The sequence below is a fragment of the Anticarsia gemmatalis genome, chromosome 19 (genome assembly GCF_050436995.1).
Source record: "Anticarsia gemmatalis isolate Benzon Research Colony breed Stoneville strain chromosome 19, ilAntGemm2 primary, whole genome shotgun sequence".
Classification (NCBI taxonomy): Eukaryota; Metazoa; Arthropoda; class Insecta; order Lepidoptera; family Erebidae; genus Anticarsia; species Anticarsia gemmatalis.
Window position 1 is genome coordinate 5111352 of NC_134763.1, and position 141461 is coordinate 5252812.

Sequence of the window (141461 nt, forward strand, 5' to 3'; positions counted from 1 at the left end):
TCTGTCAATAGCAACAGACATTCAAACTTAATACTAAATTGCTAAATGGATCTTAAACGAGATGAGTCAGCCCATGACCATGATCATTGATCAGTGTAACTCGATCGAAATATCAAGTAACAATTTATTAAGGTATCGTTTACCTTTAAAATTCTTGTCGTGTTTTAGACCCGTTTAGTTATTCAGTATGTGTACAAACGGCGATATTTTAAGTAATTTAATTCCATTTTGAGTCTGCACATGGTAAATGTATTAAACGTAAAGAATCGAAGCTATTAATATCAGTCTACCTGTATACTTACTACTCAAGTATTTTTTAAGTCACAACACACACTTGATTAACACTGATTCTTGTAATAACTTCCAATAAATGTTTAAGTAGTACGTTTATTTTAATTGCTGTCTAGTCATCTTGTTTCAGCTTATTTCTCGTGGTATAGATTATGATAGACATATGCAGTTCATAATAATTTTTGCGGACACAAATTATTAGCCTGTAAGAAACTCGGGAATATCCATTGACGTCAGTCCATATGGTATATTAACGAGGAGAATCAGCCAATATATTTTGGAAAACCCACCGCCTCCGTATCATCGTGAACGACTCCCATAAGTATAAATGTTGTTGAAAACATCACGTGTTGAAAATTTTGTGCTGAAAATATCTCGTACGTCAATCTAGAGAATAGAGATGTTCTAGTCATAAAACTATGATTCCCAGTCGAAGTGCAGGAAGGCAATGTGCTCAATAGTTATATTTTATTTTCTGGGTTAATTTTATGGCTATCTGTTAGATATTTTTTAATCTAATCTTTCCTATCAATCTTAAAATATATTTTGATCTTTCTATTGACAAATTTACTTTGTACTTAATACGGATTTTTGTTAGCGATTTCAGTATGAGTGCAGATTTGTGCCTAACTACATGTTCGATTATAGCAGGCGCAAAAAAAAACAATATTTGTTTCGAACTGTACCAAATAATAGTTATTAAAACGATCAATAGCAACTACCAATCTATTTGGGGCAATGAACGCTTCCAGTGATTACTAGCTAGTCGTTAATGACGGGAGCAAACACAAACTTCTGTTTTTAGCACGTCGTTTTTTTATTCAGTGTGAACGACCATCACACCGCAAACGGCCATTTAAAACGTATGCGAAGCGAAAAATTAGCCAGTAGAAAAGTTAAAGCATAGGTTTCCTTTCGGACACAGAAATGAGATACGTAAAATAAAATAACGGATGTTGCAAAAACTTATATTATGGAATCGTACTTATGAATAACGAGGTTGACGTCTAAGGTTGCGCATCGTCGACTTCGTTGACGATGTCGGTGGGCTGGAAGACGGCCGGGGTGTCGGCGGTGTCGGCGGTCTCTGTGGTGTCGGCGTCATCATCGTCGCTGTCGGCGGCGCCGGGGTGCGCGTGCTGTAGCGGCGGCGCCTCGGCCGGCCGCGACGCGCGCTTGCTGCCCGGCGCCGACCACACCGCGCTCGAACGCTGATACATATTATTATTGTGATAGTTAATAATATTACAATGCAACACCTGTAACTCGATTCTCTATCACTATCGACTACCGACAACCGTCTAGCATCGAGGAATTTGATATGAAAATCTGATCAGCGCCTCTAGCGGGCTCCGTAGAAACTATTTTGGAAAAACATTATAAATGTCAAACTCTCGATACTCGACAGTGCCGACTGTAGAGAATTGCGCTACGGTTCTTCATATTGGTAAAATCTCAGTTAAAAAGAAGCGAGAATTGCGCAGTAGGTACTTCAATAAGCTTAGCTTCTTTATCGTACTCACGTTGGTTACAAATTAGTTACTAAAAAATAGTTCCGCATCGATATTTAAATTTGATAAAACAGATTATCCAATTAGGCGCAGTCTGGTTTCTTAAACATTTAATTTTCATTCGGGTCACGCCTGGACGGCCATTATGTATTATAATTTTTAAGTGATAAAAATACTAGTCACAATAATTATCGAATAGACAATCAGTGATCAATGCTCTAGCGTACGGAATATAAATGAAATACTTAATAAACAGGTAGCATACAGAACCCTTTGACTTATAACCATAACCATATATGTCAAGTTTCGAATTAATCATGTATGCATGTTTAAGATTTTAAAATTTATAGGGCTCATAAATTTTAAAGACATCATAAATTTTAATATGCATGGCATACACACAAAGCCTGTTATACCCAATAGTGCAGGGCAGAGATATATATAGTAAAAATTATAGTTTCATGTAAATGCCAACGACTAGTGAGCTTCTTTTGAGAACAGTCTAATATAAATTACAAAAGTCCAAAAACATTTTGCCCTATTCTGGAATCGAACCCGAAATATCGTTATTAGTAATCGTACATGTTGCAGTCAAAACCACTTTTGACCAGCCTGTTCAGGCAAAGTTTAACTGATTATGCTAGTCAATAGTAGTTTTGACTGGTTAAGAGACTTGACTGCAACATATACACTCCCGCCAATACAACAGAGGCAGTTACAAAAACGTGCCCGATAGTGATTTATATTCGTCATTAATTACTCAAAGCCAAAACATATGCCTGGCACGCGAATACGGTTCTGTTAGCACACTTCGCATAGTAACTCATATCACAACTGTGAATGGGTATGATAATATTGGTTACGTCACTGGCGCCGGTGTCGGTAACATAAATCACTTCTAGCACAAAACGTATACAGTGCAAATTCCGTGCCCCAAGTGAAAAAGGGCTTATGTGCGATTTTGTCGAAAATTACTCAAGAAATAGTGCACTCGTTATCACTTTTGCAATATTTTTAGTGTAAGTTAACCGCTTTTGCACATTGCTAACTTTAATTTTTTTTAAGATAAACAATATCTGTTTTAATCTATCGATAGAGCATTTTTCTTTGAAAACAAGTCCGAGTCCGACAAAATCGGACTTTTACCCCTTTTCACTGGAGCACTAATAGGCACTGCGCCACTGAAATCACTGTATTAAATATGTTGATAGCTTACCTCGTATTGGTCCTTGCACTGTTTGACCCTCTCCAGGTACATGTCGTATACAAATTGTGCCATGTGTGGCATATCCCTTATCGTGAGGACAAGTGCCGGCGGGACATTAGCTCCGTTCGCCCTCTGCGCCGGCCATCTTTCTCCCGGCACTAATTCTAGTTCCAACGGCCGCTCAACCAACTGTAATTACAATACGAATTATTTATTTCATCATTAGCCTAGCCTTTCTTCCAAACTATGTTGGACTCGGCTTCCAATGTCACCGAATGCTGCTGAATATCAGTGTTTTACATGGAGCGACTGGCTATTAGACTTCCACAACCCATTTACCTGGGATATAACACGATACCCTTTGGTAGTACTGGTTGTCAGACTTTCAAGCTTCTGACTACTGTTAACGACTGTCAAAGATCTTTGAAAATGACAGCCGGGACACACAATTTAACGTGCCTTCAGAAACACAGAGGAACTCGATATGTATAAGATGGTCACCCATGCACAGAACAACCTCGGCATAGCTTAACCTCAGAGATAGATCCGCGCGGCTGTTATTAACTAAGCCACGAGCAGTACGAATTATTTTTTTAATTTAAAATTAGTTTATACTAAATTCTAAGAAATTATTGTTTGGCCTCAATGTACTGGCACAATCAATTACAATCGAAACAATTAAGAATACATCTGTTAATAACGTTGATTAAAAGAATGGAAGTTACGAGTCAAATTTCATTTGATAGTAGATTTTTATTTGAAGGTCAAACACGCATCGTTGCCGCATCATAAATCACATTTATCATATTATATTTAGACTCCAATCAATATTTATTTACAAATAACTTGTAAAACTGATGTAATAAAGAAATTCCGGTTTAATAATTTCACTTTCAACTCAAATAAATTCATTCAATAATTACGTGCCTCGTTTCCTCAAAATAAATGGCAAGGAGAAAAAGGTGAAACTTGTAAGTCGTATATCTTACCTGATTGAAGGTAGGTTGTAGTTCGAAGCAGTTTCTGAAGAGGTTGGCCCTGGCGAACACGTAGAGACCGAGCCGGGCTCTCGACGCGGCCACGATGAGCCGCCGCAAGTCCCTCACGTGGCCCACAGCTTTGGTCCGCACCAACGAGACAAGGGCTATGTCATTCTGCTGGCCCTGGTACTTGTCCACAGTCGTCACCTAGATAACACATAAGAATAAGTAACGGCGCGGGTATAACGCTTAATTTTCATTTTTTTAATTCCTGAATAAACAAGTATCTTGTGAATTTTGTCACTTGGAAATTACCTAGGTATAGGTTTTTATTTACAAAAATAGCAAGAGAACACTCGCTAATAGATAGTAATTACTCTTAGGCTCGTAGCAGACGTATCGGATCGGAAAGGGATCGTCAGTTCCCGCTCTTCCGGTTCGTACACTAGCTTCCGCGACTTTTTGCAACCTAGTTTACGTTTTCGTCCACGCACCTTGGTTAAAGTGGAAACAAGCCGTCAACAAGCGGCAACAGGCGTTGTAGTCGTAACCGATTCGACGAGCTAGAATTTCAAGGGAAATGACGAGATGGTAACGATACGTCTGCTGCGACCCTTGGAATCGAATTTCTTTAAAAAAGGATTTATTAGTTGTAATTTCACACAATTTACAACGTAAACATAACAACAATCTGTCCAGACATAAACATTGTAATTATTCATTAATGGATGTCGGCGGCGCATGGAGTTCTTTGAACAAGTATAATCTGATTGAATGCAAATGATCGTGACCAAACATGTAGTTTAATGAAAGAGCTTATTATGTCACCGACTGAGCTAAGAATAAACTCTCTTAGCGCCATTGTGAGCAGTAAAACTAAAAGCGAGTGCGGCCATATACTCGCTAAAATAAAAGATGCGGCGCAATTTTAGGCGGAACAATTTGAATTAATAATAACCAATATTTCATTTTTAATTATGATTGTAATAACTAATAAGTATCACGAGGTAAACACACGTATGAAAACAAGGTAGTAGCTATTTTACTAAAAGACGACAAGATGTCACTATTATCTATACTAATATTATAAATTGAACGCGCTAATCTCAGGAACTACTGGTGTGAATTGAAGTATTATTTGACGGTTGGATGGCCTATTTATTGAGGAAGGCTATAGGCTATATATCATCACGCTACGACCAAGAGGAGTAGCAACGAAAAATGTTACAAAAACGGAGAAAATTATGACCCGTTCCCACTTATGTGACGCAAGCGAAGTTGCGCGGGTCAGCGAGTCGCCTATAAAGTCATTATTATAGTCGTATAAAGTGGAATTTGCATGTTCCGCTGCACGTTTATGCCCTTAGCTGGGCTATGCACTAAGTGATGTCAGAATTTAAAGAGGACATAAATAAGATAACATTAATGTATCTGCAATAAGAACACGTCATTCAACAAATATAACCTCTGTGACTGCAGAAGTTAACTAAAAAACGTGGCGCAGTGGTTTAGGTCGCCGCGCCGCTACCATTGCGGGAGCTCGTGGGTTCGATTCCCACACGGAACAATTATGTGTGCGATCCACAAATAATTGTTTCGGGTCTGGTTGTACTCTGTGTCCGTTGTTTGTATGTTTGTAAAAGTCCCCGCGACACCAGAGCAACAACTAGTGCGGGAGTTGTCTTTAAAAAAAAACCAGTTCTGATCTGAGAACCGATGCAAGTGCCATATTCTTCTGAATACAACATTATTGCATTCGCGCTCATTTTTACATAAGTAGGTACAATACATACCCATTACCCAATTATATTGCGGACGTAGTTATTATAATATAATCGACTAGCTACTCCGATCGCTTTAATGGTTTCGATTCCATAAGTGCAAAGTAATGTAATCAGACAGGATTGACAAAAACTGTTGCACGGTCTTTTTTGTTTCTTATATGTACCATGAATAGAGATGATCTCAACCGAATAAAACTTTTAGTCCACAACCCGGCTAACAATGTGTGAGTGCACAATATCATGGCGCATAGAATTTTGTCACGAGCTTATCTGTATTTTTCTTGGACTCGGGAAGTAACTATCGAGATATGTAATAATGTGGTTTTAACAATATGCGGAAGGCGGAACTACTAACGATAAGGGTCTGTTGCGTCGGGTCGGTTGTATTTCCTATGAGTGTCCGGAATTGGAGAAATAATAACTATTATCTACCTACTGACTTTGACTATAGTACGGCCGCTGAGTAATTACCGATTTGACAGATTATTCTCTAAATTAATCGATATAACCTTGCACGAGCGACACATTTGCCGAATGATTTAGAATACCTCTTTAATATAAAACTTTATGTCAAAATATCAAAATTAAGTAATTTTCCAATAAACACTGTTTCAAAACTTAAAATAGTTTGTAAATAATATGAAAACATTTATTTTTTGTTCTTTGGTGCGCTTGTACAAAGTTACAACGTGCGGATTCGTGCGTCTAGTTTTCATAGTGATGTGCTTAATAGTATTCGGTCCGAATTCATTGGAATAGGTATGATTTTTATTTCAAGGAATATCGATGGAATATAGAAATAAGGAATATGGATATTTATTTTATTTCGTCAAGGATACTCCACCTAATGAAGAACTTGTGTCTTTAACTATTATTGGTTTTGATTTTATTTAATTACACGCTATAATAGAATATTTAAAAACAAACTGTTCCAAAATGATATTAGGGTTACTGGTTCAGTCACTTCACTAGTGTTGTCAATTTGTCATGTGTCAAATCGGTAATAACTCAGCGGCCCTACTATACCTCCGTCGCGCAGTGGTTTAGGCCACGCTGATACCACTGACTCGGAAGGTCGTGGGTTCGATTCCCACACGGAACAATTATTTGTGCGATCCACAAATGATTGTTTCGGGTCTAGTTGTACTTTGTGTCCTTTGCTTGTATGTTTGTAAAAGTCCTCGCGACACAAGTGCAGGAGCTGTCTTTTATTTTTTTTTTACTTAACAGATTCCTCACGAGTATATTATGGTATCAATTACAGGAAACGTTACAATTAAATCGAAATTACAGTAACAAAGATATAGTCAAAATATTTACTAGCCATGAAAACGTGGTCGTTGTTTAAAACTTAAACTCATGAATATCAAAGAATTCAAGATGCCTCGTTTGCGAAACACACGCACGTCCCGCCGCCGTCGTGGACAATGTGATGCCCTCAATGTCTGTTTGTATAGTCTTAATACCCCGACCGACTTGCATAGTAAAAAGTCAAACAATTAGCCGTCTGAAGACTAATTAACGCCGGCAAGGGAGGTTTACTCAAGTGTACTACATGCCGTTTACAATGTTGAATTGAGATCAATTTTTGTATCGTTATTAGTGTGTGTAGGTTTTGTTTAGGTCACCGGTGATTCATTCAAATTGATGAACCGATGATTTATAGTTAATTATGTAGAATGGAGCATAAATTTCAGGTTTTTAATAAAAAAAAATATTTTAAAGGTCGATACAGTAATAAATAGTATTTTAAATTACCTGAACGAAAGTAGTAAACAAAACCGGTTGCAATTAACAACTGCAATAAATCTTTTTGCTGAGAATTTTATATTTTGCTTATTTCCGAATATAGGGTTCCGCATTATTGATTTTTTTTGCGAATTTTATAGGATGCAGAATGTATAAGTTTTTGGTAAATTGTGCTTATAATATTTCTACGATTACTCACCCCGGTTTCTGAGTACGTTTAGCGGTAGTTTATCTATTCAATAGCGTTGTTTTTGTGTATGAGTTTTAACGCTATTGAATAGATAAACTGCCGCTTAATGTACTCAGAAACCGGGGGTATGTGTTGTAGTTGTAAATTGTAATATTACCTTGTGTGGTCTTCCAATGAGTGGGTTTTCGGCACAGCGTTTGTCGATCACATCGCGTATCAAATGCTTCTGACCATTATACGTGGTGAGGATGGAGATGCGCTCAGCGGGCCAGCCGATCAGTCGCATAAACATGAATACAGCCACTACATATTCAGCTTCAGCCAAGTTCTGAAATAATGTTTGGTTAAATTAAAGCTAAAACTTATTACACTCTCATTAGTAGAATAAATTGCCAGTTTAAAGACAAAATAGTAGAAGTGGTTTCCAAAAAAAATCAATTATTCTCGGTAAAATGTCAGTCACTGTCTCACTGAAAAGTATTTCCTATATTCCAAGTTCTCCTTTACGTCATATAGGAACAGACAGTCTTAGCGCACTAATGATTCAGAAATGAGTTCAAATGAAATGACGACAATTACCGTATTTGGAAGTGTGTCAGCACGGAAATGACCTTTTTCGTAGTATCCGTAGAAATACAAGGTTATTGTAGTCGTGGAAAAGGAGCGTATAGTAACAAGATTGGAGAAGGATATTTTGAAACCATTTACTTTGGTACAATTGGTACAGCTGTTACAAAAGCTTTTACAATGGAATATTATTATGCATAATTATATTAGCTGATCCGCGCAACTTCGAACGCGCTAATCTCAGGAACTACTGGTCCGATTTGAAAAATTCTTTCAGTGTTAGATAGCCCATTTATATTGGCTAACTAACTTCGGGTATGCTCTAATCCTTCGGTGATCTAACACTATGATGTAACACATAAAAAAGATGAGATCTCAAACGTAATGTGATAATTCGTTAGTATAGTAGTAATGTATGAGAATATACCAAGGTCAGTCTATGATTCGGGTAAATATCATAAATTTTACTTTTTATTATACTGTATTATAGGTTAAGTCTGTAAATTATAGTAATTCAGCGAAAAATCGCAAAAAGCGATGCGTTAATAATTTAGTGTTATTTATAAGTCTAGCTGTAAGACTAATAAACTAAGATTGACAAGCCAACGCATAAGAATAGTATAAAATAAATGGATAGGAATAGGAAGGAAAATAGGAAGTCCCCAACCCACACTTGGCCAGCGTGGTGGACTCAAGACCTAATCCCTCCCCCTTTACGGGAGGAGACCCTTGCCCAGCAGTGGGACATTAATGGGTTCAATTTATTTTTAAATGGATGGATAGGCTTAGAGCAAGTTCTTGACGTCTTTGTAAAAAGGAAGTACACACAGTCATAAGCTAATTGCGTAAATCAAGGATGGTTGTCCAATCAACGAATGGAGTTAATTAATAAATAGTCGACGGGGATGAATTAACGATTGTTTTGCTTTGATCATACTATATTAATATTATAAATGCGAACGTTTCTGAGAAAGAAGGTATAGATGTTTGTTACTCTTTCACGCAAATACTACTTACTAAACGAAATACGACGAAATTTGGCACATAGGTAGCTGATGACCCAAAATAATACATAGGCTACTTTTTATCCCGGAGTTCCCGAGGGATCGAGATTTACACGGGAAGAGTTTCCACGCGGACAAAGTTGCGGGCGGCCTCTAGTATACCATAAAGATACACATTACACATACATAGTAATAAGCAAATTAGATTTGTCTACGACAAGGTCATAGGTCTCAGACGATTAAACTTTGATAGTGCTTTTAAATGACGAATAAAATTAAATCATTCAGACCGTTTAGAGCTTGTGATCTCACCTCTGACATAAGATATTATGTTAGTTAAAGTATCATGTCTAATTTTAGTCTTAGGGTCAGTTTCACTACACAAGTTTTGTATAACTTATAAAATATTGTAAAGCTGAAGAGTTTGTTTGTTTGAACGCGCTAATCTCAGGAACTACGAGTCCGATTTGAAAAATTCGTTTAGTGTTAGATAACTCTTTATCGAGGAAAGTTATATATCATCACGCTACGACCAATAGGAGCAGAGTACCAGTAGAAAATGTTACAAAAACGGGGAAAATCTTGATTCTCTCTTATGTGACGCAAGCGAAGTTGCGCGGGTCAGCTCGTAACTTATAAAGTGAAATATTATAATATTTTTTCACACCTTTGTTGTAATTTTATTTACAGGATAGATCAATAATTTGTCCACAATTATCTACAATCCGTAAAGCTTAAGCTTATTTATAAATACCTGGTAGAAATATGGACTTGGTTCTGTTTCGCCGGCGCCATGGAAATCGTCGACATGGATGAGTTGGAAGTCGTAGCGCAAGCCAGCGTTGGCGGCGCGATACTCCGGCATGCGAGTGACGTGGCCCAGGTCTCCCAAAGCCAAGTACCTCCAGCGATACAAGTTGCAGATACTGGGTAACAAATAACTTATAAATTAATAACTTTTTTTACCGACAGTAGTAGTGTACTATAGTCTGACACCTTAGTGGAGAGGTATGCACGATTTTGTTTAGATTTTAATCAATAATTATACTGAGTTGCTTGACTATAATACTTACCCTCTTATTCATAAACACACTATAAACCTAACTTTTAAACTCTCGCGTTGCATGTTTAATGTATAATAGAATACGGGAATTAAACTGCGGTTGCACTCGCCGTGGTCCAAGGCTGACTGGGACCACGGCGAGTGCAACCTGCGCCGAAACGTTAGGCATTTTAAGGTAAAATGCGTGTTCGCGTTAATTCCCGTATTCTATTATACATTAAACACTATAAACCAATTTTAGTTAAACGACTACTAAAATATGTTTTCTCTCTTTCATTTCGCTAAGGAGTAAAGGAAACAAAACACTTTATGAGCCTTTCATAAGTTCATATATTTTTATGAATAAGAGGGTTAATGTTTAGTTTAATAACCGATCTGCTTTTACTGTAATAGGTCTCAATACATACTGACCAAATTCGGGATGACGTTTTAAAAATCTAGTGGAAAAATCGTCCAAAATATTATCACGATATTACCGTTAAAATAAACGATTAAACTGCGCTCAATTCAAAGATTTCGACTCATTCAAAAACTTTTTCTTTTTCTCATTCCGCAAACGGTTGGAGGCTATTATTTTCGGTTCTACAAAGAAACGCCAGATTTTGAGACATAACTCATAATCTCTAAGACTTAGACAAAAAGTTTATTGTTAAATACCAAGAAATGTTATCGTCTTGTTTTCCTATTTCTATTTTCAGTTTCCTTAGAAACATCGTGTATATTTATTGTGTTTATAAAAGCGATGGTGCTACACAGTGAAACGCTCGAACGAGTAAAGTTTTAGTACGATCGTTTTAAGATACATGATGCCATAATTATGAGGGAACAAACTATTAATTATAAATAAACGTTCACGTATTTTATCGAATCTACCTACTTTAAACTAAACTATAAATCAATAATGTCGGTAAGGTTTAAGTCACGACAATTGCGAATGAGATCATGGTTGTATTGTTCACTAACGACATCCATACTTAAATATTATAAATGCGAAAGTAACTCTGTCTGTCTGTCTGTCTGTTACTCAATCACGCCTAAACTACTGAACCAATTTGCATGAAATTTGGTATGGAGATATCTTGATACCCGAGAAAGGACATAGGCTACTTTTTACCCCGGGAAAATGACGCATTTTCACGAGAAAATTCAAGTGGTGGACGAAGTCGCGGGTAAAAGCTAGTAAGAAATAAGAGTAATTCTCACCTGGGTCTGGCACGACCCTGAGCGTCTAGTTCCACATAAGGCACACCAAGCCTGACCATCCTGGTGAATAGACTCTGCTCCATATTGCAGTACTTCTGGAAGGCCATGTTCTTCACAACAGGTGGCAGCTGATGGTGGTCACCAATCATTATCCAGCGCTTGAGACGCGACCTTCCGTCTTGTGGGTTCTGCAGTAGCAGCGGTATGAATGTTTCGATTTCCAGGATTTGAGCTGATTCCTCCATTAGTATGTTGTCGTATTTAAAGCCTGTTTTGTAAAACCAAAAATATTGATAAGAATTTAATGTCCTTATCGCGTCGGCACTTGTAATTTACAAACGGGTGAATCTGATTGTGTTGAATAAGGCAAGACTTCTTTTAAGAATTTTTACTTTTTCGAAGTTACTTATTATTCTACGTAAAAAGCATACATACCCATCTGTACGAGTTCTGATCTCTTGAGAGCCGCGTGCGTACATGTCATGGCAATAATCTTTGCTTCTTTAACCAACAAATACTTAGATCTATCTAATCCTGATCGAAGAAGTTCGAAAGCTCGGAACTCTTCCAACTCTTCAAATATGTGATCAATATATCTGTAAACATTAAATAGTATGAGTTTTTGTTAAAATTATATAATTTGTTTTACAGCATTCTTAGAATCAGTATACCAGTCTGCTTGCATATACGCGCAATAACATTTTTCTACTAATATATTTCTTTTGCAGTTTGAGATTTTTATACAAAGCACGCAAAACCACTCAAGTAGTTTTGGTGCCGATCTGTTTACGAGTTGATATGTGTTTTACGAGTTAAAATGCTTTCGTAAAACACATGGCTCCACTTGTTATCATACTGTACTGCGGTCGTAACATCAGCTCTGGTTGTGGCGGCGCCGGTTTAATTTTAAAACGTCTGCTTTTGGCGGTTGGTTTGGATTCCCGATAGTATTGGATTGGGTATTTTGATAATTTGATACTTTTGAACAAGCAAATATTATAGTTTCAACTTCATAAGTATTACCTGTAACAGCTTTTAGCCACCTCCATATCTTCCTCGTAGGTCTTTCCAGGGAACAATGGCTTGGGAGCATCGTCAAAGAATTCGTGGAATGGAAACTCTTTGCTTATAGTATCTACAGTTTTATTCTGCAAAAAAAATGAATTATCATCAAATAAGATTGAGCGACACACCTCTAAAATTCTTGTAATATTGCACCAATAGCATTAATGATGTCACTGACGGATTAATTTGTTATCAAAATATGCCCCGCAGTTTCACTTGCGTTTAAGATCACTCCGCATAGGACCAAGCATGATATCAGATTGCTTAGAGCCTTTCTCATTGACAACAACGCAAGAGAACTTGTGACGTGACCTTGGGGTGGGGTTAACTGTTTGGTAAAATACTACAACTTACCTGATCTTTAGCACATTTGTCGAGGAAGGTTTCCCACCGTGGCCTCACGTGATAAACATGGAAATGATGTGCAAGTTCGCAGGTCGCGCCGGCATCTTCTCCGGCGTTTAAAGTGGCTTGAAGGCGTCCTACTCGTTCCAGTAGCTCTAGTCGTTTCGCCAACACGTAGTTCACACGACCGTACCTGTTATTATTTGTATTAGATTTTTTTTACATAACAAAATAATGAAAATTTTCGGTATCCGCCATGACTCCTCTGGATTTAGCTGCCAAGTTACTCTTGACTCTAACCCAGACTAGTATACGGCTTCATTCGATACAGTAGTATTTTCGTGAATCATTTTGTTCTAAATTACATTCTAGCAGGTATTTCATGACTCTTCTATACCATCATAAGCGGTCATTGCTCCTTTCACACTCATACAACAAAACGTTATCGTGGAGATACGTCGTACTACTCCAACAGTAAATAAATACTAGATGCACAGTCAAAATGTAATCATTTTAAGTTTTTAAACTCTCAAGACACTAAACTAGGGAAGACTAAAACCAGAGTCATGGGAACGTGAAAAAAAATTAGCCAATTCTGTTAAACTGTTCGCTTAGCTTACACCAGCTGTTGGCTTAGTAAACAAATCCGTTTACGCAATTGTAAAAAAATATACATAAGTATGAGTATATTTGGACATACGTGCTTAACTACATGTTATGCTATTGTTTACATTATGATGTGTTTAATGTACCAACCACGTAGTCGCCAGGCGCGATTTACGTAATGTTTTGTAATTTTAGATTATTTGAGAAAAACGGTAGAAGGGTAGGACTAATTAATATTGTTGTAGTACATACACGTTTATTTGATAGATCTATAAGATAAGAAGTATAAATTTAATTCGAGAAAAAAGAAAAATGTCATGGAAACGTCTTTTGCGCTGTCAAATTCTACATCAATGAGTGTAACAGACTGATACAAGTACAAACTACTTTCGCATTATAAAAATAAGTGTGAATTCACAACTAATAATTCGTGCTTAAAATTCTGTTTGTCATAACAATGAATAAATATTTACATCAAAGATTAAACCATTAATGCCAGACGTATTATTAAGATGACGCCAGCATACTCGGCTGTAGATAACCCAGTTGAATGAAAAGCCCCGTACAGACATGAGGATATAACATACTACTACTTTAATTTCTGTTTTATCGTTATTTGATAAATGTAACTGTGGGTAATTGTAATTGTGTCGAGATCTAACAATGGATTCTTATACACTTCTTATCTTTTACATGGAATCGTGTACAGTGTTTGCACATAAAATAGTAGGAACAAGAAGACACTTATATCCGAACTATTACAAATTCCGTGCTAATGTAATGTAGGCATCTAATAAGCATTAATATAAAAACTAAACTTTTACAGCCAATCGGCTGAACCGATTTAGCTGAAGATAGGCATATCCATATCCGGGAAATGACATCGCTAATTACACACGTAATTTCCACTAAAAAGGTCATAAAATCACCCAAAAATTACGTCAAAATATATAAAACCAGTTACAACATTTCGCAACATTTTCTTTATTGGCATATTTATGTCAATAGTTTGACCATGGTCGATTAATAAACCATATCATTATAATATAGTATTCGAGAAGATTACGAATGCTAATTATGTGCATACATTAATAAAAAATGATGTATAAAGTACAACATACCCAAACAAGTATGTCATCCTTATTTTGACTTTAATTTTTTTTTGACATAAGTCATTACTAGCCTATAAAGACGACAACAATTTATTATATCTCGTCATATTACTGTTAAGAATATGGCACATACCACAATTAAGAATTTGGCACATTGGATGCGTTCGGCGGTCTGCGGTCAGATCAAAGTGATTGATTATGTATGAACAAAATTGTCGGTCAGGGCAATCGGACGGTGATGCGGGCAGGGCCAACAGCGCCATTTGACTGCGTTAATCAGTGGTGCTTAATTCGTCTGTTTTTTAATCAAGACAATAATCTCCAAGGTAGAAGGTAGACCTCCAAGGTATTGTGCTAATATGGTTGCATAGTCGTAGCAAAAACACTGGCCGTGACTGTTGCCCTCCTGCCAGCCAGCCCGTGCCCTCTGTCTGCCTACCTGTTATTACGCGTCCTGCCTTCCCCTGCGTTCTTTGATCATGCTCGCACGGTTGGACCGATTAATTATCTATACAAAATATATAGAGACTGACAATTTTATTAATGCATAATGCGGGGAGCGTTCCGTTTGACCTGACCTGCACCGACCAAACCGCATCCAGTGTGCCAAATAAAAAGAAATAACGTCCTTCTAGATACTTTTATAAGCTTAATCCATTCAAAGGAATTTGATAACCACTTTAATGTAATATCAATGTGAAAAAGGTTTTTAATGAACATTGTACATTACACAAGTTAGCTACACGCACCTGTGCTTACCTTAATATGCAAAACAATTACTGTTTCGTTTCGGTCTACACCCAGAGATTCAGTTAAAGCTAAGATTAATAATATACCTCTACAATAAGGCATAAATAAGTCAGACTGTAACGAAATGATAATATATGCCATGGCAAATGAAAACCACGTATAGGGTATTTATTTATACCATTCTTGTGTACTTGTATCCTTACCGATTGGTCAGAGTAGGTTAACGACGCATTGTCTTTACGAAATAGAGTATAAACGTAAGTTATGAGCATTTACAGTTCGCGTAGGAAGGGAGCGATTGTGTCAATGAAAATAAATCTCGTATTTCTGTATAATAAATCGGCACGTAAAAGACCATAAATTGTTTTGGTTAGTAGTTTGTACCTTTGTTCAGGTAGCGGCGTTGTTGCCAGCTTTGTTTTCGGATATATTGGGGTAATTGAACTTTTTGAGCTAATAATCGAATTCTTACTTTGAAAACAAAGCGAACCCTATCACATCCATAGATCATAGTTACAGTTCCTCCTTTTTGTTTTAGCATGCAATTCATGTGACGACACTATATTCAAGCAGGAAATAAAGCTCTCGTTCCAGATAAAATACAATCACAATGTACCAAATAAGAAACCACATGTTCCTTATAAGTACAAGAACACAGTCTGTCGATTGCATTTTGGGATCAACAGATCTCCTTGTCTGAATTGTGTGTGCAGCAGACCCTTAATAATAATTGCTCTTAAAAATTTCAAGTAGGTTTTTGTAAAACACCTCGTTGCCGCCATAAGATGCCTTAAGATAGGAGATAAATAGGTGTAGTGTAAAGTTTAAAATAATCTTGTTTCCGTTGAACAATGTTTGGTTAATGATGAAAATGTTCTTGAAAGTGGCTTACAACATCAAGATAAGTATAGAAAAATTGGGAATTTTTCTGTGGTGGGCGAGCAAAAAAAGATAAACAGACTCGATATAGATCGTTACAAATTTATGTGAAATACCCGTTTTTGCGGAAACGATGTACGATAATATAATTTGTTTGGGAATATAAATAAATAAATATCATTGGACAACTCACACACGGTTATTTGATTCCAAACTAAGCAGAGCTTGTACTATGGCAACCAAATAACTGATAAACATATTTATATACTTATAAAGATACATTAACATCCAAGCTCAGAACAAATACTCGTGCTCATCACACAAAGATTTGTCCTGGGATTCGAACCCACCACACGCGGCGCTTCGGTTATTGCGGCCACTTTAACCACTGCGCCAAACGTGCAGTTAAATATAATGGTAAGACTAAAATATTATTTGTCAGAATGTAACAAAAATACTCCACTGTTCAGATATACGTACCTGGAGAAATCTTTATCGGTTTGCAATGCTTCCTCGCCGTGTCCGAGACGCAGAAGATGTCGTTCATCCACGTCGAGTTCAGCGATCTTCTCGAACAGCTGGTTAAGGGCCTGATTACTATGTGTGACGACAAGATTCCGTTGCCATGGGAAGTTGTGATATAAGTTAGAAATTATCTGCACTGCAACGTCGGTTTTTCCTGTTAACAAAATATTTTCTTAGTAACTAGATTTTTCTTCTTAACTTTCAGAAGCAGTGATAGCCGAGTGGTTTAAGTTGGCACCTCCCACGCAAATGGTTGCAGGTTCGAACCCGAGGCAACACACCATTGACTTTTCGAAGTTTTGTGTGTATTAGAAATAATTATCACTTGCTCCAACGGTGAAGGAAAACATCGTGAGGAAACCTTGCATGCCTAAAATTTGTTTAATACATTTATTGAGGGCATGCAAAGTCCCTAACCCGCACTTGGCCAGCGTGGTGGACTTAAGGCCTAACCCCTCTCTCTTGTTCGGGAGGAGACCCTTGCCCTACAGTGGGATAGAAATGGGTTATTAAAAAAAAACTTTTAGACGTGGCGATTCTAGCGATTCCCTTCGAAATATATTACCTCCTCTATTACCTACTACTATGCCATCACCATGTACCTAAATGATGCAACATACCGCGTAAATGACATGATGGTAGCATGATTGAACAGCTTCCTGACAAACTCATTAACCCAAACGTCTTAATAGTTGTTTCAATGATTCTTGGAGATATTTGATTCAAGATTCTAGATAACAACACCGTATAGTGTTCATTCTTCTTAGTAATGTCATTCCTAATTAAACTGATTTGTTGCGATACTATTCTGCCATTGCTATGAATGTACCATGTTAAAAACTGGGCTTAAAGTGATCTTATAAGGTGAAAAATGGATTGAGACAGTTATAAAAATAAGCCAAACATAGAATTTTGTTTACCACTCGAAAGGGAAATCATCTTTGTCACCGATTACATCTAGGTCACGTTTTGTTACGGCTCGGCGTCTCGTCTAGTGTCCTTATTCATAGTGTCATTTTGTTGACACTGTTGTACAAGTCTCGAGTCGGTAGTATACTACTAAAAAATATTTTACTGTTGGATAGCCTGTTTATTGAGAAGGTTATATAACATTACGCTATAAACATTAGGAGCGGAGAAGCAACAAAAAAGTTACAAAAACGGGGAAAACTATGACCTATTCTCTCTTATGTGACGCAAGCGAAGTTGCGAGGGTCAGCTAGTTTAATATAAATTTGAATAAACACTGTTACCTTAGAGTACGGTGCCAAAGCTTTTCATAATTAGTTAAAATAAAACTCCCTTTGGGACCATTCGTATGTTGGTCGTTTCAAACAAGGACCAGTGAGTGACACAGCGAGTCCCAGTTGCGAAGCATACTGGTGTAAATCACAGAGTTTTGCAAAAAAATAGTATACAAACCGGTTCCTGGTGGTCCAACCACTAACGTAAGTCCAGGCTGCATTCCCGATCGTATTGCCTCTACCTGAGTTGGTGTGAACGGGATCGTGTTCCTGCAAGAATGAATGAATCATGTAGCTTACTTTTTTACCGGAATCTCAAGATAAACAGTAGACACTCCAAAAAAAATTCAAATAATGTTATTAATTGTAATATGACATTGAAGTCATTTGATTATGAGACAACACTAGAGATTTTTTCGTATCCCTTGACGTTGGTATCGCCAATATACAAAAGTAGTATTATACTTGTTCCGCCAAGTCGGCGAAGAACATACGATAAGGCAAGGAACGTTTATGCGCTATTGACAGTCTAGCTAAATTTAAATTGATTTACAAACACACGATATCCGATCAAGATTTAAAATGGCTAGGTATTTTAATCTGTCAATATAATTAATGGTCGTAGCATGTTTAAGATTAAAATCTAATTTATTACAATAGCTGTTATGGCTTAGAGCAGTAACAATACACGGGAATTAAAATAAACAAAGACACGTGCAAAGGCTTATAACTTAAGGTACAAGTTGGAAGCTCGCTGCATGAAGCGGCAAGAGGCGACATGTCGTCGAGAAAAAAACGAACATGAAGATAAACAACTTGTCACCGAGCGCCGCCGACACTGCCCGCGTATGCCGCTGACAGCAGAACAAACGAAAAGTTTCTCTCGTTTAAATAAAAAAAACTGGGTGCCTGCGGGTGCCATTTCTTGCCGCCGTCTGCAATCAGTAGCTTAAAGGTACAAGTTTGAAACGGTTGCAGCAAATGGCATCCAGTTGCTTCCCAGTGTTTTGTGATTCAATCAAGATTCATAAAACAAGATGTCCGACATGCTGACACATTAGTGGCATACTGATCCATGGTCGGGTGACGGTGTTTTCTCAGGCTGTCACTGTAGTTGGCAACACGTCGCTTAGCTTCATGCTGCTAACTACAGTGAGCATTTAATCGAAATATATAGAAACCAATACCGTCGCGGCAACACGTTGTCTGCTGCCGCATCATGTAGCGGGCTTTCCGGACTTGTCCCTTAAAACGTAGGTACAGTATAGTGTCACTTACTTCTTAGGCTCATTGGAAAGATAGGGCCCTCGTTTTGGCTGCACGTGTGGTTCAACAATGATTACTTTCCGTGGTTCATCTTCATCCATCGCGTCCTCTCCTCGCTGCTGCTTCTGAATAACATTCTCGAACGTAACTCTGCCGAGGAATATAGGGTTAATTCTAATTCTTCTGCATCATACAAGACATGGTACAAGTAAGCCAACGACCTGACTTTTATATCATCATATTATAGGTATGTGGTGTGACACAGTCCTATAATCAAACCAAGTTTATTCAGTCATTCGAATCGCCCTTGAGTGTTCATTGACACTTGCTTATTATATGTATATCTACAAATAACATTTTATGTGGATATTTATTTAAAAATAATATGATAAAAATACACAACACATTACATATCGCGCACCCACACTAACGCTAACCCATTGACGCTCCAATGATATTTTTTATACTTATATAAAAATGTTTACCTATAATATATTGTATTTTTAAAATAAACATCACACGAGATGACTTCTCCAGCGGGCGAATGGTTATTTTGCATTTCGCTGTCGAATCTTTTATAAAATAGGAAAATGGGCGACTATGATTGATCGTATAACACTTACCTCGTTTTTTTAAGATAAGTATAATTAACTATGGACAAGTAATCACTGTTTGTTTAATGTCTATTGTTTGACTAATAGGTATTTATAGCCGTGTTTACCTTATCTTAGGTCGCTCTCATAATTAAAAGATAGTTACAGTAAGCAAAATTTTATGAAATGACTTTTATATTTTTATTTTTTTGTACCAGTGACTTAATTAAGCACAGCAACAAAAACTACACTGTTATACATTAGATCTATTCAAGTCCATCAAATCGATACTAGTGTGGGTGTTATGTATATGTTACTGTAAAAGCCCGAACTGTGGTAAATCCTAAGATTTTCCGGTAAAACCTAAGATTTACCAACTCTCAATGGTAAAAGTACGAACAAGCCAGAGTTTAAAAACTATGTTACGATATATAAAAAAATCCTCCTTCATAACTATGTTTATAACTATTTCACGGTATAATTATATACTGTGACATAGTTATAAAGAAGGAGTTTTGGGCACAGCGACATGGGTAGGTTAGGTTAGAAGGCTAAGGTGGGAGCGAGCGAAGCGAAGCTCCCACCTTAGCCTTCGTGGTTATTTTTTTTAACCACCCAGAAGGAGGAGCCCCGCGAAGCGGGGCTCCGGCGACATCTCGACATCATCAAGTGAATATAGGTAAAAGTTCGAAATAAAAGAATTGTTCGGACTTTTACCATTGCGAGTTGGTAAATCTAAGGGTGAGTATAGACTACAACATTTTCTGGAGCATTTCTGTGTAATGTAACGTTCTTACGAATGATACAATACAGGCAAAAGCTCAGTTTCCAAAGCATTTCCATATAATGTCACGTTCCTGCGAATGCTCGGCGTTATGTTACGGGTAAATGCTAACAGCGTGTGTGCATTTACCAACATTTCGTTGCAACAAGCTAATGAAATGCACGTATAAAATCACAGCGTCAACTTGAACAACTAAACGACCGCGCGGACCGCGTGCGTCTTTCGTCCCTCTCCCTCCGCGTCACCCCGCAACCGCGCATCGCCCGCACTCGTGGCTCGACGAAATGTTACACCAATACGCTCGACGAAATGTTACACCAATATGCTCGTTGGTTTGTAACAAGAGGCCTGCGTGCTCGACGTTTAATTCGTAAGAGGATGATACACTAGAACATATCATAGAGCGGCTCGTTGTTCTGTTACAAGTAAATGTTGTAGTCTATACTCACCTTTAGGTTATACCGGAAAATCTTAGGATTTACCACCGTTCGGGCTTTTACAGTAACATATCGACAAATCATTGCTTAGTCATGACAAAATTATTTACTAATCAACAATGATTACTCCGAATCAAAGGTCATTGAGCTTACAAGGAAGTGGTTTTTACAGTACTTACTTAAAAGGTCTGACTAATCTCCTAGGGTCGTCAGTTTTGACTTTTATCTCATATCCTGGAAAGCTGCTTCTCAAGTGTTCCATATCCAAAAAGGTGTCATTGAAATCCAGTGTTGGAATCTCGTTGGGCATCCTTTGGGAAAAAAGCGGTTTTAATAAAGAAATTATGGTATGATTGATACTAAGCATTATACAAGTCTATACATTCAAGTGCCGTGATAGGATTCGATTTCCAGGTCCGTTTAAATATTCTGTTGAAAGGGTTTTATTAGTGCTATTGACATAGTTGATTATTATAAGTTTGTAGAAATATTCTAACTCGTGGCCCGAGGTTGTTGGCGTTACCGCTCAACATTATATACAGTAATAACTTGCATAAAAAAATTGTACTTAATGAAATATTTCTCATGTGACCATATTATTATAACATTAATAGCCTTACCTTGTGTAGTGAGCTTGTCCAGGATCTCCGTATCCAAGTACGATATCGTGAAGCCATTCCGGTACAACGCACTCCGTGTTCATCAACTCACGAATTGTTTCTAGCACCGCTTTGAAATTGTTCTCTTTGGGCTTACGTCTCATCACTATGTTGAACGTTTCATACACATCCTGAACAACACAAAAATAAATTTCAATTACATTAGACAGAAATGCTTGAGCTACTATTGTAAATTAGGTTTGGCCTAAATGGACAGCGTTTGCCGTTTAAAGTTTCATAAACCTGCTTTCAAGGAAACTGCAACCTTTATTATCAATATACAATAAAATCAAAGTAACACTGAAGCTGGAAGAAATAAATAAAATAGTTGTTGTTCAATGGAGCAATGATAAAAGGTAAGATATCAAATTCAGTACAAACTCGTACCAAACCTACGCAACCCTATACATAGTAACTTGATGACTTTCTCAAGGTAATCACAAAGTTGAAAAGAATCAGATGTGGTAATTTACCACTTTTTCTGAGAGTTTCATAGGAAGCTGAAATTAGCTCTCAACGATTCACGGACTCGATAGTGTTGGTAGCAAACAATTGATCAGTTGGCAAATATTCTTATATTAGTACCTACTAATATCATAAATGCGTAAGTTTGTGAGTTGTGTATGTATGGATGTTTGTTACGATTACGATGAAATTTGGAATGCAGGTAGCTGAAGACCCAGAATAACACATAGGCTACTTTTTATCCCGGAGCTCCCGAGGGATCGATTAGCGGACCGAGCAGACATTGTTCTGTTAGAATCTAAGTCTATGCCAATTGTAATAAATCTTTATAAAACTCTCTGTCTATTGCTCTAAACCGCTTAAAATTGTTAGACGCAGTGCAGGAATCTGTTAAACGGTAATGTATGTTACATAACTAATGTATGTGCAATGCACTGAACCAACATAATTATCTTTGTCTTAAGTTTATTTTAGCATATTTAGGACAATTCTGTCGATGACGTAAATACGATAGCGAGCAGGTAGGTTATACACATACACACTAACACCTAAAATATTTGAAGCCAAATAAAAATGATAAGGTATATCACAAAAGAAGCTATAAAAAGAATTTAACTACCTATTAATAAATCTGAAAATTATTAAAAAAAGCACCCATAGCTAAAGGGTACTACTAGCTGGCATCTGGTCCTTCGGTTCAGACTGGAGGCAAAATACTAGTGACTTTTCGAATTTACGTATGTATTAGAAACTAGCTGACCCGTGCGGCTCCGCTCGCGTGAATGTCGTGCTGTTGCATTCGTTGCAGCTCACTTAGACCTAGATACTTTCAAAATAATATACCTACCTACATGCAAATGCTTTAACAACTTTTTCGCTTTGACCTATCCTTCTGTCCGTACCCGTCTTCTCTCATGTTCCTGTCGGCGCCCGCGTACCTACCTGCTATGTAGCGTACGCGTATGGAACCGCGCTAAAGTTCTTCACCCGCGAAATCATGTAGGTATCTACGAAGATGCGGCCGGCGCGAGCGCCGCGTTAACCATAATTTTATATTCATAAGACATTGTAAGTAATTTAATTTTACCTGTCGTCATATGATACATAATGCATAAAATTTATGATTGACATAATTTAAAAAAAAAAAAAAAACAAAAACAAATAAGTTTGGTGCATGTTGTAAAATGAATTGCAACGCCATCTATGACGTGTATGTGTAAACTCAGGTTCATATGAAATAATGCAGTTTGAAATAAAATGGATTGCAACGCCATCTCTTATGTGTACCTATATGTAAACTCAGGTTCATATGAAATAATGCACTATGAAATAAAATTAAAATTAAATTATACAAAAATCTACCCAAAATGTTTAAAAAATACTAAAAAAGTATTTTGAATCGTAAAACAGTCACAAAAAGTCATTGTATCCGATGAGGTTTGATCCCAAATAAAATAATGCACTATGAAATAAAATTTATATCAATTTCCACAATAATCTAAACAAAATCCATAGAAAATGTTTAAAAAGTACTTTGAAACGTATAACAGTCACAAAAAGTATTGTCTCCGAAGAGGTTCGATCCCACACCAAAATGATTATTTTCGGAACAATAAACCAATGCGCCACAGCAACACTTAAGAAAGGTGTCAAAATTATCGCCTATATTTTTATGTTACCTGTGTACGATTTTTACTACATATTTGCAATTTTCTAGAAAATTAAACAATTTTATGCGATAAAAAGTATCCTAGAACTTGCTCCACTACTTATTCTATGCATATACCAAATTTCAGTGCATTCTATCCGGTAGTTTTTACGTGATAGCGACACATACAGACGGAGGACAGACAGACAGACAGACAGAAAAGAAAATTATAAATTGCAGATTCGGTATCAGTATCCGTTACTAAACATCCCCCATTGGTTTTTTTTTAAATATATTCAATGTACAGAATTGACCTCTCTACAGATTTATTATAAGTATAGATAATTATCACTTGCTCGAACGGTAAAGGTAATCAACGTGATGAAACGTTGTGTGTATCCAAGAGCATTTTTTCCAACCTAAAAGACAATGTTACTTAGGGTAACAACTACCGAAACTATACGAAATACGAGTAATAAAACATACCAGCAGTACGTACGTGCCTTTGAAATACAAAACATTTGGCTATTTTCAAAACACTTCTATTTCGAGGTAGTTTGTTTAGAACACTAGTGTAAGTTAATTTTCGTTCATGCCAGTATTTGGATGATGTAACTAATATATTTCTTAAACTTGACACACGAATAACTTCTTTGTCATATTCCAATGTCGCCAATAATCAACGTATTACACACATCAAATCTATAGCACTAGGTCTCACCTAAGTCTAACAGAACAAACTTAGTAACAATATCTGCGTTAAAGACTTTCCCTCTTATTCATAAACACACTATAAACCTACTTTAGTTAAAAAACTACTATAATATATTTTCTCTCTTTCATTTCGCTAAGAATTCAAAGAAACAAAACTCTTTATAAGCCTTTCATAACTTCATATATTTGTATGAATAAGAGGGTTATTCTGCTGTAGACTTACCTCAGTGCCTCTACTGGCGTGGTCGAGATCAAGCCGGTACTGATTGGGATCAAGGAGCAACCTAAAGGTTCTCGCGTCCCCTTCCAGTTCTGGTCTCGGTTCAGGACCCTCTTCGATGACTCTGCCAGAAGCGTCCAGCATGCCCTCAACTTCACAACCTCTGACGTACACTATACCAGCTTGTTCAACCATACTTTTTCTATAGTCATACTTGGTTCCTATGAAATAAAAATGATAAGGACAGCAGTCCAGAATTAGTAAGCAACTCTTGTTATTGGCTTTACAGACCGGTAAAAGAGAATATCTGAATTAATTCAAAAGACAATATTAATATTACGAACCTATTCCTTGTGTTGGTCTAACAGTCACTAAAAAGCAAACATCGTGTTTCCTTAAGCTCTCCCATTCATGTTTTATCTCATTTCTTACACTTAGGGTAACAGTTACATCAGCTCTGACACAAGATGGAGCTTTTTCTCCTATATTTGGTTTCGCTACTTCCACGACAGCGAAGCTTGTTATAGGATGAGCCATTCGTGCCCAACCACCGAAGTAAACACTGCCATCTTCCGCTCGCCTGTAAATACAAATAAGTCAAAAATCAACCGAATTTATTTCTAAAGAAACGTTTTTATACAGGTGCATGCAGGTAGTTCTGTGTATGGCAGCACTGGTTCTAGGTAGAAAAGGAGTATTAAAAAAATATGCATGGTATAAAATTGTTTTTTTAACTTACTTAATATTGACTTAAGACAGGTTTTACAACTTAAGACATACGTACCATGGCGCTAATCTGTAAACTGCGTCCTCGATATCTTGACGAATTTCATCTATAAAAATAATATCGAATAAATGAGTTATATCGTAGTATTGTTGCTTGTGTGAAAAAGTCACTTTCGTATAAAACTTATTAGAATATTAAAAATCAATAAGACTGATTCATCTACAGTACGTAAAATAATAACTTACATGTACTTTCCAAGCGGAAAAGATTGAAATTTCTTAATAAGTAATCGTGAAGAGTCAGGAACTGGAGATTTAGTTTAGGTAAAGCAAGACAGTTTTCTCCGCTGTAGATTTCTGTTGGTACAACATTCTCATCCCATATGACTTCTTCAGTGGGGTACAAAGGCATTGAATTTAATTCTTCCAGTTGTGATATGCGGCGTTCGTGACGAGATATCTGCAGACGAAAAGGCAATCATAGAAGCGGTGTAATGCAACACACTCCATTTAACAAGAACAATCGATAATATGCTACATACAAATGTATGTTTATATGAAGGTCTTACCAGTAATTCTTTTAGAAACTGCTTATCAAGTCTGTGCCATGGTGCTTCATCTTCTTTGCCTTCTGGCGGTATGAGATTCAGGTAAGTAGCAATGGCACGTAGTGCTTTATCGCTAATAAAAAAAAGAAAACATGATTTATGTATAAATTCATCATTGAATAATATTTAAAGTCATCAATAATAATAATATTAAGAATAAAAATAAATTGTATTGTATATTTAAACTTGCCTCAAGTTTCCAAAATGCTTATGTAAAGACTCTCTAGTATCTACGCTAGCTACATTTGCCAGAGCGAACAAGCGCAAATCAGGAAATTTTGAGAAGGCTGCTTTCTGTAACAAAAAAAAAATATTATCCTAACACATCCATGATGAATCGTTTAACGTTATTAACTTGAAGTTTTTAAACGATAAACTTAAAGCGAAAAGGTAGCTGCATGACTTAACAAAATAAGAACTAAGAAATAAATACCTGCAAAGAAGTAATCCTGGAATAATGCAGTAAAGTCATATCCCGATCTGTCATTGGGTCACCGGTTTCATCGCTGATTTCAAATCTAGCGTAGAATTTTAACATATTCAGAAGCTGGAACAAAAGAAAAATATATTTATTTATATTTTCTCAATAAGTTTACTTATAGTTTTATAGGACCGATAATTGACACGACCAGTGAGAGGTTAGGCGCAGGACCGACGGCTATACATGCTCTTCGAGACACGGAGAACCACACTCAGGCCAGTTCATTTAGTATGTTGTGAAAGAAAAGTTTTAAACCAAATCCGTTTAATGATTATCTTTTGCAAAGCCGGCTTTCTACTATAAGGATGTAATTTAATAATATTTATGTACATATGTGATCAGCTCAGAACAGTGAAGGAGGCAGGATAATAGTTTGGGATATAATGTGACATGTATTGTCATAGTACATTGTGTACAGTCTCGCACAAAATATGACGAGCGATAAAATATTAAGCATATCTCATAGTGAAAAGCGAGCTTAAGGCGCTTAACACACTGCCCCGCACCACGCAGCGTAGCGCGTGAATGCGTGTTCGAACGTTGCTTGTAAGTATCTCCGTTTGTATGGAAAACACGCATAGTCTAACACACAGAAAATGCATCCACGCGCGTTCATGCGGATCACGCGCGTTCGTGCGTTTTCCATACAAACGGAGATACTTACAAGCAACGTTCGAACACGCATTCACGCGCTACGCTGCGTGGTGCGGGGCAGTGTGTTAATCGCCTTAAGTACTGGTGGAGCGTGGTTTCGTTTATACGTTTCGCTAGACATTTAGTTTTACGTCGCCTTTGCGCGCCGAAACACGCTCCTGCGGTTGCCCAAACAGTTATGAACGAAATATTTCAAAACACACTATTTTGTTCCCGAAAACGAGTGATTATGATACCCCTATTTTTGAGTCGGGGTTTAAAATAAATAAGATTGTATGATTGAAGTGCTTCCTAGTGATGAGTGAATGTACTGTGTTTATTAGCTTTTAATAATAAACTTTCTGTGGTATGGAGATGTAAATAAGAGTGTTGAAAAATCCGAAAAATTACCGGAACGAAACTGTATTAAAAATGTATTACAAAATGAAGACAGTTCTACATTTATCTTTTATTGTTGTATTAGTAATAATCGATCATATTCAGGCCAGCAATAATACGTGTTGTCCTACGGGGAAAGTTCTTTTAATGAGAAAGGACATATGTTGGGACCCAATTTCTAATGGAACGTCTCCCATATTTTTGAAATGCAGTAACACATTTCGATTTCGACAACATTTTACCGTTACTGAAGAACAAGAGCTGCACTTAAAAATAGGAAATGAATTTGACGAAAAATTTAGTCTCAACTCGTAAGTACACATTTGATTCTATCATTCTTAAAACATTTAATTTCATGAATATAAGGGGAGGTGGTCACCTAAAAAGTACACATACAGGGTAAAGAAAAATAAAAACGTCACTTTTACTTATTAGGGACATATAATCGAATGAAATAAATAAATTATTTACTTCAAATGCGACCTACTACAAATAATCCGAGATAACAATTCCTAAATGTTATTTTATTCAGAATTACTATTAGTAAGTAATTGACCAATGAGTGTAGCGTGCTCCCAATATACTAGCAATATTATCAAATACTAATATTTATACTGACACCATACCACTATTTCACTAGTACTGGATATCATACATTACCTTCAGGACAAACCGTTACAATATCGTATTATCTATACTAATATTATAAAGCTGAAGAGTTTGTTTGTTTGTTTGTTTGTTTGTTTGAACGCGCTAATCTCAGGAACTACTGGTCCGATTTGAAAAATTCTTTCAGTGTTAGATAGCCCATTTATCGAGGAAGGCTATAGGCTATATATCATCACGCTACGACCCATAGGAGCAGAGTACGAGTAAAAAATGTTAAAAAAACGGGGAAAATTTTGACGCATTCTCTTTTATGTGACGCAAGCGAAGTTGCGCGGGTCAGCTAGTATTAGATAATGGAAATTGTTAAAAAAACAATCACGATGTTTGGACTCAGTGTTTTCATATCGATTTAGCACAATTACTGAACTAGGTATAGATACGTGTTCTTGTTTTTAAAACGCTAGCAGCTATATTTGGTGATTGAAGAGAAAGTTCATCAGACAATGTTAAGACACTAACACTGCAATTCTAAATAAGTAAAGAATTATTTTACATCATTGACTGAATACGAGTAATTTAACTACAACAATAACTGCTCCCACTAATTGTTGTCCAAGATCAATGTCAATATATGTACAAACAATAACAAAAAAAATAATACTTGCAAATACCTGTAAGATGCGACCAGTAATTCACTAGGTAATCATATAATAATACTTATCCGTGATACTGTAAAGTCTTAAAATTCACCTTTTTTGTACAAGACCGGGCCGGTCTAAATTAGTGATTTTTATAATTTAAACGAGTATTTACCCAACGTTTTTTAGTGCAGGTACATCATTTTTAATCTATTGCACTGTCATATTTTTTATCCAACCTGTTCTTACAAAAACAGCCTTTACCCCAAACACCATACCGTGCGGTTAAAAAATAATTGCTTGTTAACATTTTCAGATACTGCGTGGATAACACTACCACGATAAAGGACGTATCATTAAAGAACGTCACACTATCGGCAATAGTATGTGCTGATGAAGATGAACAAATTCTTGACGACCGAGTTCTCGGCTACTGTATGATAGCTTCTATTATATTTCTGGCTCCGACAGCTCTTATATACTCCGCAATACCCGAGCTCAGGTGAGGTATATTGACTTCGAAATAAAAATAAATAGGCAGTGATAGCCGAGTGGTATAAGTTGACACCTCCCACGCAAGTGGTCGCAGGTTCGAACCCGAGGCAACACACCAATGACTTTTAGAAGTTATGTGTGTATTAGAAATAATTATCACATGAAACCTTGCATGCCTAAAATTTGTTTAACACATTTATTGAGGGCTTGCAAAGTCCCCAACCTGCACTTGGCCAGCGTGGTGGACTCAAGGCCTAACCCCTCCCTCATTACGGGAGGAGACCCTTGCCCAGCAGTGGGACATTAATGGGTTAAATTTATTATTTATATTTTTATTTATTATAATAAGATTTAAGTATCGACATTTTGATTGAAAAAAAAAATATTTTAAAACTTTACTGAATACTTATACCGCTCATAAATGGTGTTTACCTATATGTATTTGTTATTCACATACATATGTCATTACGTAAATCTTTGCGTAGCTTATTACCTAATATGCTAATGATTTATTTTGTTGTATTACGCACCAAAACACCTATTTAATCACATGATCATAAAATCATAACTCATTCACATAAAATATTACATTTAATAAATCAATTATTTTTTACATTACAGGGATGTTCAGGGAAAATCTATCATAAACTTTTGTATAAGTTTAGCGATTGGTCAAGGAATATTATCAATTATGAAATTGATGGAGTACACTGACATGGCCTTGTGTGCAACTAGAGGTAATAAAAAGCTCATTATGAGTGAAAATACACGGACTACAGCAACTTGAATTTACTTAAGAGAATTAAAACTACTTGAAACTGTGATTACCTAAAGCGCGTGCGCTTCTGACAAATGAAACATAAATACTAATAGGATTTTTTTTTGTAAAATTTTAATAACATCGCTGGAAAAGTCGGAGGGATCTACTCCGTAATAATAATGAAGTTAGGAATCCTTCAAGAACTGTTTTCAGAACTCATTTCTTGCAAGGTTTCCTTGCAACATTTCTGAGTGTATGAATATTACAAGTTAACATTTGATTATAATAATGTTTCAGGGTTTTTGGCTTATTTCTTTTTGATCGCGGCCTTCTTTTGGACAAACGCAATTTCGATACAGGTCTTGTTAAATACAAGGTAAGTTAAGTAAGGTAATTATAATAATATATTACACATGCATTTAACTGAATTTTAACAATTAAAAATATAAAAAGTATGTTGCAGACGGCCGGCTACCTTAGACTACAGTTGGTATGAATTTAAGTGGTATTTCCTATATGCCTGGGGATGTCCTTCGGTTCTCACGATTTGTATGGCCATCGTCAACTTCCACCCTGGTGACCATTCAAAACCTGGAATTGGATTAAACCACTGTTGGTTTTTCAGTAAGTACTAAAATGTTATTATAAATTATAACAATACATATCAAAAGCATACTTATTTGAAAATATAGCTGTTTTTATAAAATAATTATATTATTCATCAAAAGGGTATTTCCTTAAAGGTCCGAAGTAGTAGTTTCGCCAAATACTAACTAAAATATTCGTTAATCGATTCTTCAGGTCGATATCAGCATATTAAATACCTAACAACAAAACAACTCGCTAACTCGTTTAGTCGGATTTGAACTATATAGCTTGGATGATATAGAGAAGTCCTAAGCTTTATGCACTATTCAGCAGTTTTGCACTTAATTTGAGAATATATGTATCATCAAAGTAAAATGATATTATTTTGATTTCAGATAAGACTCAACAATGGTACTACATGTTCAGCATTATGTCAATACTACTGGCTGCTAATATTGCCATCTTCATATATACATCAATAATGTTGTGGCGGCTATCCTTCTCTTCTAGTCACCTTAAAGCTATGAAGTTCAAGTAAGTAACTTAACCAAACTTAATTGTATTTAAGATATAACTACAATTATTAGAACCTATTAGCTTTTTATATGGTACATAGCAAACTCACCAAAGTATTTCAGTCCTTATGTATTGTATAGTATATAATAATATTATCATAATTAATTAAGGGTATTTTTTATTTTAAATACTAATTCATTTTAATGATTTACAGGTTTGTTATGTCTGTACGACTTATTATTCTAATGGGTCTGCCATGGGTGTTCGAGATGGTTGGTTCTTTGGCAGGTCAACACATTGTTTGGTAATTAGTATTTTACATATTTTTAATCATCCATGTTACCTAACCTGAATTTAGATTTGGATTTTAGATTTATTACTAAGTCTATGACTACATATTTGAGTGGAGATCCGTGTTGAGCAGTGGGACATTTAGCTATTTTTTTTCTATTTCAGTATAAATTCTCTGTCTCTCTTCCTAGCTATTCGGCCCATATATTAGAGGGGACAGCCTTCCTTACACTCTTTATCCATTTCGCCCTATCCTTGACGTCTTCTACCTCAACCTCATGTCTTCATATTCCAGTATAAATTCCAAAATAAGTAATAAAACGTCAGCTCTACGTCTTTAAAAACCGCATTGACGTATGGCATAGCATTATTATTTAAATTTTTCCTTTTACAATTAGCAATTATCAAATAATATGAAACTACCTATTCAAAATAATACTTTGTTTTCTGTTTACAGGTCAATAATAGACGTATTCAACTGCCTGCAAGGCGTATTAATATTTATGCTACTAGTGGTATTCCGTCGAAGAGTTATCAAACTGATGTATAACCACGGTTGGTTAGATTGTATGTCAGGGTTCGTTGAAAAATACCTGGCTGTGGAGGACGATGAAGAAAATGTCGTTCAACACACTGACGTGCCAATGACGATGGGTGATAGGACTATAACATAGCTAACATATGTTATATTATACTCGACAACAATAAATCGACAAACAATCTCAAAGAAAAAAAGCGACAAAATATAATTGAAGATTTTTTTTTCTCCTTTAATGAGCTAGAAGCATAAATCCTAATTTTAAGGTTGAATAAAAATAAATAGACGTGTTCAGAGTTTTAGGAGATTTAATCTCCTAAGTTAAGTAAGTCCAATATGTAAATAAATTAAGTCTCGTCTACGGTCTAAAACAAGATACGACAGTCTTCGACTGTCGTCAACAGTCATTAGATTTTATACCAATGAGTATTGTGTTTGTATTCTATTAAACTTTAAAGTTACGTTAAGTTAGTTCTCCGATTAATGTATTTTTTAAAATTTAGGCTTTAAGTAAATGTGCCTTATGAAGTAGAGAGTAAGGCTTCATTATACATATACTCATACATCCAGAAAGAACGGTAATCATGCCGAAAATTTAGCATAATACAATCTTGTTTTATCATTTACAAACCTTATAAATATACCACTAACTCGTATGATAACAACTGTACACACAGACAATGTAAAGTCTGTTAATAAAAGTTATATGTACTTAAGATGTATTTTACTGTTCATCTCGTTGATAAAAGTGAAGTATAACATACGTATTCGTGCCACAACTACTTTCTTTAGTTATATATTGATTTCTAATCATAGATCTCTCTCTCTCTCTCTCTCTCTCTCCTAGCCTTTCATATATCCTATCCTATATGCCATAGATCAAAAAAAATAATTTCTTTGTTAATTAACAAACACAAGATATAACGGAATCTCTACTGAACTTCAAATGTACCGCACACGTTAGCTGATTTTATAATGTACGAGCATAACATGCAACGCCATCTGTTATGAAGCGAAGGAACTGGTTAATCAACTAGGATACCAAATCTTGAATGATACGGTCATTACTTTGGTTAACACTTGTTTTACAATCATACATAATATCACGCCTGTTATAGGTACCCGAAACTGTAGGGTCTGGCTAAATATGTGAGTAAATAATAATATTATTATAACACATAGGCTACTTTTAATCCCGGAGTTTCCGAGGATCGGGATTTAAACAGGAAGGGTTTCCAAGCGGACGAAGTCGCGGGCGGCTCTAATATAAATGAGAAAATACTTATAGCACTTGAGCGACTCGGGAATCGAACCGGACAACTGGGCACGGCTGTTGCATACATTACCAACAGAGGCAGTTATACATTTTTTTGTCAAGAAACCATTCAAAATTATGTTAATTTAAAGTTATACTTTTGTCATCAACGAAATTCCTGAACAAATGCATTATATTGAAACAACAATAAATCATGCATGCATTCTGGAATGCACAGAACACCTAAGATTAAATTCGAGCAACAAAGTATTAAAGATTTCAAGATGGTTTAATTTAAATAGGCACACTTTTACATCAATTTATATTAGACTAGCTGACCCGCGCAACTTCGCTTGCGTCACATAAGAGAGAATGAGTCAAAAATTTCCCCGTTTTTGTAACATTTTTCACTGGTACTCTGCTCCTACTGGTCGTAGCGTGATGATATATAGCTTATAACCTTCCTCGATAAATGGGCTATCTAACACTGAAAGAATTTTTCAAATTGGACCGGTAGTTCCTGAGATTTTGCGCGTTCAAACAAACAAACAAACTCTTCAGCTTTATAATATTAGTCTAGATATAACATGTGGAATCAGTATGTTAATATTGATTTGTATTATTTTCATTTTATATCAATATCAATATGAAAATAGTAAAATACTTTTTCACGTGAAAAAAAAAATTGCAATTTAATTTAAGTAGAACTTCATGCGACAATATTTTTTTTATTAATATCTAGGTACCTATACTTAAAATAACTTCTGTAACCACAGGCTTATTTAGATTTTTCACCCTAGCAAAATACAAAATTAAATTTCCTATTATTTACTATTACAGAGAATCAAAGATAAACCTAGTAAGTCGAAAATAATCTTTTTTAACCGTTATCCTATTTTTACCAAACGCCTACTTAAATGATCACTGCAAGCGTTATACTCCTATCAACATTTGGCTGCCTACATTCCGTTATCCAATACCAGCTATAAAATAAGTCAGAGGGATATAATAATAGCTAGTATTTATTTACAGATTTATATTGACAAACCCTGTGCTGTTGTTATGACCTATATTAAGCATGTAGCTGATTTTTTGGTAGTTTGGTATAGCATACCGTCCTGTTCCGATAATTTACTTCCTGTTTAGTGTTTACTATTATTATGTTTCACAGATGATTATTTTCGTATACATCCTAACGTTTACAGGAATAAATTCAAATTATTCATAAATAATATAATATATACTCACTTTGCCAGCAATACGATTTGCAAACGTTGATACCTAAATATTTCTAAATCTACTTTATTTTTTTAATCAAACAGTATGAAGATAGATCATGTTTTTTAGTGTTCTATTTAACGAGACCCTACTACTAAGACTTCGCTGTCTGTCTGTCTGTCACTAAGCTGTATCCCGATAAACGTGAAAGATAGACAGTTTAAATTTTCACAGATGACGTATTTCAGTTGCTGCTTCAACAAGAAATACTAAAATCCAGAATAAAATAAATAATTAAGGCTCCCTAATATACATTAGCTAAAAAAATATACAAATAATAGTACGAAACCCTTAGTCCGCATTTCCAACTCTCAATTGGCCGCTTTTTTTAGTGACACTAATGATTTTCCTCCACGCTTGACAGAATACGTTTATCTACATCTTTCTTAATCTTTATGAGAATCTGTCTGAATATTACAGATGGGTCCTCAGAAAGTTAAGTTACAATACAAAAAAAGATAAGTGTTAATATGAAAGGGCGAAAGAAAAACCTGCATCGCTGGGTGTCCTCCACTCGGACAAGTTCGACCACCCCAGGTTTACCATACGTACTCATAAAATAAGACCTTTATATCAACAATTATCTTGTTTTTAACCTACCATTTTAAGAACAACATTCATAAATTCGACGCCAATTGTGTGATTGCCATAACTAAATGCAAAAAATACTTATTTAATTAAATGTATTATGCAAATTTATGTTATCAAAATCTTAACGCGTTTAAAAAGAAAAAATAATATTTTTAACAAAATATTTAAATAGGCACATTTTATTGATAAATACACAGAAAATGACTATATATACACGTTCCAATCGTGACAATTTTATCGATATAGAACAGGACTATGGCAAATCGAGAATCGTTTTGACTCGCTATGACAGGGTAATTAAAAACACTCATTCGACAACTGCACGCGGCAAGAGAGGATCCAGTGCATGTTCATTGTGTCTGTGATAAATATATATTTTTATTATATCCAAAATAAGTAAACATGAAGGTGAGTACAGACATTTTACAGTGATGATTAAGTGTGATAAATTTATTGTTTTATTAAAAACATTTGATTATTAAATCACAGCGTGACACACATTTTTATTACATGGGGGTAGAAATATAGAACTTATTAATTTCGTCATACTTATCTTTTCTACATTTTAGTGGAATTAAATTGCAAATAGCTATGTAATTTTGCTGATGCTCCTAAGTCAGTTATTTTAAACGTGCTTATGAACGTTATTATAAATATTTAAACTGTGTCTCTTAAGAAAATACTTCATATTTTATACATTTATTTCAATGTTAAGGGGTCTTTCTTATTAACAAGATTATTTAAATTTTCAACGAAATTATGGTAATAATTTGTACTATCTACCTGCATAGTTAACACTCACAAAATAAATGGCACGATAACTTCTTTTTATATATAGTTTTAGGTACACAAATTATAATCTTTAAAACAAATAAATGCTCATTACGTACACGAATATTAAGATGTCACCAAGACTTATCATTGTTACGAAAACAACAAATTGTAGACTTTAAAATTAATGATGTATTGCAAATATTTTTTTTATTTGTAAAAAGCTGGATTCTACCCGCAACTTTGTCTATGTGAAAAGACCTCCCGGGGTATAAGGTAGTAGTAGCCATAGGAATCCCGTTTGTTAATCCAGGTTGTAAACTATGTGTGCTAAATTGTATCAAAATCCATTTAGTATTTACAGACTATGAACAACATTTGCAAGGTTTAGTTCGAATAATATTCATAAGCACGTAATTAAAGGCTACTAAATAGGAATCCCTTTATACTTTAAAAGCTTTTTACAGAATCCACTGTGCGATCCACTTGCTAAACTAAATATAAGCCGACACTTGAAACAGAAATAACTTGCCCTGTCAGGAGTAAACAACTACGGCTTGAAACATCTTTGTGACTGTGATTAGGACTTAAAGAGAAGCAATAACACGTGTTTTGATTATTTTTATAAAATTACTAGCTGACCCGCGCAACTTCGCTTGCGTCACATAAGAGAGAATGGGTCAAAATTTTCCCGTTTTTGTAACATTTTTTACTGATTCTCTGCTCCTATTGGTGGTAGCGTGATGATATATAACCTATAGCCTTCCACGATAAATGGGTTATCTAACACTGAAAGAATTTTTCAAATCGGACCTGTAGTTCCTGAGATTAGCGCGTTCAAACAAACAAACAAAGAAACAAACTCTTCAGCTTTATAATATTAGTATAGATAAGCTATTAAGATGTTTTGTCGAGAATAAATAATAAAATTCCCACTACTTTTCGGAGAATGTTGATTCATTTGTTATGATAGGTTAATTAATTCTACGAAGGTAAGCAAATACGCGGTCATTAGAGGGTAATTTTACTATTAACTTATCTCAAGAACATCTATAGGTATATGTAAGAGATTTGTCCTTAATTATGCGGAGTCAAATATACGAATTTACTGCTAATATAATAAAACTCGGTTTATATTCTTAAAGTTAAGCTAGTATAACAAGATGTACTAATTAGATGAATGAAGCGAAATAAGTTAGCAGAGTACTTAGGTAGCTGGTAGTTTTCATTATTCTTCGCCTACCCCCATAGGTATAAGGCGTGGTACTTTTTACATCAAGTAAAATACCTTCTTTGTGCTATTAATGTGAGTAGGGACTAACTTTTTATTCTACTAAAGAAAGGAAACATAAAACTTATCAGAAATTCGAATGATATGATCATTGAACTTTTTAAAAAATCTATTCAATAAATAATTAATCAGTAAATAGCTCCATATCTCTAAAACAAATGTATTTAACATGTAGGCGGCAATAGTAATTAAATGTATGAACTATTGTCATGTAATTATATCAATTACAATAAAAACATATTTGTAACTAATTATCTTACTATACATGAAGTGTCAACTGATAGAAAGCCGACACGGCATAACATCCTTTGTCAAGCACACGATAAAGCATTATTGTGCCAATAATATAAAAAAAAACATTATTTCATATACCCATCAGTCGTATCTATACAGTTGTATGGCTGGACTTGATGTTATTTATGTAGCAATGTAGCAAAAAGAGCTTAAAATGCTGTATGGAACAAGCTTTTCCAAAGTATATAGGATACTAGTGGACCCGACAGACGTTGTCCTGTCTGCACGTCTTTAATTTGAAAATGTTAAACTTTTTTTATTAATCTAAACCATTCCCAGATCCCCTTGAACACACACAAAAAAAATCGGTCCAGTCGTTTAAGAGAAGTTCAGTGACATACACACTTACAGAAGAATTATATATATAAAGATTGAATAATAATAATTATGTGTAGCTGATAGGTTATTTAACTCAGCTATCAATTGTTTATTTATCAAAAAAACACTGATAGCTTGTAGCATATTATAATGGTTCTGTATTTTATTCACAGTGATAGTCGGGTGGTAATTAGACGCGTCTGTTTAACACGATTGATAAAATTTGACCTCATGACCAAACCGAACACAATTAGTTATTGTTGTACCATATAACATGGTACAATCTCGCTCGAATTTATAAATAATACTGCAATACAGTATAAGTTTGATTAAAATGCTTGTGACGACTTCACATACAAGTAATCACTATCTTACATTCCTCTATTACGTTCTATTACGTTAATGTCGTAATTTCGTTAAAGTTCTATCTCTTTCACAGGATATTCAACATATTATTATACAAATTAAAATATAAATAATAATAATAAATAAATATTGTTGGACAACTCACACACGGTCATTTGATTCCAAACTAAGCAGAGTTTGTACTATGGTAACCAAATAACTGATAAACATACTTATATATTTCTAAATACATACTTATATAGATACATTAACATCCAGGCTCAGAACAAATACTCGTGCTCATCACACAAAGATTTGTCCCGGGTGGGATTCGAACCCACTAAAATAAATAGATAAAATAAATTAAATAGATGTTATTTAAGCTTGCATGCCTTCTAATGAGATAATAACATGCGTACAAGTGAATCAAAAGTCGTAAATCACTACACTAATATGAAAACGTGATTGGAATTCATCAACAAAATATCATTATATAGACAGGTCTATATCTTATGTTTTGCTACGTTAAGAATTGAAGCATATAAAGCTTGAACATTTATAACTTATATTAAAGGTTGGCTATTTATGTACGATCTAGTTTTTTAGTTGATTAATTGTTTAGAAACATCTCACACACGGAAAAATCACAAAGTCATCATGTCAGTCAGAATACCGCTCGTTACTTGAAACTGGACAGTACTCAAAATCATGTTTTAGTTAAATTCCCAAAATTTGTTTCGCATTTTTTTTCTCAAAAATTTAAATTTAGGACTAAGTGACTGCATGTAAGACTTATAATATTATTATTTAGTTTCTAACCAGCTTCAATGTGTATCCTTATTGTGTTGTTGTTATTTTAAAAACTAGTTTTGCCGCTTTTACTATCAAAACCGACGTCCGTCAGTAACAACAAAACAAAAAGGAACATAATTGATAAAATATAAGGAAGAATCAACCCCACAGTGATAGAACATAACACAATACATAAATAATAAAGACGATAAGGCTAGTGTAACATCATGACATAAGTTTAATCTAGGACAAGTACAATATTATAGCATTAATAATTACACATTGAAATGGGATATTATAAACAGATCATGTATTTCTGAATACGTTAGTTACATTGGTATTTGTCTATTAAATTGGTTTATTATGTTTTCTATGTTTGGATTCATTATATTATATTAGATAAACTATTATATCTCGGCTTTTAATAATAATCTTGGGGCACGGCAGTACCCCGCCTAACCGAGCCAAATAAAGGGGCACGGCCGTAGAATCTTTTCCTCTATATTCGACAATCTATAACTTCGTTGTGGATAAAACTGAAAACCTGAATTTTTAGTAACCATGTAAGTTTTGTATTTGTTTACAATGCAATACGGTTAGAACTCTGTATCTTAGGGAATTCTTGTCCGATAATACCTATTAACGCATTTCTATGATAATGTTGAGATGTGTTTTGGTGTGATTCATTGGAAATAACCCATTTTCACATCACTGACTTACTGTAATCAAGCTAGAATAAGGAAATAGATAAGATAAGGCATCTTGTACTATTTAACAATCGATTTATCTTTATGCATGTTTTATTAGCAGTTAATCTGACAAAGGTTAAACCAATGAAATGTTTGAATCTTTAAAGTTAATAGCAATAAGAGGTAGTAGTAAGAGACCCTCGATTCATAATTTGCGTAGGACTTCCTTTTGAAGGCGTGATTTTGACCTTAGCCGTAATGCTAACTGAATTACCCTCCTTACATATATTATCATTACCAATCGCTGATTGTTGATTGACCCACTTCGCTATCGATAAAAATGTGTCACCGTTTTATGAAGTCCTGAGACTACGTTAACGATACACAAGTTAGGACATAAGTCGACCTCGATCCCAAACCATATAAATTATTTTATATTATATTATTAATGATATATGATATACTTTGTATAGTTCTTCTATTTACAAAACAAAAACTAATTCAAATTTAAATAGCATAATTATTGACAAAATGAAAAGTAGAACTTGTTAACTTATAGAAAATAACGGGAACTGCGTAGAGCTGCTAATAGAGTAAACATAATAATAATATATATTATATCACAACGTAATATCACGCCTGTTATATCTGAAGGTGTATAATATACACCCACGTTTCGCGATCAACAATGTTATTCCCAAATAGCTACAAAGGCACGTAAACTTAATTTAATATATAAAGTAATTTATAGAATAAATTGAGTGATATAATCTTATGTACCGAGTTCAATAAACCCTAAAGCATAATTGTATTATTATAACCGGACGAAAGTGTGAACAACAGTCATTGGCCCTGCATTATGACCTAAGCTGTAAAACTTATTATCTTGTTATTCTCAATGCAGGTTAATGCCTAAAATTATTTAATTATCCATATTGAAGAGCAAAAGTTCGATTCTTAATTATATTCAATTAATTAATAATGAAGTAATTCAAAATTACTGAATTTAGTACATCCTTTATGGTGAAATCAGAAACGTAAATGTAATCTGTGTACTTATGATCTTTTGAATAAAATAGTTGTCGCAAGTTAAAGGTCAACGATATGATGAATATAATGTATATCGAATGTGAGGATGATATCATATTTTTGTGTTGTAAAAAAATGTATTTATTATTACAGGAGATAGCAATTTTACTTTTGGCTGGGTGTCACTTAGTACTGTCGGCTGAGCCCTGTTGTCGAAACAGGCAAATATTAAAACCGAAAGGATTCTGCGGAGACAGCAACGAGTCTATGCGATCAATGAACTGCTCGTATGGACGTATGGTCCTCAGAGATGTTGTTTTAGACGGCGACAAGGTGTCCACCCTGGATTCTCCTGGCTTCGTGTTTGTCGAAGATCCAAATCTGTTAGTATCTATTTATTGATTTTAGAAATATTACTTCATTTAACATAACTTAAACGTAAACGCAATGTAAAAGAGTCCTAACATTTAGGTCAACACGTATAACGTCATTATCAAAATGACCTTTAACTATGTTTTGTTGTAGATATTGTCTCGGTGATATGTACCGCAACAACAGTGACCCATCCCAGGGCACAGTGCCGGTAGCTATAGTATGTTTTGAAGAAGGATCGAGAAGTAGCAGCAATGATATAGAAACCAGTGGAATTTTAACCCTTATTTCTGTGTTCTTCCTTGTTGCCACTACTGCCTTCTACGCTTACTTACCGCAACTAAGGTAAGTTTGGTACCTACACATTAGAATTAGATTTTTTATATTCAAAGTAGGTAACAGGCATGCAACAGAAATCAATTAAAATTCCTTGAAATGCTCAAGAAATTAAGTTTTAGAAAGAAATATAGAAAGGATAAAACCGAAACCTATGTGTGAATCCTTGTAAACAAGCTTTGCGTGTGCCTATAAACATTCGTTAGGTAGTTTTGGCGTGATCGAATAACAAAAATCATCCAAACATGCAAACTTTCAAATTTATAATAAGTATAAATATAATTTCAGAGATCTACAAGGCATGTGCTATATGTGCATGTGTATCAGTATGGCCTTAGGATTCCTTTCTTTAGGAGTACTACAGCTAAGCCCTGGCTTTAGAGGACAAATCTGTACAATCACAGGTAATTTTTTTTACTAATAAATAACATTACTTTATTCTTAAATAATCATATATCTAAAATGCATTTTATTTTTAAGGATTCCTCGTCTACACCTGGATGCTAGCTACTTTCTTCTGGATGAATGTAATTTGCATTAATATGTACCGCACAGTTCTGTAAGTATAATATCTATTAACTACACAACAATACTCGTGCCTGAACTATTACTTATTATCACATATTTATCTTTAATATTAATATGATCGTTTTATTTCAGCGATGCAACTTATATGAAGAAGACTGAGAGGAAACAATACTTTTTATACAGCTGCTATGCTTGGGGATGCACTCTATTATTCTTAACTGTCACAGTGATAACTAATGTAGTCGAAGGCGACCATTTCAAGCCTGGTTTTGGAGAAAGCAGTTGCTGGTTCCAAGGTACCTATTTATTTATTTATCGTATGTTTGATTAGGAATGGGATCCAATGTTTCACGTGCCCTCCTAAGAACGGAGGGACGTCATCCATAAAACGCTCGCGCCAAGGTCGCTTAATCCATTGACCAGTGGGTAACTAGCATGATAATGAAGCTTATGTATGAGGCAAGCATGACAATAAGGCAAATTAATGTATATTAATACGAATAAGGCTGTTTTTTTTTCTTTTCAACCTAACTGCCATGATATAAATAATATTTTTACCAAAACTCTTGTTTGCAGGTCGGACTGAAACCTGGATTTTCTTCTATGGTCCCGTTGCGGTTCTTATCTCGGCAAATGTGATACTCTTTGGATTGTCATCATACAATTTGTGGCGAGAAACCCGAAAATATCAAATCAACAACCTCAACAACTTAAAACACAAGTACGTAACAAAACGCGATATGTAAAAAATGTATATTATAATGTACTACTGATTTATCGATTATCTAGTATTGTGTTATGTATTAAAATATATTTATATTTATAAAAATTTACAGATTCCTTCTATCTCTAAAGCTGTTCCTCGTCATGGGAATTTCATGGGTATTTGAAATCGCCAGTTTTGCACACGGCCAGGTGCACATTATTTGGTACGTATAAATATTATAGACCTAGAACCATAAATAAAGAAATATAATTAAGAATGCAATACATAATAATTATTTCTTATAATATGTTTCAGGAAAATTATGGATATTTTCAACTGTTTACAAGGCGTGGTTATATTCCTACTCTTGGTCATTTTAAGAAGGCGAGCTATGCAAGGTTTAGTCAGTGAGAACTGTTGCCTATGGATCAGCCGCCCACTGGCGGAAAAACTTAGTCCACATGATGATTCAGATGACCAGCAGATATTAGCCGATGACACTGTGGAGGTCAGGTTACGTTAGAAACGAAACACAAATGTTTTTCTATAAATAAGTAAGAGTACAATTAATTTTTAAGTAGATAATGTTTTATCAGGTAACTAGTCAACAATGCAAAGTAAATTTTTCGGAAGAAGTACCTACTCTTTGTTTATTATATAAAATAGGGAATGTGCTCATTCCTAATACAGTTCTTGTTACACACAACGGGATTAACATTTAAGCTATATTACTACAAAGACATATATTATAACAACGAGTAGGGTATAAATCCTTTTTCATTATTTAGTAATACATTTAAGCTAAGTAGGTACCTACTACCTACATATTATTCAATATTTAACTTAAATGTATTTGTTGTAAAGCCTAGCCCGCCCAGTGCTAAAAACTCTGTAGTTATAAAACGTTACTGGTAAATCCATTGATGTATATCTTTGTTTCATTGCCATCATTAATTATATACAATTGGATAATTAATATAAGAACATATCTTTTAATTTTTTGATTGCACAGTACTTTGATATCTTTTGTATTAGACGAGTAGGTACTATATAATTTGTAATGTGTGTTATATTATATTATAATATTGCAATGTGCCATAATTTTATTATTATCGAGAACTATTAAATATTTTCATTACCATGATAATAGGATTACATTTTATTTAAATTTACGGAATGTAAATATTAAAATAAGAATAATACGAAAATAAGTTCCTATTTCTATTTCATCACTTAATTTTTTATAAGTATGCATGCTGGTTTATCATACAAATAAATATTTTTATATAAATTGTTTGTATCACTGACCCTTAAAATCTCCAATATAACTATATCTAACCGATTACTTATAAAATACTTATTTTTATTTGAAGTAATAATTCTTTATTTTACCAAATCTTAAAATTATGAAAAGATATAGGAATATGTAGTGAGCAAGACTTTTTTTATGAACTCTAAGATGGAGAGATATGGCAACATTAACGTAAAGCTCAAAAGACCAGTGTCTAAAATGAAGCGCACTAAAAAAAATAAACGTCAAACACAGCAAGCACCGAGCGGCGAACAGTCAGTCAAGCATGATGCTAAAAACAACAAAACGACTTTACTAATTCAGAATTCATATCGAAGACATAAGAACTTACATTTTCAAAGGAAATTAGTATCTTTTCATACTAACATAGACAGTGATGTTGTAAGATAGTTGAGTAAAACTCTTAGATTAAGTTTAAGTGCCTTATTATATGACAAAGAAGCGTAATCGGCAAATAACGACAAGTTTATTGTGATGAGAAGTATTAAGAAGTCAATAACAAGATGTATATCGTACTCTTAACATTGTCATTATTGAGTTCAACGCACGTACTTTATGCGGAAGTCGGTGAGACTGATCTCAATGAGGCTTCTGAGAAACAATATGGGGTGAAAATAAACAAATGTTGCTTTGAAAACGAGCTAGTTGTCGACGGAGTATGTAGACTTCTAGAACGATATAATCAGAGTGAGTATAATTATTTATATTTGTATACTATATCTATTCTTTGATTTATAACCAATATTAAAAATTCTAGCACACTGCGATTTTATGAAAAGAATCCTGAATTTAACCTAAACAATTGATTTGATTATAGCTGTGTGGACACCACAATTTAAGACTGAAGATGGTAACGATGCCAAAGTGAAATACCATAATTTTGTGACTGGCATTCCTGACTGTGCAACAACACAACAGAGAGCTATATTTGATTTACCAAAATCTGAAGATGAGTATGTATCCTAACCTTATAATATAGACTGTCATTATGAAGATAACTATTACACAAAAAATTACATTACAGACTTAATTTGTTGACTGATGGACGCTTACAACATGTTATCAACCATGAACACAGCTCAGACAACATAAAGGAAGATCCAGTGATAAGTACATTCAGTTTACATGACAATATTGCCATACCAGAAGAGAAAGAACCATCATCTTACATACACAATCAGAACAAATATTGTATGGATAAGGTCAGTTTTGATAACCCTTATAAATAAAACTTCAAAGAACTAAACTCTTGTAAAAATATCATAGTTGATGATAATAAAGAAACTGTAAAATGTATATTAGAACTGATAATAACAGAATCTTAAGTTTAAAACTTGTTATTATCTTAGTCATGTCATACAAACAGGATTTTTCATTTCACATTCCACTCCTTCATTATATGAGTCATTACTCATTAGAATCACTAAAGTAGGTATATCATTATCCAAAAATTACTTAGATGATAAAAAGTGTTCCTATTATGTCCAAGATTGCAGACATTGTTTGTTTTTGTTAGGTTTCTATTATATTGAACTCACATTTTAAGATAATATTTTTTTTCAGATACTGATAACAAATGCAAACATAACAGGCTCATATGCACTAGTGTGTATACCAGAAGTGAAAATAAATTGGAAAGATATGAGCTTCCTCATGAGGAAAGTCCTCAATCCTATTTTCCATGCAATATCAATGATCCTGTTCCTACTAGTGGCTGTCATATACTTTGTCTTGCCGACACTGAGAGATTTGGCTGGGAACATAATAACAACTATCAACATGTGCTTGATAGTGAGCCAGGCGGCTGACTTAGTGAGAATATTCACAGAATTTAGTAACCATGTGAGCTTCATGATAACGGGTAGGTTATCCATTTTACTAGCTTTTAAACATGTTATCTTGCCTCATTTGATATTGAAGATAAGATGCCCTTCAAGTATTCTAATATTAAGCCAATACTGTGTCTATGCCAGGCTAAGAGCTGGGCTTGTGTTTAAATCAACAAGAAATTTTATGTTAATGTTGCAATCAACCATGCTGTTTAAAAATTTGTCTTATGTCTTGGGATTCCTATCTAAGCCTCTAGTATGATGACATACTCAGTACTGAGTAAAGTAGACTTAGATAATAATGCTCAGATTATATTAAACGAGAATAGTCATTGTCATTGCTTGTTTTCAGATATAATTCTGTACATCAGTCTTCTGGCAGCCTTCTTCTGGTTAAATAGCTTCGGGTTTTATGTGTGGAAAACATTCAAGTATGTATTAAGTATGATTTGATTTATACAACCAGTGTTTTTAATACAATGTTTTCCTATTTGTATATTAATCGACGATTTGTTTTTGTTTTTGTGACGATGAGTCTCAGTCTTTAAATTCATTGTAACTACCCTACTCATAGAGTACAGAACTGAAAGATTTTTAGCATACAGATTAGTCTATATTCTACTTTTTATCCCAGCTATCTTTCTACACTGAAGTCACAGACAGATATTGGTTTCGTATTATTGATATACTTCACTTAAAAAACTGAATAGTGAAATTGTATTTCCAGGTCGCGAAACGTTTTCCTACGTGTCACAGATGTGCGCAAATATTGTTACTATTCGAGTGTAGTTTGGTTTAGTGTGACAATAATGGCAGCAATGGCCATATGTGCACACTTCCTACTGGACACTGGCACAAACCCTAACAGGAAAACAAGGATTCAGTTCTCATCATCAATACTTATTGATGATGTCGAACAGGAGACTATTGGTATGTACCCAAAATATTGATTCATTGATGTTTTAACAAACTTTTAGCTTCTTAGTATGACTTTATTTTTGTGATTATACTGAGAGTCTGAGACTGGGTTGCAGCCCATTCGAAATTGACAAATCTTCATTCGTAAGAAAACCAATGACAGATAATAAATTATAGTACAACTAAAATATAGCTAAACTAGACTTAGAGTTACTAAAAATCTTGTCCTTATCTATTTTGTACTATATGGGTAAATTGAATAGTCTTGTATGCTTTGATTAAAATAATCCTGTTTTATCATTTCAGGACTACTTGGTATTGCAATATTCTTCACTCCAGTTGCATTTACTATCATATTTAATGTATTTTTCTATGTAACCACACTGAAGATTATTAAAAGGATCAACATATATGGGAGAATTCACCACAAACTTAAAGGATGGTAAGCTGCAACGAAAACACTGACATATTGTGTATTAAACATTAATAGTTATTCAACCACAGATAATATAACTTTTTCTTCTTTTTCAGCTTCAATTTATTTCTACAACTATTTCTGATAATGACAACAGCATGGCTATTTCTTTTGTTGTCATGGCTAAATATTGATGAACTGATGTACGCACACATATTTGTAAATCTACTGCAAGCAATTCTGATCTTTTATGTATGTGTGCTTCGACAGTCTCACGTAACATTCTTGTTGCGCAAGAGTTGTTGTTATGCAGAACCCGTCCCTACAGGCGAGTGGGGCGACGAAATGACTCATATGAATGGCGGTAACTACTAAGAATTCATCGAATTACTAGAATCTCGAATAAATTATTATTAAGAGCTGAAATCACCAGCTTTCACACAAGTAGAGGCACAGATAGTCATATTTATAGGTTCAAGATTGATAGACGAATATTTTTTCTGTGATGTAGATGTTTCACAAAGACAAAATGATGCTATGAAACACTGTAGGTAAGTTTAGTATTACGAAATAACCATTGTTATTGAATATTGTACTCAAGTTTCACATGACATGCTCTGCGTACAAAATATGCGTGCCTTGTAAATTGTGCCTCAAAAGTTATAAGTAGAGTCGCGTTTAAAATAAATAACCATGTAGTCGCAATATCGACATCTACGAAACCAGTTGTATTACTTTAACATATCATATCACTTGTGTAAGCCATTTATTTATATTGGTTAAAGTATAAGTTATTTTCGTAATTTCTTTATTACTCGTGCGAATTTCCAAATATAGGATAAACTGAGATTTTAAATGTAAATATTTATTACGAAAATCATACAAATTGTGAATTAGGTAACGTCAAGTATTATTTAACATCAGATGTAGCGTTATATTGTTGTTGTTGATGATAAAAAAAATGTTATGTATAAAACTGAAAAATGTCCCAGGTAACTTTTAGTTCGGAATCTCGTCAAATTGAAATAAATTGCTCACAAAGATACTTAAAATTGTTATAAGATTTAAAATAACACTAACTTGATTTACAAATTACAAGAATACTAACACTAGGAAGAAATTAGACTGAAGGTAAATGAATGATATTAATGACTTGTTAAATAACTGCACTGTAATTAATGTGTTTTATCAAACATTATTATTATAATATATACAAATATCTATTTAGTATATATTTCACTTTTGAATACACATGGCTATGCTTTTATATTATAGGTAAATTGTTATACTGTTGTTAAACATAACACTACATTTTCAATTAACTGACCGCCGTAGCCGTATATCGGCTAGGAGGACATTACATTTTCAAGCATGGCGGCTAAAATGTAAAAAAGCATGTGCCTCAAACATATCACTTTTTGAAGAACCTCCTAGGTTCATGTTAAAAATGAAGAAAAATGCCTTAAAATACTATGAATTTGGTACTAATTGATGTCTCCGTCCTTTGATATTAAGCAGCTATTAACGTTAGAGACTAAGATTAAAATATGTTTATTGTATTGCTCTCTTGCACTAACAAATATAAAAAATAACTCTAATTTTATACATTTACTTTTTTACTTTGACATTATTAATGTACGAAACTGTATAATGACACAACGCATTTATGATTTTGTATTTGATTTTGAATTTAATGTAATAAAAATATTCAAAACAAATGCGATTTTTACTTTATTGGTTTCCCATAGTAATATTAGACTACTTCACAGCTTAGAATCGCTCTTATAAAGCTTTATTCAGCTTTACAATTAAGGTGGTATATTGTAGATACAAAAATAATAAATCACGGAAAATTTAACTCATGTATGTACATTCACCTGTATGAGAAGGGGTATTATTGTACGTAAGTAAACATATATAAAAATATCTAGCACCATATACATCTCAATCTCAGAACCTATGTATAATAGACCCTTAAAAACGCACAAAATACATACATAAAATCACGCCTCCTTTCCATAGAGACAGGCCGAGATTAGTGTACGATCCTAACCGATCCTTACAAAATTCCTTTCCTTTATCACATCCATATGTTACTGTAAAAGCCCGACATGTGGTAAATCCTAAGATTTTCCGGTAAAACCTAAGATTTACCAACTCTCAATGGTAAAAGTCCGAACAAGCCAGAGTTTAAAAACTATGTTACGATATATAAAAAAATCCTCCTTCATAACTATGTTTATAACTATTTCACGGTATAATTATATACTGTGACATAGTTATAAAGAAGGAGTTCTGGGCAAAGCGACATGGGTAGGTTAGGTTAGAAGGCTAAGGTGGGAGCGAGCGAAGCGAAGCTCCCACCTTAGCCTTCGTGGTTATTTTTTATTAACCACCCAGAAGGAGGAGCCCCGCGAAGCGGGGCTCCGGCGACATCTCGACATCATCAAGTGAGTATAGGTAAAAGTTCGAATTAAAAGAATTGTGAGGACTTTTACCATTGCGAGTTGGTAAATCTTAGGTTATACCGGAAAATCTTAGGATTTACCATCGTTCGGGCTTTTACAGTAACACATACATTAGTTAACAAAATAAAAATAATGTTTCCACTTACTTGATCAAACAACTGTCCTTCGGGTCTCCTGGTGAGTGGCGCCATCTGGCATCGCACGACGAGATGGCAGTCGTCCATGACTGTGTTGAAGAACCGGCGGGTTGGCAGCAACGCTTCCAAGTCAATCATCAGCTCTAGGAACCGCTCACAGTATCTAGAAATAAACATAGGTAATATAGAAGATAGGTAAGAATTTTTTAAGAGTTTAATTTTAAAATAATCAGGCCTTTAATTTTAAATAACTTATTTTAAATATTAATAGATTAATTATTTTAAAGAACTTTCTCAGATAGGCTGTGTTATTGTATGAATAGAAAGACGCGTGTATACTAGATGACTAGGTATAATTTCCAAAAACAACGAAAGAATAAAATAGGTAATAAAAAAAAATCCGGTCATGGAGTTTCCCCAATATTTTTTTTTAAATAAACAAATACATGCCAAATATCCCAAATATACTAATAATACGTGAATTTATTTTCATATTTTTCTTTTTATCCAATCGTTTTGCATTACAGTGGAAAACTTAGTACAGATTTCCCGCCAAAATACGAATTAAAAAATAAATACTTTACTTTTAAAAATAAATACTTCTTAAAGCCATTAAAATTTGGATTTGGAACTTAACGCCAGTACTTTTGTGATTGTTTGATACTGCCTTTTTCGATCATCGATATAAAAAAGGCTAGTTTTTTTTGTTACTGTGGTCATATCTTACCTTACGGAGTGCGAATCCAAGTCACCCTCTTCCGGAATGTTTTCCAATATGCGCATAAACTTGATCATGAGCCGCTGCAGGTAACGCCGCTCCCAGTTTAATTTCTCCATCATTTCAGGTTTATCCTTTTTCTGTATTGCTCGCCAGTATTTTCTCCATTTAGGTACGGCTTTAAATTCTTGGTTCCTGCGACCTACAATAAAAATAAATTCGGTATTAGTATTTTTTGTTCGGATCGTACAAATAAATAACAAAAAGTATAGTACACATTTACCTTCTTGTAGACTAATCCACATACTGAGCGATACAAGGCGTTTGACTTGATCGCGGCATAGCTGCACCTCCATACTACCGAAGCAATGGTTTAGGAATAACAGCAAGGCTGTCTGCTCACGCATATTGTTGCTTGTGTCATCTTCTGCCACACTTGCTCGGAGAACTTGTTCGAAAAATCCTGGAAAATGGTCTGGTTTCTTCAAGAATGCCTGAAACAAAAAAATATATACATTTTGTGTAAAAGATAATACTGCGGTCGAAAATCTTTGTCTTAATGCGTACTCTGATAACAAACAGGAACAAGTAAACGGTAACCTTTTACGCCATAAGTGTAGATCGGACGATCGAAAATAAACACAAAAGAAATACAATGTATTTATAAGTATTTAGTGTTATAGTAGGTAAGTGCAACAGTTACCTGCCAAGCGGGCACTCGTTCCCGGAACTTTTCGTTGATCATAACGATGATGGACATCATGTGCGCGAGCGTCGCCTGACCACTCTCGTAGTGCGGCCACAGGTAGTTCTCCAAGTATTGGGAGAACTCCAGCATCATGATCCGACGAACTGAGAAACTGGAAACGCAAAATTAAACGTAATGTATTAAAATAATATACATAGGTACTCCTCCTACTAATATTATCTTGCCAGCTAAACATAATAAGTTATATCGCGATCTTTTGACAATTTCCCGAGCCTAGTTTAATATAAGACAATGTAGTAATTAGCAAAACTTTTGGAGAGATTGTAAGAATAGAATTTAAAAAAAGAAATAAATATTAAAAAATTTTAGGAGTGAAAAAACCTTATACTAATTTAATAATTAAAAATCAGTAACTTCTATTAGAAATCAACAATATATTATTTATCTTAAAAAACTACCAAATATAAATCAGGCACAAACATCTCGAAAATTACAATTAACTTTTAAATTAGAAAAAATATTAGCACCTGAAAATCATTAATAAGCTGCATTATGAATCTATAACATGGAAACACCTGCAGAGAGCTTTAAAAAAATATTACTGGTGGAATTTTGAAAAAATAAATAGGTCAATGCACTGAGTCTATTAGGCCATTGACCTTGTATTATTCATTTGTCTAAATCAGTTAGGCTTAGAACTGCATTGGAAATACATGTTTTATTAAAAATGCTATGTGAAGAAGTAGAATTAAATTGAATAACTTACTTGGATCCCAGTATTTCAGCTTGGTATATAGACTCCACGATAGAAGCATCATAAGGTAGGTGATATTCCTTGGTTTGAGGCGACCAGTATTGGTTTGCAAGCTGCGAATAAAGCAACCATGTTGAATTTGTGATATAATTCAATGTGGAGTGTTACATAGATTTGTTTAATGGTTCTTGTACTTATTGAAATACCAGTAGGCTCCTAATAAATTAAAATTATGATCAACATGACTATCTAGATAATTATATTTAAAGTTTATATGTAGTTCAAGTAAGTTTTCCTGTGAGGAGACCCCTGCCTGGCCATTGGACAGTAATGGCTTATTCCTTTTTTTATGTAATTTTACTGATAGGAATCAGTTTATTTTTTTGCAATTTCCTAATGTACAAACTAACTAAGAATATTCCTTTGGGTTGGATTAATAAATTACATTTTAACCTACAAAAAATAAAATCAGTTACTGTCATTTATTATGACCATTGCATGTAATACATTATAATACTCTTTCCCATACAGTGATAGTGTATGTAATCGTAAGTCATAAGGTTTAGGGTCTATTTTCAAGTGTAGAAGCAAGTGCACACTGATGACTTAGGTATCAAAACTATGGAGTGTCATTTAATTTTCATGTTATAATGTGCACTCATTTTTATACATATTCATAGACTTGATTGGAGTGTAGACACAGTCAAGTGGGTCACAGACAAGTCACCAGTGCACACTAACTCTAAAGTAGAGGCAAAACTTTATCAAATTTCTTAACTTTAAATGGAAGGTTTTTGAGAGTATTCATGCATTATAGGTATCTATAATTGGCGATCAGTTTGCCCTCGATGACAATTGATAAAAATATGTATAGAGACTACTAAGAAATTAAAACGACAGTAAAGTAATATAGTTCCAAATACACCCATTAAAATATTTTAAGATTAAGATAGGTTATAAAAAAAGTTAAAAATAAAATTTTAAATGTATAATTGTTATATTCATAATATTTAATTTACAGAACACTACAGGTATTTAATAAATGGTATGGTCTTTTTAGCCATATAAACTCAACTCAATGAGAGTTAGAGGTGGGTTAAATGTACACAGCATTTCTACCTAAAAATACTCGTCAGTGTTTTCAATTTACAAATTCGAGATTAAGGTTGTTAAAATGAATCATTTTACAGAGTAATTTTTCTATGTACTGTCTAATTTATCCAAATATTTAACAATGTTATGAAATGCATAACCTCACTTACCTGAGTTATTCTGTCCGCATTTATCTGAGAAAGAGTTGGTAATGGTATCTTAGGTTTGTCAGACGGTGGCGCAGCGTCTGCTTTCATCTTCTGCACTTTATATTATTAAAGAAAATATGAAATATTAACAAATCTACACTGAGACAGCTCAACACGATTTATAAACAAATCAACTGAACGAATTGCAGAGCCGGATTGTAGAGTCAAATGGGCTGCTTGTGTGACATTTGCTGTCAAAATTGAACGAATGAATGATTTAGTTATACTGTCAGCTTTTCAGGGTTGCTAGTAATTAACTATTTTTCGGACTAAAGATTACAAGAATAGAATACAAATTCTTTAAATGGTTTTCGAACATTGTTACAGAGAAAATATGATGTTTGATCCTCCAGATTATCCTTATAAGGAATTATCAGAAACATACGACTTACTTTTTAACAATGATGTTGAGAATAATGGGCAGCATTCTAATTTTAACAAAAATACACCAGAAGCAACGACGGCTGTGAGTAATGTGGAAAATCAGTTGTCGTTTAATTCCAATGATTCTGGAAGATTTTTTAGTATCGAAAATACGAGTTTATTTCAGGAAAGTAATACCAACTTGCAACAAAATACTGAGTTATATATTGTACAATCTGATAGCCTGTTTAACTTTGAACCCACATTGCTAGATGAAAACACCGTTAACCAGTTTCTATTGCCTCTTCAAGATGCAACAGATAAACCAAAGGTTTGCAATCAAATGTTTATTAATTTAAAAAAATGTTCTTATAATATACCTAAAACCAACAGTATAATTTTTTATCCATACCTTACAGGAAATCGAAAATAGCGGGCCAGACTTACTAGCATTACATTCTTGTGTATTGTGCCATGAAATATTTACAACTGAAGCTGATCTTCTAGATCACACAATATCGCTTCATACTTCCACTCCTGAGAATTCCCTTGATCAACCCCAAAGCGTGTTTATACCCGCTACTTTAAATGATAAGGCTGGAACCAGGATTGCAGAAGGTATGTAAATAACTTGTTTAAAAAAACGCAGAAATAAGATAATTATTTTGTTGCAGTACTTTATTTATAAATACCTATTTTTTGGCAGAAACCTCGCACAACTCTGAAAACTTCGAAACTGAGTGGCTCGTATGCAAAATTTGTGAACGTGTTCTATCAACTGCTTTAGAAGTGGAACCTACAGGTGATATATAAAAAAAATAGATTCATGATTCGGTAAAATATATCAATCAATATTTATTATAAACATTTCATTAAATTTATAGAACAACTCTGTTGCATTGGTGCTGATGGCAAAAGCAGTGTATTTTCGCGCAAGCTATGTACCATGTACGTCTGCGATTTTTGTAGTGGGCTATTTGCTGATGGAGACGCATTGGACAAGCACCGGTTAACCTGCTTTGTTGAAGATGACAACAACTACTATGAGAACGAAAACGTAAGTCGTACAATAATTCGCTTCATAAAAGACGTCACTATGTCAGAAATAGATAATATACAACCGTTAATATCTAAGACTTTCTTACAATATGTGTATTACATTTTAGGTCCCGAGCAATATAAATGGTGGACCGTCTTATAAAGAAATATGTAAATGCGATGTCTGTGGAAAACAGTGCACTTCCAGTGATGATTTGCGGGATCACATGATGGAATGTCATAGACCTCCTCATCAAAGGAACACTCGACGGGCCTATACCAATAGCAATAGCAATAAAATGTGGAACTGTGGTTCATGTAACCAATTATTTGCTACAGCTAGGTAATGTAACATATAAACGAATAATCTAACATTTTTAAACAGGTTTAACGTCAGAACACTGCGAAATAAAATCGGCTCGCTTCATTATAAATTGTACAAATGACAACACTGATTTTAGTTTCTACAGATAATACTAGATGGCACTGATCGTCTGCAATTTGTAACAAAATAATAAAGTAAAACATTAGAAACTATTTTTTTCAACCTTCACATGATTATAGGTTTAAAAATAATAACAAATATTTGAGATAGATATACATAACTTATGTGCTTTATAATACAAAAATATGTAAAAACAAAGTGATCACTCATATTATGGTTCACTCAATACAAAGAGCCCGATAATAATAAACTTAGAAATTAATAGTTTTCCAAGTCTTGCCTATCTTAATTGCTAAAAAACTTTTATTTAATATAAAATACGCAAAAATACATTTTAAAATAGTTTCCATAAGATCTACCGGAATGAACTGCAAGAGGCAGGTATACGCTTGCCAATCGGGATGATGATAATGACAAAGCTTTTACTAATATTATTTGCTTATAGAGAACTATATCGGCACAAACGCGGAGAAGACCGGCCTGAAGGCGCTCCGCTGATGGCCTACGTGTGCGAGGAATGTGACAAAGTGCTCGGCAGCATGTGTGCACTACACACGCACAAGAAAATGCACAAAGTTACTAAGCCAGTAAGTTATACAACATACCGGCTGAAATACCAGAACACATTCACTTGTTTGTACTGCAAGTGATAGAAATTATTCAAAAAGAAAGAATGCGTTTTCTGGATTTATTATAATATTAGGTCGGGGAAAGTCTTTCCGCATTATAGTATGTATGAACTTGTAATAAAATCTTTTTTGTACACAAAAAAGCTCGATATTTGGGTACCCCACGAGCTCACTGAAAGAAACCTAATAAATCGTGTACTCATTTGTGATTCTTGAGATTTTATAACAAGTTCATACACACTATAATGCGAAAGGATATTTTTCTCCGACCTAATATGTATGTTGATAAATATCACAGTTCAATGACCTTGACGAAGCTCTCACTTTGACAAATCATATGAAATAGGATACAGTGTATGTAAAAACGTATGTAGCATTTGGTAGCTCAATGGTAAAAATGGCAACACGCCGCTAGCACAGCGCGCGGGTGTCGCGAGTTCGATTCCTCCTGAAGCAAAAATATGTCTGCTTACCTAATAAATAATTGTTCAGGGTCTAGTTCGACTCTGTCCGTTGTTTTGTTAACGGATAACCTTCAAAACAAAACTATTGAAAAAAATAGAATACAATTTAGATTAAGAGGTATTCAATTAGAGATTGGTTTTTTTTTTTTTTTTTTTATTTTTTTTTTTTTATTTTTTTTTTATTTTTTTTTTTTTTTTTTTTTTAAAAGACAACTCCCGCACTAAGAATTGCTCTTGTGTCGCGGGGACTTTTACAAACATACAAGCAACGGACACAAAGCACAACCAGACCCGAAGCAATTATTTGTGGATCGCACAAATAATTGCTCCGTGTGGGAATCGAACCCACGACCTCCCGTTGCAGTGGTATCGGCGTGGCGACCTAAACCACTGCGCCACGGAGGCAGTCGAAATCGTTACAGTAATCCTACGCATCTGATAGAATATGTGGTCAACTGAGAGAAATGGGTTACTGTGATGAGTGTAGGCGTCAAACTCGCTACGTATCATTGCATACCTGCAGAGTATCACGTCATTTTAGTGTACGATTTGCTATAAGTACTTAGGTAGAAATTTATATAGCAGTTTGTCCTTTTTACGGTTTGTGCGATAAATGCAGTAAGAATCATAATCTTACTATCGCTGTTTCTAAGAAAAACAAAATAATTATGTAGATTCGTAGATTCCCAAAAAACTTTATTTATAATGTTTATTATGTAATTATCAAACTGCGCAAACACCCAGCGATGTGAAGAAGTCATACTATGTTTAACTGCTTAACACATCTCGCATTCAATTATATTTCACCTGATCTGAGAATCGAACTCAGGACTGCGTAACACAATATGCGACCGTTTCATCCACTGACACCGTCATTATTGTAGAACTTATATGTCAAAACCAAGGTTGGTAAAAATACTTAAGTATATTATTTTGTTTCACAGGGTTACCCGTGCCGCGTCTGTGGGCGTCGGTTCAATCAGTCGGGTCACCTGGCCATCCACATGCGAATGCACACAGGCGAACGACCCTACCCCTGCGATCTCTGTCCTAAGGCCTTCAAAGTCAAGGTATACCTAACTTCATACTAAGCCCCTATGTCTCAACACATTACTTGCTGTTTTCGAAGTGTGATGACGAAGTAATTAGCCAGTTATATAATTTAATTGTCGTATATTAAAACAAACGCCCCCGTGGAAGGCGAAGTTACTCGGTAATTGCAAAAAACGCGCTCATTGCACGCGCTATTTAATATAGGATGGAGTCAGATAGTTCCCAGTATTTTTTCCGTATGATAATGTATGTGAAATGGTGTGTGTGGCAGGTGGAGCGCGACGATCACCGGCGAACTCACACCGGGGAGCGGCCCTTCGCGTGCACTGCTTGCCCCAAGACGTTTACAGCCGCGGCACGCTTGCGTGAACACGCACGCATTCACACAGACCAAAGGTTATCATACAATCCTTTTGTTTTATACCCACCTACATGCATTTTCTTCATAATATTTATTGTTTAATAATAAATATTACAGAATTTTTAAAATACCACCATACAAAACAGCGCCTCTGATGAGGTATTTGTAAACCAGTGGTTTATCAGTCAGCAGATAGATGGCGTTACTATACTCTTAAATGATCAACGTTGATAAAATGCTATAAAACTTGTTCACTTCGCACACAATGGGATAACTAGTAGTAGTAGATTTAAATAGGATTTTCCTTATAATATATAAAGTTATAAATTATCTAGAATCACAATTATACTTGATTTAGATATAAATAATTGCTTCAAAAAAGATTTGTATTTAATTTAATATTTTTATTAGTCGGTTCCTAATTATTGAGCTACATTTACAAAACGTGCATTGCGCAAATAATCAAAATGCAAATTTCAATATGTTTGCTTTATATTTTACATTTTCCATAATTATCAATTCTTTTGTATAGTGAAGCGTTCATTACGGGCCTGAAATTCGTGGAAATTGTAAAACCGGTTGAGCACTCGACGTGTATATTAACCAACTGAGATATAACTACGTATTATATGGAAAACTGAAATAGTAAATGCAACGAATATTCCATTTCAGTATTGACGTAATGCTGAAGCTTATGAAAAAAGTTATGAAAACCGCATACGTATTGCGGTGTACGTTTTTTGTGTCCAAACAAAGCTTTTTATCCATTCGATTGTATTTTAAATTTATATATTATAAATTACAATGGCAATAAGCTCGCTCCTTATTACATAGGACAAACTTTGTCGTGTAGGCAGAGGTGTGTGAAGTACCTACATAATTTTGGTTGTAACAGGCTTGATATTATATAGGTATAAATAATAATAAATATCATTAGACAACTCACACACGGTCATTTGATTCCAAACTAGCCAGAGTACTTGTACTATGGTAACCAAATAGTTAAACATACTTATATACTTCTAAATACATACTTTTTCTATATAAAATTAACAACCATATATTGTTTTGTATTTCGAGATATATTATAGTAAATGTTTTAGGCCGTATCGCTGTGATATTTGCGGGGCTGCGTTCAGAAGACCTTATGCCCGTACTGTGCATACCCTCATCCATACTGGAGAAAAACCCCACGAATGTGACATCTGTGGTACCGCATTCAGGTATAATATACTATTAATCTATCTAACTCAGAGGTTCCCAACCTTTTCTCAGTCCGGGACCACTTTTATATTATTTTTGTTAGCAGGGACCATTATGTACGTAGATTAAAAATAAAGCGTAGTAATCATCCTGACAATTTAAAATTTTAAAATCATTCGTGGACCATATCTTGACTTCCGCGGAGCACTGGTGGTCCGTGGACCACTGGTTGGGAACCACTGATCTAACTCATGCAGCGAGTGAATAATTAATTAGGGTAGGTATAACAACTATTTTAAAATTGTTAAGGTACCTTTGTTTGTAACCAGGGGGACTATGTTGGCTCAATCGACAACTATTTGAAAGTATATGTTGTACATTGTTGTCTTCCTGAGATTATAGTGATTAGGACATTACGTCAAAGCAGCAATGTACTGAGTGACCATCAATTTAACGTAGACTAGTTGTCAACTGAGATACGTAATACGCATCCTGATTATATCCAAAATATGGAAGTTAGAACTTTACTATCCGATTTAAGTTAGACTTTAGTTTCAATGTTAAATGCTTGTTAGATAAGACAGGTAGCATCATTCATTCATCTTTAGATAAGTTTGCAATCACGTCAATCAGCTTTTACAAATTGCGTGCAAAGATATAATTATTTATTTTTACGCATTTTTGGTAAATTTTCATTGATTGTGAGTAAATTCTTGAACGAGTGTTGCTGATTGTGCTTACAAGTTTGTAAGACGTATGTAGGTTACAACGCAAATAATGCACACGATGCCGAACACAAATGTATGAGTTTGTTCGTCATTCATTACAGACGGTCTGGGGACATGTGGAAGCACAAGAGAACTCTGCATGGAGTACAAACGATGACACTTGTATCAGAATCTAAGAAATAATAAATAGAGCAGAAAAATATAGCTTCGAAGTTGACACAATATTGGGAGCAAACCACAAAGTTCCAAAATGTGTCAAGAGATGGCGTTAGTAGTATAACCAAAGTTGAAATTGTCTCGAATATCTGCGCAGTGTCATACATTCATGTAATGTTACAAATATTTCAGATATAATAATGTTAAATATAACTAGTACATAGCACAAAGTTGTTTTTATTTTTGAAATAGACTTAAATATTTCGCATACTTACATACAGGAATATTACTAGTGTTAGTTATCGGTGGATGATAATGTAATGTCATGTCAAAGCGAAAACACGGAAGAGCGAGGAAATAATTCGCTTTTAAATACACAGTCTTATCTCGCGAGAGTAAAACTTACTTAAAAATGTAAATCTACGTGTAGATACTTATTACAATTATCGTGTTGGGAACTCCTTGATGCCAAGAGAAGCAGATAGGTAGGTATTAAGAATATGTCAATCTGTGTTTGTATGAGGTTTAACAACTAAAGATATAGTTTTTTAAAAGAAATAGTTAGTAAGTCAACGTTTTATTTAAGTCGGAAGAAAAAAGGAGTTATTTTTTTACAGCCTAGGTTTACTAAGGTTTAGTTTACTATTTCATTAGTATCTTAATTCCGAGAATTTCCCGTATTTTTCATAAGAAACATAAGCATAAACGGGGGAACGAAGTCAGAAGTAAATTATCTGTATGAAGTGCGCTCTCCGCGGGTCAATTTTTAGAAAGTGTTCAACTTCCCAAGGACTCCGCGTGGTCACATAGTCACATATTATTTTCCCAGCAGTGAACAAATCTTTGAAGATACAATGCTTACTTGTGGGCCGCTGGAGTTGGAATAAAGTAACTTTTTAGCGCGTTTATTTTTCTTATAATATTTATATAGGTACGTTTGTAGTGGTCTTTATTCGATACAAAGTTGTAGTGTCATACGGCTAATGTAACGTGCGCCGAAACGTCTGGCATTCTCAATTAAAATGCGTTAATTTCTGTATTCTATTATATTGTATTATATTGTATTATGTAGTGTTACAACACAGATCTTTGTCGAGAGCCATAAGCAGAGGAAAATTTTATGAGCACCTACTATAAATACTATAATATCTTGATGATTTTCTGGTCAATTTAAGTTAACAGAATCGAATAGTCTAATTCGTGATAGATCGAACTTCAAGGTGTACTTTAATTCTCTCCATTACTAGTTCGAATACCAGCTAACACGCTTAACGTTGATTGTTAACTATTCATTCTTATTCTCGTGTTATTCTGGTTTGTACTCACACTACGGTACTATTTACTCTACATTTATTTCAGTAACTGTTACCTCTAGGAGAGTTCGTCCTCATTTACGATAGCAGTAAATAATCGATCTACGAAAAGACATTTTGTCAAATATATTTATTTTTGCTAGACTCAGTACTACAACAGCAAAATTTTAAACAATAGCACTTTTAATCATAGCTGTCGTTATTCGTTTTCATTTTAGCAATATTATTTTAGGATTCATTTGCATATTACGAGTATAAAAAGCACCGCACTATTCGTTACAGCTTCAAATGATTGGGCTTTGGTAATAATGTTGATAATTATGGTTTCCAATTATATATCATAAATACTCGTTTTATTGGTGTTCATGCGATGTTTTTCATTCATTTGTTGTCTCTTTATGAAGCCTCTCTCGCTAATTGAAACGTTTCCAGGAAAAACTATGATATTATTTACATTTGCGCTACAGTTAGTTGATTCAGTAGAGAAGATATTGCACTTTTCCTAATTAACTGTAAGTACTTTTGACATTATAACGTTAAAATAGACATTTTGAAACTGTATCCATTCTTGTATTATAAATCCTCATGATTTTGGGTTATAAACCTTTAAGCACCTTTATTATTGAAAAAATATGGTTGAAGATCCTCCCACGATTTTGCCGAGTACGCCTACGTTTTGTACATCCTACGCGTTTGCAAACTAGAATGTGTTTTAAATGTTTTTCATAATAATTAGTTGGTTATATAAATGTTTAGTTGTAACATGTGCTGGTGGGTATTTGTTTACTAACGAACCATTGCAATCGTTAATCCTCCCAAGCCTTTAGCTTTATCCGCCCGAATAGTTCTTTGTCACGGTCTGGAGATGACTAGGTACAATAATTAAATCTAATATATAAAATTCTCGCGTCACAGTTTTCGTTGCCATACTCCTCCGAAACGGCTTGACCGATTCTCATGAAATTTTGTGACCATATTGACTAGGTCTGAGAATCGGCCAACATCTATTTTTCATACACCTAAGTGACACATTTTTTTTTATGGCAAAGCAACGTTTGCCGGGTTAACTAGTGATCTATGTTAATTTGATACTTTATTTGTCCCCTTACAAGGTGGAGTCGAATCATTCATGTAAATTCTTATGTAATTGCACCTTATCTATATCATAGCTGAGCCTTTTCAGTTATCCCAAAACAATTGTTATAATGAAAATGAAAAATGTACTGCGTCAAATTTCAAATTTCTTCTTAATGTATTTTTGTACTGTTTGTCAGACATGGTAGGATAAACGTAGCGCAGAATTTGTGGTTTCTTATGAGGCATAGTTAAATACTTTACGTCGTTTTTATCTTTGGGAGTAATAGTATTATATCTTAGTTTAGTTACTGTGAATACTTACTCTGTCCGTTGTCTTATACAGCACACTTGGTATATTGCAGTAATATTCCCCAAAACATGTTGGTTGCACCTGTTAATGTATATAACATACTTATTATAGTATTTCCAGACGTTTCTTCGTATGTATTAATTGGTGTTAATCTGTGTTCGGTATAAGTACTTAGTAGCTCTGTTATTTGTTGACTAAATCGGATAGTTCTCTGAAAAGAACTGACGTTTTTGTGACTACCCTCACTTAATTTCCATACGTAATGAGTAAAAAGGGTGTGTAATAATATGAATTGTCTTTGTGTGGATGTGAATAAAAGGCTGAGATTCTTCAACAGTAAATATTTATTATAAAAATTGCTTTTATAGCCACATTTCTGTTTCTATAATATATATAATATTTATGTTCATTCTTTGTGCCATTGTTTCACAAAATTATTCCTGTTCTTGTTATTTTCGATACAACGGCTTAAACAATAATATATTACAATTATATATCTTACATTAGACAAATCGAGAAACGATTTTGAGAAACTCCCAACATAATGAGGAACAATTTAACAATTCGATGTGCAAATATGAGCCCCTCCAAAATGGTATTCTCAATTTACTAACGAGAGTATTCTTTCTAAAATATATTCACAATAGTTTCAATAAAAATCCTGTCATTTTTGGTAACCAATGGCAATGAAAAACACTAAGGAAAATACACATATACAATGTTATCGTAAAGTTACGTATGAAAACGTCGCCACAGCTTCTTGGAAGCGTGGCGACTAAGAACAGACGGATGCGACGAGGAGTCTCCCTCTCATCACCATTATTGCTGGGTCTCGGTGCCTCTCCGCACCGACTGCACCGCCTGCACCGGCTGCACCGTCTCGTGCACGCAACACAAACGACAATAGTAACGAGTATTCAATACAGGGTAATCAAGGGCACACCGCTTACGTTTTGTACAAAATTTTACAATCAAAGTACATACATCTTATTATTTCGACATCGGAGTGCTCACGACACACTCGTCTGCCGGTCTATTTTATGAAAATGACAGGATAAAGGAGTTTCTGTACCTACATTATATTGCAAGCAATTGCCGTTTTGTTTTCCTGGCGGACAAATATCAACGAATATATCACTAATCAATATAATTTAAGAAGGTTGACTGAAAGTTTGGACTAATTAGGTTTAAGTACTTTCGATACATTCATTTAGTAGTTGTGCGTCAGGAATACAAAAGGTTGACTCAAAAATGTTAGTACAAATATATAGTAAAATGTAATAGGTAGGTACAAGTGAAACAGGGCAATTTGCCGGAGAGTCGCTAACTTACTTAAGTAAACCATCACAACCAACCATACGGACATCATCAACAAAATATCTAACGCGAAATAATAACCCATAAAATAAAATAGATTGAGCTGATCATTCAGTTACTCAGTGCATCACTTATGAGTTTACAACCCAAAATTATAACTAAACGTTGTTCATGTATATTATTGGTCTGTACTGGCGATAAAATTTTGTGACATCTTATTTATATTATAATGCATTAATATGTAACTTGTAAATCTGTACTTGTTGAGTGTATTGGACAGAATAGAGGTCGTATTATACAACAGGGCGGCGGCACGGAGCCTGCGATGTGATGAGCTGCTACCCGACATTCGACATCGATATCAATAAAATTATTACTTTACATAATATATTTACAACGGGCGCGAATCACCACGCCATAATGCCCATCTCCGTATATTATATGTACACTAAATTTAAGAACATAGTTTTCTCTCATTAGCTACCGAATCACAATTCAAATATTTGAGTAATTGACAACGGTGGACAAACATGCGCCGGAGCACTAATGCATCTTAATATTGAAATTTGTACTTTGCTCTATTAACAGTCGTGCTAGGTATGTTTGGTCCATGCAGTCACAATTCCGTGGTTCGCGCGACGCCGCTGCGCCTTGCGGGGCTGTGCTCCACCGACCTTCTGGCGGACCGATCGTTTAAGTACGAAAGTGAGTCACCTTCGATGTTACAGGTGAGGCACATTATAACGTGTAGAGGATAGTGAGTGGGTGGCACCGTAAGCCGATGGAAGGTGGAGCACAAGTCCTCGCTAGAGCAGCGAGCGTCAAGTGTTCGGAGCGCGCCACAACCCGATGTTACTAATGAGAGAACGGATGACACCTCGTCAGATATTTATGTTTCGACGAGTTAGTTCGTAGTCTGTCTCTGTTTAGGAACGACGGGTTGTTCAACATGTTTGCTATTGTTACAATTATCAACTTGTATGCTTTCTCAAATCTCAATGCATTCACAGAGTTCGTCATCGAACTATTTTTGATTGTGAAAATCTTAATCTGATACTTTCGGATGCCTTGTAACAAAAAATACTTCAGTACAAAACTAGAAGGAGACGTTTCAAATAAATTAAAGATTGTTCTAATTAGTTTTTAATTACGTATTAGGAACTGTAGTTCACTGTTAGTAGTAGTAAATAAACTATTCGATGAGACGAATTACAGTTATTTTGATTTATGCCTAAATAAAATTTCTTAATGACTATATTAAGTTAAAAGATCGTTACAAGGCATCCGAACCAATGGACAGAACTCTTTCAATTCCGAAATATGGGCAATTTAAGTACCTACAGCCACGGTTCAGTCATGTATTACAAATTCCAATTATTCAAATGCACGATTCCTGTAATCATGAAACTTTCATAGTCACAGCTGGTAAGGCTTATTTAATTGACATCCAGTTCCGAGTGTTGCCACACTAGCGAGCGCCGTGTGGTGGATGTGGAACTAATGAAAGTTCATCAGTTACGTTAAGTACTTAGCTACTAGGTATTACAATTTGTTCGTCATTGTTCACAACAACCATCGTACTGCAGCAGCTTTACACAATAATCACGCGCTTATCAAAACGGCACATGTCCACACATTATTACTATATGACAATCGTAGAGAAATCTCTTTCGTCACAGAGCGCCCCTAACTTCAGTGGTGGCCATCTCTCATCAGCGAGCTCAGCGCCTGAGTCTCGGGACCATCACTACCGGGGTTGATAGGAGCACACGTCACGAACGAGATTTCTGTCGTGTCAACAAAACCCAAATAAAAATAAAGTCATGCACGTTGTTCAGATACATTTCAATGAAAATATCAAGACAGAAATAATTTCAAATTGTCACTTTTTCTTCTGGTCAACGAAATAAATATAGTTTATATTTTACCTAATTAATTAATAATTTCAACAAAATTTCAAACACCTGAGTTTTAATTTAAACGATAATAACGTCATTAGCTAAGTCACTTTCATTCGGTTTGGAATTCACTTAAAGAAAATAAAACTATCAAAAATAACTCGGCTCGCATTTAAGTCCTGCGTCACGTCCGAAGCTAGCACCTTCCCTTTTGCAATTACATAATACTAACTACTGACTGCGTGTATGCGTCGCGTCGCCCCCTCGACCGCGGGGCGCGACGCGTGGGTCGCGTGGAGCGCGTGGGGCGCGGCGGCGGCGGCGGCGCGGCGCCTCCGACTAGAAGTGCCGCGGGGGCTGGGCGCGAGGCCGCCCTATCACAGGCTCAGTGCGGCGCGGGCGACTCCTGCCCGCGCGCACTGCACTAACTCGTCGGCACTAGCAGCCGCACGAAACTGTCCTCGCTCCAGCCCCAGTCGTCGGGCCACGTGTCCTCGGGGGGGTCCAGCGCCGACCGCGACGACAGGCTCAGCACCGAGCCCCAGTCGATGGTGCGCTGCTCCTCGTCACCGTAGCCCGAGTCCCGGTCGGGGGGCGGCGGTGCAGGGAACGGCGTGGCGCGGCCCGCGGCGGGGTCTCGCGAGCCCAGCAGCTCGCAGCGCGCCACACCGCCGGTCACGCACGCCGGCTCGAAGGGCGCCTCCTCCGCGCTCTCGCGCTCCATCTCCCTCTCGATGCCACGCAGCGTGTTGCAAACGAGTACAGATCGCCGAAGCGAAGGATCCGCCGTCTGGCGCAACCTCGCCAGCTTCAGCGCACACAGATTCATCATCTTGAACCGCCTCTCGCGGTAACAACGTCGCGAGGCGCAGCGGCCGGCGGCGCGGCCGTCGCAACAGGCCCGCGCCGCGGCTCCGCCCAGCTCCAGGTAGGACTTGCCGTTCTCGGCACGAATGGTATCATGAGCGCCGCACCAGCCGCCGCACCAGCGCCGGCGGCACGCGCGCCGCTCCTCGTCCTCGCTGCGCCAGCAGTCTCCGCCGCCGGCGCCGGCCGCCACGGCCTCGAGCCGCGCTATCGAATCTTCCCAGCGCGCGACCTTGCCGCCGCCCTCGCACGGGGAGCCAGCGCGCCGCTTGGCGCCGCACCCGCCGCCCGAGCCCTGCAAAACCAAACACAACACTGTTAATTACACATCCTGTAAAACAACTATCCACTAGAGATTCCTATCTGTATTTCACGTTAAGTTACAAAAATAAGTAAGTATAATAATATTTACAAATAGTAATAGTACCATCACAAACATCCGAATCGTTCGCAATGACAGTGACATTTATTTTCATTACGTACGTCCAAATGAAAACTAGAAAACTCATCTGTGAGTTCTTATATGAACGGAATTACGGAAAGTCGAAGCGGTTCATAAAAACAGACTCGAAATCTAGTCATCGTAGTGCATGGGTGGTGGTTACCGTATATCCGGATGTATAAATTACTTGAGCTAGAAGACACGGCACAATAGTGCGTGGGCGCGGGCAGCAGCACGCCGCGCGCTCGCCTGTGCATATAGTCGGGCGCGCGGACGGTGGGAGCCGCCGCTCTCTAACTACCACGTCAAGTACCGTAAGCTGCGCCGCGATGCGATATACTCCATGGAAAATTTATAGAATGTATTGGAATACAGTTTGGAAACTATCTCAAAATTATAAGTACCATGTTTTATTGTATTTGACGTAGACTCTATCACTTCGGCACCTTAGCAAATTTAACCATTGATTGGGTAGAAATGTCAACACGAATGAATTAATTTTTCTAGCTTGCGTTCAAATGGAAGCAGTTTCACTAGAGTTCTGTCAGAATAACATACGGGTGGCGTGCGAAGGTACCTGATGGGGTGCACGGCTATTGTGCGCGCTCCGACCCTACTCAGTTTTTTTTTGGGCGACAATGCGCTCCGGGAGCGCAGCCCTTAGGGTCGGGGAACGTTCAGGTAGAGGGCTGCGAGCAGTACGCACCCGCCGGATTACGTCTCCCTTATGCCGCCGGATCACATTCTTTTGGCGTCAGAAATATGCGCCATACTGTGTGAAGCGCTGGTTCACAACATCAGATACAGATAGACGTACTCTCGACATAGACTTGAGCCGATACTCCATGCTCTACACGTATTATTTTATTCTTATCTTCATTTTAAACTTGAATAACAAGCTATCATGGTAGCAGCTGCAGCCGGACTCTTTAGTATACTAAATGACGGACGTGCAGGCGACGAGGGCGCGTTGACTTTTACCGCAGTAACGCATATTCATGAAATTACCATCGCGCCGATACATTGCTGGTTCAGTTAGCGGTCGACGTTCAATTTTGCGATGCATCGGGCCGTCGAACATCGTGCGTGGCGATGCATACGTTGTGGAAAAAAATAAAATAGTAAGTGGCAAAGTCCAGCAGGCGGCAGATGCCTCTACACCTGCCGCTACAATTAGGTGGTACACGCGTTTTCGCAGAACCTGCCTAGATACACTAGCGTTTTTAAACCCTATTATTTATATGTATAGATATTGTATGTCACATGGAAATTACAAATACTGAAAGCAATGCATTAAAAAACCAGGTATTTTTATTCACAATTCTTTATAGGTACAGTTTATTTAACATTGCGTTGGAGTTAGAATCTATGAAGAAGTTTTTTTATAAACTTCGATTTCAATAGTAGAGACAACTTGAAGCGTAATGTAGCTACTGTAAGTACAAAACAAGTACCTAGTTTAGTGGAGTAGTGAACAAGTTGGCAGGTAAAAATTTTCAAATCAAAGATTTTCAAATATTGGTTTGTAGGTATAGAGAGGATAAACGAATGTACAAAAGCTAACGCATGATCGGTTAGTAGGTTGCAAGCGGCCGTGGCTGTCAGTGTTGCGAGTACTTGCGAGCGACCACGACACCGCCGAGCCATTGCGTTGACTCAGCGACCACTCATCGCAACGCTGCAAATAATCACTTTGCGTCACCCCTTTATCGCTCCGCGGAAAACGTGCCACCTCACTGTACTGTGCGATTACTGCACGCCTCTACTCTACACCTACTGTTCATTATAAGAAAATTATAAGCGAGCGCGACAGGTTTTCAATATGCAGAAATACCTAGATAATATCTAGCGTGAGGTAGTATCACGCGGCGCCTGCGAGCGCTATATGTATGTAGCAGTGTCGTCGCCAGCGCTGGCGCTCATGAAAATAAATTTAGTAAATGACGTTGGCGCGCGGCGTTGCCGCTCCGTGCCTCTGGAACGCGGCTGCGCGCCGTTGCCGCTCCGCTCGCTCTTTCTAATCTTGTCGTAAAGTTCTTTTTCTGATGCGCAGCGCGTCGCTCGTTCTCTCCGCTCGAAACTTGGAAACGTCAGACGTTTATTTTATCGCTAGTCTCGGATATACGGCATTTTATAACCGTACCGCTCGCTATAGCGCGAAGCGAGGAGTTAGTGCTTATTCAAAATAACAACCATAAAGAATTCTACTATATGCTTCGAGAAGTCATACTCGTCGACGAGTCGTCGGAGCGACGCTATAATAGCGCCTCTCGCTCGAGGAGGTAGGAAAAGTTCGGTCGGCGAGGCGAGTCGAACGGAGACTTTCTATGGCATTGTGGAGACCAAATAGACGGCGGCACGGCAACGGCATTGCCTCACAGCGGCACAGCCATGTCGAGCGGCGCGGGTCGGCGCGGGGCGCGCGGGGCGCGGGGGCCGCGGGCGCGTCGCTGTGTGCGCCGTGCACGTGCACGCGCACACACGCGCGCACATAATAACATCGCGTAGCGGCCGCGCTGCTATCTAGCGCTACACCTACCTACGCTCCGCGCGCCCGCCGACTCGCACAACAATCTTATATTATACACCCAACTATAAACCGGGGTAGATAGCGTGGGGTGTACCGTGTACCGTACCGGGATACGTTATGGGGTCGCTCTACCTATACACCAGAATGTTGCCGTATTTGTATGAATTACTTATAAGTACCTAAATTATATTTGCCACTAAAATGATTTTTTTTGTTAATTAACAATAATAGGATTTAATACAGGGTAAGATAAATTAATTATTAATAAGAAATAAAGGAGAGCCAGTATAATGAATACACTAGGTAGTGAAGTCACGAATGAATCGACTCTACAAGTAGGTAGAGTTTTATAAAGCTGTGTTGAGTGCATCTATTTTTGTTTCAGTCGCGTTTCTGTGACAATTTAGAGCGGTACGAGAGTAACACAAGTTTCGTGTTTATGTGGAATACATCGATGGCTGTATAAATAACGTCGATTGTTTACGACGCGACGGTCATAACATCGTAGTAGATTTTTATTTCATTTTTTGTCGTTCATTCATGAAACAACGCGAAGAGGCTGCGCTATTACAGTATCGGAGCGATTGAATGACCGATTAAACCATTAACGCTCCTTTTCAGTACAATAGAGCACGTGACCGCGGAGGTGGTAATTTCATTCATTTCGGAAGGGCTGTTTGTAGACGTAGTCGGCCGGATTGTTGTACTTTACATTAGTAAAGTCGTGCACTTACACATGGGTACGATTGGTATTTCTTGACATTATTTTTTTGTGGTTATTACGATTCTCTTACAATTATTTTTAGCAAATACCTGTATGAATAATATTTGATAAAAAGTTTCCTTGGTAACTATCAAGGTTTCGTCAATGTTTCTCACTAAATTCCTAGACGTTTCGAGTTTATGAGTGTCAGGCGACTAGCTCGGAGACAATGAATTGTCAAAAAAGATGGAGGCTAGCGCGCGGCGAGTGTGCACGATCGGTGAGAAGGCAGCCGAGGCTGGTCGCGAGCCTCCGCCAGGGCTGCCCGACGCACCTGCCGGAAATTTACTGCCGCAGCCGCGTATTACTTCTCCACACGACACAGCTCCAAACCTCATAATACTTCCTTTAATTTATTCTTTATTTACCGAGTTCATACGAGACAATGCTGAGAAAATATAGTATTATTATTTAACTATCATCATAAACTTGCAAATTTGAACCGCGACGTGAGTGGAAGGAATGTTAAAAATAAAATACAGTGATTATGGTCGTGCGAGTCGGTCGGAGCGAGCGGGCGGCAGTGGCGGCTCGGGCACCGTCGGCCAGCCCTGGCGCACGCACATTTCCGTGAGCGGCGAGCGGAGAGCGGCGAGGCCGAGCGCGCGTGTGTGCGCGCGTGTGCGCACGCGCCGCTGTGTGTGTGCGCCAACCAGTCCCACATCCTGTTTGGTGGGCCGTCGCTCGCGCAGCTTCGTGCCGTGCTTCTGTCGAGCTTTTTATTTCACGCCTCTGGCTACTGCTCACCCGTGTACGATTGATTTTAACACTAGTTGTGTAATCTAATTTTTTGCCAACATCTTACCGTAGCTGATCGAGTGGCTTTCATGTCAAGTTTGACTTAAGATAATTTTTAAGTATGAACTTTAACCCAAGGTGGTGTATGTCGAACTCCCCTTCTATAGATAAATAGAATACGCGGCACTTTGAAACTTTGAAGTCCATCAGCATTTGATCCAGAATCGCAAGGTAACCTACACTAAGAGGCGACAGGAATGACAGGAAATTATAGAGAAATCACATACAATTTGAAGCAACAGTTCTTCTCGAGTTGGAACACCTCGTCAATTATATTACTTTAATTTCCGCACCACACAAGACTGGGTGGGATTTGAAAATTGAGTTCTAGACTTCTATTTCGTAAATACATAGATACCTACCTACTTTAGTTTAGGTTATCAACCGCGAACTTGCAAAAATTACGTTACTTATAAGAAGTCATGCGTGTCAGTAGAGAGTGAGTAGAAGTCACTCGTTACATACAATGCATAATGGCATACTTCATCAAAAAACAGATAACTTTGATTAAATTTGTTAAATTTAATCTTCTACCTAATATTTTTTTCTGTTTAAACACTTCATTACATTAAACAAATTAAAATCTGTAACAAAAACCAAATACTTTACGTGTGACGCATTATTTGTTACAAGAAATCTATCTATTAACACAGTTAAGTGGCATATCACTGAGCCGCTTTTGTTCGATGACAGATTGTTTGAATGGGCGCCACAAAAAGCTCATAATCTATGCGAGTACCGTTATGCAAGTGTCAATAGAGTCAAATCATTTCAAGGTGAAGATGGAAAAAAATGAACAACAGTACAAAAGCAAACAAAAGGAATCCCTCAGGAATGCGATCCCGCATAAAAAGAGAGGGAATTCCCGAAACGCATTGTTTACAATGAGCGGAGGCGTGCGAGCTGACGCGTTATGCGTTTATTATGATGAGCGCGCCCGCCGCCCGCGCCGCGACCACTCCATGCAATGAAAGGGAAAATTGGTAGTTTTTGTCGGTAGAGCGCGAGATGACGCACGCTTCCCCGAACGCAGCCACCGGCGGCTGAATGATCGGAATGTCGGCCGGAGACGTTTCCTTCTACGAACGTGAGCTACGCCCTACGCAGAACCCACCACCGCTGCCGCTCCGCCTAACTGTTCCCTTTAACACTATCACTGTGACCCATTAGTGCCTTGTTGCACGATACACAACCTCTTTATCTTACTGTTACCCAATCAAAGGTTAGTCGGTTCCCAGCTACCCAATTTTTGACAAACCTAATAAATATAATGAGAGTGTTCGATTCTCGCGGTGTCACTATCGTCTAGTAGCTAAAAAGTGCAATTGACATAAAGTGATTAGGCGGGCGTGCAGTCTCAGGACGTGGACCGGTTCAAGGTACTTTAATACGCTTAGCACTCTGTAGTGACATTGTCAGACGCGGCGGCGTGCAATATGCACGTCAGTATAAATCACACCGATCTGCAGGGGTGGAGTTTATATCGCTCTCTTTAAGATAATAAATCAGGTGGCGGCGGCGCACGCGGGCAGATAATGACGTCACTGGCACGTATCTCGGAGAATCCCCGGAAGAGAGCGAATAAAATAAAAATGTCACGTAGCGATCAGCTGTTGGGCGGTGAGCGAGCGTGACGGGCGGGCCCGCGCCTCGCGCCTCGCACCGCAGCGATACGCATAACGACGCCGCAATAAAACTTATTTTTATGTTTTTCGCTCACAATGGCCGCGCGAAGGTCGAGCTATCTAAATGGGTCAATACACTCTGCGTAGTACGAGCGGCGAACACGTGCTCCCGCGTTTGTAAATAGCGAGATATCGGCCGATTGTTGCAGTGATTAATGGGGGCGCGTAATGACTCGGCGCCGGCCCACCGCCGCCTCGCCGCCCGCGCCGCTCGCTAATATGCTCATTCATCGCTTCGACACTATTATTATTTGCTGGTCGGAGATGGTTTTGTTCCGACAATCGATGCGACGACATTAGGGCGGTCAATGTCAAGGCTGCACTTGCTATGCGCCGCCCGCCGCCCGTGCTCAATGCTAACCTCTCGAGCGCCCCAACGTCAAAATTCAAATATACCGTTAAGCGTCCAGGCCTAAAATGGCGCGCGAAATTGAATTGGCGGTTGGCGTTTAAGCGCCGATTCCGTCATATTTTAATACTAACACCCTAGTCATACCTTATATATTTGAAATCTACATAAAATTTGCTATAGATTAAAAAAATAAACCACAAATAATATTTGATAGTGGTAGTACAATAGTCGATTTAACCTGAATATTGTGTGCTTTAGCCATGTGTTTGAAGAAAGTCTAATAAATATTTTTAGGCAAAAAAAATTATATGACGAAAGGTCTTATCGTGTAGTTAATGAATAATGACATTAAAATCCAACTGTAAAATATACTCAAATCTTTAAAATTAGTTAAAAAAAGGATTTACAATATTGGTCATAAAGGAACATGTCGTTGGGTCAGATGTTGTTTAAGGTGCTCTCTGGCCTATATCAACCACTTATTCAAGTGTGTGCATTAGATCGTCGTCTCATTTCATCAGCTTCAATGTCAAATATGTTTGAAAGGGATAAACATAGGTTTAGCATTTCGTTTTTACGTTTTTTAAATGTAAGATCGTTTTGCCGTACCACGGTGGCGGGACGCTTGACGGGGGTAGAACATTCAACCGTGACACGGTGGCCGGGCGCTTGAGAGGCTAATTGTCTACGAGTTGAGGCGACCCCGTTATGTCAATTTACAGAGCTGAATTGTTACAACGTCCATTTGTGCATTGACTGCATACAGACAGTTTGTATATATTATGCACTTGGGGAATTACTAGTGTATCGTGTTTCGTGAAGTTGTTATGTTACAGATTAAAGAGCGTTATAGGACAGCACATACATACATAACAAAGAGCCTGAAACGGAGTAGATCTAACTAAACTAACAGATTTAAAAACGCATGGTTATCATACTACTAAGGTTTTTTCAGCAATCCGAATTTTTAACTAATATTATTAATTACTGAATTTGAAAATAATCAAACGTTTTTGCATAAATACGTCTTATGCAAGTAGGCAGTGCGCGTTTATGTCTTTCAGTGATAAGTACGTGATCACGTGTGTTACGTTAGGGCGCTGGGCAGAGTTGTCAGGTGCGGAGGATGCACCGGTAGAGAAATGTAAGCGGTGTCATCGACAGGCGGGCGATAAGGGCGAGGTTATCAATGGAGACATCTCCATACGCGCACGTGGCGGCCGGCCACGACATCTCGCGCCCATTCACTATGAAGACGCCCCCGCCCCCCGCGACCGCGGGCCGCGTCTCCCCGCGCGCACCCCTCACCCCCCTCACCCTCCGCGGTGCATCCATGCAACAAGTTAGGGCACAGGTTCTGTCTTGTAAGGAGTTCCGGAAGACAGCGTGCCGAGTAACTCGCGGACGCGCGCCCTCCGCGCTTACTACATATCTAACGCACATCATTCACTTTCCTCGCTTTATACTACTGATGTGACGCGTTTGTGTTCGTGATTGTTACAATTATACAACCTCCTACCCAGTCTTTGTAACTACAAGCCTCAATTCTAAAAGAAATATCATCTACTGTTTCGCCGAAGACAACTTCTATTGCTCTTTTCGTCTTCTCTTTATCATATCAGAGTTCTTATGACTCTACTCCACTCAAATAGAGATTAGTGAAACTCCGCATAATAGCTAGAAGCACTCTGATTCGTACAATTTACAAAACATTTTGCATTAATCGGTAAAATCAGCGCCATTATACATATGTAACACAATTCAAATAAAGTTCTCGTAAAACATGGCGGTTCAAACACATTTTCCAGCTTCGTGATGCCCAATTAAATATGGATGTGATTGAAAAACGCGTGTCCGGTAACGAGCGTGTACATAATTGTTGGGCGGCGGGGCAGGCCCGGAGTGACCCAGTTGCCGTTGCCTGGCGACCCGGGGCTGCTCCCCGCCCCCCGCCTCACCTGCCGCCCGCCGCCCGCCACCCCCGCACTAAATAACCTGCCCGAAACCGACACCTTAGCAAAGGTCGTTCAACCGTCACAGAGGCAGTTGCTCTCGCGATTTTTAACCTCTACATGCATGCACCCGAGACACTCCTGACGCTTGCATCCCCCTCAAGCTGTATTTAGAAAAAATCAATACCTACATGAAAAAACTAATTAATTGTTCGTTAGTAATTCGCTGATGAAAGCTCTGGAAAATTGTACTGACATTTCATTTGAATCCAATGTTTTTCAGTGCAAATAGGGTGAAATGCACACTACGGTTGGAACTAATTACACATTTCGCAGTAAGCTGTACATAGTGTACCTATATGTCCTATCTATGTTTACGGGAACTGTTTTCACATTTGTTTGAGAAGCGTACTTTTATCAATAGAATCTGTGAGTGTGTATTTTAGTTGACTTATCAAACTAAGGATCACTATCATTTTGTTATGAGTCTGGAGCTCGCCTAATCAGAACTGGAACATTGATAGAACACTGGACAGATGTTGGTATTGGTTGCGGAGATGATAACAATAAGAAGTTTCCGAGTCGTGTGCACTTGAGCCGAGATGTGCCAACCGCGACGACTCCGCCGGACAAACTAAATGAAATTATTTTCTCTAACTCTTAAACATCGAGTGTTTTTTGTTGAGTCGAATAGAAAAACCTGCGAGCGAATAAACTTAATTGTTATAAGCCGCGTTTGCCGACTGCCACCCCCTCGAGTCCTAAGAGGGCGAGGGGGAGCGAGCACAGTTGTATTTCTCCGAACTTGTGCTAAATTTCACTTTCTCTGAAGACGTTGTGCGTAGACTTAGCCACCCACCGCGTCCCCGTCCTCTCGCAAACTTTACAAAATAGTTTTGGCACTATTAGGTGTCTACTTCAGAATATTCTTCAATTGTCATAGTATTAATTAAGCTCGATGTTTAATCACACACATTAAGATACATAATTCCTGATATCTCTGTGTGTTTAATGAAAGTCATACGATGTTACTTTTTATTTAGCACAGAAGCTGTCGAACATGTATCTTCTGCGAGAACGCTTTCCACCCTCTGTGAGATGTCGTTATCTTAGCGAACCCTAACCGAGTAAAACATAAAAAACGTTAGTCAAAAAAGTCCTTCCACTCACAAAAACTCTGCCGCCTCCTCGCCCTCTGAAGTTATAAAACGCTGAAGGCGAGGCGGGCAGGGCGTGGAGCTTACGACCCTATCCCCTCGTCTTAAAGTCGAGAGCCGCTCGTGCGAGGTCCGCACACCAGCAAAGCGCCTGAAAGGCGAGCACACGAGCGTGGAAGCTTTAGCAAAATGAAAGCCGACTCGCTCTTAATTCACCAGCACATAGACGCGGCGTACGGACGTCGATAGCGCCCCCCTACGCCGCCCTCGGCTCGCCCGCCCCCACGCGCCGGGCATAAATAAGGGGGGCGAACTCGGGTTAACAAGAGAGTGAGCGCCCTCCCCCGCGGCAATGCTAGAAGGGAGAATTAAGGGGGCTGCGGCGAAGGACGAATTAAGGAGATGAGAGAGCACACGCTCTCTAGACGCGCCACCTCGCACCAGCAGGGAATTAAAGCAGAGCCGTTGTCACTGCTGCGTCGACCTGCTGCATGCCGACCTTTTGCTTCTGCATGTATACGAGTATATCATTTATGTACTTAGTGCACTACATATGTGTATCTGCGACTTTTGCCTAAGAACCGATGAAATATTTTTTTCTTAAATATCACACAACTCGTTCGATATTTTTGTAGAGCATAGAGATTTTAGTTGGATGAAACGTTCTTATTGTAATAAAAAAATAGTAGGATGCGCCTCCCTTGCGCCGCCTACGAGCCGTGTGACGTCACTGCTGCGTTTTCCAAGCACGTGAGCCTCTTCGTCACATAAATTACAAACTATATCCCACAGGAGTTAAGGTTTGTTTTCGACGAAATTGCTGGTGCTCCTTTGTCTTGCTCGTTCGGGGTAGACGAAAATGTTCTCTATTTGTACACTGCAAGGTTCAATTTTGCCGAGTCGGGCCGTAATGATCTTGGGAAGAGGGTGGGTATAAATTTTCCATGGGGGCAGACGGGGCGACGTCGCGCGAGGGCGCCGCTGAGTCACGGCGGCGGCGGTGCCGGCGTCGGCGGGGCACGGCGCGGGCGACGGGCCGGGGGCGGGACGCGAGCGGGAGCGGACGAGGGAGCGAACATATTGTAAGTATCTACCACTCACATGTCACAAAGTTTTCTCCGCATCGGGAAACTTTGTTAACGTCAACGGAGCACGTGGCCTTGCCGATATTATACATAATTGCTGCACGAGTTCCCGCTCAACATGTGACAACTTAGCGCCGACTTACTTCGACACTTACTTTGGATAAAAAAGCGAGTTACACATAATGTTTGCGAAATTCAGTGCGTCGACGTAAACCATCGCTAAGTTTTCGTTTATTGTGCGTTTGATTTATGAATCGTGAGTCATTACCGAGTGCTATTACCGTATAATATCCGTGTTATTGAACTTGTACTAGATCGTACATCGCACATGCATCGCTATATCGCTATCTACGGAACACGATATTAAATATACCTGGGAATAATCTTATTTATACAATATACATATTTTCTTAATTTCTTATGTATTATTATTTTTGTAGTGCAATTGATTTTTAGGTAATGTTTTCATTATTTTGAAACATCAGAAAAAGCAAAGAAAGAAACATGTTGGTCGTATCTTAGTAGTCGTGCAATCGGCTGCGTTACATCGGCTCGTCACCTTGAAGCCTGATAACGTGGCTGGCGGCGTGATAAGGGGCGATACTGCCGACAGTGCCGACCCGCCACACAATCTTATATTCATACTTTAACGCTATTGTATTTCCATTTGTCAACTGTGATTTCATAATAATTATATTAGACCCTTTTTATTAATCTAAAATCTAAATTTTCAGATTTCGATTTCGGATTTAAACAAATAGCTCTACTTGAATACAAGTAGACTATAGCAAAGTAGTCAAGGTAGTTCATTTATTTGTAATTTTGTCATACAGCTGTCAAATATTTTCCGTCATTTTATCTAATACATAGTCTGTTCGGTACTTATCCACAAGTGGTAAACCTGCGGCTATCTCATAACAAAGCATTGAAAGTTTTCATGATCAGCATTAATTGATATCTATGTCAATAATGTGTTATTGTAAACAATTATTGCTTCATCGTCAATGAACGCTTAGGAATATCTTTCTAGATTTTGTTCTTCACAAAGTTCAATATATTTTGTGTGTGTTTGTAAGAGCTGTTACACTGTTTATAATAATACTCATGCTCGCTCGTGTTAGCTACGTACTATGCCTTTATAGAAACACAGCTAGTCCTAGGCTGACTGTTACCACCCGACTGAAAACAACTGATGAATTCATTAATTCCCGTATGTATGCGTGTCGACGTTTGTTCATGAATAGGCTGTATTTTAGTTTTTCCTACAGTTTTCCACGTCGGTACGTATGAGACGTGGTGCGGCACCGCTCGAGCGGGCGCCCACAATGCTCAGCTTGAAGATCCGCCGCTGTTGCCAATTACATTATGTACAAGGAGGGGGGCGCAGCACCCGGCCGGCGGGGGGAGGCTCACTTATATAAAGCTCCCTCCCCTCAACGGCTTGGAAACTCACAGGTTATAAAGCGCGGGAATGAGTTTTCGCGCGCAAACTTTATCGCGAAAGCTCGCGCTGAAGCTTTTTCACGAGCTTAGCCTAGTTCGATGACATCCACGCTTAGGATAAATTTTACTGTATGAAGTTTTTTACGTTAATGCTATAATTTATATAAGTACAATAAATATAATTATTGAATGAACATCGACATTTTCATAGCCATTATTTATTTTTCAAAATGCATGAAGGACTTCTTCTATGTTGTTATGCTTCAAATACATTACGTAAAAACAGTTGAATACAGAAGGAAACAAAAGTCAGAGCGACCCCTCCTGGGCGGTCCGCGCCCGGGGAGCGCACAAAGACAGTCTCCCGAATTCAGTAACGAGCACCCGGGTCCGTTAGCCCATCGCCAACTCTCAGATTAGGGGCCCGTGCAACTTTCCCGCCAGTAGCGCCCTAACAAAAGACTTTTTATTCGGCGTCATCAGGTAATGAAACAGTACTGGATTATTAGTTTGGTGAGCTGCGTCGAGTGCGTCAGTTCATTCGGTGGTGGTGGGTCGATAAATCGATATGAGAGTGAGGTCAATACCGGGCAGCATGCTCAGCGTCATCGGGGCCGGCGGTGCTCGCGGCGCAGCTCGCGGCGGTGCGTGCCGGCCGCAGCAGCAGCTCGCGCCACTGCCGATGCTGTTTTGCATAAGTAATGACCGCCGCCGCCCCCGCCCCGCGCGCTCCCCCGGCTCGCCCCGTAGGCCTATCGATTGCGGCGGCGCGGGGCGGGCCGCATCGCCGTAATTGTCACACTGAGCGAGCTGAATTTCACTCCACCCTCGCGTTATCGACCTTACTACCCCCGCATAAAACCCACTCTCCGCCGGCAAGAATTACTGATTGAATACCAAATGCGTTATAGTCCGCTCTAAGTTTGGAGGCGGCTCGTAATAGAGCCTTCGAAGAGTCTATGACAGAGCTTAATTAGACAGGCGTGCGATGGCAACGAATGGATTTTACTTGTTCAATATTTCAGAGCGAATTAAAGCGCAAAGTGTTGTGACTGAATTAAAGCGTTCAAAATTAGTGGACCAGTGAACTGTACCGACACAACCTTCAGCGTGAGCGTGAGTGCCTAGTTGGCGCACTGTTTGCTCGACTCATTAACAGGCTCTCATACGGCGACAGACAAATATGATCAGTCGTGAACAAGATCTTACTCAGAGCGATAGATAATATGCCAATGTTTCAGGTTAGATCTGCACGCCAAAAGTTGTTTTGATATGTTTGTGGTGCAAGTCGAGCGGCACTTGGGAGAGTTCGCCGAAGGTGGACACATAACACGCACGCTGCTCGCACGCAGAAAACAATAATTCCGTATCGTTTCGTGCGACAGAGCGTGCGACGTCGCATCGTATGTATTAATAGTCGTCGTCTAGGCGAGCTCGGTTTTTTAGCGCACCAGCAACGACGAAAGTATGGAGAAAGTGGCGCGTTGACGTCACACACACACGCGCAGCACACGCGTGCCATACGCTCGACGGACGAAGACAACGTGACAGCGCTCTCTGTGCTCGATACCGCGATGTCTTGCTACACGCCGACGGTTGCAACATCACTCTGCATGAGAAATACGAGGCGGCTGCTCGAGCGATACGCAGTGCCCCCTCTCGACACGTTCACTTGCTCAACCGAAATGAGTTTTAAAAAATACGTCCGCATTGAGCTCACATCGAAACAACGTTGGTTAATCACCAGAGCTGACGAGTCCAAGGCTCGCGACCGTTCCCCAATCTTTTCATAATTGGATCTTATACGGGCGCGTCGTTACTGCATGCGGGCTACTATCATTGGTTTGAGGTCACACTCCGTTGTTCGATGTTGATTTCCAGTGAATGCGAAATAATGCCCCATAAAACCGGGCACCTGTTTCGGTAGGAGCGCGTGGATAACCGAACAAAGGACCGGTCGTCTCACAAACACGATTCTTTATTGCGGTCCATTGCAGTTGTCATTGTCGATTGGTTACGAGCGAAAATCGCCATTGTTAGCGGTACATGACATAACACGACTCGTGCCCACGCGATCACAACATCTCAAAGCATAATAGTGAGAAAACAAATAAAGAAAGAGTAATGATCATCGATACGAGAGAAATGAATGTGTCGCACGCGAACCGCCGACAACTTGTACGTTCGGAACTAGATTAAATTGAGATCAAACGTGGTTCATTCATAATCTGATCACAGCGCCGGTAAACGTAGTACTTAAGTTTATAGAGGCTTTAGTTCAGCGGTTAGTCGGCTTAGCCGTGGGACGGCGCGCGCCGCCCGCGGCGAACAATTAATTAAATAAAGTGCAAGATGAAAAGGAAACCGAGCGGCCGATCAGCTGATCTGTGATTGATGCGTACATCATCGCACCCCGCTGCACGCACACAACCGGTTTAGGACCGTTATTATTTACAAAAAACAACATTGTTTATTTACGATTCGACGTCGATTATATCGTGTATCAATTAAGGCTCGCGTCGTTGACGACTTCACTCGCAAGGTGAGTGTCATTTTGTACATTTTATCCGGTGCGTTACATGGGTTCTTTTTATTGCAGACGAATATTAATATGTTGATTTATGTTCCAGTTATTATAACGTGGACATGAAGCGAGTAAGTGGATCTGTAGTTACAACAAAGAATCAGCAGTGAAACATTGCGGGTATTGCAGTCAAAGAAAATGTTTAATAAATACAACTTGATCAGTTTTTTCATTGCCAAAAAGAGGTATAAGTAGTGACGTCACCGGGCGAGCTTGTCGGAGGGCTAGAGGAGATTAGGACGGGTGGAGTTTATGCGGGGGCGAACCCTCGCCGCACCAACGCTACTAGTGGTTCTCGACTCGAACACAAAATCCAAATACAAAATTAATGTGAGACTATAACATTTTTCCACTTCTTTTGAATTTTAATAACAGGTAACTTAACTCAAATTATTTTATTTTTATAAAACAAAAACCACTATTAATTGCTAGATTTGGCAGTCTATGAGCGTTATAGAGTAATACAAATTGGTAAAATCGCGAGAGCTAGCAGAATCTCTAGTTGTTTATAAACCAAGCCAGTTTTGTCTATAACTTCGCAAGTGCAATTCGAACACCGAGTTATTCATATGCCTTTTTGATTTTAGCTATCGAATAAAAATTCGGAATGTAGTATTCGAGTTCGAGGATAATTCGAGTAACAACAAATGGTACGGGAGATCAAAGAGACGGGCTGGGGGGTGGGTAGGTGGATGCCTCCCGTCGCCGCCCGACGGGGAAATATGGTGAAACACACACAGTCGCTACTACATTACTGTAATTATCCAATTATTAAAAAATGTATGACTATGCATTCAATTATACAGTGAGATGTTAACTTTGACACTCCAAACGTAGGTTTTTTCAGGGAATTGACTTCAAAAGGACGGTAATTCCTTTGTTATAATTTTAGTTGCAAGTGAAATTATAATTAAGTGCATGAAGCTCATAGAAAGTTTTATAAGTTGCTTTATTTTAAGTGATTTGCTATATTTCATATAAAAATCGATGAGCTGCGATGAAAACAGTTAGTTTTCGGTTATCAAGGTGTTTGCTGTAGAAATGAGTAAGCAAAACTGGAATTCCAGTGTTTCCTGTATAATGTTAGTTTACTTTATAATTTGTAAATTGTGAATAGTTGTCGAGTTTAGGAAATAAAATGAGCTCTAGGATTGTATAGAAAGAGAGTGTAAAGTAATCAAGTTGACTCTTTAGAATTTCATGTAGAAGTCACAAGTAATAAATCAGTAGATAAAGAAGAACACGCAGAACGTGCCTCGTGCCGGAGTCGAACCTCCCCTCTGCGGCTGATTACGACTCGGCGGTGGTGAGCACGAAGTAAGAATGAATTTTTAATGAACCCCATCCCCCTCGAGCGGCTCTCCCGAACAGTACGCACTTAGGAGATTAGTCCCGCGAGCGTTACACTTAACTTATAACAACCAACAACTACAATCTAAAAATATCTGCAGTATATTGTGTTCTAGCATTTCGTACATTTCACGCTTCATGTAACTAGACGTCAGCATTATCACTTTGAATAAACAAACAACACTCGATTTCTACAGCGAACATCTGGAACGTTAAGACAGCACTCGGTAGACTGATGTAATTGTCGGTGCATCTGACTGTTACGAGAGACAGGTAGTCCATAAACGCAAACGAGCCATAAAGCAATAAAATGATAAGACGACGACCCCACAAAACAATAACAATGTAAATATACAGTTTTATAGTGTAAACAAAAAGAATAATAAATGTGTTAGGTAGGCGGGCGGACGGCGGTGGCTGCGAGTGGCTGCGACTACGTCAGCGAGGGAGCGCGGCACGTCACGGGCGCGACGTCACGCCCGGAAGTCCGCACTAGATATATTTACTGTAGGCGTGCAGCGAGCAGCCGGGACGGGTTCAATGTCGAGTCGCGACTATCTATCGGCCATCAATCAGCAGCCGCTCGGCGAGTTCGCCGCCGCGCGCCCCGAACACCCGCTACCAAAGGACGCGACCGCGATATACACTTTTCCTCGGCCGCTTACTCGACTCGAACTCGTCCGTTACCCTCGCAGATCGACGTACAACACGCTGCTCTGATTACAGCACTCTCGATCCCGCGATAACATCGTGCACATTCCGCGCGTCATAATAGTTTGTTATTATTATGGTCGTAGTAATAGTAATCCACCTGTCTTCGATTCGCAGATATGAATCGAATCGATTGTCACGGTCGGTCGGGTGGTACATTATCATTTTCATTCATGGATTGATAGAAGTGTGTAATTTGATATCGGATCGAGTGGATATAGATTGTGCGTGACCGGCGGTACTCGGCGGTAGTGTAGCGGTGAGGTGTGGTGCGGTGCAGCAGGCGTCCGGGAGCAAGGCCGGCGCTGTTTACAAACTTCCGTCACGACTCACGAGCACTTGTCACTCGCCGACACTCGCGCCGCCGCCCGCCTCTCCTCGCACGACACACACGTGTCTACGCAAATAATAGCGAGCCCTCACAGTTGACATTGTCCCACTTCGGCCGGCTGCCTGCCCGTCTACACTTAGTACACTTGAGATACGATCACCGCTCATATGCAAGTCGCTACATTTAACATTTCTTGCTCTCGCGATCATCTCTTGCTACTATTATTAGTGCAAGAGCTGATGAGCCATGATGAGCCACGATGATCTATGACGCTGCAGATGATAGTATTCTTAAATTTAGAATGCATGCACCCTTGTGTAAGTGGTGCCCTACGCGGGGTGAGAACGAGGGGTGAATGCAATAGGGTGGCTCGCCCCCCTCGGCCCAGCACCCCCGGCTGCACAGTAGGCGCGTAGTAACTGCAATAACGGAGCAGTGAAAGTGTCGCGGGGCGCTTCAACCGTCAATGGGTGAAGACTTACTCCCTTCGCCCCGCCGTCTTGTGCTCAAACTTGTAGCTAATAGTACGAGCTTCCCTTGTTGGGCGCACCACTCGCACCACTCGCACCGCACACATGTTTGTCTTCACATCAACAATGTTGCCGTTTAAAGTTTCGCCTAGACAAAGCGCACTTCTACAAACTTGCTACAATATGAATTGAATTACAGTTATTATAGGAAGCCGTCGGCATGACAACGAACATTTGATCACAAAGGTGTGAGTGGTCAGAGTGTCGAGTGGTGTGACGTATGCGTCGCAGTGGACGTGCACATAAATGGTGTGCGTCTGGTCGATCGGTGGCAGATCAAGTATGTAAAGCGTACGTGAGCGGACACGGGTGGCGCGGCGGCGACAAGCAAAAGCAAACAAACGAGCGGAACGAGTACGTCGTCATTATCTCGAGTCATGAATGAAACGGAACGTAAATTGAAATGTATCGCGTGCCATAATCCGCGCGCATTAATCTCACTCAAACGCCGATCGTTGCGTAACACCGAGCACAACAAACGGCTCAAGTTCATTGATCCACTTAATGTCCGCGCTAAATGTGTCGTTGTTGAATGTCAAAACATTGTGTTACATAATTATCCGCGTATGCGTGAGGTGCGCGCGCGCCTACGTCCGAGTGCGCCGAGAGCCGATACTGTGCCGATACTCTATCAGGCCGAGAGAGTCAGCCAGGCGAATGAACGGCATGAACCGCATGAGCCGTGTGCCTCAGTATGCCTCAGCATGGCTCACGGTGGCACTCCGTGGCACACTGAGGCACTTCCGACGGTGATCACCCGGCCCGCGATACGTCATCATGTTTATTTATGAGCTTATGATTATAAAATGACGTTTACAACATTCTGATATCGTTGACCGGTTGCCGTATAATAATAACATTCATTCATTCATAAGTGATTAATGGTTACTACCTACCAAATAGATTTGTAGTATAAAGCTATTATCATAATTATAAACAAGATTTTACGCTACTTGCTGGCTGTAGTAAAACATTATTTACAAACATTCGAAGCAAAATCAAAATTACACTTCTGTTTTGTGTACTTTTAACAGTCTTGTTCAGGCATATAGTTTTTTGCTGTCGTTACTCTGATGACTCTACGAACCAAACTTTATGAACCACAAAAACATTTCTATTCACTATCATAATATATAAACTACTGTGTAACTATGAATATAACATCAATTCAATAATATGGTAAGATATACCAGGTGATGCATAAAATGTAGTACAATCCTATGAATGTGGTCCCAAATATAGTAAATTCATATTTCATAAAAAGTAAAATGAATAGAATAAATAAATGATAACCAAGTAAGAATGTTTCAGTTATAGTATGAGCGCAAGCTTCACGTGTCGAACAAGATGTGTAGTAAGTAGCGAGCGTGGGCCGGCCCGACGCGAGGTGCAAAACTTTAAGAGTTATTGTACTTGTTTAACTTTCGCCGCATTGCGAACTTGACCGTCAAAACAAGATTGCAATAAGAACATCACTCTTATACAATGACGTGAATTTACATAAATTATTGGCGGCGGCTCGTCTCCGGCGCGCGGCCGCTCCGCCGCCGTTTACCCAGATGCAATGTTTACATAGCCATCGTACACCAAACCAGAGGGTTCAACGACTCATATATTGTTTTATTGCCAGACGTAATTGGGTCGCGGTGCGACATTGAGGCCATAGGAAATTTATTTACAGCGTGGAAAAGACATTCCGCGAATATCAAACATTACTTTGTCATCATTCTGTGTTTGCATAAATCGCCGCCCAGTGAGCCGTCGGCTTAGAACGATATAGTAAGTCTTTTTAATAAATTAATAATTTTTTCTTTTTATAATAATGAATTGATAGCCAATTCTATCATTGAAGTATTTTAATGAGATAAGATTGCGATTTGTTCGTATCATGCTTACGATTAGACAATGATTGGAAAAATAACGTTTTATAGATATTATCAACTACTGGTTGCCTTAGTTGGATTCGTAGTCGTTTGTATATTACATCAGGTTAATGAGCAAGTAACCGCAAACGATGTATGAATGTAAGTTACACATAACAATAGGTTATCAAATAAAAAAATGGTAAACAAAGTAGTAACGGCCGCCCAATATAACAGTAATAAAATACACGAGTGCGTATTGAATTGGGTGCACCTGACATTCGCGTATATTTTTTCTAAACAGGTGCTGTCGCGGTGCACGGTGCGGCTGGTGTGGCCGCGTCATTCAGGCGGCGCGTGTCGATGCCCTATATTATTGTAGTGTCTTTCAAGTTCATTGAGTCACACAATGGGCATATAATTGGTCGTTAGCGTATGTCAAAACACGTCGGCGCGGCTCATAATGCTTTACATAATTAGGCTCGTTTGCATAAGCGATTATTATGCGTGTCTTCGCCGGTGACGTCGGCACCGCTATGGCTAATTCATTCATTTGTTTATGAGTTTACTATTACTTTTACTCCACGTGGTCGATTGTTTACAATGCGAGCGTGAATTTAACGGCAAATGTGTAATAAAAGTTGTTATTATTACGCGGTGCTTAAGGAGAGCTCATTGTGACGTTGATACGTAACGCGTAACGCGCGGTGATAGACGAGATTGTTTACATATTTGTTTATTTAACGTGCGTCGAGTTGGAGTGTACGAGCACGCCTACTATCATCAATGTTCTGATTATTATGACACAGTTCTAACAACGTTTGTTCACTATTGTTTACAATCAAAATCATTTGATCATTTTCACGCGTATGTCTCATTGAGTTTTCTAATGGCAACTAATATTATTTACACACGAGCATCTGTAAGCTGTTATTTTATCGTTATTTGGATTATATATAGTGAAACTGGAGGTAGAATATATGTTGATTGCTAGAAGCCTGTATCACTGGCTCTATGTTATATGTAGAGTCACACGGCGAGCTGCTAGAGTAGCTACACGAGCTGACAAACATCGCCGACGGAAAGTAAACCTGCGGGATTTCGAAGAAGCCCTGATATAAACGTTAGAACATGTCTCACACTATAATATGCTGTACCTGAGGTTATTATCACTACAGCATATTATAACATTGATTTATAAAGGTATTTAATTAAAATTCTTTAGTTGATGGAAATTTGACAAGCCTAATATGCCTGTATCCAAATCTTAATAAGTCTGTTTACTTATAAATCTTATTCCTCTATAATTTAACTGTGAAGTATAGGGCTACTTTTATGAATCAACATCTGATTCGACAAATATAATTGAGTTCAAATAATACTTGTTGCGATTTCTCGCCTTGAGACGTCACTTAAATCGTTATCAGTTATCTATCAAGATGTGGACTTGACCGCTAACAGCCTTCAGGTTCGGAGCCCTTTTTCACTATCGTTGGGCACAACAACACCGCACAGTCATGGTGACTCGCGGATTTCGTGACTTTTAATCATCTATCGTTTTTATGAAACTGTGAGTGGATGTTCGGATCGTTCACTCATTGCCGAGGTTAATAACATCATAAAACTAAGCGAACTATTTATTATGATAATATGTTTTGTGTACAGTCTGTCGATTTTTTTTCACGATCGCTGAGAAATTTGTTGTCTTTTTCATAACAATGCGATGAGATAACTATGAAAACGATGTAATTTGTGTAATAAACTTTTTATATGTCCGCGTGGAGTCGACTGATTTTTGTATACATTACTCAAGTCATACAAAAACAGTAAATAGAGTTTTGAGATTCGTTCGCAAGCAAAATATAACAATAGCGAGTTAGTAAACCGAGAGATATATGTGTGTGTGTGTCTGTGTGTGTTTTAAGAATATGTGAAGCATTTGTTACAGCGCTCATTATTATAAGTAGAGATAGAAATAACAGGACTTAGGAGTTTCAAGTTTAAATTTGCTCTATTCATAGGTCGTAGTCGGAACTTTTTGTTCCTGCAATTTTGGACTCAATGTCTTGGAGGCGAAAGATGAAAATCATTTGCGGGGGTGTAGTGAACTAGTAGATAAGTGTGTGAGGGTAGTTTGTGCATAGTTGGTGGTGCACGTGACTGCAACAAGTCGCATTCCACGCACCGACCGCCTCCCTGCGCCCCGCTAGGCCTAGCCCTTACTATACGATGCCATAGTTCCTTACTACAATTTATTATCAGAAAATACAAGCGGTTTTAAAATGTATGCAAATGTAGTACCGAATTAGTTATTTTCGTTCTTGTTACGTTGTTATTTTTAAAGTTGTATTTTAAGAATTCGGTGTGACATTAAATGTTACAAAGACAAATATTTCTATACGTTCATATCTTGGAAAGATTTGGATTAAAGCATATGACTTTATTCGACCCTTCAACCGAAACATTGGTAGAGGTAAAAATATACTTTTTTTGGGTGTTCAATCATAGGTTTTTATTTTTATGAAGTTCTATGTTTGTTTAACATTGCAATACATCTCAAACAAGACTACCTTTCTTTACAGGAAGAAGAATATGAATAATTTATTTTGGATTTCAAACAAAAGTTTTTTAAGTGTCACGAAAGGATGAACGTTGATGTCTTTTACTCGGCGTGTTACCTCGTAGAGGTCCGTAGAGGGTCAGACCCTAAATCTTACATAAGGTCTAAGCCTCGTTAGAGGATACTTAAACTTTAAAGTCTAATAAAAGAGGGATTGAAATGAACGAATATATTAGAAAAGGTGCTTTTCGTTTATGTGGGTCGTTTCGATGGCAATCGTTGGAAATAATATAATGTATGAAAAGGAATGTCAAAGGAATCCAAGCTAACAGGAGACTCGCCAATGGCGACTCCAGTCTCAGAGTAAATCTCAATAAGTGTAGTGGAGGAGGCGCTCTGGCCGGTGCTGGGCGGGGCGCCCCAGCCGTCGCCATGGCAACGCGCCCCTAGCGCGCGCCGCCGCTCGCACCACCAGGAAAACCCACCGAACGACCATCATATTCCTTAAATCAGCATTTTTTCCAAATAACTCCTAAATATTCGCCTACTTCAATGTTAGGAGATTTTTTATACAACCAAGGTTTTCTAAATTCGTCGATCAATGTCGTCCAGATCGTGATTGTTTTAGTATCATTCAGTTTAACGAATCGCATTGGACGCATGCATTTATTCATTACATACGAGTAAAAAGCACGACGCATCGTAAAAGAGTCCAGTAATATCGCAGCAATATAGAAAGTAAAGTGCGTTAGCGGCGGCTGGCGCTGGCGAGCCAACTCGCCGATAATTAATGTGGAGTCAGTGGAGTCGAGCGAGCGAGCGGGCGCCGCCAGCCTCGCCGCGCACACAAAAAACCCGCTCCGACACAAAAACACCCGTCGCCGGAGCGGGACGGCGCGCCGCGTGCGAGCGAGACAGACACAACTACGTATTTCTGTGACGAGTTCTCGCTCGCCTCGAGCGTCGCGCACTTATCGAGATTCGAGCCGAATACCGCGCTTTGATTTAAAACTCCACCGAATGCGCCCTTCTATCTATCACATGGCGTTTGACAGGTCGCCGGAAACGCGCCGAGCTGTCAGATTCGAAAAAAGGCGCGCATCTCCTTAAGACTTTTAATAACTATTTTATAAAAGTTATTAGAACCAAGAACTTAGACAATGAACGATACACGATGAAGGCAACGTTTCTGTGTTGCACAACGTTATTCTCGGTCCTACTCGAAACTAACAAAATATTAAAGTAGGTAGTACAGAAATAAGCTTAATATACGTCGGTAGAAAAACGAACGAACAAAGAGATAATAATGAAACATTGGAAAAAGCACCGATACATACACAAAAACTTCAAACACAACATAAACTAACTCACTGTTAACTGTTTCTCCAATAAAAAGTTTATAAAAGCCGTCCGTATTGCGATATTCTCCAAAAAGATATCAACGAATTCTCAAAAATTGTTACAACTACAGTTTTTTCTATAAAACTTAAAATTGAGGAATGCTTCACTTATGTCTATGTAAACAAAATCTTTAAGTACTAAATCCACCCATGGAATGACTAGATTTCGAGTTTAAACAGTATACAAAACTTTAAACAAAACTGTACCTCCACAATACAAAAAGTGAGACTGAGAACACAAGTCGAAATCGAAACAATTATGAAACATTTTATCTATGTCACAGAACTCCGTACAAAGTATAAGTATGTGAACTTACCTGGAAATCACTCCACATTTTCATGGGGATACACCATAGTTCCGATACGAAAACATCACACGATCACGATAACAACTGTCAAATGTGTCACAGCACGGCGTCACTGTCACAAGCGGGCAGGGTGGAGGCCGAGCGCAGACTGAGGCTGGCGCGCGGCGCTCGCTGGCGGATACGTCGTTGTGCGTCGGGCGCGCGCTCGGCCGCGCTCGGCGCGCCTCGGCCCGCGCCGCGCCGCCCGTATACCAGCCCACCTGCGACTCGACACCCGCTTCCACGAACAACTCAACTCAACCGAGCTGGCTGCTCCTACTGCTCACCACCATCACCATCCACCACTGTACACCACCACTATCCACACTGACCTCCATCATCAATACATGTACTGTTCAAAAGATATTTTACTGCATGTTTCATAAAAAGTTTGCAATACTTTTTACGCTCTCTACTTAAGTATTTAAACACTTAAGTGATCTTACAGCTTACACGAAGCTGATACAATAAAACAGAGATCAGTAAAATCGTCTTGCCACACTTAGAACACGACACGATGTCTCGTTCATGCGCTTGATAACGACGCGATGTATCGAAATCTGAATCCTACCGCTCAACCATAAAGAGCTCAAGTTTTCAGTCAACTGATAACAGAAAGTGACAAATAAAAAAGCTTTCTGAACAAAGTTTTGAGTGCGGCGCGCTACGGCCGGCGTAGCAGGAAGTTCGTAGCAGTAAAACTTCGTAGCGCTCTCGTAGCGTGAAAGTTTTGATTTCAACGATTTGCGTTGCGGCGAAGAGGGCCGCGAGGCCGCACTAGCTGCGACCCTGCACCCCATACTATCGACCACCGTCGACCACGAACGCTTCTGGAAGTTCGCTTATGTAGCCCATACATTGCCGAGCGAGCGCCTCGTACCGTTAGCCATAGGGGAACTAAAGCAGCAATGAACAGAGCAGACGCAAAAGCGTCGCTTTGTTACATGGTTCTCAGATTTATCTGTTCGTTCATCTCTCACGAGAGTGCGCCACTTGGCTGTCGAGCGACTACGCCCTTACCGTGTTTAGGTACGTTTTGCAAATCACCGCATGACAAAAGAACCTTCAGTTTGTCGCGTTCCATTCCGCGTGCAGTTAAGGTTGCGCGCGGTAGCGTGGATAGCTTGCCGGCAATGGGGCGTGTGCCGATCGATAATGTTGCTACAGATACCGCGCCGAGCGATGAGAAAAATATATTCGGCGGCAGTTTCGACAGTTCGTTTGTTATAAATATTTGGGTCTAACTGTTATTAAAGTAATTAATTTCTGAAAATATATTATTATAAAAAGCTAAGTGGTATGTGCACCTCGGGTGCAAGGAGTCGGTCACGATGACGGAGCAGTTTTGTCGGCAGCAGTGAGCGACTTGGTACCAAATAAAATAAACTTGCGACTGCGTATGCACTTTTTGTGAACAAGTATCATACTTTATCCTGTAAGTATATCTAACAATAAAAACTCAGGTAGACAACAGATATTGTACAGACTTACATATACTCGTAGTTTGGGTATACATATACTAAGACTTATTTACTTGATGTTAAAGATAACTAGATGAGTAGACGGATTTTCTCAATTTCTCTCATTGTCAATTTTTTTCTGATATAGATTAAAAAGATTTCTGGAGTGACTAAACAATTTGAATCTAGGCAATTTCTATACTTTATTATAACGATCATTTAGTTAATTTTAAGCCTAATAAGGAAGGTAGTGCGTATTGTTCTTCGCTAGCATTATCATGTTGATAAGATATTAATTCATTAGTAATGCTGATATTCGCCTTCGTTTTCACTTTCTTGATATCAATTGTTTTCCTTATTTTTATTAATTAAAATTTTGTTTGTTTGTTTTTTTGACAACTCTAACACACGGTCATTTGAATCTAAGCTAAGCAGAGCTTGTACTATGGCAATCAATTCACTGATAAACATACTTATATACTTACTTCTAAAACATTCTTAAACAATAACAACTAGGCTCAGAACAGAAAGTCGTCCTCATCACACAAACATTATCCTGGGTGGGATTCGAACCCACTACATGCGACGCCACAGTTATCGCGGCGAGGTGACCACGTTAATCACTGCACCAAACGTGCAGTTAAATTAAGTTGATACAATTTGAAAAGGTGCTAAGTTTCCCGGCTTCTTACGTCTTGATCCGACCGTTGACGCCGGCCTTATGACTGTTGACAGTGCGTAATAGCCCTTAAGTATACCCTTATCAGTTGCGTATAACTATTTCTAATCAACAAACGAGAGGGAACGAAATTATAAGATAAACAAAAAATACACGATAATATCAATCTTGACATTGAACTAATAATTATGAGTGTTAACAAGTACTTATAAATAAATAAATAAATTTAACCCATTAATGTACCACTGCTGGGCAAGGGTCTCCTCCCGTAATGAGGTAGGGGTTAGGCCTAATATTATCTATGCGAAAGTTTGTGAGTTCGTATGTATGTATGGATGTTTGTTACTCTTTCACGCAAATACTACTGAATCGATTACGATGAAATTTGGTATGTAGGTAGCTGAAGACCCAGAATATCACATAGGCTATTTAACCCGGAGTTCCCGAGGGATCGGGATTTACACGGGAAGGATTTCCACGCGCACGATGTCGCGGGCGGCATCTAGTTAATAATATATGGTAAATTAAAACGTATAGTAAAAAAGAAAGTAATCAAATTGCAACAATAAATAAACGAATATAAATTACAAGTGTATAATAGATTCGATTTCAAAAAGGCATACAAGAAAGCGTATATTTAAACGCAAGGTGTGCGCAAGCGCGCATGCGTCGACCTGTAGTACCTACATGTGACATGCGCGCTGTACAGAGTCCGATGCATGCACCGTGCGCCCGACCCGCCAACCCTGCAATTTTGCCACAAGCTGACTCCTCGCCTGGTGTCAACTTACTGCAACACTGGAAAAATATATCGCTACTTGTAACTACGTGGATTACTCAATAATATTTGTGTAATTAATGTTCGAATATACCTACATTATATCTACGGACTCGCAAACAAAATGTTTTACTATAAAGTAGTTTGTATGGAATGTTGTTGTTATTATCCTCTAAACTCATCAGTTTATCTTTTTAAATAGAATATTTTCCGCAATGTGTGAAAAGTTAGTAGATAACAGTAATAGGGCAGTAGGTACATTTTAAAAGGAACTCAATTAATTAAAGTTATATTGTTAATTTTTAAATTCATAAATGACCAATGTACGGCCAGAACTAAACAAGTCAAAAATCTTCAGTTATTTTCAGATTATTAGAGATTTACTCTCTCAATATTATGTAGTAGCACTTTCCTGGATTTTAGTATTATTGTTATTTTGGTCACAAATCTCCATATATAGAGTTTTACAACCTTTCCTCGTAACTTACACAGTTGTTGACGTGCGGACTCATTATTCCACAGAAATTGACACCCAGTCTTTAATAACAAATAGTAAAGACTGGCAAACGTTTCAATAAATAAAAGTCATATTTTACTAAATCAACGAATAATTTCACTTTGATTTTCTAGAATATTCGACCTCAGAACTACTCTATACCTCTTATTCCGTCTGTTTTTAACCTGTCTACTGTTTCTCTAGTAAAACATAGATAGTCCACATAATGAGGAAGTAAATATCAGCTCAAAAAAGGCACATATTCCCATATTTATCCCCAGGATAACGAGATGATCAGAACAAAAAAACTCTAGTAATAATTTCATACAGTTTTAATATTACAGTGGTTAGTAATAAGCGTGGTTTTCCTCCCAACGGCAGCGTATGGTGCGTCACCTCTATTGTTATAGGAATTCTGTATTTTCAGCTCCACCGTCAAGGGTAATGATAATATAGGTTTGTAGTTTACTGACTGTGGATTATAACACGCGTTGTGAGCCGATGTGTTCGTATCATTGAAGTATTGTTACTGTTGGACGATGGTACTTTCGCAAAAATCTATAGAAGTGGTAGCGCGGGGTTGTCTTTTTACTGATAAAAAGTGTGTAATGCTATTTTTGAATGCTGAGTAACAAACAATTCAGATGTTATAAGTTCTGCTTGCTGCGATGATATAACCAGTTTTTTTGGAAAAAATACTTTTTGTTAGATTCATTAAATGACGGACTGACTTTGTTTTTAAATGACAATAGACAAGATTACGCCTTTGGCTACGCCTGGAATAATTTAAAAAAAGATAGATTAATTTAAAGAGTACCAAAGTCTTTGTCCTGCCCGGGAACACAGCCCCCTTTCCAAAGACACACATACCACAGATAGCAAGACTTTTTATTTTTAATATGAAATACTTTCATATTAAAAATAAAAAGGATACAGTCCTCTCGCATTAATTTTTGTTATACTTAGCCATTAACTTATTATCATGTTCATATATGATAAATGTAGTACTAAATAGTATATAGTATACGCAGTGATAGGATATGTAAATCCACAGTCACATGCATAAAGGCAAGTGACACGTCTCCACGACCCTATTGAGGGCACCAACGTTTGCGTCACTCGGTCATGACTCCACACTAAGTCATGGCTACCAGTATTTATACACAAGTTTCTGAAATTACCAATACATTTAAAATTACGAAGTATTGGAAAAACCTTCAAATTAGAATCAATTTTAGGAAAACAACCGATACATAAGACCTTAGCATCTTTTGCACATGACTCGGGACGCAATACATTTTTGGGGAAGGAGCAGTCTTTGCTACCTAAAGATATACTTCGCCAGGAGTTTTTTTCATTGTAATCAGTTCAGCTTTAGCAGATTAGTTATAATCGTGTAAAACAAACAGATTGTCAATAATTTTGCAATCATAAGTTTGATGGCGACCACTTCGTCTCCTAATTCGATTGACGTCGATGTACCCGGAGATGGCTAAAACAGCCAATTCTTGCAGAAAACTCCCGGTAGAGTATCGAGTATTTGTATGAAAGTAACTAATTATTTTGAAATAATAAACAAAGTATTTTATCCAATGCAGTTTGTAGATCTGTTAAGTCAAAAGTAGTGAGATTTTCACTATTAGTGTGTACAATAAGCCGCTGATAAATGTTGTTTTTCTTTTCTTCTAAAGAAATTACATTTTCTCCCGTTTTGTTCTAGACGAAGTACCATTTTCGTGCTACGTTTCCTATTTATTTGTTTTAATGCCTTCTCTGGATATCCGAGCAAGAATTTCTAGCATGTTTTTAAGCCTAGGTTTTAGCTAAGACCAAGAATATTCATATATCTTCAAATAGTACCGTAATGGACACAGGCTTAAGCTTAAATTAAGTGGACAATTATTATTGGAATTTTGTTTGTTAACGATTTTAACGTTATGCGTCGCTTACATCTGTCTCTCTATTTCTCTATCTATTTTATAGTAAAGGACCTTTAATCCATTAAAGGTATTAAATGTACACAGCTCTGGTATTGATAAAAAGGCATACCAGAAGTACAGCATGAAAATACTTATTTATTATTGTACTTTTACTGGAAGAAAACAACCAAATTGTAAAACGTCATAATTTCAATTATTTTCAAAATAATATCAGTTTAACACACTACATTTCCAGTAGTTATAACACTCTATATTAGAGCGAGCTAAGTCTAACACTGAGTGTTGACAGGTGAAATGCTGCTGGCGCCGGCGACGAGACGGGAGCGACTGGCTGACGACTGGCTCACGACGGCTCAACGACCGGCCCACGACGGCTCAACGATATAGCTGCGAGCCTGATCACGAACCCGCTACTGAACGGACCTTTATACAACTATGACGTCATACTGGTGAATAAAAAACTTTATGCATAAAGTGTATTTTTTCATTTTTTATTGGTGGAAGAATATTTATAGTAGTGTTAGGGTCAAGTTAGAATAGACCAATAGGCTAATTAAGTGATCAATTTTGTGGTATTTTTTTCAGTAATTGCAGTTTAGGGTAAACAATTATTAGGATTATCAATTACAATATTCATTTATATGATAAATGATTTATATCTTTGTTGAAATGTTGTTGACAATTCCTGTATAACAATATGTATGTATAGATGTGAATTAAACAAAGGTAGTAAGGTAGTAGGTTGTAAGGATCGTACCAAGTGGCGTTCTCTGGTCTCTACCTTCTTCTAAGGAAAAAAGCCGTGATTTTATGTATGTATGATCATTCGGAAAAGAGAGATTTATCATTGAGGTTGTCATAAAGGAAATCATTCTTGATGATTATCGACCCCTTTAAACAATTTTTTAAATACTAAACAATATAAATGTAGAATAATGTACAAACTACGTGATAATAATTATAATCAATAATAAATTAATATGATTGTGATGAGATAATCCAGTATGCGTTCAAACTTTCAAAATATTTCCAATGAACAAAATAATTGTACAAATTATTTCAACACTATTTTTACCTCTGATTTTACAGTACACACGTTTATTATCCGGGATTAAAATAAATACAGTTTAATGTACTAAAATAGAGTAAATAATATATTTATATGCGTAGTACTCGTAGTCAGTCCTGTATAACCAGATATATGGATTTGAATGAGGCAAGGGAAATTTGTAAGGATCTTACCAAGTGGCGTTCTTTAGTCTCTGCCTTCCTCTACGGAAAAAGGCGTGATTATATGCATGTATTATATATTAAATACAGCTGGTATTGTGTTTGTTTTCAAGCATCGTTTCGACCAAAGTAGTGAAGTCGTTTTCCAAAGAAAAGATACCGCTCTGCGCGCCGACGTTCTGCGCAGATAAGACTCCGCCCCTTTTAGAAATAGTTTACTCTTTTGTTTCTTTAGAAAAAAGAGTAACAAAGGCTGTGTATGTGGGTTAGTGATAAATATATTAATGAGGGGATTACTAATTAAAAAGTATGGACAAAATATACGATTATTCTTTTCTTGATAGGTTATTCTTCTGATAATTTCATCAGTATATTGACTAGCTCTCGTTCGTGACTCTGTCTGTGTTGGCTATAGGGATGTGGCTTATTACCCGCATACTTCTCATTCGGATTATTTCTCGGGTCTCAAACTGTTGTTATACAAGATTTCCTTCAAATCAGTTCGGTGGTCGAGGCTTGAGAAGCAGACAGATCTACTTTCGTATTTTAATATTAGTAAGAATTGTTTTCGGAACATTTTTATTGTTTTCATTTTAATCACTTTGCAAAGATTACTATTTTACGTACATTCATCGTTTTCTTCGATGTTCTTATATTAATCTAATCGTTAATCATTCTCGTATTTGCTAACGAGCCTCTACGCGCGGGTAATTATATCAATCAGTTAATAGTTTACTTAACATTAGTTAATATCTTCGAATACTAGAAGTAATGCACGTCCTAATAGGTGCATATAAGAATACGTATTAAACAAAAAAATCTGCACTAAGAATTAAACCTATGGCCGTAACGTCAAAGATACGCGCTATGGACACAAATCATAGTCAGACCCGATATAATTAGTTTTCGCAAAATTGGGAATCGAATCCACAGTACCTAGCCATTGATTTAGGATTTACATTTGTCTGAACAACTGCGACTTACGAAATGAAAAAATAAAACGAAACTTTGGTATTATGCTATCCGTGGCTCCATAAAAACACTTGCTATTTGTTATCTATACTAATCTATACTAATATTATAAAGCTGAAGAGTTTGTTTGTTTGTTTGTTTGAACGCGCTAATCTCAGGAACTACTGCTCCGATTTGAAAAAATCTTTCACTGTTAGATAGCCCATTTATCGAGGAAGGCTATATATCATCACGCTACGACCTATAGGAGCAGAATACCTACCAGTCAAAAATGTTACAAAAACGGGGAAAATTTAGACTCATTCTCTTATGTGACGCAAGCGAAGTTGCGCGGGTCAGCTAGTCAATTCATAAAAGGTACGATATTTACCTACATACCTAAAATAGGTCAGTATTAATAGTACCTACCTATGATCAGATAATAATCGCAACTGCAACTTATAAGTGTCCTTGTACTATTCTCCGAATATCTGGATACTCTCCAAACTACATAGAAAGAAATGTACAATGTGTTTAAAACAAACTGGACGCAATGTTTTGGAGAAATATGCACGAAAACGGATAAAATATATTTAAGAAAGCAATCTCGTTAGAACAATAGTTGATAATAGATCTCATTTTGCCTAAAGATACTGTGATGATGTATGTATAAACGTCCGATATTTTAGTGTCAAAACTGAATAGTAAAAAAAGGAGGGCAATTTTTAAGATACTACCCGCAACTTCGTCCGCGTTAACAGAATTCCCGTGCTTAAAATTTCCTATGTGTTAATCCAGGTCATAAGCTATCAGTGTACCAAATTCCATTAAAATCCATCCAGTAGTCTTTTTCGTGAAAAAGTAACAAACATACATCCATCCAATGTTTATAACATTAGTAGGGTAGGACATTTCTTTACATCATTAAAACACTAACAGTTACATAACGCCCTAAGATAAACTAGCTTAAACACCTTATCATAAACATTAACAAAATAAATAAACACAAAACGAAATAGTCTCAAAACCTACGGCATATTTAAAGTCACCTTTAGGACGAGTTGACTCAGCATTGTTTGTTTTCATTCGCGTAAGATTTGTAAATACGTTCAAAGTCTATGCCAATGAGATGAGCAACTCCTTTGTTTTGTTCGAACAACGATAGATGTCACTCGGTAAAAGAGATATGAATGATGTTTTTAATGCATGCCTCGGAATTCATATAAAGGTATGCTGAATACCTTTTTAAACGGTATTTTATTACGATTTCGTATGCGTCGAAAGGCTCGTCTATTATTTTCGTTCTTAAATTAGGAGTATGATTTCCAATAGTAATGTAACTCGTATTTGGGTATACCAGGATATGTGTTTAGGCTTTAATGCACTTATTGTTTTACTAATTTAACTACATATACAGCGTACAGAAGGTATTTCTAAATGCAAGAAAGCAAACATCATAGCGCATTTTTGACGTAGTCGTCTCGTGACTTTTATTGTATCGGGTATCGTAGGTTCGTTTTTTGCAAAAAAATATTTTTTCATAAACCAAAGGGCTAACTAAGTATGTTCCTTGGTTAATTTTGGTACCAACGTAAGCTATGTATAGTTAAATATTAATTACTACCATCTCCATTAAATATTAGAATTATTCACAAAACTATGACAAAATGAAATCCTCCCATTTCTCTTTACGTCAAACACTTGGTGTTTCACAATCTTAATTTCGCTAACAACCTAGTAAACTGTCAGTTACGAATGACGTATCGTATTAAGTCATAGTTAAAGGTAACTGTTGACTATCATAACAATGGACACGGTACAAGGTCACTTAGCAAAGCTATCATTATCGCGGGCTACAAACGCGAGCTAGGGTTCATTTCTAGTACAGTCAAGCATTCTAGTACTTAGGAAACGTTTTAAAACATTCGTAGTACCAAAAATATATCGAAATTTCAAAATACAATATGTTAGCTGAATTTTCAATCGACTTCACTGTTTTGGGATTAGATAGTACATTTCTAACATTGGCTATATAAGCCATCTCCAAGCGTATGGTTGCCAGTCTGAATAGGAGCCGAAGTGGTCGCCGTTGCTTGAAAGTGATCGTCGTCATCGCCAAAATTAGTATATTTTAAATAATTTTACAAGCCGATTTGACACTTTCACACATGCCATTTTATCTATCAGATAGCCTATCCGCAAGTGGTGAAACTGGCATTCAAAGTTGTTGTCGAAATATTTCAACATCTTTGACGTAACGTGATGACGGAGAATAAAGACTTACGTCAACATAAATGAACCAATCTTACTTCCTTCCGTCTTTGAATGACACGAATAAACTAGCTTCGGCCTGCGACTTAATTCCTGCAGGACAAATATTTAGGTCAAAAAATCCAAGTTACCATCTAGTTATCAGTCCAACAGCTTAGTAGAGAACCTTGTGCGCAAGGATCGCAAAAATCTGAATTTAGATCATAAGTCACATAGAGACTTATGCAGCTGACGTTGGCCTGTCTGATACATCAACTTTTTCGGAAATACGCAGAAGTATTAAGTACAATCTATATAAATCGTACATTCTAAAGCACTAACCCCCGGTTTATGAGGTACATTTAACGGTAGTTTATCTATTCAATAGCGTTAAAACTGATATAAAAAAACGTTATTGCATAGATAAACTACCGCTAGTTGTCGAACTATATCTTTGTTCTAATTTGAGTAAACCATTGATTAAGTTTTGTTGGAAAGAGCGACAAACACATCCTCACAAACTTTCGCGTTTATAATCGTAGTAAACAAGTAAAAATACATACAGTGAAGATATTTTGAATGGAAGTTTTTTTGTTATTTTCATGTGGCTGACTCGTGGCTGGTAAAATTTCGCGTGACATTTAAAACTGCGCTCCACGTCACCACAAGGGCACGGTGGGGTCTAAACTTGAGGTTACACCAAACTAAGGTTAAGGTTTTCACATTGACTTATAGATTATATTTACATTCTATTAGTTTTTGCCCACAGTTTGCCTCTATTTATTTGCGTGAAAATGGAGCCCATGTTTTTCCTGGAACCTTCCATGCCAGAAAAACTAAAACCACCGAAATCATATAGATACTATTATTCACTGATAACTGTTTACCAATCAAAAATTTCACAAAATATTTTCAACCATATTCTTTTTGTATTTATTCCCATTTTAAATCTCTACTGCTAGACCATGTGTTATTCACCTGCGTCATATGTGGATGAAAGTCTTATTCTAAGCACCTTTTGTTTAGAAGTCCATGGGTATTGTCGCCTACCTATCCTAAATCCCTATCATCCCAAGCAAAGCCTGCTATCGACACGATTAAAACACGCATAAGCGTGAAGGTGTCCACGAATGAACTAAAATCGGCAAATCATTAGGTCATTGACCCACAGATTGCAGATAAACTGCGATATGATAAGCAAGTCGCAAGTTAAAAATACTTGTATTTTAGCAAATTGTTTTCATTTGTGCTATCTACCGTGAACCCACTTTACGCGTGGGTTTGTCTAAAGAGGACTGAGAAACATTTATTTACATTTAAAAACTGGAGTATTTATGTTTGAATGAAATGTAAGTATATTAGAAATATTTTTACGAAAACATTTTTTAATCATGGCTCTTTTTAACAACGGAATACAAACTAATTGCGGCATATAACGACAAGAACTATTAACTCGGCTAACTACATTTAGCAATAATGTTACCGATTCATATTTGTCAAAATCTCACAATTGGTATGATAACACTGTTGTCCAATGAAACAGCTTTGTGCAACGGTATTGAACATAGAACTACTGGCTGAATACTAATCATGAACTCCTCTAATATCCGTGATAGGAAAACGGTTAGACTTTCAAAAGCTCCCATGATGATCATGTCAACAGCACTTTCTCAGTAAGCTATTGATACAACAATTATACCAATTTTTAGACCTACTGTCAAACTAATAAACGTTGTATAAGTTCTTATTAGTTACGGATCTTTGTCTTTTTTACTCATGTACAGTTTCAAAAGTGATTGAAACTGACTAAACTCTACATAAGTAATCAGAGCTCACACGACTTTTATTTGTAAGTATATAAACAGCATGTTTAAAAAAGAAAACATGAATCCTACAAAATAACCAGCTCTGAATCAGTACCTCTTACACCCATGCAAACTGACAAAACAAAAATCACTTTACTACAAAATTGACCATAAATTTGTCTATTAGCTCTGCATCAGTCTATTTGTGCCTCATACCCCCGGTTTCTGAGGAACACTGAGCGGTAGTTTATCTATTCAATAGCGTCAAAACTTATACAAAAAAAATGCTATGGAATAAATAAACTACCGCTAAATGTACTCAAATACCGGGGGTCACACACATACAAGCAGACAACACCAAAAACTTCACTTTTCTTCAAGCCTAGAACAATATTTTGTTCATAATTTTGTCTATTTTCTAGTCTTTTTCAGCATGCCTGAAACTGGTATAACCAGTTAACGAGACATAGGGGGTGTCGATATCAAGCCGTCACTATCGTTGCCGCAATGCATATAAGAAGTGTCACCGGTAGATTGGAACTGTGCCCAAAATTCAGCTGTGTTTTTTACCATTCAATAAGTTGAATTATGCTTGAATGTCTAAGGTTATATTCATGTGAAACTTCTACATAGAAGTAAAGGCAGTAAGAACATTGGACAAAATAAGAAATAATTATTGAATGTTAAGGTTTAGAATCTTAAATTTTGTAGAGTGATGTGTTTTCGATAATTGTAGCGCCACGTCATATTAGATCGGGGAGAAAGTCATTTCGCATTATAGTATGTATGAACTTGTGATAAAATCTCTTTGGCTACAAGAATCACAAATGAGTACACGGTTCATTAGGTTTCTTTCAGTGAGCTCGTGAGCTATCCAAATATCGAGCTTTTTTGTGTAGAGAAAAGGTTTTATTACAAATTCATACATACTATAATGCGAAAAGACTTTTTCTCCGACCTAATATTCCATCTTCTATGTTAGTTCTGAAAGGTGGCCGCAAATGAATCTAAAATTCAAACTTGATTGTTATACCTCGTAACTAGGAATATTACAGAATGGAATGGAATTGAGAACTTAGTGATTACCAGTTACCTGCTAGAGGACTTTTAACCCATTCTAGATACTATAGAAATGATAGATTCATATATAATCATACTGAAAAATCTATATAAAATGGGTATACCCAGTATCAGCTTTTATAGTAATTAGCTCGTTTTATAATAATATAAAGCTTCCTAGTAATGATGTGTGTTTTTATTTGTGAACTACAAATACGCAGGCTTTTTCCGACAAAATTAGTAATCAACAGCTATTTGTGCAGCGGCCAATAACACGGTGAATACCTACCTATGTGTGTACTTTATGCGCTTATATTTATAGATGAGTTTGTGTGTGTGTGTGTGTCTGTGTATGTTTTATTATGTGACTGTTATGTAATTGTTTGTAAGGACCACGTGGCGTTCTCTCGTCTCTGCCTAACCCCATGAGAAGTAGTCGTGATTTTACCTTAAGGTCTGTTTTTAGTCTCCAACCCGCACTTGGCCAGCGTGGTGGACTCAAGGTCTAACCCCTCCCCCTCGTATCGGAGGAGACCCTGCAGTGGGACAGCAATGAGTTGAAAAAATGGTCAGGTTTTTCCATTTCTGGATAGTGACAGATTTTGACTGTTGCTTTCATACATTTGCTGTCATTTTATCTAGAAGATTGGTTATCTGATACTTATTCATACGCTTTGAAACTAGCCCTTACTCTCTTTAACCTTGGATGAAGAGGTGGGTTCTCCTTAAGACGTTAGAGTCAATTGAGGGAATGTTTATAATATTTATTGGCGGTTGTTATAAGGAAAACATTGGCAAAACGTTATATATCTTAAATTGGTAATATCTGATCAAAATATAAACATGAAAGCTCTTGTTATTTACTTTTTTGTGAGGATTTTTGGTAAACTTATGATAGAATCGCTTGTTACTTTGAGGAGAAATTGTATGTTAAATAGTTGATAAGTTTTTCTTTGGAAAGTAATTGGGCTGATGATAACACGTTTGTTACTTTTGCAGAATGTCGTAGGTTCGATTCTCGAACAAAGCTGATGGTGTTACATTCACAATTCCTGAATTGGGGCTAGAAATTTGAGATTAGTATGTTTTTCAAGCGTGTAAGAATAAAGTATTATAAGATTTTATTGTGGCGCAGTGGCTAAAGTCTTCACAGCGATGCTAACATCGCACGCAGAGGTCTAAGGTTTGATGGCCACATAGAACAATTATACATATATGATCTATAATTAATGGCTTATGTTCATGCTCTGTGCTTATATTTGTATGTTTGAAAGTGTCTAAGATACAAGATTAAAACACAGTAGTTATTTATTATAACTATTTGAAACCCTTAACACGATTACTTTAAAAACGCAGTCACAGTTGACAAGTAACTTTTCCATTTCGTCAGCTATTCTCGGATCGGCCACTGTTTTAAGGTTTCGTTCAACAAAAGGTGACGTACTAGGACAAGCACAAAATTGGTTTTATTGCGTAAAATATCATATAATCTAACTTTCGGAGGTTACGAGTTGAAATGTTTCAGGAGTTTATAAATAACCTGGAAGAGTTGTGATAGTCTTCTTATTAGGCAGTTTTAGTCAATTAGTTTATGTTTCAGGCCATTTCAAAACATTGTCTAGATAGACCTTTTGCAGTTAATGAAGAAAATAAAGTTATTTTTTTTGTCATTTATGAACTTTAGTAGTCTCTTATATAAATGGGGACGATTATAGTATAACTCTGGTTATAAATGTAGTAGGTTTGCATAGCAGTGCCAGCCAATAGTTGAGTTATAACAGTGGAGTAGCTCCAAGTAAATTATCAAAATGATACCATTTAGTGGTATAAATGAAGGTCTTCTTCAACGCTCGGTGGGAGATCCTTGCCCAGCAGTGGGACAGCCAGGCGTTAAGAAAACCGAATCAGACCGTTTCCGCGACGAAATTTAATTCTGACGAAAGGCAAAAGGGTAGCCACAATGATTTTGTACTATGTTCTAACTTGCTGTTGGTAGATGTGAGAGAGTCCTAAGTACCAGTGGCGATGTTTTGTTTAGCATTCTTGCGTCGTATAAGGATTGTCGATCATATTACACACGCGTTGTTGATAACGAGATCGTTTTAATTAATACATTGCACCACTTGGACTAGTGCTTTGTATATGTCTTACTGTTTTAACAAGCTTTCAAACACTCCATATAATCACAAAAACATGTAAAAAACGATAATTGAATAACATAAAATGATGCCAAATCTACTTTCTTTAACAAACACGAGCTACATTTTCAAATTAATCATTAATACAAAACTTTTACCCGAATCAGAAATCGAACTCACTACCCAAACATCCAATAGCGGCACATCTTACCACACAACTACAACCGCAGTATTGTTTACATCGAAAACTATTAATAGTATTAGTAATAATTACGTACACGCAACAATTATCGGTCTCACGTCGACACAAAACAGAGGTTGCAACGTATTACAGGAGCGTGTTATCAACGGTGTGACGTCGCCGATAACGGGTGACGTAACACGTTGTAAAAATACTTTATTATTGGCCGGTTAACGACATGAATGAGTAACCTTTACCTTGTGTCAGCTGTTCACCTAAAACTGTTTAATTAGCTCTCGTACCGATAACATTCTATTAATAACAGCAGCGGCAAATCTTTGTAGGAAGTGCGTGTTTGTTTGTGTTAATGAGAAAATACCGTCGAGTCAGCCATTGTTTATTTATATATTTATGCAAAATAAAATCGGTTTTTCGTGTTTGTTTCGCCAAGGTTTGATTATTTTTGGTGTTTGTCTAGTAGTTTAAACGGAATAGCACTACGATTTTTTAAAGGTCTAATTCCTATAAACCTTGCATGCCTAAAAAATTGTTTAATACATTTATTGAGGGCATGCAAAGTCCCCAACCCGCACTTGGCCAGCGTGGGGGACTCTAGGCCTAACCCCTCCCTCATTACGGGAGGAGACCCTTGCCCAGCAGTGGGACAGTAATGGGTTAAATTTATTTTATTTTATTTATAAAAATTCCTATAAAAGTAATATGTGTGTTTTTTCTAGACAGTAAAGAAAGGTAGTGCAATATATACGTCAGAATAACAGTGAACAATGTTTCAATAAGATCAGTTTTAAACGATACATTTTCAGTTTGTGAACATTAAATAATATTGCAATCAATTAATTAACCTGTTGCCGTCGACTGCTGGATACGCCTTCATAAATCTGAGTTATCAGATCTCATCTCAATGAGCAATAAACAATATCTTTTAGCTCTTTAAATACGTATTCTGATCAACTGACTAATGCCCGGTTTCTGAGTACATTTAGCGGTAGTTTATCTATTCAATTGCGGGTTTTTCGTATGAGTTTAATCGCTGTTGAATAGGTTAACTACCGCTAAATGTACTACAGAAACCGAGGGTTAATCAATGTTTTTATTTTTGCGAAGCGTAGATATAAAGAAATCTAAAATTTTATGCCCTAGGAAACTTCTTCCTGAAATACGAACCAGCGGTTAAATTTTCATTGTTTCTCACTTTTGTGACAGATGCTTCAATTTGAAAGAAACGTAAAAATATTTCTCAATTAAATTAATATTTGACAGTCAAAAATTGTCCCTAAGTGTAAGTATTGACCATAACTTTTCAACTTTTGCAATGACTACACAAATATTCGAAGATAAACACAATCATGTGGTATTTTCCCAACTTTCTATGATATATACAGTACAGAAATATTCAGTTTCAGTCGTAGTAGTGAGACATCAGACATACAACGTGGTTGGTGTCGCCTCGCGCCAGTTCCAAGTGTATGTAATTCTCCGAAGGTTAATTCCCGCGCCGTCAGTCGTCACCATCAGCGTTTATTACTCTTGATTAGTCCACAGCTCGCCTCTTATCTACAACACACACTTTGTTTCAATTTCAACAACTATTTGTCGCCACTACTAATATTACAAGACGTTCGCGTACCATGTCGGTAGGAATACTGAGTAAATTGCTATTATTTTCAGGTGAATTGCATCTTAGTACACAGTTTTTTGATGCAATAAATTGATGTATATGTAACTAGCTGACCCGACAAACGTTGTTTTGCCATAAAAATTTTAAAAAAAACGTGTCACTTAGGGGCATGAAAAATAGATGTTGGCCGATTCTCAGTCCTCAATATGCTCACAAGATTTCATGAGAATCGATCAAGCCGTTTCGGAGGAGTATGGTAACGAAAACTGTCTATGTCTAATTTTGATAGCGTTTTCACTACCCTAACAAGGTAGAAGTGGTAAATAGTTACCAGTTGAAAATATTTCAAATCGTGACGTTACTGTTTAATTTGTTATCTATCAAAACAACCCGGTTTAAAATAGAATACAGTAAGTAGGTCACGCAGAGTCGCGAATTGTTCGAGCACCGAACTTGCTTACACGTGCACCGCGACATGATCCTGTTTACGCACTACACTAGCAAATAAATAGTATTGAAAGTCAGACAATGATATGTTGGTTGAACACAGGATAACAAGTGTACAGTCTAACAGTCCTCGTTCAGTTGCAGTGGTCTGAATGCTGAACATCTCAGGCTCGCGCCAAAATGTCCCGAAGCATCCGCAGCCCCTGATAAATCCCTCCCTGACTCCAGTCTACACTCGGCCCTGACCTGAATGCGAAATTCTGGCGACTTGGCCCCAACTCCCTCGTATTTTTTGATCCGAATATCACACGTTTGTTTTAGCTCAGAATATTCTGCTTCTTAAAAAACTTAACTTTTATTTCTATAAGTTCGGAAAAAAGGAATTGTGTTTGTACAGCTTACACCTATGTCACAGCTTTGTCCCATGGGATACGCATTTAGGCGCCAAATTTAGGTCGCGAAATACGTAATATGAAATCTAGAGATTTATTGTAGCTTCAAAACCCAATGAACAAGTAATTATAACAAAGTTTTGAAAAGATTTGTTATAGACAAATATTTCCAGTGAGTTGCTTCGTTCCGTTATGCTTCTTTAAAATATATTTGAAGACCGTCGGAGAGTTTCTACTGAAGCTAGAGCTACACAACAAAGAAACCAATCCTCGTTCTAGTCCAATTCATGAATTTTCTCGGATTCCAGGAATTACTTCAACGAAAGTCCTCAGCAAGCAGAAAGTTTTCAATACGATTGAAGGATAAAAGAAAAACACAATGTATTAGTAGCTACTAGCTTATAGCAACGAAAATTGAAAGAATCGAAAGTAAAAATAAGGTCCTAAAAATATTGTGTAGGCCTGTCTCGCCAAGGTACATACCTGTGACCTTTTAGTAAAGCTTAGTCACATTTACTTAAATAACTTTACCTACAAACCATGGTTTTCTTATTAAATGACAAGTGTACAGACACTTAGCTCTACTAGTGTTACGAGAATGCGAGTTGTCACGCCAATAAAGATAAAAAGTGTAATGACTGACATTACATTACTTAGTACCCTGTACTAAGAACAAAATATTATGAATTCTATGATGGGATAGAGTAATTTAATGTATTAGTTTTTTTAAAGGTTCTTTGTTAAGTATCAAAAAATCTTTAAAGATAACCAACATAATTTACTGTTTTAGATGAGACTAGAGAAGAAATTACTGACGTTTTATGAACAAGCAAACCAGCGAACGAACGATAGTGCTCATAACATAAAAAGTTCGCTCGCTTGTTCGGGTTAATCTTAGAAACCGCCGAACTTTCCAAATTTTACTCTAGTGGATGATAAACACGAACAATTTCTCGCTTTAACTTTGATAGTGCACATCGAACACTATACGAGCATCATTTGCAAAACATACCTACCCCCGTTTTCTGAGTACATTTAGCGGTAGTTTATCTATTCGATAGCGTTTTTTTATATGAGTTTAATCGCATTTGGATAGATAAACTACCGATAAACGTACCTCAGAAACCGGGGGCTAGTCATACAAAAGAAAATATTTTTGTCATAATTTTATCATACGGTTTATTTGAATTTGACCTTTAGTAATGAAGACCAGGGCCATAATCCCGGGGATCCTTTAAATAAATAACCGAAGAGATGTTATCCAGAGCGAGTACCGCCATAACTATTCTCGATGTCATTAGTCCAATGGTGGCTTCGTATCTAAAACAATATTTCTAACATTTGTGGCCCGACGATCACAATTTTGACTATGTTAATGACCGAACGACCAAGCTAAAATAAACTTTAAATACAAGCCGTAGGGTATATATTCGTTTGTGTATAATTTTTGACAGTTACCGCCTGACCACGGATGCTGGATTTAGGTAGAATAAACAGGTTTTGGTCGTCGCTCGTCTAGTAGTGAGGTGCCTCTTCTGAATGGTTTGTAGCTTTGATTCAGATCTCGTTGCTTTACTGTTTGACTTTCAGATATTCTGGGAATCAATGTAGCAACGAGACCTGTAGAGTTTACTATATGTGGCTTTTAACTTGTACAGATGGATACCATATTGATTACGCTATCATTTTGGAGTTAACTACTTTAAATAAATTAAAAGGTAATGTTGTCGCAGATTCTTAGTTACCTATCTATATTGTGTAGAATTTCAGTCGATTGGTATTTGTGTGAAAGTTTAACCTATAGATTAAGTATTTTTTCACCTTGAACTATAACGGTATAAAAAAATCAGCAATAATTCTGTCAAACAGCTAAGATAAGGGAATTTGAAGTGGTACTTTAAGTTCTCAAACTTTAGATAAAAATCACGCAAAAGAGGTTATAATTTATTGTAAAATAAACACCAAAAAAAACACTTTTAGTTAAGTTTAAGGATATCCCACTTATAAAGAGTTAAGTGCCGTTAACTCTACCTCTTTAGTTCCGTCAGTAAGAGCCTACAAAGTAATCAAAATGATTTCTTTTCAATCGAAAAAAAATTGGAGGATGCGATAGTACCGTTGTTACTATGGGATAATTTCTAAGTAAAAAATTCAGTCTGTTTGAAATTAACTGAGAGAATGAATGAATGACTATTTTTCTTATTTTGTTTTATTCTTAAATACTTTACTTTTGTCATAAGCAGGGTTATAATGTTTTTAGTCGGGAGTCAAACACGGCTTTCCGGAATCGGCAGTCGCACTTACAACTAGTGGTCCAGTTATTATGTTCTGTATGCTTAATTATTTGATATAAATAGATAGTAGAGTTACAATAGATGGAGTTTGAACACCTATAATCATAGTTTTATTCTGAAGTAAAAATACTTTTAAATTATATTGATGAACCAAACCAACTATAAAAAATATATTTTGAAAGGTTTTCTTTTATCTTTCTATAACTACACTAAGAACCGCATTCACGGCTTACGGATAACCGCATGATAGCGCATCTGAAACATAAAGTAATAGCAAAAAACCTATCATATTACTCAAATTAAGCTAAATAACTATTGTTTTCAGACGTATTGAAAACAGCCATAGGTCTTCATACATGTATGTGTTAAAGTAATATTATATACCTGTGAAAATAACAAACTAAGATACAATAGATTTCAGTATGTATTTGATATAGAGCCTCTAAAAAGCCTAACAAGTATTAACTAACAACTCATTAGAGCCTACATACAGTAAACTGTTATTATATACTAAACTAGAGGCCGCCCGCGACTTCGTACGTTTGGAAACCCTTCCCGTGTAAATCCCGATCCTTCAGAAACTTCGGGATAAAAAGTAGCCTATGTGTTATTCTGGGTCTTCAGCTACCAACATACCAAATTTCATCGTAATAGGATCAGTAGTATTTGCGTGAAAGAGTAACAAACGTCCATACATATGTACATACTCACAAACTTTCGCATTTATAATATTTGTAGAATGTATCGGCTTGTTGTTCTAGATTTCTATGAAAATATAATACACATGTTCAAAATATTAGATTTTATGAATATATAGAAAATGAAGGAGCGTTAGGCGCAGTGGTTATCTTTCTCGCCGCGGCTCTACTTTTGCGCAGGGTTATGAGTTCGAGTCCAATACAGAACTAAGAATAACTTTTACGTCATCGATTGATAGCTGTACTTTATATTTGTTATTTGTATGTTTGTATATTAAGTAGCATAAACTTATTTTTATTGCGGGATTGTTTGAAGTAATAATATTTTATTACCCTCCTTTGCCTCGCGCAGTCGGGTAAGAGCTCTATTCGTTTCTTGTACGAACTTGTTATTTTTAAGACATACATTGAGCATTTATCTGCTATAGACTTTAGTCATATGCTGTCCTACTCCCACTTACTCACTTTATCATGCGTGTGAGTGAGAGGACCGAGTGAGTCACTCGATAACGGAATGAAAACATGAGCAGATAGAGAATCATTCTCGAAGAACATTTTATACTAGACTCTTCTTTTATATAAAGAATAAGCCAGGTTTTACATATAAAGAATCCTTCGTCAAAATTATTAAATGTAAAAATTTTAAGATAGAACTATCCTTATACGAAACTCCGTCAAAATTGGTCCAGTAGTTTCATACATCGTTACAAACTTTCACGTTTATAACAGTAGCAGGAAAGAATGAGATATTCTCAAGGATTTGTACACTATCTCAGTGGTAAAATTGCACGTTTATCTTGCGGTAACAAGTTTGATTCCGTTTGTCGAAAATTGCTCTTGGGTTTTTCTGGGGAAATTCTCAGTAATAAACAACTGATAATGAAACTTTAGTTAAGAAGATAATGTACGAATATTATATGGTATGCAATTTGAAACATACGATGAAATATTTTTACTTAGCCTCTTCATATTAAAATATTATCTACTCTAACACTAGTTTTGAGTACTATAAAAACTAATAAATTAAACTAGTAGGTAGGTTCTTATAATAAATATTTTTCACTTATTTTTACTAAACTTTATAGGACATTAGTATATCTGTTTAACCAACAGAATGTTACAATTTTCAAAACAAGGAACTCTAGAATAAGTACAAACTAAACTTTATTGAAACTAATAACACTCGCAAATAATGTGTATAACAAAACGAAGAAAAAAACAGTCTCCTTCTTTTTATCAACCAGGCTTTATTAGTTCATATCATCCTCCATACAATGTAGAGTCTAGTCGAAGTTGTAGAGCGACAAATTGTTATCAGCGAATAATTTTATACAAACAAAACCTACTTCTCACTTCACAGAATTGGAAATACCCGCGCATTTATCCTCATGCGCGCTAACTTCACTACACACACCGACCGACTACTCTCGCAATAAGAATGACTATTATCTCATCAACAAACTTATAACTATCACTAAGAACTTATAACTACACATCAGTTTTAAATATTCATTTTGATATACAAACAGTCGGTAACTGTAGATAATGCTCTGTGAAGTTTGGAACAAAGGTAGAGGACAGACGCACAGACGGCTCACGTCGTAAGGATTCTTTACATCGCTTGACGCTCACAACTAAGGCTCTGACATCACCGACTCAAAGGTATTACTACCAATAGAACAGCCAAGTACACGGTCGAGGATACTCCACATTCAAGATCAACCAATTGGGGACGAATTAGTGGAAAAGCTTAGCCTCCACACAACGATACACGCGAGATTGGCATCCTTTTTTTGCCACAAACAAAGCCCAATTCATTGCTCCGTTCGAAGGAGCACACCGACATTCGTAAACAAAGAGCGAGCAAGCTAAAGCGACGTCGAAAATAGCCCCCTACGACTATCCGAAGACGACGTTTTCTCGTTATAATTTCGTGTTTTTATCGAGTCGAGACGGCCCCGGTATCGTAGCGCTCGCAATGTTTTCCTCCAACGCTTTATCTCTCTCTGCCTCTCTGCTCTTTGACATCGGCTGACGTATACAACCTCCACTCCACTCATTATCGACCTTATTCCATGTACAGCAAAGCACAAATTCCCCGCCGCGTCCTCTCTTGAATTTTCAGACTCATTAAGCGTCATTCGGAAATTTTGGATTTAGTAAACAGAATTTTAGAGAATAAAATAAATGAGAAATACAAAACAAGATTCAATTTCTCCGGCTGATTAAATCGATTAATGAATATCAGCGCTCTAATAATGTTTAATTAGTTCCCAACTTTAATTCATGCTCGTATAAGTCGGAGCCTCGATAGTAAGCTGAGGCTGACGACATCTCCGACTGTTCTACAAAATACGGAAACGTGTGTATAGTGTTGTGTTGTGTTTAGAAATAGTCGACAATGGTAGTCAAGGCTAGCGTATATTTCGGCAGTGTATGTGAAATGCGGCGGTGCTGGGGCGAGGGCGGCGCGGCGCGCGGCGTCGTCGGCGAGGCGCGATTGTCAAACCGCTGGTTGGTGCGAGGGCCGGTCGGGCGCTGACGCAACGCGCGACCTCTTTGTCCGGCCCCACGGACTCCGGCGGAATGTCCGCGGAGTCGGCCTCGCCTGCGCCGCGCCGCCGTCCGCGCTCGAGTAATTACGAATGTCAAATGTTATCGCACGCAACCGTCCGCCGCGCCGTCCGCACTCCGCTGCGCCGCTCTTCATAATAATAAAACCTGATATTTAAAACGGAACGTCCTTCTAACGCCGTGTAGTTGCGCCGACGCCAATCTACGATAATAATAAGCCGGCTACCTAGAAAGCGATGCGCTGCAGCGCTGCACGCCATCGCCCCGCTAGACGGCGGAGCGCTGCGCAGCGCTACAGCGCAGGCGGCGCGCGCCACGTAGCGCTCACATAAGTACGGCCAGTTCTATGCGCGCCTGTATAGCTATTAAATGTATATAGAATATATAGTAGTAATCGCTCGACGCAGCGGTATTATGTCGGAAATATACCGGCCGCACCGCGCCTCAAGCCGATTCACAGTTTTGCGATTTAGTTTGTATGGGGAGCTTAATTTTGATTTTTTAAAGTAGTAGAAAGAGTTATGGATTTGGTTCTTTTGCTAAAATATAATGTATAGGGTAAGCTTTCCTTGAAGCTATATGGGGTTAGTCTTGTGCTTCAACTTTTTATAAAATTATAATTTCACATGATATTTCTATACGGTGTTATATGTTCCTATTTCATTATGAAAATGACTTTAAACCTATTAGTAATAAATTCAATAACGAATTACAAAATGATGGTAAAATCACTAAATTAATTTTGTTTAATATATAAAATACCAGGGTACAAAATACAAAAATCATAACAATCATATCGTAAAAGAATATAAATTTTATATTTTTTTACCAAAAATAGTAATTCGACATTCATAAAAAAAAATAATAGTTACTCATCTTATAAAACAATAAGATTTTCTATCTTATACTTTACACAATACTTTTAATTAAAACAATCGTATCTTTAGAATATTATCTGAATGTTTTAGAATAAACAATTACAAAATAATATTTCGTCAAAATATTATCAAACAGCAATATTATTTAAAATAGGCAATTTTAATCAAACGATACGTTAAAATAAAAAATACTTTGCAGATATAATGGTTCCATACAAATTATAGAAATGTGCCTTACATCAGCATTAAATTTTATCATATCAGAAATACTTATTCCTGGCTTAACAAAATCTCTCCTTTTGTCACCATAATTTATAACGAGATTATAGTTTAAGGCTCAATCCCATATCACACTTAAATAGCTAGAGCTTAACAACTCATTACCTCGCTTACTACTTAATATCAATTAATAACTTGTTCAAATAGGTACCTTACTACTGTAAGTTTGAACACTAGATAGGTACTAGACTTCAAAAATTATTATAAATATTTTTTCTTTATTATTGAGTCTAGGATCACTAGAAAGACTTTTTTTATCTAAACGCCACACGCCAGAAACGCGAAACATAATTATACTTCGTATGGATTACGTATTCCTGTATAATAATTAGTTCATTTAATATTTTGAATACTGAAGGATTTTTTGAGAAAGTAATCATTATGTATGGGGATAAAATACGACACACAAAAAGTATTTAATGCAGCAAAAAAAAGTAACAACGTCTTTACGTCAATTCCGAAATAAAAAAAAATATCTTTACATCACAGTACTACATTTAATATTTTTAATCAAAAATCTTAGTTTTATCTATGGAATACTGTAAGTCTATTATAGTTTACACTATAGCACCATACAACGGAGACAATATTAGAAAAAAATGTTTGCCTGCATCCTCGGTTACAATAAATTCTACAGTCAGAGAGAACGTGAACAAAGAAAAACAGAAATATGCAACCGGCATGTGTCGCGGTGCGTCCCTCCGTCAGCTATAGCGTGGCCTTATAGATGGTTGTTTGCGCTCACAGAGTGCGGTGAACAGCGCTCACCGGCGGCGCGCCTGTGTGCGTGTGCACGGACGCGCGGCGCACACTCGCGCGCGCGCGCACACACTCGCGCGCCCTGTACGGGTGCGTTCCGAAACCGCTCTCTATTCTATCTATGCGAAGGCGTCGTACCGCCACGTATAGCGGGCACGCTCGGGGCGAGGAATTTAGAGGCGGGGGTCGTATCGTTAATTGTTATGAAGTTGATTTCGGTCCTGAAATTCCGAAATAGGTATTTTGAAATAACGCCTCTTTTTCGTGAAGAGTGCGACGCTCGGGCTAGTCTCCACGTTAACCTATTTCGCTGTCGATGCTCGCAGCGGCGTCTGTCGGCGTCTCGATGCGTTCTCGTTCTCGCCGATAGAGGCGGCTCGTGTGATAGTAAACATATGTTTTCATTTATGAGTGTACGTCGGCGCTGGCGCGTTATCACTCGCGCTGATAACGATGCAAATGCGGCCGTATGCCGTTCACTTACGGCTCACTGTTGTATGTGTCGTGAGCCGCTAGGTATTGCCAATCGCGAAACAAGTCCATGGTTAGCGAATTGACTGACCACGAAGGGGTCTTCGGGTCACGGCAATGGTGCTGATGACTCGATTCAATAACTTAGAAAAACTTTGAAAAACATTTAATATTGTCTTTACGGGTTAGTTGAGTTAGTTCCATGAACTCATGGAATAATTTCTTTGTGTGTGTCATGTTTGATGACGTAGCAGTAGAGTTTAATACCTAAATAATGATTTTTAGTACAAAACACTAAACGATTCAGCAAATTGAAATTAGTGTGTTAGCTAGTGTATTTGTCACAGATTCGTTTCATGCTCGGATAAAACACCACAAGAATTAATCTAAGAGAGTCGTGTACGAAGTCGAAAATACTTCAGCTTGACAACAACTTGAACTGAATAGTCGAAACTGTACTCGATACACTGGCAGTTGTCAAGCAGTGCTGCTACATCACTAATACTTAGAGTTCGATGTATGTGAAAATAGTTTTTTTAGCCGGCCATCTGGCAGCAACATGCGGCGAAGTCCGAAAAAGATGTCATTCCCCTTCATTCGGTTCGTCTTCGAGTCTATCATTCAAAGTCGACGCTCTGCGGCCTCTATTCGTACGAACAAAACAACGCGTTACCATCGTACTGGCTGCTAACTACGATCGTGTTACTCACTCAAAACTCGTACATCGTCTAGTGCTTAGAGTTCAAATGGTTATGATTCGAGTTCGTATTTCGTATAAATTATCATTTTTAAATTATTTAGTGAGTATTCTCGACTTTGTTCAATTGTTTTAGCTGAGTCTTTGGTATGTTTTATAGAAGAAACGTTAGTTTTTGTGTGATATTGTGTTGTGTGTCACAGTGTGAGGTGTGATCGCTTCGAGTTACATTGTTAACGCTCTGCTAGAGGTTAGGCTGACTGAAAAACTGAACATAACTGATGTACACAGCATAAACTAATTGTACGCTCATTAAAAATATAACTTGTAGAGTTGGCAAAACTCTGTGTTTTGAATTTGTCGATTATAATGAAGTAGTTTAGTATAAAATGTTGAAACTATTGTCGTAATTATGTGGACATATTTTAATTAATTAATTGTAAAATAAATTTAGCCCATTCCTGTCCCACTGATGGGCAAGGGACTCTTCCATTAATAAGGGACAGTCTGGTCTAATACATCAGTTTTAATAAATTGTTAAATAACCATTTAACAGCTCACACTTGACCATATTCACAGACACAAATTTCTAAAAAAAAATTTTGTTTAATATTTTCGTGTGTTCAATTCGCCCTTTGAACACTTTCATAGAGTCCAAAAGTTACTATTAGACAGTACTATCAGCTATTAGTTATAACGTTGTTTGATCATTAGTGGGCCAGCTGCAGTAACTCTACACTCTTAGTAGAGCGTAGAACAAGTCACGAATGTTTCACTCTCAACAATCAACAGCAACATATACACAAAACACTTTATACGAAAACAAATAGGTACTTGAATAAAAAAAAACATTAAAAAAATTGTACGCAAACGAACATTACTATAGAGAGCATTACGTTCGGCGAACATATTACTCTATCGTTCATTCGTTCAAATCATTCTTACTTCGTTCAAAAGTACGTATTCACCTTCATAAACTGTTCGTGTTCGAACCACATGTTCGAAAGCGCTCACAGCCCGGTGTAGATGTTTTTATTAAAAAAAAACCACAGAAGACAGGCACATACATAAAACAACTTTTTACACCAGCCATTATATATATTATAAAATAAAAAGTGAAACAATACATGAACTAATGAATTAAATAAATTCAAAATGGCGGCTGTTAGCGTTACGTTTAAAAACAAGTGTGTTGTTGCGCGCGACACGCGACATTCGGCGTCGTCACGGATGGTTGCTCGGGAAATTTTCTCATTCGAGACTCGACACTTCGAGCGCTCGAGCCACTTAAAGCCAAGTCGAGCAAAACTCGAGCAATGATCCACCAACCCTGCAATACCATCGCCTTACCTCCATACACCAGTCCCAGATATTCCCCTCAAATTAACTTCACTTGTTATGACGCGTATTTCTGTAATTGTTAACAAAAACTCACATATTAAGTGTGAGAACTTATGTTAACAAATAAGTCTGCATCAAGCTCGAAGATATAAAGAAATAAATGTTTTGTTTATATTCTATCTTTAAATTATCTTTTTCGTTTTCCAAAAAATACTAACTCGATGTTATAAGTTTCATACAAAACATCAGTTCATAGTTAATACAAATAATATGAATATAAACCTCTCTACATTCGTAGCAATCACCATGAATTCATGAATGTTCGTCATACAATCTTATATCGATCATTAATTAGTTTTATTTCGCAAAAGACATCAACGAATTCTTGCTACGGGGTGCTACGAATCCTAGTTCATTTGAATTGCGATTGAAAACTCTAAACTAACTCCCGAGCAAAACGTCAAACGCCAACGTGACTACTCTGTGACGTACATCAGAGCGTACAGTCTTAAAGTGAGCCCTATCTTCCAAATATCGTTAAGCCTCAGACACAAAATAATAAATAATTTACATTTAGAAATAACATAACAGTAATGGTATACGAACATGGTGTCAAACGTAAAGAAAATCTGAAAACAGAGCAATATAGTCTGTGGCGTGTGGTGTTCGGTCCGGGCCGCTAGGTGGCAGCACATAGCTCGCTATTCACAGCGTATATTATTTACCGCGTTTATATATGTATGTCGTTATATAAGTGAACAGAAAGCTACGTTCGGTGGGCGCGCGGCGCGCGGCCGTGGCGACGCGGGGGCGAGGCGCGGGCGGCGGGGCGGCGGCGGCGCGGTGCGGGGCGCGGGCGGCGCGCGGGGGGCGCGGCGCGGCCGGCGCACACACGCGCGCGCGCCCACGCACACTGGCCCGCCGCGCCACGTCCGTGTGTATCGAACGAGCGAGCGCGCCAACCGACCGACTCGACGTATTCTTATTATTATGAAAGGAGAAACGCTTTTTGTAGGGCAAGAACTAAATTTGTAGTATTACGGCTGCCGATAATAAAGATCGTAAACGCATTTCAGTTCGCTGAAGTTTGCTGCGTCGCTCATAGATGTCGCGCTTCCGATCGCGGCTCGTAGCTTAGTGCGAATTAAGTTTTCCGCGTTCGACTTTACATTACGTGATCATAACATGACACGTGAAGCTTTAATGAGTGAAGAGCACTCGCGCTCGCCGCAGCCTTCTACTACTTATAACTCGAACACACAAATTATACGTAATTCATAGCATTTGCATAGCAATGTGTAGATACGTATCGTCTAATTGAGCACATGTTTCGAGCTCATTTCTCGAATCATTTGACAAAATCATAAGCACTTCTTGTAAATTGGTGTATAAATTCCATTTACGTCTGAATATTGACTAGAGTATTTTCATATAACTAAACACTTAAATTTGCTCTACTGTATAACAAATTATGAGTGTCTCTACACACATTCATTTTTGTTATCGGTAGAGTCCTCAATTAGAATTTAAACTAGTAAAGTTTCTTTGTGGCCTCAATTTCTGTTGATGAAACCCCTTAGAATGTTTGTTAAACTGTGTCGTGTGTCGGATTTAAGTATTGAATATTGCGTAATATTAATCAATTTGAGTATATTATTTTAGAAACAAGTATATTACTTAAAATGAAATCCTTAACACGAACATAGAATCCGATATAAATATGAGCGCTAAGCGTGGCAGGTATACGGCACAAAACATCAAAACAAAGAATAGTTGTATGTATGTCGACGCGAGGTGGCGCGAGGTGGCGCCAGCGTCGCGATGCGTCACCGCGGTGAGTGACTGCCTTTATGACGGGAATAGGATTATTCCCGCCAAAACATGTCGGCGCGCGGGAAACGCGCTAACTTTCACACGTTCAGAAACTGTGACACCGCTCACCGAGCCCAACACTAACTTTAAAAAATCTCGCGCTCTTGTCAAAATACAGCAATGGCGAATAACTGCAACGATTGTTGGCTAAGAAAAGAACAATAGAATGAGTTTTGAAAAGAAATGATTGTTATAATATTAGTGAATGTTGGTATACTTGCTACTCGTCGCGTTCAACCTAATTTTGGAGACTTGTCGATGCATGAACTCATTATCTGGTGGTCTCGGGTGCGGTTTTCTTTTCGCAGAATTACTCAAATATAGCCTGTATCCGTCTGGAGTAAAGTAGCAGCGTTAGATTTTGGAATGAGTCCAATAGTTCTGAGATAACTTCTAAAACATAAACAAACAAATTCACACTCTCCCTTACAATAGTGTAAGTGATATACAAAAAGGATACAAGATACTTTGACGTAGTAGTTTGGAGTGAATGTCAACCAAAAAGCCACAGTAGTTAGTATAAAGGATCAAATAAATTAATCCATTTAGGAGAGTAACTTTGATGTTAAAACTTACACTCAATTTAAATGATTAGACTCAAATTACGGTATTGATTTATTGTCCTGCTCTACTGGTAACGAGGACGGCTCTATCTCGGGATCCTCACTCTATTTTTAAATAGAAATTCGTTGTTAGATTGTTGATGTTTTCGGTAGGGACTTTAACTAGCTGATTGCAAGCTCTACATAGTCTACATGTAGGTACTATCACATTGGGTATCAGGAAAATTTATCTTTCGATATTATTGCCTAATTTGCCCGCAATGATATGCTTAATTTTTAATGTAATTTATTTATAATTCCCGCAAATACATCGCACAAAGGCGACCTGACGCCATGGGCATTCTCACCCAGACTAATATTCCATACCAAGAGTTTATTATTCCGCAAAACTAATCATAAGCACATTAAATTAATAAAATTACTAACACAAAACAGACCTAACACCAAAAATACGTAAATGACATCAATACAAAACAAGGAATACCAAGTTAAAACCGAACTAACCAACTCATCACCCTAACTAACAAACCACAGACAAAAAAAGTATCTCACAATATTATTCCTTCTTTATACTTCTTCAACTCTAGTAAAAAAGCAGTGATTCCATTCTAATAATACAAGTCTCCCCTCAGGAGCGGGCCCTAACGAGTAGAAGTCATTAAACCCTACGAATCCTCTCAGCTGGTTCATTATTTGCGTCACACGAATAGCCAAAGAACGGCCTTGACGGTGCCGTGGACTCTACAATATATTATGAAGTTGAGATTTAATTATTCTAATGGCTCAATAGAAGTTGCAATAAATAGTAGGCCATTATTAAATTAAGCGTTTCAAGTTCAAATGTTACTGTGTAGAGATTTCTGCTGACTCTCTTTTACTATTAAAGAAAATAGTGATTGTAGTGTGGTGGCCAAATATTCGCTACGCCTACTTTTTTGTGATGTATTTTTATTTATATTTGTTATAGGAATGATTATATGTATATTAAAAGTTTTTGATTTGATGTCTAAATGTCAATGATTTGTATGTTTGTAAAAATCTTAATAAACAAGACTGATTCATAATTTAACATTGCCTTTTAAAATAATGCAATGATTTTGCAAAGAAACTTACATAGGTACTAACTTATTACCTTAAACTTTACTTCACCACATAAACACTACAGGTGCTTTACGTGCTTTTCAAAGCACGAAGACGCTTATCAACACAATTAAGCAGGCAGTCTTTCAAAACCCAACTAACTAAAGCCATATGTCCGATACATCTTCCGTCCTTTTTCTTCGCTGGGGTAAAGAAAGAGATAGCACTAGTCCTGCAGTTACCTGCTATTGAAGGAAACGGTAAATCCTATAGAAACCCCTGTCAAATCAACCTGTGCCTTCTATTGTCAAAGAAAAGACAAAAAAACTTTTTTTTCATGTCTGATACTCTGTTGGCAACAAGTGTAATTTGCACGGTTGGTATTCGGTATAGGGTTCGGTTCCCATTTGAAGTAAAAAAAGATTGAGATTGGCAAGAAATATTTGTCACTATTTTTCATGTATTTTTTTTTTTAGTACTAGCTTTCGCCCGCGACTTCGTTGGCGTGGAATATTTCCTGTGTTAAAAATATCCTATGTGTCAAACTAGGTAATAAACTATATGTGTATCTAATTTCATTAAAATGGTTAAGTAGTTATTTGGTGAAAGAGTAACAAACATAAATACAACATCCGTCCTCAGAAGACAATTTAGTATTTTTAACCGACTATATAAAGAAAGAGGTTCTCAATTCGGTTCCTAGATTTAAAATTGTAATTTGTAAATCTTTTGCCATTCAAAATCAAAATATAAATCAAATTTTCTAAAGTCCCATAAAAATAAACTTCATTCACAATTCCGATTAGAAAATAGCATCAAACATTTATTTCCCATAGAACGTCTAGCACTAGGTATAAAACGTCCACTCCTAAACAACACTTATTAAAAACCATAAAACCATAGCAACAATTTAAAATATAATTACATACAAGCAAAATTCAACCCTACTTGCTTCTGTTAAAGTTGATAACACAATGGTATGGTAATAGTGACGGCCGAAGCCATGCGTGAATAGCTTATAAACCCCCTTGGTCAAGCACTGAATAACAGTATTCTAGTAATTCAGGATTTTGTCTCTCTCTATCCTATTTTAAGCACTCCATTCACTAGTTTTAGCTTAGAACATTCTATGAGCATTAAACCTAGAAAAAAATAGCGGCTGGCCCTGCTTTCGCACGGGTTAAAAAGTTATTTTACACAAAACCTTACCAAATTGTTCTTGGGTACCTTCTTCGAGATTTTTTACAAATTATACCTATACTTAGACCTTTCTTGGGTATAGTTCTATCTATTGGTGAAAACAATATGAATATCTGTTCAGTAAATTTAAGGTTTATAGAGAATAGACAGACAGACGCGGTGATAGGGCTTTATTAACCGCCATCAAAAGGAGGTTTTCAATTCGACTGCATTTTTTTTATTACATGTATGTAGCTATGTTGACAGTGTTATACCTGCATCTAACTAACAATCGAATGAAGAGTCCCTTAACTATAAACAACTTATAAGTATCATGCTGTCTTTGTCACTTTGACGTGTATCGTAGAGACAGAAATACTTTTGAGCGTCACTTAAAATTTAACTATATTTCTACAATCAGCAGTAAGTGTGCAAATATGTTTGAACTGTGGCATCGTAGGTTCCATTCCCGTATCTATATGTTCCTAAAGTTTGTTTATTTTTTTTATTACTTATTTATTTATTACATGATTGTTGCGCCTTTAGTATCCGTGTCTGTAATAGCGATTAATGTCTTTGTTAGTACTTGAAATATTGATTTATAGGTTATCGGCAGACAGTTCTACCACGGAATTTCAAATCATCTCAAGTTGAAATCGTAATTCAAAGATCTGAGATTGACACAATAATTGTTGTCTGAGCTTCATATTTTCGTGCTCTAACCCCTCTTGGTACTAGCCAGAAGTGGGCCCTGCAAAAGCAGCTCGTCAACCCATGGTTGCTACATGAACCCAGGGCTATGGCCAAATACCAATAGACTGTATAATTTGTCCCTGGCGGGGATCGATCCCTCGGCCCTAAGGGCAGAAGGCGGGCGCTCCGACACTGCGCGATGTGGGTCGTTGTGGTCGATAACCAGTAAAGAACTGAAATAACATCACGCCACCACTATTTTAAAGACATAGCAGAACATTAACAACTTGCAGTTAAAAGCTCCTTTGACAAGGAATTACAAACATACAAAAGACCATCAGTGTGTGTTTTGTAGAGACAAAGGCTTGAAATAATTTTATTCTTTGTCGATCGCACAAAGCGCTTTTTCTGCTGTTAATGGAAACGGAATTTAAAGCCCAAATAATCTGGAGTACTGAACTATTGCTTGACCAGGATTCCAACAGTATGGCATTAAATATTAAAAATAAAAAGTAGGTAAGTATTATAAACATCCCAATATTCTTTAAACAACTATTCATCAGCATATGCAGTATCTAACAGTGAAATATCCTTCCTGTTGTAACTTCACTATAATAATAGAACTAGAAACAAAAGCAATGACCTCCAGACACTATAGTAAGTACCTTAGAGCCAGAAAGTAATAAGACCAAAATCTGAAACACATAGTCCATGAGATGACTCTCCCAACTCATGCAACTAAATTCCATTCAAGACACAATCAAGTCAGTCTACCGATCATTAAACCATCATTGTTAAGAAACACAGGAAAGCTTGGGAAGATGTGAATGGTACGGCCACAGTGTCCTACGCCATTCCATGGGTGCCGTTAGCGTCGTATACACGCAAATCACGTGCGCAAACACCCATGCTCGGTACTGATATTTATAGGTCAAATATATGTGTACATGTTGTCGCGGGTTTGAATCCCGTCATGTCAGTCGTTTTCTAAGAATTTTGGTTCTTTGGTTTGTCTTCGGCTATAAAAAATTTACTCTGATTAATTTCTCCATTCAAATATTGAAAGAATCCTTCAAAATGCATTTTAGATGTGGAGACATTAAATCGCTGCCTGCTTATACTATTACTAAATTGTCAGGTCAAAGGTATCAGATGTTTTTTTTTATCGATTAAAACATAATATTGTCTAAGTTAGAAAAGTATAGATTTTATCATAATAATAATATATGTTTTACAGTTATTTTACATGAAACATAAGCTTAATTAGCACAAAATTACAAAAAGACTCCAACTAACTGATTACGGCCACAATTCGCATTTATCGTAGAACAGAACCGCTCCCTAGGCAACATCAAGGACATGACTCCCAATACCCTTTCCAGAAGATTACGTTCATTTATAAATTATCTTTATTTCAGACATTTCGCTTCGAAGGAACCAAGCGTGGTAGGCAACTAAGCGGTGCCAATGTCCCACTTAAAAGTCTACATTTTCAAAAACAAGGATCATTTGATTCACGTCCGAATTTTACTATTAAAAAAAATATATATGTATTTTAAATATGTGTAGAATAAACATGTCTGTTCTAGGAATTGTAATCAGACAGGAATTTCCCGTCCAACTTTTATTGAAATAATTGCGAATGGAAATGAATAGATTTTACTGAAAAAGTACTCGATTGCTAACTTGTTACTAAAAAAACACAAAACGATTACATTAATATACTATTACAAACATGAAGCATATTTTATATATTCTCTAGGTTTGTTATTACTCATAATTTAGATGTTGTATGCCGCAAATACAGTTAAATTCATATCTCTTTGCAGAACAAGAACATTAAGCCGCATATTAGCGCGCAGTGTGCGCTAGGTCTCTGTCTTAGTACTAATTATATTCAGCCTTTGCTTTTTAACATTCGTCAATTAGAAAATATCAACTCTAGCCCTGTCTTACTTACTCTGATCATTAACCAGTGAGTCTCCCACGGCCCTTCACTTTCGATTTGCATAACTGTTCCGAGTGTTCGGTCTTTCCTTCGCCATTCTTTCGTCACATTGGAACCATACGAGCCACAAACATGCCAGTTTCGAAAGAGATTTCTCTGAAAAGTAATTCTGTTTAACACTAGGTGTAGCGAGTGACTTTGGCTGGTAATACGTTAGATGAATAGTTTAACGGATATAGTTTATAGTTTTTTATTTTTTCAAGATACACTTCATAAAACATTCACTCCAAAGCGTGAGTGAAATATTCGTATGACGGGCATCAGTAGTGACACTACCTGTATCCTACCTACTCCCTCGTAAATATGAAATGATATTAAACATTTTAAATAAAATTGCAAGCTAATAAAAAAAGGAAAAAATATTAAGTGTGACACTACGAAACTGATTCCAAAAACTCTTTTTCTCATTTAAAGGTTATAATAAAGTAATTGTTCGTAATTAAAACAGGTTATTTTTTGTACCGGGAGACGGGCGATTACAAGAAGCCCTCAACGCTGTCAAGTTTCAGTCAGGAGCTAGTCTTTGATATAGTGAACAACATTTTCCTGTTTGTAGAGAATTACCACCTACTCTATATTTTTTTCAGAATTCTACGTAAAACCGTATCTGTAAGATGATGCATGTGTACGTATAGCGCTGTAACTACGGCGTTTGTTTTTTCACAATCTCCATTGACGTTCTCGAATGTTCTAGAGAGCTCTCGATGGTACTGTTAAGGTATTTACAGACACTATTTATTGATATCTCGTGATATAGTTCTTCTATCTAATTGTTAAATATTCATTGTTACCTTCGTTTGAGTAAATGCAGTTTTGGCAGTATTCAAATAAGAATATTTTTCTTTACGTTTGGTGCTAACCACGTCTATCTTACTTTTTTGAGTACAAGCTTTTGAGTTAAACTGGAGAGATTACAATCTTACTTTGGGCGGCCTGAAATGTGAGTATTCTTTAAATAAAATGCCCATATTCCTAAACTTAAGAGAGAGTTTGGCAAAACACTCTGTTCACTCTCGCTCACAGTTCTGTGTATGATATATCCATTTCTATGTGTACAATTAGCTGCCGGTACTTATACATACCTGTGCGTAGTGATTGACAAGAAGTTATGTAGTTGACTCATTATTAATTAAATGTACGTAACACGGTTAATAATATATTTCTAACTGAAACCTACCAAATATGACATAAACTCTCTGCTATTATTAAACGTGGTTTGTTTATATCGTTTTTTACACTACAGGTTTGGATCTAGGTTCAAGTTTATAGTTTACTTCTAATAGGAATAAATCTATATGTATTGTAGCCCAGTACCGACAAATTTAGTCGCATATTACTAAGTAAGATTTAGGGATACCTTTATTCTTTTTCTTATTAGAAGTCGGGGGTTTCTAAATTTTGACCAATAGATGGCATTAGGTTTCAACCATATTCCACTTTAAGACGGGATTATTTTCATTTTGCATTTTTGGAAATGTGTGAACTACATTATATAATGAGTATTATCATAAACCTGAAAAATTAAAACATTTCAGGTTTATGACGTTATGTTGTTAGATCGGGGTAGGTATTATATACTTAGAAATTTCAGTCGGATTTGAAAAATTCTGCACGATAACTACAAAAGTAAGGCTATTTAACATTGTGCTACGATGATATACGAAAACAGAGTTTTTCTCATGTAAAACTGCGAGGCGCACATAGAGTATTACGTGTACTTATTTACAGATTTTCAGCATAATTTTCAGGAACAAAACTGTTGAAATTGCGTGGAATTGTTGCGTCGTATGATAGCATTAGGTCTCAATATAATCAGGACAATCCTATAGTGATTATTGGCAGTGCGCCAGTTCCGGGAAAAGATATGTTTCTCACTAAATACCTCTAACTACATACAACAGGGTTTTAATATGACAGGGGAGCTATTTAAATATATTTTTTTACCTTTGCTGAAGGAGTAGCGGAAGCGTGGCGAAGGCGTACTTTGTATAAATCTTCTTAAGAAATGTCAAATTGATACTAGTTAATGAAATGTGTTATAGATCAAGAGCCAAGCTTTCCTTGCACATAGGACTTCGCCTTCACACCGCTTGCCTTCGTATTTGCTATTATATACCATAGGCAGCTTGCTACTATATTATGTACCAATGCTTTGCCTAATCATTTCATTTGATTTCAGAAAATAATACGCTATAATAATGAGCAATGCAAAGATATAGCCTGAAAATATAGATTCTTTATATTTGTAGCATTCCCTAGTAAACCAATCGGGGATAAACTGGTAAATCTAGTGTTCAGAACGAAAAAGGCCTAAGTCCAGAAGTCTGCAACAGGCTACTACATTATTGGTGCGAAGTTTTCCGCGACACAAGTGCGAGCTTAATGTTAAAACTTAAAAGTAACATGAAAAATACTCAGTGTAGTTGTCGTTGCTAAGTTTGTTTAAAGAGTAGCTTCTAATCATTCGAAAACATAAATGACTATACTATGTAGAGTAAGAGAGGAGCTCGTGGCTTAGTTAACAGCAGCCGCGAGGATCGATCTCTGAGGTTAATCCGGCTGTCAATTTCGAAGATCTTTGATAGTCGTTAACAGTAATCAGAAGCTTGAAAGTCTGACAACCAGTCTTACCGAAGGGAATCGTGTCATAACCCACGTAAAGGCCTTCGAGCGGCTTAAACAACTTTGACACTAGGTTGACCACAAACCATACGACAAACAAACAAACAAACAACCCACGTAACTGGACTGTGGAGGTCCGATAGGCAGTCGCTCCATATAAAACACTGATGTTCAGCTGCATCCAGTGAGACTGGAAGCCGACTCCAACAGAGTTTGGAAGAAAGGCTAAGCCATGAAGCCATGATGATGACTATGTAGAGTGAGAAAATAAATATACAGATTTGACTAGCTACTGTGAACTTCGTGTGAAAAGCCTGCCCAGGCTACGATTATGTTACTCCCGGTTCAATAGCTATTTGTGTGCAAAATTTTATATAAATCTATTTAGTGGTTTTTGCCTTAGATAGTTAAAAACGCATTTAAAGTATGAATAAGATTCTTCTTCGTTCTATAACTTGGTGAACATTTTGACGAGACTTAACTTTTAACTAACCTAACTAAAAACTTACCCTAGAATTTAGTTCATATATGTATTGGAAATTAATTATTACAAGATTCGACGACGAAGAAAAACATTGTAAGGAAAACTTACATGGCTTAAAGTTCTTAAAACAATTCATGACAAAGTAAGCAGAAGTTCTCGACCCGCTTTTGATACCTCCATCAATATTGAGAAGAAATCCTGATCCAGTGATTATTTGTTAGAGGACATTATCATTTCAAATTATAAAACAGGATGCGTCTAACTGTATGATCGCAATGAACTCAAAAACTACTGGCCGGACCTTCATATTTCAGCAATTGTTACGGATCGATGAGGGAGATTTTAATAGAAAATTCATTAAGGGTTTGTACCAATTGACTGAAAAGTGATGACGATTATTGAAAAGATACAAAAAGTATACAGCGCGTCAAGTTCGGACAGGAAAGTCTGTCAATAGTTATAGTTATTATTAACATAATACTCAAAATTCTGTACAGTATCTTTAATTCCCATTTCAATAATACTTTTATCAAATATGACTTCACACCCGATACTCTCAAACAGCGAACACAAGAGGGCGCCACGGGTAGCAACTAGCTGAGCATTGTGGTATATTAGTGATTAGTAATGTAACAGTGTACCGTAATATGAGGTGCCATGTTACGAGCTACACACACGTAACACAAATCTGGAGTCGCCTGAGGCTTCGCGCCTACTCTCAGTTCTCGATTGATTCTCGATTTACTGAAAGTTACGATCGACGACTTATAGTTATACAATTAGTGATTGTGGTACTATCATTGCAGCATCACTTGTTACTTGTTATATTATGCTTAAAACTTGACATTTGCCGAAACTCCAGGGAGATTCTTAAAATAAGTGTCTTTATAGCAAAGGGTATTTGTTTGAGGTCTGGGAGTAACTTGCATACAGGATTCGTATTATAGATAATCAATCTAATATTCAATATTAGATAAATCAATGTGTAACAGTAACGTAGGATTTTCAACACTGAAAGTACTGATGAATGTCTTTCTAGGTTGTCACCTTTCGGTAGAAATGTAATTCGCGACAGCTCTACTACTCCTTGGACTACTAGGCATCAATAAGCTAAATTATATTATTTCTCACTATTTTCCTGTCAATTGATCTCTAAAACAAGCATCATACAATAGCACGCAATCTTATCAAAAGATTCAGAAATAAAAATTAAAGATGCGTGACTATTTCATAATAATATGTTTATTACACAAAAACGAACTAACGCTTCCCTTACTCGATGTTTCGGCCTAGTGCGGCCGTACTCCCAAGCTCGCCGTGATACAAGTTTCATTATCATTCAATGACATCATCGAGACACAGTTTAGTTTGGGAACCAACACGGGCTAAAGGAAATAATATGATGTTTACACAACGGGTTTTTACACTGTACATCACACTGCGAGCTGTTGATTTGAACTGAGTTATGGCTCTGATAACAAACATATTGTGATTAATGGAATTGATCTACTCACTCTCGTTTTCTATTGACTTATGGTTTTGTAATCGAAATATACAATATATTTATTTTTTATTGAGAATACTGAAATACCCATAGCCACTCACATCGACTGCATTCTGAGATTTTTTGTAACAAAACCAGTATTGTAAAGATATAGCTAGAGATATACCTACTGTTATATAGAGGAATATCGAGGAAATGTTATATAGATATATATATAAAGGAAAATACATACAAAGTCAAATGTTCAATATTATTAAAATTAAACTTATGCATTAGTAGCGCGTTTCTGCACAGTCGGTACCATCGAGTATCGAAATTTTGACATTAAGAATGTACTACCAAAATAGTTATTATGACGCCCGTCAGAGGCGCTGATCAGATTTTCATACAAAATTTCTCGATGACTAGCCGGTTGCCGGTAGTCGATAGTAATAGAGAATCAAGCTATAGGTATACTCAGTTAAATGTACAGGATATACATATTTGATCGTGACTGTACATTCATATTTCGCAAATATGTTTTGTCCTACGACGTCCGACTGTTATTCCACAAGCCAGACTGCTATTGGAAATGTTGCAGAAAAAACCTTTAACACTCAGACTCAAAGAAACCTACCAATATGAAGAACACCAGTCACAAGTTATTGCAGCGGTCAGAACTGCAATTGCAGACTGAAAATAATAGCAATAATAAATATGCACAAACACCTATGACAATTTGATTGCGTGTGTAGGTCAAACAAATATTTGTGCCGCACGGCTATTGAACCCACGTCCCCGAGAACGGATACCGACGTTTCATATGTCATTGTTTTTATTAAGAAAAGTATAAATCTTCATTTTGTGTTGAAGATATGGAAATATAGTTTTTCTCACGCCCACAGTGTTGTGTAGTAATTGTTGTTATACATTATAACAGCACGTATTTATTTATAGATACTCTGATTGTTTCTTATTCGAAAGTTATCCATATTTTTTTCGTTTAAAAGATATGACACAAAGTATAATTGTAACGAAACGTTTTTGGATAAAGAAAGTATTCCCAACCAAACCTAACATATTTGATTAATATAGAAAAATGTATGTACTAAACTTATTTCCTAATTGCCTCTACCCTTTTTCTTACCCAATATTTATTATGCATTATAGAACCCTGCTCTGAGTGTGACACGACACGCACTTCGCCAATTAATGTCGTATTAACTTGTCTATTGCCAAAGAGAATATAACCAAGTTGACCAAAAGCAATCATAAGGTTTTAATGATGCATTTCCGGATCAGACATGATTTTCTAAAACGAATCAACGTAGTGGTAGAAAAGCTTAAGATGCAGGCAAATTTTGAACACTTACGTCTTTTTTCTACTGAGCCTCTCTGACCCGAAGCTTAGAGCTTAATTTCGAATATAACATTGAAAATTATTCTCAAATTCTATTCCGAAATATAGTTTAATTTGCAGAAGGTCATATGATACAAAATATTGTTCATTGATGAACGCTACCCGTTGTTGAGTGAACTCCATTGGAACTATAAAACTTGTTGATGTAGCTTCTAGTTATTAAAGGCGAAGTGCTCGGGCCGTCTCATTTGATACTCGCTTTAAACGAACGGTATATCAATCGATTTTGTTGATAATATGAGAAAAACTGGGCCAGGCTATCCTGTGTACTGCGACGAGTTAATTAATTTAAAAAGAGAAAATAACTGTACATTTTTTAAAACATGGTTTATTTTTCACGATGACTACGTAACGTGCGTTTGGTTAAGTATTTTATTAGCTACGTTTAGTTAGTTTAAGTAAATGAATAAAGTCGCTAGAAAATGTATCTTCTTTCGAAATAAACAAGCCTAGCTGCATACTTCTAAAGTCACTTGCTTCCCAGAAATTCTACAAAAGGGAATCGTAATATTTTTACTCAGTGCGAATGAAATATTAAGAAAAGAATTTTCTTTTCTTAATTTTCAAGAAACAACTGCAGTGAGTCTATGTAATTAATGGTGGGGTGACGATGATGATGCTGTCATGAAATTTAACCCATTACTGTCCCACTGCTGGGAAAGGATCTCCTCTTGTAATGAGGGAGGGGTTACGCCTTGAGTCCACCACGCTGGCCAAGTGCGGGTTGGGGACTTTGCATACCATCAAGAACTGTTTTAAAGACCTCTCAGGCATGCGAGGTTGCGTCACGATGCTTTCCTTCACAGTTGGAACAAGTTATAATTATTTCTAATACACGCATTACACACGTAACTTCGAAAAGATATTGGTGTGTTGCCTAGGGTACGAACCTTTGACCACTTGCATGGGAGGTGCAACTAAGCTCGGCTATCAAGTAAGTACTAGAAAAAAATACTTTCCACCATATAAATCAGTATTGTACTAATCAGTTGCAAGTCTTCAAATTAATTGGTCTGTTGACAGAAAAACTGCACATGTAGTAGAAGTCACGCGATAGTTTCGTCACTATGATTCATGTCATCTCGGCAGCATGACGTGAGAATGTACACTCACGCACAATGAGGCTTTCTTACGTGAAACAAATAGATTTTTAACGTAACTGTAGCAGTGACGACATTCAATGAGATCAGTTGTTTGTGCCGCGGTAGCACTATAGATGGGCTACCAGTTGCTACGAGTTTTTAAGCTAAACTGGCCGTTGAACATGAACTCTTACCCCCGGTTTCTGAGTACATTTAGCGGTACTTTATCTATTCAATAGCGTTTTTTTATATGAGTTTACACGCTATTGAATAGATAAACTAAAGTTAAATGTACCTCAGAAACCGGGGGTTAGACTGCCTCCCATGGCGGTAGAATATCCGACTTCTGATCACGAGGATTCCGGCTTGAGCAAAGAGCAAACTTTTCATATTTTTATTAGAGTACTCTCAATAGTAACGCCTATTATCATCATCATCGCCCCCTATTACATGACACTAAAATTGTTATTAGCCAAAAATGGTTGTATTTCATACCGTATAACAAGCGTATCGTAAACTTCAACCGTGACATATTTTCTTTGTAGAACACAATCATATTATTTCTTAAAGAACCTAGTGTAGCCAATAATCCTAGTCTCAAAATGACCCCTAAGTTATATTCCAATAAGTTCCAAACGGTATTTATTTTTAGGTATTTTATTGGATAACATTTTCTCAGCTGTACCCGTGTCCCGTCATCATCCTGCCGTCGTACTGAGTATTTTCAAATTAAAAATTGTTTGTGCAGTAGTAGCGAGCAAGGCTTCTACATTACATGAACAAGATATAGGTTTCTAAGAAGTTATCGCTAGTAAGTCAATAACTTAGTAAATTAGTAGCTATCGTGTCTTTTTCATTTCACAATAAATTACAGGAGAATAAATACATTATCGGGTAAGTTGACAATTTAGAGAATCTGTTTCTGTAGGTCAATTTAACTAAGTATAGAATGCACCTTTTAGCTATGTAGGCATGCACACAGCAACAAACCACTGCAATAAAAATGAATAAGTACAGGAAACACACCTGAACTAACTGTTGTCTACAACTAAAAAGCAACATTAGCTCAATGGTTAAAATTTGAAACTATTGGTCAAGAGATCGTAGGTTTAAATCCCACTTACGGCTATATCGATGTGAAACCTCATACACAAATACCCTCTGGATTTAGGAGAGGATTAATTTTTATTAACCCTTACTAACAATATTAAATAATAGTGTGTTTAACCAAAAAAAACTAAGGCTATTTCCTAACTTCTTTACACCAAGATAAAGCATAACATCAAATCTATCTATACTAATATAATAAAGCTGAAGAGTTTGTTTGTTTGTTTGTTTGTTTGAACGCGCTAATCTCAGGAACTACTGGTCCGATTTGAAAAATTCTTTCAGTGTTAGATAGCCCATTTATCGAGGAAGGCTATAGGCTAAATAACATCACGCTACGGTCATAAGGAGCGGAGTAGCAACGAAAAATGTTACAAAAACGGGGAAAATTTTGACCCACTCTCTCTTATGTGACGCAAGCGAAGTTGCGCGGGTCAGCTAGTATACAATAAGACAAATTATATAAAATTGATCAGACAGACATAACCTGGCTATATTTCGGTCGCAGTTCCCAGCCAGTGTGACGTATAGCGGAACGATTGGCGCCAATCATCGTGTCCCGTGTCCAGCGCCCGACCGACTCCGACCACTGGCGACGTCATCATCACGTGCCGATGTGATGCCAATTTATCTGATCATCAATACTCTTGCATTCCGAAACAAGTTATATGTGCTATGGAGATTTCATTGCGCTAAGAATAATGAAAAGTTTATATAATGATTTCGGTAGTAATAGGTTATAGTTAATTGCATTTTCAGTCAACGCAACTGCGGCGACTAGTGTCATTTTACAATTTAAGTGTCAGGCCTAAGAAAAGGAAAAGTCTATTTTTTCTTTTAAGAATCGGCCGGAGTATGGTCTTTGGATCTTATTGTCGTAGACCCATGGAGTCTAAGAGGGCACTGTATACCCAATTATTTATATTTGAAGTCGTTTAAGTTTTAGGATTTAAATAACTTTAGGAAGAAACTCGAGTACATCAGAAGAGTACCACGGGAGATGACTCACAGTGAGAACTACTATACAAAATTCAACCTACAGAACAATGGAGCATTCAGCACGGCAACAGATTAAAACCTGTTGAGTAAAACCTGCAATGCATCAAAGGATTTCGGTAACAGTAAAAGATAATAACTAATTGGTATAAAGCAGCAGTTGGCAATCAGTCTCCGGCTACACTTAAATCGATCATAAGTTACAGAGTCCGTGGGCGACCAGATTCGTTCCAGTTCGCCACTCGGGCCGACGTCGCAGTGATTTTAAAATTGCGCTTAAATACGCAATTAGTGAAAGCTTAACTCGCCTACGTACATAATGAGAATTCTATCTCGTTTGTACTGTTTCGATTTAGACAGGATATGCTCAATGTCGCTTTTTTCTACTGGCCTGATTTCTTTTGAAGAAGTAGGGTGTACGAATGCACTAACATGTCCTAGTTTTTATATTTGTCTTATTTGATACCTTGCCTTAGCATTAAACGAATTTCAATCAGTTAATGAAAAACTGTTCTTAAATATGTCTCAAATATTTATTTTTCAAAACCGAGGTTCTAAAGACCATCAACACAAGCCATGAGAGGTCTACTTCTTAGACTACCTAGGCTATTCGTAAAACAAAAATCTCTGATATCTTTAACTTCTTGGGTAATAAGGCAAGGAGGATTGATTATAATGTCCGGTCTAGCAGGTCAAAGTTACGCCAAAGCGTAAAATACCGTTTTATTTATAGTTTTGTTTCAGCGTACACTAATTGAATAAATCTTTAATGTTTTTATTAGTAAAAATACTATGCTTAAAATGAACAATAAAAAACTTTTCGCTACAGTAATTTGCTTACGTAATTCAGTTAAAAACTACAGCATTTTTTATGTTTATTGCAAAGCTGCATGTTTATAATTATTATTACAATCATAGAGAAAAGTGCCACACCTATTGTTATTTTCACCTATTAAACACCGCGGTATGTATGTAGGTATAATCTCTGCAATTACAACCGTATCAACTTCGCCGAAAAATACTTAAAAATAATGGAAAAACAGAGGTTATCACACTATCAGTCTGATAACAGACCATATACACCACGCCGAAACAGTTGAAGAGCAACGCTGCCGTAATTTGTCGTAAAATGAGTAGTATTATAGTAGATGCCTTTTTGTTTTTGCAAGCTACGTGATGCAGGTAAAGAATGTCGTAGAATTGTTTGTTTGTCCGTTGCATCATTCAGCCTTTAGTTAAAGCAAGGAATTAAAAGTGCCGCCTCTGTATTTTTATTCTGATGTTTTTGAGTTCCAGCTTTGATCCCACCCCGTGCGGGCGTAGTCCGGGCAGCTTGCAGCTTTATGCTATCTAGATATTCTCATTTACTGGAAATGCGGATGTATTGTCCTTCCGACTCCTTGAATTTATTTCTCTGATTAAATTCGTTTAATTTACTCTGGTATTTGTTGAGTATCATTGTGATAAAGGATTTAGAATATCGTAAAATAATATGGTTAATTATTTCCAGTGCTTGGCTCTCTGGGCAGTAAATCCTTACCGTCAATCCAGAGTGAGGGTTTAAAGCTGTCATGAAGTCCCAAAGCGAAGGCACAATGCACTCACACATCTGTACATCTCTATGACGAATGCGTCCTATACACACATGCGTATAGGTGCATATTATATTAATCAATACTCGGCTTGAGGCTCCAGATACGAATATTAAAACTAAAATGTAATTCATCCTTCGTTCTTTGTTGTGTTCGTCTTCAACATAGGATATACTGTTGTTCCAGCCACTTCGTATTTTTTCTTTGAATATATCGGTGCCATAAAGGTTTTCACGTTGAAACCGCTTTAATGACAATGCAGATACATAATTAGTGACTACATAACACTTCAGTAAAGTTAAGAAGACTAAAGAAGATGGAGAATCTAGAAGCTAATTAAATAATGGAGGAGTCCTTCAAGCCTTATATACGAGTACATATGTATAAGTCTTGACATATCCTTGTTAAGGTGCTGTATTGTAGAGAGCTATCATCAAAACGTATGCTCTGGGTGACTTGAAAACTTTGGCACATGTGTCAATAGAGAGAAAAAAAAGTACCTTGGACTGTACCTCTCTCCGTTAAATCTCTAGTCTACATGAAGGTATAAGAAACTCGCTCAAAGAAGTCTGGTCAATAAATAAGAAAACATATCACCAAAGTCTAATTTTCAATAAATACGTCTAAATATATTTAGTTACGTAGTTCTAAGTCCAGCATTCTGTTGTTCACATCATAATGACGTTGACGCCGCCTCCAGTGCGCGCGGCAATCAGCGCGATGACGTCACCAGTAGCACAAGCACCCACGGCTTTGCTCGTGATAACATGCTACTAAATTTGCCTTTATAACATTATTATACTATGGTATAGACTCGACTTATTCGAAAATAAATGGGGAGTCGTATATTTTGTATTTTAATCATGACTATTTCTCAATAGGTCCATATTAGGAGAGGTTATACGTGGTCTAAGAAGCTACTATTATGTTTTAGATCTCATGGGATAACGAAAAAAAAAGATTTTTTTGAGATTGGTAGAGCATGCCCATAGCATGTCCGCCTTTATTCAGCATATTGCATATGAAGTTCTTAAAAAAATAAAAATTTGAATAATAATTGCCAACCTAGTACTTGTGCTACACAAAAAGCATAAGATCAAGAGCAAGAGAATAAGCTCTTCAAACTCGGATATATATTTTTCTTCAGGTCACCTTGTTTGGTCAAGAAAACTTACAGGTAAATTGTTAAAATATTTTTCTTGATATTTCTTGTAGGTATTGTAAAGGTCGGAATTAGTTAGTCGTTAAGTGGCAGGTCTGGCGGATCGATGGCGCCGCCGTCGCCGCCGCTGCCACTCTCTCAAGATAAAACATCACTGCTTTCCCACTTTCCTTTTTCTATTTCCATTTATTTTTCCCAGTCTTATTACCTCTGAGCTTGGACAAAATAAAACATATGTCCTATTTACCACCGTACATTACGCTGTTTACACAGTTAGGTAAAAGCGTTTCAATGTCATCACGCGAATTTACGTTGCCAAAATCATTTGTTTATAATAACGATGCAAAATGGCGGCTATGCCCGCAGCGGTAACGCTACTCTATTGTAAATGATAGCCAATTAAAAAAAACAACAACCAAATAGCCAAATCAAACAACACCGTATTCGTGTTCAGAATGTTTCAATTAAACTTACGCATTAATCTCGCAGCTAATTCAGTTAATAATACAAAGAATTCAATACGAACTATGTTCAAGCAATCTCAGAAGCTAATGAACTGTTATGAAAAATTCTTGCGCTATCCGGAAATCAGATTTCGTCTAGAAAAACTTAAGATTCTTGGAGAAATTATTATAATCACAAATATAGCATGAGACAACGGTTGAGCTGAGACTCGTATTGACAATGGTTTTAAGAAAGTATTCCAAAGAAACAAATTGCTTCATTACTTTTTATAACACTGCATAACTCCGTTAAAATTTTCGTTATTCGTCGAAAGCCGTCGTCGAACCACTACTTAATATAAAATAAATAAGACGAACTGAAAAAGCTCTCATCTATTTTCAGAAAGCATCGAGCGCCATTTTGCGTGTCCTAGTTTATCGACGGATTAATACAATTTCCTAGCACGTGAGCAAACGTGGAAAACACTACTATTGAAATTTGTTGCTCATTCCGTGCTCATCACAAGTCAATCGGATTTCCAGCGCATTTCAAAATATCATAACGCTGTGGTCGCGATAAGCATGCAATTATTTTACTAAATTGTTATTTCGAAAACTGTTTTACTTGCCTATCAAACTTGAGACAAATAACATTTGCAGTTCATCCCTTTCTTTATTAAAAGCGCAGTTAAAATAATTGAATGTTAAAGTCTAGGACATGAACGCAAGTAAACAGAATTTGACACATTTATCATCAAAAAAATATAGAATTTGGGATTCAGGTTTGTAGAATAACATAATAATGACATATATTTACATGAACATAATTGATTTGAATCGTCATCAAGACATCTCATTAGTTTAGTGACCGTAATTGAATTGGTGATTATAATATTGGTATTACCACTAAGGAGCTCTGTCGGCAGCCGGCGAGGCCTCGGGTATACATTAGCAGCCACGAATTAGTTTAAGGGAAACCGAACCTTGTGTGATCGAAGACATGGGAAGTATATAACGATAATTGTTATGGTGATATCATTAATAGTATTGAGGAGACACTCACTTGATTGGAGGTAAACCGTGATCAAATATAGCATTGATAGTCGTGGTCAATGTTCAGTTGTTCCCGTAATGGCTGTAGTTTAAATATTTTGCTTGATTTTTAAAGATTTTAAGAAGATTTTATTTTGTATGTTTTAGGAAAAATCATAAATTATTAACGAAGATTGTCAGGTACTATACGTTACTTGTGTATTTTATTAATTTATTTATTTCGAAATTATGTCGCATTAAAAAATCAATCGCGTCGTCCGTTCACGATTAGAAATTCGAAGAATGATGTTGTTTCAGTGCATCTGAAGGATATTTAAGTTACTACACCAGAACCAAAATGTATCCTTTTTATAAAAAACCTGGCGTTTAGAATAACAAGGATTATAAAAAAAGAAGGTTTTTCTGAATGCAGTTTTAAATCCAGTAAAGAAAAGCCACCTACATAATTCTGCCAGGAGGTTTTTGTTTGTTTGATATAGACTGTAAAGTCGTGAAAAGCTTATAAACAGTGGGTAAATACGTTAAGAATTATAAAAGCGACCGAGTGTACAAAGTAGAAGGCAGGTCACACAACACATAGAAAGCTGCCAACATTACAAAAAACATGTGTATGCACTTCTAGTCAAATCAGCTACTCTTTATGAAACATCGTGAATTTTTTCTATGAAAACACAGTGAACAAGATGAAATTAGTGATTACTATATTGTGTCTGTTTCTAATAATTTGGAATTTAAATATAATGGAAAAAACAACTTTTTAAGCATTTAAAAAGTACCTTTTTACGAGTTTTCCGTATTCTCCATAATTTAAGTCACCCCTAGACAATCAATCTAATGCGATCGAATATGAAGTTATTGCACAATATTATTATCCTTTTTAGGTTTATATTACACAATATTTGTGTCAATTTTAGATACAGAATGGCGCTAAATTTAATTGTACAATAATATTGTGCAAAATTATGCAATTGTGCAACATAATTGTCAGACATAGGGGCAGTGATAACTATTAGGTACCGAATTATGCAATCAAAATATTTATATAAAACACAGAAATAGTGATAGATTTATATGTAATCCTTCAAGTCTAGGATTTTCTACAGGAACAAGTGGGCGAGTCTAGGATAGACTGTATTCTCGGAACTGAGTTGCGCAGCTCCAATTAAAATCCTCTAACGCGATACTAGCTGTTCGTCGAATTGATAATATTTGTTATAATTCTTTAAAACAGGATGTTATTGTCAGAGAAATGGCGATGGATTTACTTTGTTTTGATTTTATGATTTATTTTGTTGAAGTAATGTGTTGTTTATCACTTTTATTTAACGTTGTGGATTGTAAGTTCTCAACTAAGTCTTGGTCCCTTTTTTTTATTTGATTCTGGATGTTACAAATTAATCAAAACAGTTTTTTTTAATAGAGCACCTGTGAAGAATTACAATAAGTTTAAATTATTGTACCTTTACAAAATTGCAACCTATTTTTCTGGCTGCAATTGGAAATTTCTAATTGTTGCAATAAGTTAGTAAGTACCAAAATGTCAGTGCATTGTTCAATCGCTCTAATATTTCCCCAACAATATAATTTCATATTTTTAATTCTCCATTTCCAACAGCACAAGTATTTCACTGGTTAATCTAGCGGTACGGTATATATCCAGTTGGAATTCTTAAGCGGGTGCAGATCGGTGGCAGTTAGTCTTTGTTCGCGATGCCGCATCACTCCGCAGTCACGTGATCGCGCCACACTCACGTGCCATACGATACGAACAGAAAACACAGCAAATAAAACATACTTTTTAGTTCTTTTTACATTGATTCCATGTTTTTTTATAATTTATTGTCTAATGTTGAAGGAACGGAGCCTAATTCTCTGTTTCTATCGAATATCGACAACCAGTTAGCTATCGAGAAATTTTGTACGAAAGTCTGATCAGCGCCTCTAGCGGGCGTCATAGTAACTATTTCTGCAGTACATTTTATATGTCAAGCTATATATACATATATATACGATACTCGATGGTTGACGATGATGACAACTCATGATGAGAGTGCCTCTTCCTTCAGAAAAACGAGCATCAACAACATTAGGAGCCTTTATCCATTGTAGATGACAATTTTTAACGAAGATATTTCTTGTTCTTTAGACAAAATGTTAGTCATGAGGAGATTGTGTTCATTTTCGGACCACAGTTCTAAATCCAAGGCCTTTATTATTACTATGAACTTAATGTCTATTGTCATTATATCTATTCATCATCAACCCCAATGATTTAAAAAAAATGTAGTAAGTAATCACTATAAAACATAACAGACAAATTTGCACAAACTTTGCAAAACAGGTACAGCAATAAATACCGTTTCGAGTTAAAGCAATTTTTGAGAAACATACCAAAAATGTGTGAATTTTGGAGAATTCTGGTCACATCCATCCAGACTTAACGACATTACTAATAGTCTAGGATGACGCTCATAGCTTTTGTCACAGCAGTACGCGGTCCAGTGGGTGAGCCGAATCGAATGTGATCGTCTGTAGCCGGCTCGCAGAGCGTTATGACGCGATTCATGGCACCGACTGTACACGTCACATGGAGTTTGGGACAGTAGTGCGAAGTATTTCTTTATTTAGAATATATATTTAATACTAAAATATTTTAAACCATAAAAAATGTGTTTTATTTTCCACCCTATGAGAAGGGATGCAGACGTTAAAACCAGTACCTACAACTGCACCTCTTAGGGCAGTCGATATGCAGATAAGGATTGATAGAATAATATAACTTT

General features: G+C 37.0%; 6 protein-coding genes across 6 annotated transcripts; 4 read left to right on the forward strand and 2 right to left on the reverse strand.

Moving 5' to 3' along the window:
• Positions 1-1245: 1245 nt before the first annotated feature.
• LOC142980900 (RNA helicase aquarius) lies at positions 1246-53435 on the reverse strand. Its single transcript, XM_076126493.1, has 27 exons — positions 53261-53435; positions 52011-52111; positions 51239-51395; positions 50819-51029; positions 50545-50737; positions 49827-49980; positions 26629-26742; positions 26386-26489; positions 26157-26268; positions 25834-26047; positions 25646-25694; positions 25206-25441; positions 24865-25082; positions 21776-21945; positions 21335-21466; positions 19354-19491; positions 18254-18345; positions 16787-16985; positions 12969-13152; positions 12573-12697; positions 11985-12145; positions 11550-11817; positions 10038-10209; positions 7870-8040; positions 3999-4196; positions 3019-3198; positions 1246-1502 (listed from the first exon to the last, which is right to left on the reverse strand). Exons 1-27 carry the CDS (start codon positions 53345-53347, stop codon positions 1299-1301), a joined length of 4344 nt encoding a protein of 1447 aa, XP_075982608.1. The 5' UTR covers positions 53348-53435; the 3' UTR covers positions 1246-1298.
• On the forward strand, positions 26834-32859 carry LOC142980902 (G-protein coupled receptor Mth2-like). Its single transcript, XM_076126495.1, has 9 exons — positions 26834-26904; positions 27814-28019; positions 29272-29457; positions 30072-30187; positions 30508-30586; positions 30674-30834; positions 31194-31332; positions 31529-31618; positions 32063-32859. The coding sequence occupies exons 1-9, from the start codon at positions 26860-26862 to the stop codon at positions 32277-32279; spliced, it is 1239 nt and encodes a 412-aa protein (XP_075982610.1). The 5' UTR covers positions 26834-26859; the 3' UTR covers positions 32280-32859.
• LOC142981176 (putative G-protein coupled receptor Mth-like 3) lies at positions 35559-44020 on the forward strand. The gene is made up of 9 exons (XM_076126884.1): positions 35559-35675; positions 40950-41179; positions 41322-41513; positions 41793-41908; positions 41985-42063; positions 42165-42328; positions 42609-42753; positions 42869-42961; positions 43054-44020. The coding sequence occupies exons 1-9, from the start codon at positions 35670-35672 to the stop codon at positions 43259-43261; spliced, it is 1233 nt and encodes a 410-aa protein (XP_075982999.1). The 5' UTR covers positions 35559-35669; the 3' UTR covers positions 43262-44020.
• Positions 44293-48930, forward strand: mthl5 (G-protein coupled receptor Mth-like 5). The gene is made up of 8 exons (XM_076126796.1): positions 44293-44737; positions 44868-45003; positions 45075-45252; positions 45614-45911; positions 46232-46310; positions 46607-46809; positions 47104-47239; positions 47329-48930. Exons 1-8 carry the CDS (start codon positions 44554-44556, stop codon positions 47585-47587), a joined length of 1473 nt encoding a protein of 490 aa, XP_075982911.1. The 5' UTR covers positions 44293-44553; the 3' UTR covers positions 47588-48930.
• LOC142980901 (uncharacterized) lies at positions 51931-59954 on the forward strand. Its single transcript, XM_076126494.1, has 11 exons — positions 51931-52065; positions 53627-53993; positions 54082-54280; positions 54369-54464; positions 54547-54719; positions 54829-55043; positions 55591-55732; positions 57183-57308; positions 57563-57687; positions 58756-58875; positions 59685-59954. The coding sequence occupies exons 2-11, from the start codon at positions 53634-53636 to the stop codon at positions 59764-59766; spliced, it is 1638 nt and encodes a 545-aa protein (XP_075982609.1). The 5' UTR covers positions 51931-52065; positions 53627-53633; the 3' UTR covers positions 59767-59954.
• Positions 59955-62765: 2811 nt separating this feature from the next.
• Positions 62766-90536, reverse strand: LOC142980875 (uncharacterized). Its single transcript, XM_076126447.1, has 2 exons — positions 90374-90536; positions 62766-66816 (listed from the first exon to the last, which is right to left on the reverse strand). Exons 1-2 carry the CDS (start codon positions 90395-90397, stop codon positions 66079-66081), a joined length of 762 nt encoding a protein of 253 aa, XP_075982562.1. The 5' UTR covers positions 90398-90536; the 3' UTR covers positions 62766-66078.
• Positions 90537-141461: the final 50925 nt, after the last annotated feature.

What these genes read in the sequence shown, in the direction of transcription:
- LOC142980875 (XM_076126447.1), bottom strand. Translation starts at nt 90,397, where the DNA reads ATGAAAATGTGGAGTGATTTCCAG. An exon ending in AAATGTGGAGTGATTTCCAG is followed by an intron (nt 66,817 to 90,373) that starts GTAAGTTCACAT and finishes TTGGTTTTGCAG; the next exon opens with GGCTCGGGCGGCGGGTGCGG.
- mthl5 (XM_076126796.1), top strand. Translation starts at nt 44,554, where the DNA reads ATGTATATCGTACTCTTAACATTGTCATTATTGAGTTCAACGCACGTA. An exon ending in TGTGAGCTTCATGATAACGG is followed by an intron (nt 45,912 to 46,231) that starts GTAGGTTATCCA and finishes GCTTGTTTTCAG; the next exon opens with ATATAATTCTGTACATCAGT. An exon ending in TGTCGAACAGGAGACTATTG is followed by an intron (nt 46,810 to 47,103) that starts GTATGTACCCAA and finishes TTATCATTTCAG; the next exon opens with GACTACTTGGTATTGCAATA.
- LOC142980902 (XM_076126495.1), top strand. Translation starts at nt 26,860, where the DNA reads ATGCTCTTCGAGACACGGAGAACCACACTCAGGCCAGTTCATTTA. An exon ending in GGCCTTGTGTGCAACTAGAG is followed by an intron (nt 30,188 to 30,507) that starts GTAATAAAAAGC and finishes ATAATGTTTCAG; the next exon opens with GGTTTTTGGCTTATTTCTTT. An exon ending in CTTAAAGCTATGAAGTTCAA is followed by an intron (nt 31,333 to 31,528) that starts GTAAGTAACTTA and finishes AATGATTTACAG; the next exon opens with GTTTGTTATGTCTGTACGAC.
- LOC142980901 (XM_076126494.1), top strand. Translation starts at nt 53,634, where the DNA reads ATGATGTTTGATCCTCCAGATTATCCTTATAAGGAATTATCAGAAACA. An exon ending in CAATTATTTGCTACAGCTAG is followed by an intron (nt 55,044 to 55,590) that starts GTAATGTAACAT and finishes ATTTGCTTATAG; the next exon opens with AGAACTATATCGGCACAAAC. An exon ending in ATCTGTGGTACCGCATTCAG is followed by an intron (nt 58,876 to 59,684) that starts GTATAATATACT and finishes CATTCATTACAG; the next exon opens with ACGGTCTGGGGACATGTGGA.
- LOC142980900 (XM_076126493.1), bottom strand. Translation starts at nt 53,347, where the DNA reads ATGAAAGCAGACGCTGCGCCACCGTCTGACAAACCTAAGATACCATTA. An exon ending in AGATTAGTCAGACCTTTTAA is followed by an intron (nt 19,492 to 21,334) that starts GTAAGTACTGTA and finishes ATTCCTCGGCAG; the next exon opens with AGTTACGTTCGAGAATGTTA. An exon ending in TACAACCTACCTTCAATCAG is followed by an intron (nt 3,199 to 3,998) that starts GTAAGATATACG and finishes TTGTAATTACAG; the next exon opens with TTGGTTGAGCGGCCGTTGGA.
- LOC142981176 (XM_076126884.1), top strand. An exon ending in AAGCAGTTGCTGGTTCCAAG is followed by an intron (nt 42,329 to 42,608) that starts GTACCTATTTAT and finishes TCTTGTTTGCAG; the next exon opens with GTCGGACTGAAACCTGGATT. An exon ending in CTCAACAACTTAAAACACAA is followed by an intron (nt 42,754 to 42,868) that starts GTACGTAACAAA and finishes AAAAATTTACAG; the next exon opens with ATTCCTTCTATCTCTAAAGC.